General features: G+C 42.7%; 2 protein-coding genes across 6 annotated transcripts in view; both read left to right on the top strand.

The window, feature by feature from the left end:
* The window catches only part of srgap3 (SLIT-ROBO Rho GTPase activating protein 3), an 88,720-nt gene extending 58,062 nt beyond the window's left edge, over positions 1-30,658 (top strand). The window contains exons 5-23 of one of the 3 annotated variants that reach the window (XM_070549241.1): positions 4,404-4,589; positions 6,274-6,402; positions 11,560-11,781; positions 11,883-11,984; positions 13,761-13,958; positions 14,071-14,155; positions 18,108-18,135; positions 21,302-21,410; positions 21,959-22,019; positions 22,467-22,544; positions 22,628-22,762; positions 23,065-23,170; positions 25,948-26,175; positions 26,260-26,333; positions 28,955-29,135; positions 29,220-29,369; positions 29,445-29,760; positions 29,923-30,374; positions 30,525-30,658. In XM_070549241.1, the coding sequence (XP_070405342.1) occupies positions 4,404-4,589; positions 6,274-6,402; positions 11,560-11,781; positions 11,883-11,984; positions 13,761-13,958; positions 14,071-14,155; positions 18,108-18,135; positions 21,302-21,410; positions 21,959-22,019; positions 22,467-22,544; positions 22,628-22,762; positions 23,065-23,170; positions 25,948-26,175; positions 26,260-26,333; positions 28,955-29,135; positions 29,220-29,369; positions 29,445-29,760; positions 29,923-30,372 (2,838 nt within the window). In that variant the 3' untranslated portion in view covers positions 30,373-30,374; positions 30,525-30,658. Of the gene's footprint in view, positions 1-4,403; positions 4,590-6,273; positions 6,403-11,559; positions 11,782-11,882; positions 11,985-13,760; positions 13,959-14,070; positions 14,156-18,107; positions 18,136-21,301; positions 21,411-21,733; positions 21,765-21,958; positions 22,020-22,466; positions 22,545-22,627; positions 22,763-23,064; positions 23,171-25,947; positions 26,176-26,259; positions 26,334-28,954; positions 29,136-29,219; positions 29,370-29,444; positions 29,761-29,922 lie in introns of all 3 variants that reach the window. The other 2 variants (XM_015959825.3, XM_070549242.1) reach the window with 2 other exon arrangements.
* Positions 30,659-55,524: 24,866 nt separating this feature from the next.
* rad18 (RAD18 E3 ubiquitin protein ligase) lies at positions 55,525-110,342 on the top strand. 3 transcript variants are annotated; one of them, XM_015959823.3, is made up of 13 exons: positions 55,525-55,682; positions 56,513-56,591; positions 61,438-61,499; positions 61,803-61,873; positions 69,293-69,705; positions 72,306-72,405; positions 73,488-73,681; positions 78,603-78,673; positions 78,814-78,874; positions 84,885-85,016; positions 85,787-85,880; positions 90,294-90,338; positions 98,111-98,315. In XM_015959823.3, the coding sequence occupies exons 1-13, from the start codon at positions 55,632-55,634 to the stop codon at positions 98,208-98,210; spliced, it is 1,473 nt and encodes a 490-aa protein (XP_015815309.1). In that variant the 5' UTR covers positions 55,525-55,631; the 3' UTR covers positions 98,211-98,315. The 3 variants fall into 3 exon arrangements, with proteins under 3 accessions (XP_015815309.1, XP_070405344.1, XP_015815310.1); XM_070549243.1 differs by lacking the exons at positions 90,294-90,338; positions 98,111-98,315 and adding an exon at positions 110,229-110,342; XM_015959824.3 differs by lacking the exon at positions 90,294-90,338 and having other exon boundaries at positions 98,111-98,316.
* The last annotated feature ends 33,837 nt before the right edge of the window (positions 110,343-144,179 follow it).

Raw genomic sequence — 144,179 nt, forward strand, 5'->3', positions numbered from 1 at the left:
GTGTGTGTGTTTGTGTGTGTGTGTGTGTGTGTGCGTGCGTGTGTGTGTGTGTGGGTATGTATATATGTGTGTGTGTAAATGAACATGTGTGTGGGTATACATGTTCTTATGTGGTTTTAGGTATTTTTATTTTCATTTATTGTGGTTGTTGTATGTTTTAGAGAGCGAACATCAACCGAAGACAAATTCCTTGTAAATGTAATTTTACTTGGCCAATAAATCTGAAATCTGAATCTGAATCTGGTCACACAGGACACGCCACGCTGCTGAGCGCCTCCTAGAAAGTCACGCGATAGTCACAACATCACGCGGGACATGAGAACAGGAAGCGAGAAGTGACTCTATTGTTTATACGTGATCAGACTTGCCGTCGTGTTTTGTGACTCTAATTCATTAACAGTGGGTAAGCACGCCATTGATTAAAATATTTTAAGATCAATAGTACTTTAAAGTAATCTAAATTGCGGTTGGGTTTGTGACGTGAAGCCAGCCACTATTAGAGACCGGCCTTTATTTAGCCCGCTGACAGCGAGACTGGCTAATGTAGGAGACCCGGCCGGTATTGGACTACGGGCCACTATTAGAGGATTTACGGTATCATGCTACCTGCCAATCAAATTTAATTACTCATAATTTCAAGCATTTAGTTATACCTAAACCGAAGAGTTACAAAAAATACCCCCCCCCCCACCCCCCACCCCCACCCCCCCCGAGTTATAACTGCAAACTAGATCTACTACAACTAAAATGGTTGTGAAGTTTGCATTATGGGAGTCAATGGTGACTTGCTCCTTTCTGGTGCCAACGCCTAGAGGATGAGGGGGAAACTGCAATGTTTGTCACTTCCTGGTTGTCTTCACATTTGGCCGAGGGAGTTTGCTGCTTTGTTCAAACTCGTGTTTGCACATTTGAAGCAGCATTTATATTAAACTCACGGTGTCCTCTAACGCTTCAGAGTCTCTGGGGCTCAGCAGCTCTGTAAACTCAGCTGAAGCTTATTTTCTTGCACATTACTTTCTCGCATTAGCTGCAAGGCCTGCCCTGCAGTCAGGAGGCTATGCAGAACTGAAGAAACACCAAGCCTGGTGTTTGTAGCTGTTATGTGATGTTTCACTCTGATAAAAACGACTTCTTTACTTAAGAACAGAGTTGGTAACAAATAAAGCTTCTTGTAGTTGCATCATTGGCAAATAAGCCCAGCAGAAAGCTGGAGGTTAGGAGATTACAGATGTGAGTGATCCAGCTGCTAATTTTGATGCACATCTTAGACATAGAAGGAACCCTGCTGTTCTACTAGTGTGCCAAATGAGCAGCACCTGTTGGACCACAGGAAACAAATAAAAGACTGTTTTTGTTTTCGTTAAACATCCTGAGGTGTTCATAGAAAATGACACACACACACACACACACACACACACACACACACACACACACACACACACACACACACACACACACACACACACACACACACACACACACACACACACACACACACACACACACACACACACACGCATGAGATGTTTACATACAGCTCACATCTGGATTTGCCTTTACGGGACTTAAAACGGGTGTCCATGAGGAGATGCTCTCGGAAGGCATCTGGGAAGATTCAAGACAGACTGAAGGTACTTGATGTCTAATGGAGCATTTTTATCTCTGTATTTCTAAGGAAGAGGGGCACGGCCTTGAGTGTCCAAGTAGAGATCAAAGAGACATAATAATTATGGAGAACATGGAGCTGAAAATGAGCCAGAGAGAAACTGGAGATGTGACAGCTGAGACTGAACCGTAAACATCCCTGGGCCCCTTAAATTCACGCGCTGTGGCATCTGTGTTTCTGGTGAACTGACACCTCAAAGCGGTCATCCAGGCAGCCATAAAAGGCTAAGATCCAACCAGACGTTGGAATGAGAAGTGATGTTTTTAATTGTTGGTCCCTCTTCATGAAGGGGATCGGGAGGACTCAGTCGCACCACTGCACTGGTCAAAGCTCGTTTATCTGACTTCTGGGGGGAAAAGTACTAATACTACAAGTTTTTCTTTTTCTCAGGGTTCAGTCTAAAACATATTAAAAACTCTTGTGTCTTAGTGTTTGTAAATCAGCTGTAATAGTCTGTTCTTTCAGATCTTTTGTGAAGGGATAGCAAGCTAGATGAAGACTTTAACCCCAACCTGAAAGGGAAAAAACAGGTGTATCATGTGTGTCAAAGACGTCGTATCCTGTCATGTCACTTTATCCAAACCATTGCAACATAATACATTAAAGACCACTAGTAGATATAACCAGAGAGCAAATGGATCACTCCTGAGTAAATGCTATAAAATAAAAGTGAGTCTTCATCAGTGACTGACACACATTAATGAAGTGAAACAACCAGTCTGGGGGTTTTGGAGCCAAAACTGAAAAAAATCGCCCTCTAGCTTTCTGCCGGTATCATATACAGCAGCCTAAGCAGAGAGGTCCAGACTTCCCTCTCCCCAGCCGCTTGGGCCGGCTCCTCTTGGGGAAAGCCAAAGCGTTCCCAGGCCAGCCGAAAGACATAGTCCCTCCAGCTTGTCCTGGTTCTTCCTTTAGGTCTCCTCCCAGTTGGACGTGCTCAGGAAAGCTCACCAGGGAGACGTTTAGGAGGCATCTTAATCAGATCCACCTCAACTGTCTCCTCTCGATGTGGAGGAGCAGCGGGTCTACTCTGAACCCCTCCTGGATTACCGAGCTTCCCACCCTATCTCTAACGGAGAGAGCAGCCACCCTGTGGAGAAAACTCATTTCAGTCGCTTGTATCCCTGATCTCATTCTTTCAGTCACTACCCAAAGCTTGTGACCATCAGTGAGGGTAGGAACGTAGATCGACCGGTAAATCTCTTCACCACGACAGACCGGTACAACGCCCGCATCACTGCAGACGCAACACCAATCCACCTGTCAATCTCACGCTCCAGCTTTCCCTCACTCGTGAACAAGACCCTGAGATACTTAAACTCCTCCACAGGAGCAGGACCTCATCCCTGACCCGGAGAAGGCGCTCCCTTTTCCGACTCAAGACCATGGTCTCAGTGGCATTGTATCCTATCATAATTAACTGAACAATAACGATGCTGGTGGATATTTAATCAACAACTAAGCAAGAACACAAAGATGCATCTGCTGTAAACAATTCACCGTAGCCACAATTGCAGTAATGTTTTTCTACATATGGTAAATGGTCTTTGTTTGATATGTAGCGCTTTCTAGGGTCCTACAACCCCCCCAAGGTACTGTACAACACAGTCATCTATCGAAGCACACGCACGCGCAAACACACACACACACACACACACACACACACACACACACACACACGCACACTCACACACACAGTCACACTCTGGCGGTGATAAACCACAATGTAGCCACAGCTACCCTGGGGCTTACCGACATAGGTGAGGCTGCTGAACACTGACAGAATAGGTTTTTAAAGAGCAAGTCACCCCCAAATAAACATTTTTTTTGCTGATAAACTAAATAAACGAGTGTCTAATCGTGCTGCAGACACGTGTAGTCAATAATTTGGCACTTCAGTGCATCTTAGTTAAATTTAAATATTCTGCCTAAAACTGGCAGTGTTGTGCCGTTGTCAGGTAAAAACTCTGCACTGTATTTGAATTTAAATCTGCCACCGCTATTGGCTAAGAGGTATGCGATGATGTAAACTGGTACATTATGATGTCACAATGTTGTTGTGAGCCTGTGTGTGTGTATTTGTTAGCGGCTCCGCCCTCTCGGTCTGCCAGGCAACAGCATTTGTTGCATTTTTCAAACATGAAGTGGGAGTGGAGTTAGACTCTGGTAGGGGGTGACTTGCTCTTTAAGTCTCAAAGAGTCTCAAAAATCATATTATTAAATGAAATGTAAATTTGCCCCCCTCCCCCCCATATGAGCTGCTGAGCCATATTGAGCCCCAACAAGATGTCCTATTCTATATTCAGTCTAAAGAGCAGTTTTAAATAGCGGAAACAGTTGTTCTAGGACCCCTTTTTGGATTAGCTTTCATAGAAAAACCTACATTTGTTGATCTTTCTCACATGGTATCCTACTGTACTCTTCCACACCGCATTACAATCAAGACGAGATCATGTATGATTTCATTTTATTTTGGATACAACTCTTTCAGAGCTTATTGGCAACACCAGTTTTATCTGGTTTTAGGATGTGATTCAGATTTTCGTCTAACCAGAACAGGTCTGATTTTTATGCTCGTTGTCTTTGGGGGATAGCATCCCTTCATTTTCTGCTGATAATCATCATTTGCTTTAACCTGTCACTTGTCGTGTGATTACATAAACATGGTGCGTTCCAAATGTGATCACTTATACACGTGGGATTTTACGTTAAACACCAAATGTGTCTCTTCTCCCAGGTGATGAAAACATACCACATGTATCACACTGAGAGCATCAGTGCAGAGAGCAAGCTGAAAGATGCTGAGAAGCAGGAGGAGAAGCAGTTCAGCAAGTCCGGAGATCTCAACGTCAACCTGCTCCGCCACGAAGACCGCCAACCACGGCGCAGCTCTGTCCGAAAAATAGAGAAGATGAAAGAGAAGGTACGAATGCTTAAGACAACAAGAGTGGGGTTTGGGTACCCCAAATCCTTCACCGTCGGCTCAGCTGGGCTCAGAGGAAGCTTTGATGAGCTTCTCGGCAAGGCTAAGTGTTGATGAGGTATGGGTTCATTTGGAAAGGATGGGAAGGGGGAGTCATTCTCTACTTCAGACGCTACCACGCATCATTTTCTGAGCTTACTTCAGAATTTCTTCATGCAGATGAAGAAACCCCCTTTTTATCTCATTGGTGCAGTAAATCAAAAGACTAGTTTCCTTCGTGTTTTGGATGCTAACTTCGCCTGCATCAGTAGCTGCATACTATTTATAACAACGTAGTGATGAATATTTGTCTTTCCTGCTGCTGTTTCTGAACTCTTGTCTCATCACTCCGCCTGGAAGGAATGTGAATGAATAGGAAGGACAATCAGTCACACACTTCTCCATCCTTCTTTTGTGTTATTGCTTTATGAAACCAGAAATGGACACTCCACCTTTAAGGAAGTACAGCAATCATGAACGGGTGCCTCTAGGTTTTCCAGAGTTGTTCCTGGAGTGATTGAGGATATTTTTGTAAAAGCACTAAATGAAATCTCTTTGAACACCACTGATTATATCTGCTTTTATTTAACAGTAGTGACTTATCAGGGCCACTCAGGTGTTTTCGGTTTGTAACTATTTTAGATTGTTGGGGGGAAACAAAGAGGTTCGTTGATCCAACTTAAATAAATGGCTTCAAGTATTTGTATTGCGTAAATTTATTATGTGTGTTGAAACAAATTTTACAGCTGAATCAAATAACTTGGATACATTTATTTCAAAACCTTGTTACCAATTAAAGACAGTTGTTGAAATTTGGATGAACTATTATTTCTTTCAGTTTAGGAAAGCTCTATGGTGCACATGAACACAATCTGAGTAAATCTGAGAAGGTATTTACAGGTCGGGTGTGACCCCAGGTGGAAGGTCATAGGTCATAGGTTATTTACACGTGTAAATGTGGGTATTGTAGGTTTTCTCCAGTGCTGGTTAATTTTGGGGTTGTTCCTTTTTATCCTAAAATAACAACTTTAATCTCAATATTTCAACAATTTTTCTGGAAATGTTATTTTGACATGTTTTATTTTATTCTGGGGAAAAAAACCATTTTCTTGACATTTCAGCGTTATTCCTGATGTTGGACTTTCATCACTTTCCTCCTGATGTTCTTTTGCATGTCGACTTTTTTCTTGATATCTTAATTTTTTCTCAATGTTTAGACTATATTCTTGGCTGTACAATTATCGTTTACTCCAAATACTATTTTGACCAATTTTCTTGAATATTTTGTCTTTTAGTAAGTTTAGACTTTTATATTTAAACTAGAAAACTAACTTTTTGTCTTCTCTGACCCTAATAAGTTACAAGTGTAGTCAGGCTTAACGTAGTAAATAATATTCTTTTATTCCTAATGTTTAAAGTCAAATAAGACTAATATTCAGCTGTCTGCAGCTTTGAATAAGAATGTTCCCAAACATCACCCTTGAAGTCCATCATGTATAAAGTGTTTTGTGCTGATGAGGAGGATTATTAACTGTATGTTTTTATTTATCCATCATGATTCAGACTCTGCAGCGACGAGCACAGGTGGAAACTCCCTTGGATGTTTTTCTCCTTCATCTGCTCTGTCTCTTCTCTCCTCCCTCAGAGACAAGCCAAGTATTCAGAGAATAAGCTGAAATGCACAAAAGCCCGAAATGATTATCTTCTGAACCTGGCAGCAACCAACGCGGTGGTGGCAAAGTATTACATCCATGATGTCTCTGATATGATAGACGTAAGTATGCGTGAGGAACATGTGTTTGTTTGTGTCTCAGCTGGGACCGCCGGTGTTGATTTAACTCTGCAGCTCCATCACTTTCCTCACCATCTGCTCTGGTTCCCTCGCAGCCAGCTCCCGGTTGGTTTTTCAGCTGCTCGGTCGCTCTCGGTAGAAGCAGTTAGCACCATTTCATTAGCTGCATAACAGAACCTCATTACTGTTGACAAGAACGTGTGTTACAGCTCCCTACTTCATCAAAGAGAAGCAGTTGTTAGGGATGATTTCATCAGCATTACACATTTTCTCAGCTGACCTCCCCATTTATTTGTGTTTGTTTATCTGGTTTTTAAAAATTTCTCTGCAAACATACGTTTCTTTTAGCTGTAGTAAAGCCAAAATAATCACCTGATACATCAACATCAGGACTCCTCAGATTTAAAATAAAGGAAAACTGTTTCTCTTTATCCACAACACTGTCGACCAACATGCTTCTCACACAGATAAAAACATACCGACATAATTAAAAACGGTAAAAAAACATGGACAATATATTAAAACATACAAAAACATTGTAAAAGAAATAAAACACAACACTGCTTAAAGACGGAAGTGGATAAGAATAATCAGTCCGTGTTAAAAGCCCGTGAATAATAGTGAGTCTTGAGGAGCGACTTAAAAACGACCAGAGAAGATGCCTGTCTAATATTGCCTGGAAGCTGGCTCCAAAGCCCAGGCGCGGCAGCGGAATAGGACCTATCTCCTCTCAGCTTCAGCCTTGTTCTTGGAACCACCAACTGCTGCTGGTCAGCCGACCTCAACCGGCGAGTCGGCTCATATGACACAAGCATGTCCGCTAGATAGGAAGGTGCTAGTACATTCAACGAGTTGTACGCCAACATCAGTATTTTAAAACGAACTCTTAAAGCAACTAGGGATGGGTACCTTTGACATTTGAATCGATTCGGTACTAATTCCCGGTACCTAGGAATCGATACCGGTTCTTAACAGTACCAATTTTAAATACTTTTGAGTGTTTAATATTTTTAATTCTCTTTTATAATTAAATATATATTTTTCTCAATTTATAACCATATTTGATAAATATCACGATAAATAACATTCAACTGTTTGTATTTTAACATCGTCCTTGCAGTTTTATAAGCTGATAATTAAACTGAAGCAAACATCTTTACTGTGAACTAAATTTACTGTGTATCTTCATTCCTTTTGCCGTCTTTTTTCATTTGATTTTTCCTACTGGGAAGTTAGAATTTCCGAGGAGAAAGCGAACACACCATTAGCTGATAACAATGGTGGCAATGGAAGCTAATTGATCAAGATAACGTTATCTTAAACAGTTTATTTAACTGCTGGAGCAGATTAAAACCATGATGCCTCACACTTAAATCGTTGTCGCTGGTTTCATCTTCACCCAATCACCCGTCGCATTTAGTAAAGTGAAGCCAAACTTTAGAGCGTGTTCGTGTTCTTCTAGTCTGAAATTCGGAGTTCCGAGGAGAAAGCGAACACACCATTAGCAAAATGGAAGCTAACATATCAAGCTAACGTTATCTTAAACATTTTATTTACCTACCGGAGCAGATTAAGATGAGGATGTCTCACTTAGATCGTTGTCGCTGGTTTCATCATCACCCAGTTACCCATCACATTTAGTGAAGTGGACCCAAGCGTTAGCCTGTGTTCTTTCTACCATGCTGCTCTGTTTACAACACGCTCGCAGCGACCGATGACATAACGCTCTTGCGCATGCACAGCTGTCTAGGCAAGTTCTCGTTATAATGGACGGGTACCGAAACGAGGCACCGTTTCAAATGACGTGAATCAGTGCTCAGTCGGTACTATGGAATTCGGTCGGTACCTTAAAAAGTACCGAATTCGGTACCATCGCTAAAAGCAACTGGAATCCAGTGCAGAGTAACCAACACCAGGGTGGCATGCTCATGCTGTTAGCAAATGAGCCACAGCATTTTGGACTATCTAAAGTCTATTGAGGCAGCCCTGACTCACCCAGACATAAAAACTATTACAGTAGTCAAGCCTTGAGGTGATGAATGCATGAATGAGTCTTTCCAGATCACATCTCACCAAAACCGACTTGACTCGGGCCAGCTTCCTTAGTTGGAAGAAGCAGGGCTTCACCCCACAGTTGATCTGTTTATCAAACTTCAGCTCCTCGTCAACCTAACACCAGGTCAGTGATGACCTTCATAGGAACGGGTGCAACAGGTCCAAAGGAGAAGGGGAGATGGTTGATAATAGAAAGAAGACTTGACAAACTAAAGAGTTCCACCTCAGGATTTTTCCTGTTTTTCACACACACGCAGAGCGTCTGGTTCACAGACTGGGGCTTTGCTTAATTTAGCATTTTAATAAAAAATATTCAATAAGTTACTGGAACTTCCCTCCGCAGTTGTAATGAAATGTAAGCCCAAAAGTGGGCTGCTTGGTGGTGCAGTTGTTAGCACTGTTGCCTTGCAGCAAGAAGGTTGTAGGTTCAAAACCTGGCTGCGGTCTTTCTGCATGGAGTTGCATGTTCTCCCCATGCATGCGTGGGTTTCCTCAGGGTACTCCGGTTTTCCCCACAGATCACAACATGCCCTGTAGGTTAACAGTTGTACGTTGGTTTGCATAAAAGCATCTGCCAAATAAATAAACATACATTTAAATAATATTTTTTCCAGTGTATTTTCTCTCAGGTTCCACTTTAGACACACACAAAAAAAAATCCCCTTTCAATCTTTTTTCTTCCGTTTTTGCTGAAATAATCATTTTTATTCATGTTTTTCCCATAGCCTAAGTGTGCTCTGTTTCACACCTCTGCAAAATAAAATAGATGAAGAATTTGTGACTGGAATAATATTTTTGATTTAATATTTGTTTTTAAGCTGTAAAGCGCTGCATCTTTGATGCATTTATTTTTGGTAATTTATGAAAAAAAAAACATACCTAGACACGATTTTAATGACATTTTAATAATCTTGCAAACACGAGTCGTGACTAAACATATCGGAGGGTGAAGATGTCCGGTGGACCCTCAGAAAACCTTCTCTTTGCAGAGCAGCTCTTGCATATCTGGAATCACTTAATGATCCAAGTCATCCCAAATCCTTCTGTGGTGCAGGAAATGAATCCTTGCTGTTCTGTCAGCCACATAGAGGAGTCAGAGGTTCTCCTAAAAGTTTAAATATGAATGAATTTGCATATTAGTGTGAAGAAATCAAAATAAGAGACTCCAGCAGCGTTACTAAAACTCTTCTGCTCCTCCGGTGCTGCTAGATGTGTTCCTGCTCTGTTTATGTGTCTGAAAGCATTGAACTGACTCACCTCAGACCTGGTTCTGCTGATCTGAGTTTGACTGAGCGGTGCAACGAGGCTTGTGCACTAAGAGCCGACTTCCTGAGTTAAAGAGTTTTAAAGAGCGTTTATTTAGTGATTTACGGAGCTGTCAGCTGCCCCCAGCTCCCTCTAAACCTCCTCAGTGCTGCCCTCCGCCTAATTAGCTTACTTCATGCAGTGCTGTGTGATAAGGCTCTGTAATTACCTCTCCTGCTGTACTCTGCCAAATCCTGTAATTTTATGAACTCTGCCTCATATTTTTAATGTGAAGAACATAATCAGGTATTTAGTCAATTAAAAGGGCCTAAAGATGCTCAAAGGGTTCTTGAAGACTTAAAACAAACCCTCTAAATGACCTATACTAACTTTTTTATTATTCCTTGTTGAATTGATTCTAATTTTTCTAATTGAAAAATCAATTAAAGACTCTGAAGCTGCAGCAGTTTTATCCTCCCATCATGAAGTGTACGATAAAGGAAACATTGACTGGTTTGACTGGTAATTAGCAGATCCAGCACAGAAAAATTCCCCCGGTCTGTGAACGCACCACGGTGAATCAGGCTCTAAACACTGGGATGCTGTTTCAGGAAGTTGTTCCTGTTTTTTTTATCTGTTTTTTTTTATCTATACCTGATGCACTTTTATGTTTTGAATTGTTTTCTGGTACAAACCCATCTAATCCATGGTTGTTTGAATTTTATTTTCCCAGACCATGCAACCTGAAAGTGTAACAAGTTAGTATTTATTTTTTAAATAAAAATGTAAAATTTGAAAGGTGTGGAGCACTGAAAAAACATTTTTAATTCATATTTCTGATTATAACTGAGTTTTTCTTGTAGGCTGAACTTGAAAACAGTCTCCTACACCTATAGACGGTGAAACTTAGAAAGGCCTGACAGAGCTACGTCAAGCAGCCACCCGTACTTGCTCACGTAGGCTGTTGTTGGTTTTGCATCCATTATCAACAGAAAACGTTTCGGCTAGCAGAAGCTAAACATTAGCATTAGCTTAGCATTAGCCACCACAAAGCAGAAATCCTTCAGGCTTGTGATATTTGTGGAGATTAAACATCAACGTTGCAAAGCAAATGGAGTCAATGGTAGAGTTGTGTTGTTGTTATCCATTCAGAATCGAGATGTCCAAATATCAGGAAATAAGACACCAAATCCCGTCGTGTTAAGCTCTCCTCTGATGTAGCACACTTGTCTGTGCTGATGCAGGCGTTTCTAGGCTATTTTTTGCCCTGAGTACGGCTTGCAAGGCATTCATTCCTACCAGAGACCACTGCAAATGTACTGATTAAACAAGTTTTCCATACCTTTAGATAATTAGAAACAGGGATGTGTATTGTTGAAATTCTGGCGATACGATACATATCACGTTACAGGGGAGACGATACGATATATCACGATATATTGCAATACATCCAGTCAGACGTTACAAGCTTTTTTTTTTTTTTTACTGAATTTATTGTAAGAATGCTCAATGAACAGTCCAAACTGATATGTAACATGTTTAACATGAGGTATCTGACCCATGATGGAGGGATTTACATTTCAATGGTGGAAACAAAACCCGTTGCACACTGCTGCCAACTAGCGGGTGGCAATTGAATTGCACAAAACGAAAAGAAAACACGTTTTTTTGAACATCGATATAATATTGCTGGAAAAAATATCACTATATATTGCCATATCGATATTTTCTTACATCCCTAATTGGAAATAAAAAAAAAAGGTTTGCTGCTATCAACCAGTGGATTCATAAAAGCTGTAAATCAGAAGGTGAAACACACGTATCTGCTCTTCTCCAAAGTGCTGTGACCTGGGCTACCACGCCAGCTTGGCTCGCACCTTCAGGACCTACTTATCTGCAGAGTACAACCTGGAGACGTCACGCCACGAGGGCCTGGATATCATTGAGAATGCAGTGGACAACCTGGACTCGCGCAGTGACAAGCACAAGATCATGGATATGCATAACCAGGTGTTCTGTCCTCCGATGCGCTTTGAGTACCTGCCGCACATGGGGGATGAGGTTAGGCCTGCTGGAAAGTCACCTCTTTTTCTTACTGTTGAAGGCATAAAATAAAGCAGCTGTGTCTGTCGTTTGTTTGTTTTGCTCTCTTTCCTCCTCAGGTTTGCCAGGTCAGCGCCCAGCAGCCGGTCCAGACTGAGCTCCTGATGCGCTACCACCAGCTCCAGTCTCGATTAGCTACACTGAAGATTGAGAATGAGGAGGTTAGAGGTTATGATTTGTGTCTTTCTCCCCAATTAAAGTAAAGAATAATCTGCTATGTTCCCCAGAGCCATCACATTATCAAGGGGTAAAAGTAGGACTACATCACCATCTGCTCTCACTCCAATTACTTTCCAGCCTCCATTAGTCTGCAGGAGAATAAAGCGCTGAAGACTCTTGTTCTGTTTAATATGTGAGAAAGTTGTTATGAATAAGAGAGACAGAGATGAGGAGGTAGAGGCTCCGTCTCCTCCTCGCCTCAGGAGGAGCAGCCTTGCTATTTCTGGGAATGACTTTTATTAATCAGAATTATACACAGTTTGTCTTTGCAAGCCTTTTGTTGTTCTGTCAGCTGCAGAACTGCAGACTGCTCTCATCCATTGTCCAAAGTTAAAGAGCAAATTGCAGGTAATTTATTTTTAATTTCAAATAAAATGCTATCCAAAATATTTGAAATGCTTATGGTGGGTATTTTGTTTTACAATACATAACGGTCCCTTATTTTAAGTAAAAAGTGGCTTTTTTGAGCAAAGCGTCTAAAAATGCTTTATTTATTTAATTATTTATTTATTTTAACCTCTGACGCAGCGAGGGGAGTTATAAGCTAGTCCTGCCTGAAGCTCAGTGTGGCCAGTAGGTGGTTTTTGGGTAGAGAGGTCGTGTTAACGAGTACAATGTGCGAGTTCACTAGTTTTGGATTATTCTAATTTTTCTATAAAATGATAAACTGTTGTTTACGGAGGCTGTACAAACTCCAGCGGGTCCGGACATCGAGTCCACATTTCCAATAAGAGAATGAACGGCACCATCTTCCCATCCTGGTGCGTTTTGGCCAGCTGAAAACACGTCGTTTCTGGTGCGCCGGAGGATTACAATCCCAGTGATGTGATGGGAGTTCAACACGCCTCCCATCCTCCAGAGCCCCGTTATGGAGTTTTGATTAATACCTGTGGGCTCCTATAGCCCAGATCAGTGTCGGAGCCAGGTCAGGGAGGTCCGCGCTGAGCTCCAGGAGCTTTTAACAATCCCTAGCGGGCCGGGGAAGCTGGTTTCTGGGTCGGACCCAGGTCCGAACCACCTGCCCTCAATAGGATGACAGGCGTCTCTCCCTCTCTCTAAGGCGCTAAGCTACGCTACGTGAATGCATGTTAACGAGTATGAAACAGCTGACAAATGCTCATTATAGTTTATTATTGTCAAGAATCAATATGACCAATACTATTTTCTAATTGTCTGGCGCATGACAGTAATCTGTACAATATTGTGATGTCAGCACACAAGTTTGAGCTAGCTAGCTAGCTAGCATCGTTCCCTCACCGAGACACCTGCTCGCTGCACTGAACCTCCTGACTCTGCAGCTTAATCTCTCTCCGTTGTCTCTCTGGCTTGTCTCTGCTCTCTGGCACGTGCAGCAGGCTCATAACTGTATGGTTGTGATCCGCCATAATTATAAACATTTAAAGTTTCCTCTGTGTCAGAGCCGCCATTCGAATCCATATTTTTCTCTGTATCAAGCTAACAGGACTGCCGCCTGTCTGTTTGGCAGATAAAAAAAAAACGTTTTTCTCACAAAGATGATTCCTAAAGCCTATATGTGTACATTTTTATTTAGAATGACTTCCTGTTATGTTTCTCTAAACATTTGTTCAAAGGAGGCTCTAACCTGCAATTTGCTCTTTAAGGTTGTTTTGAGAAAAGGTAAATCCAGCCTCTATTAGTGTCAGCAGTTTCTCTGAGTCTAGAGGAAACGCAGATCAGGACCATTTGTCTCCATCCAGGTGAGGAAGACCCTGGATGCCACCATGCAAACCTTGCAGGATATGCTGACTGTGGAGGACTTCGATGTGTCGGACGCCTTTCAGCACAGCCGCTCCACCGAGTCCATCAAGTCCGTGGCCTCAGAGTCGTACATGAGCAAGCTCAATGTCGCCAAGAGGAGGGCGAACCAGCAGGAGACGGAAACCTTCTACTTCTCTGTGAGTTTGTGTCCGTCAGTCCAGCTGTTCAGATCTACTCTCACCTTTGTAGTCTCAAATGCTTTTATTCTAACTTTATGCTCGCCCATCCCTGGTTTTTCTCTCCTTGTAGAAATTCAAAGAGTATCTGAATGGGAGTAACCTCATCATAAAACTCCAGGCGAAGCATGACCTGCTGAAGCAGACGCTGGGAGAAGGTACAGAGTTTTATTTTAGCTACGGGGTATTTACAAGGGTTAGCTTGTTGTCCTGTAATAACAAGATCCACTACATCTTAATTCTTTAAAACCACTTTTGTTTAGTGTTTAGTGTAGCCTAGCATTCCCTGATGGACTCACATTTTAGAACCAATATCGTTTGATGCTGAGAGATGATGGATTTGTAGCCATTTGGTGAAAGCTTACTAAAACCTCTCAACTTCATCCAGTATTTCAAACCTGCTAGTGCTGGAAGAACGTGTGAAACTGTAGCTCTGTTTGTAAAACTGACCTAGTTGTAGGTATTTTTTAGGCTTTCTTGGGGCAGCTAATGTCAGTGGCCATCTTGAATGTAGTTGACAGTAAGTCAGTGTCCAAACTCAGAGCTGCTTCCCTCAGAGAACCCATTTTAAGGTTAATAATGTCGGACCAAAGCCACAAGCCTGTCCAAATTCAAATGATACTCTTAATGTGCCCTCGTTTTCGCAGAATTTCAAGGACAGTTTTGGAGTATCATCACTGGCAAGGGTTATCCCAGTATATGGTGGTGGGCTGAATGTGTTTTTGTCAGAATCGCAGACAAAGCGTGGGAGAATTAGTTTTAAATGCTAGTATATTTAACCCATTTGTGCCCAAATTTTTTTCATAGTCGTAATGCATATCATTTTATCAGTTAAGTCCCTCTGAATCATGTTATATAATTTTTTTTTCAATTATATACTGTTTTTGGGAAGAAAATGGCATATTTATGACTGGCAACTATTGTTGCCAGTGGTCACACAGCTTGTCAGTAGGTGAAATGTCACCTAATAATAGGAATAGAGAAGTAATAATAATATCGTTATAACCAGGGCCGACCCTGGGGCATTATTTTCACTGGGCAACCCCCCCCCCCCCCCCCCCCACACACACACACCCCTGTAACCTCACCCATGCATCTCACAAACAGGACTGCTCTGTTATTTTGGCGCACCTCACTGCAGCAATACCTCCCCCAATGGCTGTTCAAGGCCCAGCCCTGGTCATAACAAAGTAATAGCCTAACAGTATTGTCATAAAAATAAGAAAGGACTCAGGTTCCCCTGTATGAAATTCAAATAGTCTCCTACACCTATCTCCTGCATTAGCTTCTGGTAGAAAATAGATGGTAAAACTCTAGGATGTGAAAGGTCTGACAGATCTATGTCAAATGGTCGCTTGGACTCACCCATACTGGCTCGCAACGGGGAAGGTTGTTGTTGGTTTAGAGTAGGGCAGCACTTCATTTTGATGGTTAGCAAACACCTGAGTTAGCTTTGTTCTGCTCTTTTTGCTGATTCTGCTTTTCTCGGGATCCACTGATCGCCTTTTCTTCTTCATTTTATTTTTCCCTTTCCTCACATCTTTTGCTTTTCTCATTTTTACAATTTTTTTATTTCTTTGTTTTTGATCATTTTTGTTCCTGAGTTAAGTTTTTATTTATCGCCAGTAATATCGTCATCGCAGTATTAATCACCGTTATCGAACATCGCAGCTTTTTCCATTATCGTGCAGCCCTAGTTTAGAGTCTAAAATCAGCAGTGTCCGCTAGCAGAAGCTAGCCGTTAGCATTAACAACTCAACCACACAGCAGGAGCTCCTTCAGGCTTGTGTTATTTCTGGAGATTAAACATCCGTGTCGCAGAGCAAATATCAGGAAATAAGTCTCAAAATCCTCCCGTGTCAAGCTCTCCTCTGATGTAGCAGATTTGTCCGTGCTGTTGCAGGTGTTTCTGGGCCTTTTTAGCCCCGAGTACAGCTTGCAAGGCATTCATTCCTACCAGAGACCACTGCAAATGTATTGATAAAATGAGTTTCCCACACCTTTAATATCTGCTTTAATTTCTGGTGGTTAAAAAAAACAAACAGCCTAAGGTGGTTGTGTTGCTAGCCTTTGTTCATTAGCAGATTTTTTTAGATGAGAAAAATGCTCATATGGCAGGTCCTGTGTTCCTTTTGTTTAGCAGCACCATGGTTGCTAGGCAACATAACCTATGCTGAGATAAGGGCGGGACTAAATATGAAGGCTAGACCATCCTGATTCACGGCCACTCACGTTTTGGTCTTTGTGGTGAGGAAGGTGACCTAGTAGGACGGGGTGCTGTCCTTGAACCTGGACACACCCTAAAGATTATAGATGAAGTTAGATTCAATTCGGTCCAGTGGTTCGTGAATTATTTTACTATATGCCCATCCTGTCATGGTTTAGCAGGAACAATAAAATCTGAAGTCTACAAAGAGATGGGACCATTTTCAAGACACAAGGGAAACATGAAATATCCCTTTTCATTTTCTTGTGTTTGTGTGCACTGGCTCATATATTATCTGGTTAGTGTCTTTATGGGAGGGTATCCTTGGCTCTCTCTATTCCCCTGGGTGTTTCCTTGTCACCTCAGCCATGATGAACAGTTTATTCTCAATCAATCATCTTGACCAAGCCAGGGCTCATTTCTGCAGCTGCTCCAGTGTCAGAGGTTCACGTCCTCGTACGAGCCAGCTGAGGCTTTCAACCCGTCACCTTCCAGTCCCAGAATTAATTCATGTCTTAATTGTTTATTTTATTCTCAAGACTTGTTACCAAGACGAGAAACAATCATGTTGCAAACACTGGCACTGCAATGTGGTCAAGCGTCCGCAACGGAGCGTGGCACACGGTGCCTCCAGGTACCACGCGTGTTTAATTATTCAGATGATCAATCACGGTTGAGTCGTGCTCATTAGCTCGCCGCCTCGCGCTCAGGTCTAGCGTGTTTGTGTGTGTGCGTGGGCGGCGTGACGCAGAGACGAGATGAGGGCCACATGGCGTTTACGTCTCACTGAGCAATTTTAATAAACACAGAACATCAGAGCATGACATCAGAAAAGATGGTGCACAGATTTTTGCCTATTTGATGCAGATGATATTTTTATATTTACAGAAAGAGTGTTTAGAGAAATTAGAAGAAATTCATGAGTGGCTTTTATTCCATGTGCTTGAACATGACTATTATTTAGAGGTAGGTCAAATCAAGTTGAATGATGTATGGGAAAACACATTGTTTTTCCTTCACTTGAACGCATCAGAGGCATGGTCTCACCTGCTAGCATGATGTGTGGGGAAATAGGTTTGCAGTCACCCGTTTTCCTTGATGCAATAAAAATAATGAGGGGTTCTCTGTTGGCCCTCTCCCCAAGCAGTCAGTCCTTTAAGGAGACTTCTTCTTAAAGCTGTGCCCTGACCAGGACCAGGATGTTTAATTCTAGAATATCTTCCCTTTTTATAAAAACTGGTCAAACTTCAGAGTCTACGTGTATTGTTTTTATCCTTGATTATTTATGCTGTTTTTATGTATCTTACCTGATTCTCGTGCTTTCATTGTGTTTTGTTGATTTGTTCAAGCATTTGGCTCTTTTATGTACAGCACTTTGGTTAGCTGCCATGCTATTTTGAAATGGTGCTTTATAAATAAATTGGTATGGTATGGTATATGTAATACGTGCATGTGTGGGAGAGCCTCAACAAAAGGCTCAGTGAAGCAGCACTGACATTGTTCGCTGTCACATCTGATGGCCCCCTCCCTCTCCCAACCACACAGTGCAGCTGCCACCCCCCTGTTTCTTTGCCCTGAGAGGAGGTCTGGGACCCTTCAGGGGACCTCTGTGTCCCCTGAGGCCCAACGACTACTCGGTGGTTTTGTCAGACGAACGGCGTTAGCACAGCTCTATTCATGTCTCCCTCAGCAGTGATGTTGTCCATCAGGAAGTCCTTTAATGAGACAGAACAGCAACCACAGTCTGCATAATGTGTGCTATAAAGACACAAGAATATAACAGGCCCTGTGTGTGTGTGTGTGTGTGTGTGTGTGTGTGTGTGTGTGTGTGTGTGTGTGTGTGTGTGTGTGTGTGTGTGTGTGTGTGTGTGTGTGTGTGTGTGTGTTGTGTTTCTTTTCCTCAGGGGAGAGAGCTGAATGTGGAACAACAAGGTAAGATGCTGTTTGAGAAGTGAACAGTTTCTAATCCCTGCTTTAGTGCCACAAACATCTGTTTATTCCACTTGTCTCCAGTGTTTAGACCCAAAAGATCTACTAAAAAGCTAAATGAAGAACATGAGCTAGAAGTTATTTCTTGTACCCCTAAGAAGCCACTGCATCTTTTTGTTTTACTCTTATATCAGGTAAAGAAGGCTAGTGGCTAACGTTGAGCTAATGTTACGCTAACAATGCTAACGGTGAGTTAGAGAAAAAGTCTGTCCTAAAAATATATCAAGCTACTTTTTTCCAATTTCTAACAACTCCATATTAAAGTGAAATATATGTCTCCACTTATCTTCTGACTGTGTGTGACTCGTCTCTGCTTATCATCTAGAATATTCTGGCGCAGAGCAGTGTTGCCAACTGTTTTTGACTGAAAGTAGCTGAAGTTCCCCCCAAAAGTCACTAGATGTCGCCAAATGATGCCACGTGCTAATTTGCATACGACGCAATGACGTCATCTGGTTTGCGTGATGACGTCACCGGTCTTGTAGCGTAAATCAAATAAAACCCACGTGATTTAAAAAAATATATTTAATTTGTTTTTTAATATTTTATTAAAATAAAAACCCCATAGAGCTTCGGGAGTTGATGTCACTTCTCCCGGCATGCAACAGTTCAAATCGAAACGGCGCCATATTGGCAGGCAGAAGCCCGCAGCTGGACTATTTGTTATTGTCAGAAAACTCAATCAGACAGGAAATATGGTAGATTCCTGTTGTGCCCCAGGATGCAGAACAGACACGGACGACATAAGGAATGAGCCATCTACAGGATTCCCCAAGATCCAGAGCGCCGCAAACGTTGGATCATTGTAATAAAACGCGCTAGTGACCGGGCTAAAATGAAGCTGTGGGATCCCGAGAGTAAAGGTTTTCGCTTATACAGCGACCGCTTCATATCAGGTACTTAAACCAACGTTTCCTCAACTGTGTATGGTATTTATTTTAACTGCTTTTATTACAATTCTTAGTGGGCTTCCTAAACTTATTTTGGCGTGGCTTTTTCTGTCTTATTACTCATAGCAACAAGTAAACATCACGTAAAACGTTGCCTCGTGAGTTCTGCGTGCTGCCGTTTACATGTTTGATGATCACAGCAATTAACCGGCTAAGCCGTGTTTAATTTTTAAGCAATGGTTGATCAATTGTCAGATCACACATAAAAAGCACTTTGGATTGCTATTATCTGTCTCACCGAGACAGATCTCAGACAGATCCTGAGACGCTCCTGCCTGACATATTTATTTTATTCACGGGAAAAAAAATCAAACTAGTGATTTCTCTTGGCGTTCAGTTTATACATTCAAACAGCACAGCACTCTATTTAAACTACTTGCGTGTAAATCTGTTATTTGTCCATACATTCATCCATTTTCATCCGCGTATCCGGAGTCGGGTTACGGGGGCAGTAGCGTCGAGAGGCCCAGACTTCCCTCTCCCCAGCCGCCTGAGCCAGCTCCTCCGGGTAAATCCCAAGGGGTTCCCCGGCCATGTCCGGTGTAGTCCGCTCCGACAGCTTCTGGTGTTTTAAAAAGTATCCCAGGGGCACGGTAAGGGTCGGAGATGTTTAGTCTATTTAATTTCTGACTATATAAAACGATTTCTTCGGTTTTAAAGTGTGAAGTAAACTCCGACGAAGTAAAATCCAAGCTGATCCCGTTCATGTTCATGGTTAAGATCCGTGTTTGTTTAGCTTCTTTTACCTGCCAATATGGCGTCTACTAACTGAGAGTCATGTGGGGTCCGGAGCTCTATAGAATACAAAACAGCAGCCTTTAAAACATCAAGGAAAGATGGCACAAAAAAATGGAAGGAATATATTTGTATTTTGTCTGAAGAGAATGGAACTCTTAAAAACAAAAATATTAAATTGATAGGAATGTATGTATGATTGAATTAAAATTAATTTTCTCTTGTAGTTTTCAAGTGCCTTGATGTACTCTTCTGTTGTGATTCAGTGCTATATATTGACCTAAAAGATTATATATATATATATATATAGTTTTTATTTGGTTTTGTTGTTTTTAGTACTTTTGTGTAAAAAGAAGCAGGTCGTATTTAGTATTCAGAAACGTTACATGCAAACTGCCAATGACTTACAGTACTATTCTGTTTTTTATATAAGTTTTAAATGTGCTACGTTATTGAACTTATCATCGAGTTCCAATGTTCCTTGAATGCACCATAAGTGGTGTGAGAAGCCATGTGTGAGTGCGACGCTGGTGCCAGCCGAGCTCAGCTGCCGAAATGCGGCAGGATGGCGGAAGGAGCGGTCGCCCTTTATGTAGCTCCGGTGGCTATCTCAAATAACGGACTTGTGAAAACCCACAAAAGGTTTGATTGGCCAACGAGGGTAGCGTGATCATGCTGCAAGCACATGCGCAGATCATTTTTTTTCTGATCCTCTTGAAGGAAGGACGGTCCTGTTGCTTCAGATGCATCGCTAATCTGCAGGTGAAGTCTGCCACAAAGTTGTAGTCAAAGTAGCTGAGGGGATCAGAAATGTCGCCAGATTTGTCGCTAGGCGCTTTTTTGAAAAAAGTCGTTAAGGGGGCCTGAAAAGTCGTTATAAATGGTGACAAAGTCGCTAAGTTGGCAACACTGGCAGAGCCGTAGCTGGCAACAATTACTCAGGGGACTCGTTTGTTTTGATACGTGAACTGCAGTACCCAAATTTGAACGCAGGGTGTCATTTTTACTTCCCGCATCTTTAATTTAAAACGTTCTTAGTGGCTGAGGCAACACCTATTTTCTAAACCTGCAGTACATTTTTCATTGCGAGTTTCTATTGCTGTTTTCTGCAGACGTTAGCAGCAAAGCTAGCGAACTGTAGCACTTCCAGTCAGTATGTTTTCCCCAGAGAATCTGTTAATTGTAAAAAAAGCAACATATGTGGAAGGAGTTATAAAGTGACATTTGCAAAATCAGCTTATTTATTCTTTTTATTAGATTTAGACAAATGATTAGCTCGTTAAGTTAGTCAAAAGATCTGACTCGTCTTTAAGACGTGTTGGTCCTGACCCATCAGGACTTTTTTTTTTACTGTCTTTCTGTTTTCCGTTTCATTTACATTCGGTTGACAGATTTTGGCATTTTTGTTCCTCTTGTCCCATCAGTGCCAGGCCCCCCACCCTCCCCCCCAAACCACAGAAAATGAAGAAGCCTAGGCCATGCTCCATGTTTAACCATAAGCTGTTTAACGGCGACATGGAGACCTTCATCCAGGTAGTGGCGGTGGCTGACTGAACTCCAGGGAGGACCTCCTCTTCCTCACTTTAATCTTCTGCTCCTCCCCTCGAGATCCTGACACTTATTGCTTCAATAACTCTGCTGATGACACCCAGTCTGGGAGCTTTTTAATCCCCTGGAATGTTTTCTCATCTTTGCTCTCCTAACTCCAGTCGCTGTGAGGATGACTGAGGCAGGAGGAGACAGCAGCTGTCCCTGATCCTTCCTCTCATCAGCACCCTGTCCTCTAACCAGTGGTTTGTCATTTGAGCCCCGTTCTAACTCTGTGCTTCTCTGTGCTTTACTGCTTTCTGTCCCAGAGGAAGAAGGAACGCCCGCACTCGTATCCAGGTATCACTGCTGCTAGTGCATGCTTGCGCCACTAACATTTCACTAATAACCTGTCCCACTGCTGTGCTGCACTTTATCCATCTCCACCACCTAAAAAGTTTTGAGTTGTCTTGTAATAGCATCAAACATTACTAGGCATAGCGTTGCATTCGTTTGAGCTAATTTTCATGTGTTTTCATGCGATTTTCATTCAGGATTCAGGTCAACCGATTCCTCTTGTTGTTGAAAGCTGCATCAGATACATCAACCTGTATGGTGAGTCCCACATGGAGCTGTTTTCTTTGACACAAGGTGAATCTGTGAAGTGAAGTTTAAGCAACAAGCTGTGGGTACAGAGACCTTCTCCTTCTCTTGTGTCTATCGCTGATCTGACCCCCCCCAACCACATCTCTCCAGTTCCTCCCCGTCTACCTTCTCATCTGTCCTCGGCTTTCAGCCTGCAGGCCTTTTGCCCTGGATCTGGAGCTAATGAAGCTACAGAAAACTGATTAGATCCCTCTAACTGGAACCATATGCTGCGGGCCCGCTGTGAGGCCCTCTCCTGGAAAAAAAAAACACAACGCATCTCTCTTTATGACCAGATTACATTTCCTGCCCTCTGTTATATGTTTCCAATCGTCTCATGAAGCTGGTAATGTGGTTTTGGAGACAGCTGCAGCTCATGTGGCTCCGAATCTAAAATCTGGTTTGAATTTCTCGCAGGGCTGCAACAACAGGGAATATTCCGGGTTCCAGGATCACAGGTGGAGGTCAACGATATCAAAAACTCGTTTGAGAGAGGCGAGTCCTTCCAGTACACTTAGCATAACACTTCCACTAAAGATCTAGCTTTTTTTATGCTCGTCTGTATTCTCCCTAAGTAGGTGAAGATCCATTGATCGACGACCAGAATGAGCAGGATATTAACTCAGTAGCAGGAGTGCTGAAGCTGTACTTCAGAGGACTGGAAAACCCGCTTTTCCCAAAGGAGCGTTTCCTGGACTTCATCGCTACCATCAGTGAGTAAAACAAACAAAAACACTCAAAAGGCTAGTGAGTGGACTAGACAGGGAGAAGGGGAATAAAACTCACCTCAGACCTTTTGTAGAAACTCAGCTGTACTGAGAACAGAAAGGTCGTGCAGTGCAGCATGTGGAAGTAATCTAGACAGCCGAGTTTGGGTCTGATGTCTATCAGAGAGGCCTCATCGTTCCTCTCTCTGCATCGATGTGTCTCCTGCTAAAAAAAAAAAGAAGAAGTCTGAATGTTTACAATCATTTTCTGTGATGCTGCCTGTTGTCATCTTAAATCTGTGCTTCAGAGCTGGAATCAGGAGCTGAGAGAGCTCATCACATCCAGCAGATCGTCGTGACCCTTCCTCGGACCGTCATCATCGTCATGAGATACCTTTTTGCTTTTCTCAACCAGTGAGTTACAACTAACGTCTTCAGAGGAAATCACACCTGTATGCAAACAGAGCAGACATGCAGGGTTGTGAAGTTACTTCCGACCCTCTGCAGCAGCTGCCTGTCCTCTCATGCTAGATCGCATTAGCCTTCTTCCTCGGTTGGCCTGCAGAACAAAGATGTCGCCTTTGCATTCATCTGCATTGGGGCCGTGGTGCTTCCCCTGTTACGCGCCTCGTTAATAACGTTCAAAGATTTGTTATGATTTCCTCCTGCAGCGCTGAAAGATTTCGTTACAGAACCTTTGGATTGTGGCGCACGCTCCATATGTTTTAGTTTCCTTAGCTGAAAAGAGGGAATTAATTGGACTGTGGAGCTTTTTTTTTTTTTTTTTGCAAGATGCATCTGGCAATGTGCAATCCAGAGTAGACTGTTAAATGTGGAAAGCTACATCAGGGTTGCAGATATATCCAGTGTTGGGAACGTTACTTTAAAAAAGTAATTAGTTATAGTTACTGATTACTTTGTCAAAAAAGTAACTCAGTTACTAACTGAGTTACAAGATCATAAAAGTAACTAATTACCAACAAAAGTAACTACTTAGTTACTTTTTCATTAAAGCATGCAAGAATTACTACAATAGTAAAATATAAATGAGTAATGACTGAACATAATAAAATGTATGTCCAAATGTTTTATATAAACCTGAATAATTAAAACAAATAGGCACTTAACAGGAGGAACTAATAGGAACATTACACTAATCTAGACTATTAAGAGGTCACTGTGTGATATTTAACAAAAACCCAATCAGCTCAAATTTAAAATTGCAAATAGAAACACCTGTAAAGGTTCCCGAGCCTTTAAATGGTCTCTCAGTCTAGTTAAATTACAGAAATAAATGTAATTTTGCACAGCATTCTAATTTTTACAGCTTCACATAATTGTGTGTTTTTAGTAGCATTTCTGTTGCTACTAATCTAGTATCGGTTAAATAAATAAATAAATATCCTTTAAAATGACACTAGAAGAGGCACAAGCCTAGGACTTAAATGTACTAACATGGGTCAGACCCAACCACAGAAGAGCTGAAGCTGGGTGGTGAACACACACAGGTAGTTCTAATAACACCTGAGCTCCATGACGTCTGAGACAGATACATCAGTGTTACAGCGGGACTAAAGACATGATCAGAAACAGGTTACAGCTGGATGATCTAGGAAGGTGGAAGATCAGGACGTCTGAGCGGTGAACAGGTGAGCGGACCTTCGGGACGTCCCGCTGTCACGCTAAGGGCACGGCTGCAGACCCGCAGATTCGCTGCTGCAGCAACAAATCTGCGGGTCTGCAGCCGTAGACTATTCATCACGTCTTCCTCGTTCTTCACGGGCCATGATGCTCTTAAACATCTGCCTCTTTAGCTCCTGATCAGCTGATGATGACAGCTTCAACACACCGCACTGCTTAACGCACGCATTTCCTTACCAGTAACAGGAACAACGTTTTGATAAAAGAAGCGGGTAATTAATTAGTTTGCTTGTTACAGAAAGACATATTTTTTATTAACGCGGTTATTTTAAACGGAGTTATTACCGTTGTGTCTACAGAATGCAGTGACTGAGACCGTGAGGGTCTTTGCCCACCCGGCCAATCATCATCGTGTTTGTAAGTGTGTTACCGACACCTCTCTCTCCCCGGCTGCAGCTGAAGTGTGGCGGTCGGAAAGCCTCACACTGTTGCTCAACGTTCGACAAGCACATAGTAACGCACAGCGTTCCGTCCCCAGTAACGGTAACGGCGTTGCAACGGCGGGAAAAGTAATTAATTAGATTATTCCGTTACCTATAAAAGAACGCCGTTAGAAACGCCGTTATACTTAAACGGCGTTACTCCCAACACTGGATATATCCAACATTCTTGATTTTCCTTATTTCGGCCCAGTTCTTCACATGCGTCACTTTACTGATCTAATAAATAAATAAAATGCTCATTAAATGCATAAATCAGGAGTTGTTGGATAAAAAAATAAACAAAGGACTGGCGCTTGCTGCAACAGTTCAGCTCTGTTAAAGGTTTAGTGGAAAGGTGGAGAGTTGACATCTCACCTGCTGTAGATCGCTCTTTGAATGACCTCAGTTTGGAGAAAGAGAATGAAGTTCTGACTGGATTGACAAGCTAAAGGCTAGTTTGAATCTCAAATAGTAGTTTGTGCAAACGCTACTCTAAACCAGCAGTCCGCCCACACGCATCACTCTGTACGTAGAGCACCATGTGACTGGGGCACCAACCAGTCCAGCTTAAAAAAAGACTTCCATGAGACCCCACCACACACACACACACACACACACACACACACACACACACACACACACACACACTCTCGAACACTGGCTATCTCTAAGCGGAGCGAACCCCGCCCCCCAAGGCCATCAACAAGACGCGTGTACGACACATCCTCTTGGGCGACAAAGCCCTTGTATCCGGTTTGGTGGGTTAGTGGGCGGAGCATCTGCCTCTCACTGTTTTGCCAGGTCCTGACCCTGGTTTGGTTCCATGTCAAGGAGCGGCTCTTCCAGCGCAACCTCCTAGCGGCGGACCTGCTCTAAACCACTTTTATAAGATGATCTAAAATAGCATCAGACTAGCTGTTAGCTCATCCATCTGCTCTAATATATGCTTTACTTCTCCAAACTGAGGACATTCAACAAAACAACAAACAAAATAATTGTTACTAACTATTCTTCAGCTCTGGTCTGAGTTTCGGGATGTGTCCCCTAAAGCTTGTCCTGTCCTCCCAGTCTGTCCCAGTACAGCGACGAGAACATGATGGACCCGTACAACCTGGCTATCTGCTTCGGTCCGACTCTGATGCCCATCCCGGATGGACAGGATCCCGTGGTGTGTCAGGCCCACGTTAACGAAGTCATCAAGACTATCATCGTCCACCACGAAGTCATTTTCCCAAACCAGCGTGAGCTGGACGGACCCGTGTACGAGAAGTGCATGGCTGGTGGGGAGGAGTACTGGTGAGTCTCGCTGTAATAGAACTTCCTCAGCTAATTATTAAAGTCGTTAGTGATGAATGTGAGTGTTTTCATTTGCTGCATTAGTGACAGCCCCCACAGTGAACCAGGAACCATCGATGAAGCTGATAATGGAACAGAGCCACACACCAGTGACGAAGGTTGGTACCCGTGTGTGTGTGTGTGTGTGTGTGTGTGTGTGTGTGTGTGTGTGTGTGTGTGTGTGTGCGTGTGCCCCCTCCACCTCTATAGATGAGTCTTGTTGCTTCTCTTGGGGTTTTCGTATCTTTTAAACATTTGATCTTAGTTGTCCAACAGTCCTGAAGACGTACGCGGTTGTTTTACGAGACTCGGTGGTTTTTGGAGCAGACCGACCCTTTTAGCTCTCTTCTCGGTTGAGAAGCCAAGCTGGAGCTGCAGCAGGTTCTGATGTTAGAGGCTGAAAGCAACTTGAGTAAACAGTGCTGGCTTGCAGCACGGCCTCTTTGATCCGTGTTTCTGTGTGTGCATGAGTGCCCCCCCCCCCCCTCGCTCTTTGTTCAGTGTTAGTCAGCGATTCTCCTGGGACTTTCTCCTTTGTATTGTTTCCCCCGCCGTCCTCAGAGCGTTGAATTCCTAACTGGGCCAGGCACAAAAAGCCCAAAACGCTGTTCCTACACAGAGCCCCATCTCCTGTGCTGTCGATGAAAGGGACCTGTGTGAACCTATCTTTAAATCCCATCTTTGTGAGCTGGCGTTGCCGCTAACAAGTGCTGACGCCATTTATTTTTCCCTCTCTTGGAACAGAGAACAAAAGCTTCCAGCCTGGTGTAACTCGAAGGCCTTGCTTCAGAAAGTCTTTTAGAAATCACAGGCTCCGGTGTTGCTGTCGGCGCGCTCTGGCTCCGCTTCATTTCTCCTGAAAGAGAAACAGGTTCATGGTAATTGGGAAGTCGTCCTCCTGCTGTCATAATTGGAGCCTTTTTTGTTTGATTTGAACAGAATTAAAAGCACATTTGAAGAAATGCTGCATTAAAACGCTCCCGCTTTAACACCCGACTCTGGTGGATTTTGAATCAGAGTTTTCTCATTAGGCAGAGAACAGTCCTATTAATTCAGACTGCCTCCTACTGGACGGCTGGAAGAACTACAGGATCATAGAAAGGATCATAGGTTTGTAATATTTCAATGAAACATCACTTTATAATGAGGGGTTTGTTTTGACATTTTCTTATCCAACTGAAAAATCATCCATGGTTGGAGTTGAAACATTACTCAGATTTATGTTTTATATTTTAGAATCTTTCTAAAAAAGCAGACTAGAGACTTAAGAGGCCCATGTGATGGGCTTGTGAGCTCTCTTTTACCCCATCATGGAAAATCCACTCTTTGGAGCTTATTACTATGTGATATTGTTGTTTCCCCGTGAAACAAACAAACAAACAAACAAACAAACAAACCCTTTTTGGATGCAATTACCTGTTTCAATTGTAAAGTTTGAGTTTTACTTTGAAAATCCTCTAAAGCCTTAATGGAAACTCCTCCTTGGGCCTTGCTCCTGTCCTGGAAGCTAGTCTCTGGTCTAAAATCTGTCACCCCTGGCCAGCACAGGATATGTGGCGTAAGAGACTAGTGGTTAGAGTGCCCAGACACATGCCCTAACCACTGGACCACCATAACCAATACAGCAATCCACTCGCCAAAGATGCTGTTGTGGCACATCTTGTCAGAGCCGGCGTGGGCGGAGTTTCACTGAAACCAAGCGTTTTATTTGCAGGTATAAATTGAGGCTGATGAAAATAACTCGTATTTAAGATAAATGACATCTCAGTAGTGCCATCAGTAATATTTGATCATCTCCTGTGCCCACCGTTGCTCTGAAAGGTCTAAAACAACATGATATGGAACCTTTGAATGTGTATTTTTTATTTTTGCAGAACTAAAAGAGGTCTTCTTCCCTGAGAAGGACTTTTTTTATTGAACCCTTCTTGCACCATGATGCTGCAGCACAAACCGCATAATCCTCAAGCTGCTTTCGGTGTTTTAACCCTCTGGAGGCCGGCGTTGCAGATTCGCAACGTTAAAACCTGCCTGCCTGGTTACTCCACACACGTATCCATGAGCATTTTTAACTCCGAAGTACCCCTGAAGGACTTAGTTGTTCGTCCTTTTATCAAAACTTATTTAGAGCCTGAGAGGGTTAAAACCTGCAACCAGTTCAGGATTATTTGCGCTTCAAGCCCGCGCGCCCCCGTTAATACAGGAGTGTTTGTTTAGTTGAATGTTTGGGTTTTTGCTCTCTTCTTTCGGTTTTAGATGACTTATTCACCCATTGTGGTTGCAGTGATGAACTGTGCTCTTCACTGTTTGTGTTTTATTCCAGTTCCATTTGACTCCATCTTTTCTCTTGTGTAAAGAAATTGTTTCATCTGTTGCATATTCATCATTACTTCCTATAAATAAATCTCACCATTAATAGCATTTTCCCTCTAGAATCTTACATTTCTAAATCTTGTAGCTGTTATTTATTTTTCCAGGTAATCTCTGAGGTTTTACTGCTTAGCCTCTCAGTCTCAGTCTTATTACGCAACCTTTTACTAAAATGCCTCCAATTTTGAATTGATGGTAATTATTTACATTTCATCCCGTATTAAACACCCAAGAACTTTTTTTGTATTATTTCACCTCAGTTGTTTTTTCTACAGCATGTAAATATGATTGCTCGTGGTTTTAGACACTAAATTAACTAATTATAAAAGGTAGTCCTGTTTAAATGTTTTTTCTTCTTGTCTGTGTTTTCCAGAGATCGAGCAGATCGAAGCCATCGCTAAGTTTGACTACGTGGGACGCAGTCCCCGAGAGCTGTCCTTTAAGAAGGGAGCCTCTCTGCTCCTGTACCACCGAGCATCTGAGGACTGGTGGGAGGGACGCCACAACGGCGTGGATGGACTCATCCCGCATCAGTATATCGTCGTACAAGACCTGTACGTAACCCCTCACGCTGTAACAAATACGTCCTCTGCTTTTGACTTGAGGGATTTTGTTTGTGTTTATCTCCGCTCCGTCAGGGACGACGCCTTCTCAGATAACCTGAGTCAGAAAGCAGACAGCGAAGCCAGCAGTGGGCCGCTGCTGGAAGAAAAGGGGTCGTCCAAGAACGACATCCCATCTCCAAGCGACCAGTCACTGGATCCTACCTTTGGAGGAGTCGTGGGGAGGTGAACGGAGCTAAAAACAAACACGTCTCACATTTTAAAAGGAGGAGTTCTCCTCATGGGTTTGTTCCTCTGTAGGGTGCGGTTACAGTCGGATGGAGCTGCGATCCCGCGCCATCGGAGCGGGACGGAGACCCAGAGTCCAACCAGAGGAACTGACACACCTCCGAGGGCGGCAGCTTGTCCCAGTAGTCCTCACAAAATGTCCATCAGCAAGACTCACATGGAGAGCCCAGAGAAAAGGCGGCTTGGTACTTTTGGAAGTGCGGGCAGCATCAACTACCCCGACAGGAAGGTGTACCCTGAGGGACACCCACTGAGACCTGTAACAGGGGCCACACGCCACAGCAGCCTGGGGGACCACAAAACGCTGGAGACGGAGGCGTTAGCTGAGGTCAGACCTCATGGCCCGTGTCTTCATGAGGGAGACAAACTAGAATGATAATTTAGTGAATAGTTTCATTTTGTTTTGGTGCTTCAGTGAACATGCGTTGTTTTAGTCCTCCTGAACATCTCTCTGCCGTGAGCTGACCGAGTTTCTGCTTCATCTCTGCAGGACATAGAGAAAACCATGACGACGGCGCTCCATGAACTGCGTGAGCTGGAACGACAGAATGCGGTCAAACAGGCTCCTGATGTGGTTCTGGACACGCTGGAGCCCATGAAGAACCCCGTCAGCTCAGAGCCCGGCGGTCTGCTTAACACCATCATGATGATCCGTGACCCGGACGCCGCCATGCGCCGCAGCAGCAGCTCCACCTCAGAGATGATGACCACCTTCAAGCCTGCTCTCTCTGCCCGGCTGGTCGGGGCCCAGCTCCGCCCTCCGTCCATGAGACCGACGCGGCCGTCTCCGACGCCGCACCGCTCCAGCAGCTCCAGCTCCTCGGGCGTTGGCAGCCCCGCCGTTACCCCCACCGAGAAGATGTTCCCTAGCAACAGCCCCGCCTCAGGCTCCAACATGAACCTTTCTGGTGACGGCGAGGACAAGTCTGTTAGCATGTAGCGGTGAGGAGGCTTTCAGAGTGAAAGGAGAGCTGACATCCATGGTAACAGCTATGTTGCCATGGCGACAGAGCAGCAGAGGAAGCTGTAGCAATGTCGCACGTACAGCTCAGCTCTCTTTGACTTAACCCTAAATGTCTACTTGTCTTTCAGTTACACGTCAGCGTGAACAGACGTCTGTGGCCCTGAAGCAATACTTGTGTAAAAGTCGGTCCGGCTGACATGTTGACTGGACTGATGCAGGCATCCAGGCTAAAATACTAACTCTGAGAGGGCGCAGGACTCGTTTCTGTAAATACAAACGTACTTCATGTCACCACGCTTTCTTTTTAAAAAGAACTTAAAACATTGGACGTTCAGCAAAGAAACAACCAGGTGACTCTTGCTTCTGCATGCAGGGTTTGGGGGAAAAAGGGAAATGAAAAGAGTTGCATCACCTAAAGGGTATATGGCATAAGGCTTGAGCCAGTACAATAATAGTAGGTTTAAACCTCATGATGGCACCATCACAATGATATTTCAGCCATTTTAAAGTGTTCTATTGTATAAAAAAAACACCCCTTATTACATACAGCAGCAGACATGTGCAGCATGGTAGCCTTCCAGGACCGGAGTTGGTAACCCCTGCTCTAGATGCTCTTGCTGCTACATTTAGTGGATGAGGATGACTATAATATTTTTACACAACATGGTCCATGCAAAACTGGCAATGGTGTAAAGGTTATTTTGATAATAGTGGACTTCTATGTTGAGGATGGAGTCGGTTTAAGACGGCATTAACACACCGTGGTCCTGTGTGCACCTAGTCTGGCAAGCCAGACTACATAAATGTATTATTTAGTCTGGCAACGCTCCATTGACGGCTCTCGGTTGTGGGGCGGGTTCTACCGTTGTCTTTCAAATGATCTCTGCATGCTACTGGACAATGAATGTGACATTCTCACCACAACAGCCATCAGTAAATGAGACGGTCCACAGTTGAAGAAGGAGAAAACACATCATTTAAAAAAAAAAAAAAAAAAAAAAGCACTTAAATACATCTATCTGCTCCTGATTCTAATGATGCCCAAGCTCTAATAGTCCAAAACTGATGTAAAAGCTGTTTCAAACGAGCTGTCGCCATCTTGTTTCACTCTGTTGCATCATCCCACCCACCAGGCATATAGAGTGCCCTGATTGGCCCACAAAGCGGATAAAGCTCTGTGATTTGTTCACTAAGCAGATAGAGCACTATGATTGGCCCACCATTATGGACCAATCACAGCTCTTTATGTGTTTGAAACCCCTCTAGAGAGCTGTGATTGGCCAGCCAGAATCCTGTTGGGGCTGCAGAGGTTCCAGTGGAGCGTTCCTAGACCAAACTTTGCGAAGCAAGAATTTGGTCTAGTTCACTAGGCAAGTGTGCACCCGCGCTAGGATGTAAATTCTATTTCTCCAAACAGAGGCCGTTCAGGAAGCTATCTAGAATTAATAAGAGTGTATTGATACTTTTTATACAGATAAGTGACTGGAAAAAAATCCCTTTAAAGTTCCACATTTCCAAATATTCGATAAACTTGTTATCCTGCTGAGCTAGATCTTACAACTGGCACGTGTGTTTCCTTTTTTCAGTGGATGAAGCATCTTGGCATGAAGAGGACTGCTAATCAGTGTCACATTAATACAAAACGAACCGTCCTCCACCGTCGTGCATGGATGGACAGCGAGCAAACACAACTCGCCCATGTTTCTGTCTTTTTTCTCCCTTGTGCTGTAAATAAAAGGCGGGAGGCTAAAGCACCACCTAACATAGGAATCCTGTTGGAAAGGTGTACATAATGCAGAGATAGTCATTTGTAAGTGTTAATTGTGTACAGGTAAATAAAAAAGAAGGGGTGTAGAGCTCATAAACCAACTTTTTTTTATGATTTACAGTAAATACAAACATTTTTTGATTGTAAAATACATTGAAAGTCATTTTGTGTGTACCATTAGGGAAATAGCACTGTGGAACAAAGACTGAATAAATGTTGTTTTTACTGATGAAATCCAGCTTTGACGGCTTTCTCGGTTGTTTCATGTAAAATCTGATTTGAGTGATTTTTATTATTTCAGAAGCAATAGCGTCCGGTTCTCTCCTGACCTAGCTTGAGGAATGTGGGAGCTTAACTTTGACTGTTACACTTTTTACACGCCTCCTCCTGTCTTTGTGTCCACCGTAGCGTTTGGCAGGTTTAAGTCCAGTTCTGAGCTGAAAATGTCAGACGCAGTTGGTGAGTCTCAGCCATGCAGGACATGCTTCTGATCGAAGGACAACCAGATGTTTGTGCAATTCATCTGAGCTCAACGCTTTTTTTTTCAGTTGTCTGGTTTTCAGTTCCATATTTAAAATACAAAAGGGTCCAGTTGTCAGTTTTGGTGCCTTGGCTTGTTGAAAAAAAAAACCTGTTCAGTTAAATTTTGACTGGAAACTTTATTTTATTTTATTTTATTTTTAAGGTATTTGACCTAAACCATAACAGTGTGACTAGAAATGAGAACAAGCTGCTTAATTTGAGGGAGAAAGTTGGTTCAGATCATTTTAAAACTTATGTTGTAGAAACGTCTTAGAACAACCTCAGGTTGAGGATACAGAGATTGGTTCTGATTGGACTGAGGAACCCACTGCTAGTCAGAGTTGGGCCACAATCAAGGTGGATTTGTGCTGCCTTATGTGACAGTGTGAGCGTCCTGTCACCGTATCCTGATTGATCATGCGCCCTGGCTACCCGGCCACGGGGATGTCCCTTTGGCTGACTGGTTAGCGCGCGACTCTCACCCGGGAGTCTGGGGATCGAATCCCACCCAGGCCCTCGTTTCTCCACCTTGCCACACTCAAATCAACACTTACATCACAGTGATTCACATTAAAACTCTTTTATGGTGCTAATTTTACATTTCATGGTTTTTTTCTATAGCGTTCTATGGCCATCAGTTGCAGGTTTGGTAGATCTTGCTGCCTGTGGCCGTTTTGGTCAGAATAACCATGACAGATAAAATGTTCTGCAACATAAAGGTTTATAGAACGGTTCCCATGAGCAGACATGACACTTTTATGTTTAGAGTTGTGCCAAGATGATAGCAACAATTCACTCTGTTGATTCATCTGAAGTAATTATCCCATTTGGTCATTAACCAGACTGAATCCTGATACAGACATGCTGCAAACGGAGTCTCGTGCTGTCCTATTCGCTTGTTTTGGATGCAAGTATCAGCTTGAGCAGACGAGGAGAACTTCAAAAGCCAAAATAAAAGAAAAACAACACAGCATTTAAAGCGTTCTCGCACCCTCTGCTGGTTCCTGCTGGCGTGAGCTCCTTTTAATGAGTCAGCCGTTGTTGAGCTTTGATGGGCATTACGAGGTCGGTCTGCAGCTGTGATCAGGATCAAGATGCCTAAATCGATCCTTATTGCTCTTTTTGTCTCTCAGCCATTACTTCCAAAAGCACATGATTATATGAGGTAAAATATTCCTATTTAAGTAGATTTTTTATTTATACACTTGTGTAAGTGAGACATAACATTTGAGTGCCTTTTGTGCACAACGGTCTTCTTATGTAGGAACTTTGCTTGTTTTTGTAATTATTTTTACTGTAATATGTTGCTGTTATTTGTCATGTTTATCATGAACTGTTGCCTTTTTGTGTCCGTGCATTCGTCAAACATAACATTTTCCTCTCATGCCTGATAAAAGAATCACGTGAATCCTGTGGAACCTGCTGTACACACCAATGACCAGTGAAGTTTACTGGAATCATCTCAGAATATTGCTGTCTGTGGTTTTGTTTTGGTTTGTTTATTTTCTCTGTGATCTGCTCGTGCTGTGGTTGAGCCTTTAGCGACTGTCGTTTCAAAGAGAAGTTGTGATGTTGTCGGCAGCCGCTGGACTGATTCAGGCTTCTGTCCAGTATTAAAGGGGGCGCTCTCATTTTTCTTCCATGTGTGGTGTGATGTACATGTGATCAAATAAAATTGAAGAAAATCAAGAACATGAGAGTTGAGGAGCGGCGTGAGGTCACGCCAGGGGAGCGGGGGGGTTTCTGTCACGCTGTTTTACCTTGTAACTGTTGGTCTGGTGAAGCTGTTTGTTGATGAGTTGGGTGGGTGAAACATGTGATGTAACGTTCTTCATCTCACTGACTGGATGTGGAGAACTCCTGCGTTTAAAATAAACCATCATGCTCTGTGATCCTGCCTCTGACTGAAGTGTCTGATTTTTTATCTTTGAGTTTGAAGCAACACTTAATACGTTTCCCGCTTCTCCGTTTTACTGGTTGTAAGTGGAATCACAACCCTGACACAGCTGCTGTAGCTAGCGCTAACCACAGACCGAGACGCCCCGTAGACTGGTGCTGCCTATTGAAGCAGCCATAGTGGCCGGCTGCCATCTTAGATGAGTCTCCATTGGCCCCAGTGCATTTATTTGTACTGAAGAAAGCACTTAACCAAATAAAAAACACATTTTATCAAGCTTTTTCACAAAATCAGACACATGGCATGATAATTGAAATATAAATATAATTAAACAAAATATAAAATGCCATCAGGTAGGCTGGAAAAGTCACTAGTAATCCCTCATGATCTGCTTTCAATAGTACGCCGGCCTGTTGTAACCGTAGGCTGCAAAAAACGGGCATAGTTACTTTGCTTTGACTTTGGACAGAGAGGAGACCCATTCCAGCATGGCGGCAACGCTGTTATGCTCTCCAACGCCCAACGGGGTGTCCGTATTCATGCCTATGGCGCTAACATGAGCCAGCTGATACTAAATAAGTCACGAAGGAAAAAGACCCACGCTGTTGGACAAAAATATTACGAGCCCAGTAGCAACAAAGCCAGGTCAGCATCAGCCCGTGATTCTCAGGGCTGCCAATTCTCACGCATTGAGCGTGAGCCACACCTCCAATATCTCACTCTGATTTTAGCAACCCCCCACCCCGTTCTGATGGTCACTGAACAGGTTGAAACGGTCTGCGCATCAACCCACCTCCCGGCTGTCAGGCATTTAATTGTTCAAAGTTGACAGCCCTGGATTCTGTATCCTCCTTCAGCTCCCTCAGTGTAGGTCGACCCAATGTTCACCCCAGTTGTAGCTCTGTCTTTGGTCTTCAAAGACATTACTCTCTTACTTTTGTTTCCAGGCTCTGTGATTTTAGTAGACAGTTTGAACTGAAAAAGTTAACTACTAGCCTTTATATTAGCTACCAGCACAATAAACAGCTGTTGCAGAGCAGTAAGAGACCTCCCACTAGTGTTCCTACTCCAAACCACTAAACTATTTAGTGTAGTTTGTGGTCTGCAGAGGGCAGCAGAGTGCTGTCCAATGAGAGGTTACTCAAGGTTTTGCCTCAAGAATCACTGAAACCAGCTTGAAAGCAAGTGTTAAAACTCTTAAGTGCTGCCTTAACAAACAATCTGAGATGAAGCACAGCATCAAAACTAAAAGCTGATCACAGAACTTTGGGAAAATTTGTAGACAGTGAACCGCAACTGGCGGCCCACGGGCCACATCTGGCTTGCCAGACCTTTCCGCCCGGCCCCCCAACCTCTTGAGCCATAACACCTCCCAATTGGAAGACTTTGAAATGTAGCAGCAAAATTTAGCTTATTATTATTATTATTATTATTATTATTATTATATTTAATTCAAGTTAGCATGGTGATGTCTAAACCAAATGACAATAAAGACAGAGGACTTGTCACAACGCTCGGGCGACTAGGAGTTAAGCTGTAGCGTGTGTGACTTCCCAGATGCAAAAGAGCGAGCGCTGGGGTTGAGCCGGCACGAGATTTAATCTAGGAATGCCCGAGCGCTGACCGAAGTAAAACGGAAGCGCGGAGCTATTCCGAAAGTAGTCAAGGGCACTTACTGGCTGAAGAGAGTTCATTTGAAGAACTTGTAGGTTGGTAAATCTGATCATGGGTTCGAAGAAACGATGTCTGAGTGACTTGAGATGGAAGGCGACTTCCGTGTATAGCCGCGGTTGGCGACGTAGGTATGGAACGATGGGAATCCTGGCGAGGGGCTGCTGGGAAGATTGGTCCTAGGTGGAAGCTGGTTGGCTGGAGACTCTGACCGGACTACATTTATTATTTCATTAGAAATGCTGAACCTCCAGTTTGCCACAACTGATTCTATAAATCCTTCCTGGATTATAAATCTCTGTAATGCTTCTTCTAAGCATACATGATCAAATTAAGATGATAATAAATGATGAAAGCTCTGGTGATTATTGAATGAATGCATATCACCTGCTGTCTCTAACGCCAGAGATTTAAATTAAACTTTTTTCCTATATTAAAGTTCTTCTGGTCTAACTTTTGGAGAGTTTCATTAAAGTCCACCCAGTGGTTGATGAAATATTTTGTCACCTTTTGCCTTCAGGCGACGAGTGATAATAAAACCTTCAAATAACGTCCATATTTATTCATGAAGCTTCTCTACAGCTACTAGTGAACACCTGCTGCAGCTACAAAAACTACTAGTGCCGAATATCACATTACTTTCCTTTCTTGGTGCTTTTGGTGTGTTCTGTAGGTACATAAAAATGTTTTATTATTTTAGTTAGATAACATTTCTCTGTTCTATCCATTTAGCATCATTTTTCATGCAGCTTTAGGCTTAGATCATGTTAATAAATCTTATTGCTTTCTAAATATAGGCTTTATTTTTTCAACCCATTAAAAAATAGAAAGTTGTGATATTTTTTAACTGAGATGTTTATTGACCCTTTTAACAAAATCCACAAATTGTTTTTTGCTAAATCATGTCATTTATGAGATCTTTTTTGTATTGCATTTGGTGGTGGGTGTCTGACAACTTTTTGTTAACATTAATGTTCATTCTATACAAAAAAACTGTTCATAACATTTTAAAACATGTTTTTTCAAATTTGTTTTCACATAACACGTTTTACAGCCTTTGCATTTCACATTGTGTTTGGCAGAAAAACAGTTTCTTGTTCAAGCAAAGATGCATCTTACACTTCCCACAGTAGACATGTGAAAAATGATTGCCCAACAGTGCTTGCATCTCTGTCAGGTTTCCCATATAGGAAAATGGTCAATGCCATCCTTTTTCACATCAGGAGCTACATTGCAGTGTGGCCTTTTACGGGCGGTGTAGGAGTCGCCAAGACCAATGAGCAGGAAACCTGACGCCAACACCACGAATATCCACACATCTTCAGAGTCCTCCACAGACAGCTGGTCTGTCACGGAGGGGCATCCGGGAGCCCCTTCTCCCGTTCTCATCGTTGAAAAAATGTTATCAACCGCGTTGAGTGACCAACTGACGAGATCCATTTTAGTGAATTTCAGTTTCCAGTTTCCAGAAAAAATGCAGAAGCAGCCGTGCACCCAGCACACACAGACAGACAAAGGGCCTTGAGGATAAGATATGGAGGAGAGGAGGAAAAAAGCGTCTGCACCCTCCAAGAGCCGGCAGAAGAATTTCAGTGATTGATTAGATTCATTGAGTCATCAAAATAATGTGTAATTGTATTTTAGTAAGTATTATGTAGATAAAATTAGAAAAATGTCAATTCAGGGAAAAAGCATATTTTATACCTGCAGTATCAAATTTGATACACACATTTTAACACCATTTATTTGTAATATAAAGAATGGGTTAATTAACTAAAGTGCACTTTTTCAAGACATAAAACACTTATTTAAAAAACTTAGAAGTCTGATGTTCTTACCGGAACTTCTCAAAACTTAGCAATGATCATCCCGAAAACGGCAAATAGATCATTTACTGGGAGCAGCCATGTTGGAAATGACCAAAACTAGACTTTAGCTGCCTGTAAAGGCAAATTAACCCACCACAGGGCAGGATGCATGCATCAGATTATATACAACAGCTTTTTAAGGAAAGTGTTAATCATGTTGATGAGATAGAGGTCTCAGAATCTCATGTAACAAATATGACACAAATGTGTTAAAAATACCAGAACAAAGAGCAGATGAATGGCACTACATCCAGGGTTTTAATAAAGGATTTACATCAAACTGGACTTGTTGTCTCTGAAGGTTTGTTAGCAGAAATGTTTAAAAAAAAAAGAACATCAACCTGATTTCTGTCGTTGGCTGGACTCTGTAGTTCATCCAGTGGCCACATGATGGAGAAACTGCAGCAGAAACATCAGCCTGACATTTTGGATGTGATCCATCCTTCTATAAATGATCTCTTAGGGATTAGCAACAACCAAGGTGCTGATGACTATGTGAGCTTTGCAGCAGAGTTTGCATAGATTAGATGATTAAATCTCCTTTTAAAATTGGGTTTCTAGCCTGTTGGAAAAGAGAATGTTCCAGTAGCGGTTCACACCAACAAAACTCAATCTGTTCCACCTGAGAAAGCACCGTTCACCAAAAACATGTAGGACAAACAACCGTTTCCCATCAGCCTGGAAGGTGTTTCAGGAACACCGTACACGTTCAAAACCGTGTGGATGTTAACTCATTTAGTGTTTAAAACAAGAGGTCGTTTTAAGAACAACCAGTGAATTTAAACAACCAAAACAAAATATTTCTGCTGAAACTGGACATAAAGGAATAACAAAAATAAAGGATTGAAATAAAGATAAACCATCCAGCTTATCATGAATTATGTAGGTTAGCTGGATAAGGAAGCAGATTCACTACAAACAAGCAAATCGACCTGCAACAGTTTGGTTCCCATCCTGATGACGAGTTCCTCATCAAACACAGACGCAGCTGATTTGAAAATAAGTCACACAAGTCCTCCCTGATGGCCCAATTTGGATTATATTCCATCATAATTAATGCTCAAATCAATCTAAGTGCTCTTTCAGAGAGTCACACTGGAACATGATGATGATGGCTTCCTGTTTGAGCTTTCAGCAGCTGTTTCTTAATCAAAATAACAGATGATGAACCGCTTTCACTTTTCTGTTAAAATCCCTGTTAAGAGCCAGTGATAAGTTTTTTATGCATTATCATTTCTGTCATTTATACTTAATGTTCTGCTGCAAACTTACCTAAAAATGTTCAGGAAGTTACATTTTCCCATCATTTGATTTGATAAAATATGGTTTTGTTGCATCATTTGTTTACCTGCAGCAGCTTAAAGACAACGAAGGTCAGGATCTACAAGGGGGCTGCAGCTTCAGGCACACCATCTCAGCTGCTTCTGCCTGTGTGATTTTTGGTGAGGCCTTTTGGAGACTGATTTTAATAAAGATATTCTAAAACTCCCAAAAACTGTTCCGCCTCCGTTTGATGTTGCAGACCCACGAGTCGGGTCGTAACACACAGGATAACAGCCAGTGGGATCGCATCAGAGAATTTCAGGTGTTTACCACACACACACACACACCCATTTTTTTTTGTGTGTGTCCTGTCTGGCTGTGAAGCAAACAGAAATAATGTCTGAATGCTGGTGACAAGCCTTACGTATTTACTCTCAGGTGGAGCATCAAAGCGTCTGCTTTTAATGTCACGCCTGATACTTAAAACTTTATTGTTATTGTTTTTGAATGCTTTGTAATTCCGACCAGACACGGAGACAGAGGTGAAAGAGAAAGGAAGAGGCAAAAGGTGTGTGTGCGTGTGTGGGAGGAGGAGGGGGGGGGGGGGGGGGGGTTCCACAAAAAGAAACAATAATGAACAAGAGTCTGCTTCTAGACCTGCAGAAAGAGAGAAGAAAAAAAAGGGACACAACAACACAACAAGATCAAGCTTTCACTGCGTCAACTTGATGAAAAAATATATAATCAACATTGTTTAATTGAACAACCACACGATAATAAATCACAGTGCATTAAGTGCCCACCATAGTCTTAAGACATTTGTTGAACGTGCCCAAGTCTATACTTTTGAGAGCACCATGTGAGCACATGTGTGTGTACACGCGCTTGTTTATGTAAGGTTTCTCTATGGGAGCATCCAATAGAGAGTGTGAGGGGCCACAGATCTGCCCCCCGAAGATGTGCAGGAGACGGAGGGAGCTCCAAGTCCAGAGATCCAGGAGCTGCCCCAAAGCACGGGAACCCCAGGGAGCCTGCGACCAGAAAAGCCCCCGCCCCCCTCGAGAGGCGCAAAGGATCGCCCCGGGGGGCCACAACCAGCAGACGGCAGAGTCCCGGGAGATATCGGTGGCAAGCCCACAGGCCCGCCCGCAGCCTCCCACCCCTTAGCCGGCCGAGCCCGGGACCAAGGGGCGACCACCCCCGCCGGGGACCCAGCAGAGTCCAGGGACCCAGACCCCACCAGGCCGCCACCGGGATTGGTAAGGCAGATGCCAAAAATCTTAAACCCCCTGACCCGGGAGCCACGACCCAGGCAGACCAAGGCACCACACTCCACACTAGGTGTGGCGGGGTGAGGGGAGATGTAGATCTATATCATCAAAAGAAGTCCCAGGAGAAGGGAGGAGTCAAAGTCCCCACCTGACATATACAGTCATACACAGACACAGTCACACACTCCCTCCCTCATGCTCACGCATACACATACAACCCAAGACTTACAAAAATGAACGCCGGACACCCACTCATGCTCCCCATACACACCCTATTCACTCTGGTCCCGGTACTGCTGCACATGGGGTACAACCATTACCGGTTCCCAGAGTTCGACCCTTTCTGCTGGGGTGCTGATGAGCAGGCTCCCCCGCCCAACGCCGAGCACAGCAACCCACCACCCCAGACCCCAACCGGACGGCCGGATCTCCCTCCTAGCCTCCAGCCCCAGGAAGCCAAGCGACACATACGTCTTCTATAACTCGAGCAGCCTCAGGACTTGTTTCCTAGATCATAAATGGAAATGAAGTCAATCAATAGACTTACGGTAGAAGAAGGCAGAGCCCGTATATTCTGTGACATTTCCAGCAGAGCTTTCTTCTCTCAAGTGCAGGAGGGCATCAGGGTAGTGCACATGCAGCATGCATACTAAATCAAGCCTTGAAGACACACAGCCACGGATAAGTGTCGTTGCTTTGGTTTATGCAGAATGTATAAATGTGTAAAAACAGATAATACACACTATCATGCAAGAACAGTTCTACAGTTCAGATTATTAGAATATCAATCATTTTATTTATAAAGCACCTTCCCACCACCAGCCAAGGAGGCCAAGGATGCTGCATAAAAGCAGATAAGAACACAAAATGCACATAAACATTATAATAACAAAGATGTAAACTATAAACACAACAAACTAAAAGAGATAAAACACCAATTTAGAGAAACTTCAGTCTGGCTTCAAAAGTCTGGACAGACGAGGTCTGCTTAATCTCTGGTGGGAGATCATTCCAAAGCTAAAGAATAAACCCTGCAGACACACACACACACACACACACACACACACACACACACGGATGAACATTTACAACAGATTCACCTTTGAAGTCAACCCGATTCAAGATGGCTGCACCAGGTAACGATCACTGCTGTATTCCATAGATACTGAGTTATAACTTGGTGTGATATTCACCAGATAAGATGTTTTTTTTTATATATATTTGGCTTAACAGAAACATTTAAATCTATTTATTTGAATGCTTTTTACATTTCACTTATTTATTCTATTTTAACTCCACATGCTGACAGGTATCTGGGCTCCTCAGACTCACGCAGATGAAAAGCTCTAGTCCCACACATCTTCCCTTTTACCTACTAAACTTCTCAGCACCATACCAGCCAAATACACAAAGCAAACTGACCCTGTGATAACATTCAGTTGGTTAGAATTACTATCATTTCAAAATCAAATTGACTGATATGCAACTTCACTAAAACACCACATATGATAAAGCCCATAAACAGCCAAATAAAAATCTGAAACAAACATGGATAAGCAATAAAATCCAAACTCATAAACAGGAAATGCCAGAAAGATTTGCACCATCTTAAGCTGATGTGAAAGCCTGGGGCACTTTTGTTGCCACCTGACACAGAGGCACATTTCCTAGAAGAAAAAAAAAACAACACAGAATGGAACTAAAACATTTTTGACTGGGTTATGAGCAGTTAAACAATAATCTGCCTGGAGCATCTTTAAGGCAGGAGCTATAGGGCCAACGTTTCATATCTCTGGCTTCATCTGGTTCTCGTAATTCTCCTCTGCTGCAGCAGCGTTGTTAAGATGCCAGACAGGTCTGGCCTCGTGCACCAGGCAACACTCAATGCTGAGGGTCTCATAGATGTAGATGTAGACACACACGTGGAGAATAGAGAACAAAGATGAGACCCTTCAGTGATACCTCGTCAAGTGAGCAGTGGTTTCAGACTGAAGCTTGACGAGCTGGCTGAAGGGTTACCTTCACATGCAGCTAGTTTACATCAACAACATGCTTAGTATTATTCTGCCTGCGTTACGCTGGACTTCAGGTCATATGGGAAAAATCAATAGCAAAGCTGCAGCTGATCCATTGGTGTGTTTGCTGGGCCTCCCTGTCCAGCAGCAGCGTGTTTAAATAAAAAAGGTAGAGAAAGAAAATCTCTCTAAAGAACAGCTCTGCATTATAACCATGAGCCACTTAACATGAAACAAAATCATGAACATTAAACCTGTGTTTGAGTGTCCTAAATGTGTTTCTCATGATGCTTGTTTAAATCTGCATTTGAAATGTTATTTGCAACACTAGATTGTAGAAAATGCTCCCACTTCAAGCTGCTATCTGGAGTTTTCCCCTTTCAGGAATTATGTTTTTTTTCTCAGGGATCCATAAAAGTGAATATCTTATCATACTGAGATAAAATTTAGGGAATACACCTTTTGTTCCTCGCCAAGTCCGCTTCATTCAATATAAACTGAGCACTAACCAATAGTGTTAGGCTACTGCTTGCACGCAGACGTCAATCACTGAGCATGCTCAAGCGTTTAAGGACATACCTTGGCTGTTGCAGAGTTGCAACCTTTCCTGAGCAAGTAAGTCTTTACAATTTAAATATATGAATACACGTGATATATGAATGACGTGAGCATAATAATTGTAAAGCAATGTGTTTTAGCTCTGTTTTGTCTGCTAGAGTAGTGCGTTCATGAACGAGAGGGGTAGTTTTCAGTCGTAAATACGGAAATGAAACAACGTCTTGGTGTGATACGCTTGTCAGCCACTAGATGGTGCCATCAGATTAAAGGAATTATCCGGACAGCAACTTTAAAGATAACCCCTTTAGTACAGCCTTTCCTTTAAAAGGACCATTTTCCAGGTCATGGGTCTATCAAAGCAAAACTTCACAAGTTTCACAATTCCCCCCTACTGGTTGAAAGCAGAATTACGCCTGTCGTAAACAACCTGCTGTTGCTAGCACCAACAAAGAACCAGCCAACTATTACTAAAATAAACCATGAACTATAAAGATCCACACTGTTGGACAAAAAATACACTCGTAAGTTCAGTAGCAACAAAGCCAGGTCACCATCAGTCAATGATTTTGTATCGGTCAGGGTTTGGGGAGTGCGTCCAACCCAAGACATGCAGAATTACAACCAGAACACCGAATGATGGAAAAATAATACACATTTATTGAAAAGGGGGAACTGAAGGCACACTGGGAAGTCCAGTGGGATTGGGAACGGGAGTGCAGCATCTGGAGAGGGGAGAGCAAACACAGGTGAGTCCTGGGAGGTAAGTCTTAACTAGGAAGGTGCAGAGAAAAGACTTACTGGGAAATGAGGGGGCGCAGTGGAGTGAGGGGGAGGTTGAGAGCCGGGGTATATCCAAGTGTGTGTGTGTGTGTGTGTGTGTGTGTGTGTGGGGGGGGGGGGGGTCCAGGAGAGGGAGCGTGAGGTGAGCAGGAGAGCGGGTTGGTCTTTCACATATTTATCCATGGTTTTTCTCCACAATATTGCGACACCCGCAGGTATCAGAGCCGTGAGCTATAAAAAACATTCTGGATTCAAGGAAAATAGCCTAATGGGTTTAATCTGTAACGTGATTTCAGTAAACTGGAAACCAGGTGGAGTCCCGCAGGCATCAGTGCATCCTGTCATCTCGCCAACATGAGCATCAACTTGTGCTTGGCTGAGTCTCCCAGGATTAAACACTCCTGTCGCTTAAAGTCACCAGAATGCATCTGGACAGCTCTGAGAAGAGGGAACAGCGTTTGGTACAACTACAACTCAAACCACCAGATGAAAATAGGTCGATAATTCACCCACATCTGCATAACTTCCACGTGTGAGATGTTTTCATGATATTGCACACGTGTTGTGGTGATTAAATCCTAAACTCAGGATTTTTGTCATTTTGCTGACAGGTTTAAATGAAAGTGTGGCGTGTCGAGGACAAAGTGCTTCAACAGAGCTTCATGGGTGATTTCTTCATCTGAAGGAGATCTGTACGAGCACAGAAGTGTGGCTGATCTCGACCTTTCTGGTTTTATTGACATCTGAAACCTTTGGGTTTTCTTTCACTCTAAGCAGCATGACAGCGATCACGTTGAAGAAAATGCGAAGTGAGGAGAAAGGAATAGTTTTGCTTTGGATAAAGGTTAAAGAAAAGCTTGTAAAATATGATGCCAGTTATGAGCGATGAGTGAAAACCTGATGTGTCTAGAGCATGACATATACATATATGGACAATGGGTTTCCATAGACTCCAATAACACATTTTTGAAGAGAAATGGGAGGTGGCCACCACCGCCATTTTGACCGTGTCACAGGTTCCGTCAAGCCCAGACAATTCCACAAAAGGGAAGAGAGGTGGAGCTGAGGGTGGGGCTGTAAGGCTGGGATCAACTGACGACACCCGGCCGAACTAGCTACAAGCTAACCTGAAGCTAACCCAAAGCTAACGCGGAGGTGGGAGCTAAGCTAACGGAGGTAGCAACCTAGCTACAACTGGAGTTAACTGTGCACAACACCAGAGCTTCTGAGTCAGAGATACGCCGGGCTGACCGCTGGGTAAAACCGGGTGGAACACAGAGGTCTCCCGAGAGCTCCACAAGCCGGCAGCCGCACAGCAGACAAGCGCCGTGGCGATCTGAGATGCGCAGAGCTGCCACTGGGAAGAACCGGGTGGAAAGGTTTCCATCCCAGAGCTCCACAAGCCGGCAGCCCGCGCAGCAGATAGAAGCCGCGATCAGACAGAGATGCGCCGAGCTGCAGGGAGGGGAGAACCGGGTGGAAAACATTGGTCTCCCGAGAGCTCCACAAGCCGATAGTCGGAACCCAGCTCCACCAACATGTTATATTTCAACCCAAGTGGAGACTCCTTGGATGCTCTATTAGTGCAATTAATGCCACAGCAAGTCATTTTGTCCAACAATTGCACAAATAATATCCAAAAGGAATACACAAACGGCACAACTAATGGTCTAAGTTGAGAGACTGAAAATGACGGAACAGTTTCCAAGCCAGACCGAGGCTCTACTGAGGCCTTTCCACGGAGCTAGCTCTGTGGTCACATGGGTCGGATGCTCATTAATTATACAGAATTTTAGGCTTTTAATTAGGGGTGCAACGGTACAGGTAGCCCACGGTACGGTCCGTACCTCGGTACTTAGGCCACGGTCCACGGGACGGTTCGGTACATGTTTGTGCAGAAGGAGACAGCGTTTATTCCAAAACATGCATTTTATTTTTCTTCAGAGCGAAAACAGAATGTCACAATTGTAAGAACATCAGTATATGAAATAAGTTAACATTCTCTATATTGAACACTAATACCCTGTTTCAATTATCACTTGTATGCAATACAAAATGTATAAAAAAAATTACAAAATGTAAACAAAGACACTTGAAAATATTCTAATGGTTCCCATCCATGATACATGATACATGAGGTAAGCAATGCAAAAGTAAAAGTGCATTTTGCGTTTTAACAAACAGGAGTTAGCTTGTGCTGTAACATCACAGTATGGAATAAATGAACCAAGTGCTTGGTTGGCTGTGGTGGTGTGGTGAAAAAAGGTGACAACTTTCCTCACTTTCCCAAGGAGGCGGGACACACCGTTGATTGACACAACCCTCTTCGCAGCGAGATTCACAGTATGAGCAAAACAACTAATCTGGGGTCCCAGCTCAACAGTTTCATTAACTGCATTAACAATGTTTGGAGCATTATCTGTGGCGACGGGTATAGTTTTGTTTGGCCGCTCCAGCTTCCACTCGGTGACTGCATTTTTTAACTCTTCTGCTAAATGCGCACTTGTGTGGCTTTCATAGAGGGGGCGAGTCTGCAGCACGGCGCTTTTCATCTCCCAGTCCAGCATGTAGTGAGCCGTCACAGTCATGTAGCTCTGCGTTGCCTGAGAAGTCCAACTATCAGTTGTCAGTGCGAGGCTTTCTGCCTTAGCCAAATCACTCTCGATGGCGTTGCGCGTTTTGTCGTAAAGACCAGGGATGACGACCTGACTAAAATGTGTGCGACTGGGCACAGAATAACGTCGGTCGAGCGTCTTCAATAAATGTTGAAAACCAAATTTAAAGATTTAAAAGAGCCTGGTGCCTCTTCAAACTCTTTCCTTTCAACTCCACTGCAGCTCGCCATTTCCTCGTGTCTCTTCGTTCTCAGCCAGCCGCTTACTGTAGTAAGAGTTTGTGAGTGAGGACGCGGATGCACAACGGTGATTGGACATTAACTTGGGGGTGGGCCTTTCATCTACCTGGACCGGCAAACACGCATGGTGCCAAGCATGAAATAAAAGAGCAGCGCAAAATCAATGGGAGTACCGAAGTCCCGCGGGACAGGAGGGCGGATTGTCCCATGCAGGGCGTACCGAACGGTCCGGTATTTTACCGCATACCGTTGCATCCCTACTTTTAATACACTTAAACAGAAGAGTGAGAAAAAAACTGACCCACTCAGAGTTGTCATGGGTGTAAACTAGATCATTTAAACCAAAAACATGTTTTGGTACCAGGCTGTAAACATGTTTATTTCTGCTGTGAAATTGGTATTTTTAACATGGGAGTCAATGAGCATTTGCTCGCTTCTGACACCAGCCCCCAGCGGATGACAACTCTCTTCAGCCTTCAGAGAGTACAGACGCTGTTTTCTCAGCTCCCTTATCGGCTTCCCCAAGGCTCTTGTCCTGTCTGCCTACAGAGCACTTCTCTGCATTTCTCCTGAAACCACTACTTTTTTTTTGGAAATATGGACTTAATTAACTGGTCATTCAACGCGAATGACAAAATTTTTTCTACGATGAGAACGGAGAAGGGGGCTCCTACCTGTCCCGAGGGGACATTCGCATCGGGATATGCACTCGATTCTTGGGAGGTCTGGCGAATCGCGTGCCTCTCTCAGCTGTCCATCGAGGACGTGGAAGATTTGTGGATATTCGGCCTGGTGATCACTGGATTTCTTCTGATTGGAGTGGGAGGATATCTGGTTTTCTGGAAATTTGGGAAGACGGGAGCGATTGGAGTGCGACCCGTACCCACGGAATGTGCCGCTCGGGCGGTGACCTCACAGACTGGGACGTTACTCGAGGTGAACCGTAAGCTGGACAATGTCCTTGCGGCGTTGCCTGTGTTAGTGCGCAAGATGGATTTGATCTCGGAGAGGGTCGCCGGACGATGCGGGGATGTGGAATGTAAAATTGGCTTCACTGGTGGACATGAATGACCACTTAGAGACTCCAAGGCGGAGAGGAAGATTATCTCTGCCTGCCCTAAACAAAGTCATGTTTATCCTTATCTGACGCCATAGCAGCCTCTCAAGGCTGCCTCAACACACCCCCACAAAAGGAGGAATGCCGACAGATGCTGTGTCCCGACCTTCACCCTCTTCCTTCAGGCTGACATGTCTGCAGGAACTTCAATGTGCTCTCTGTTCCTTATCTCTCCCTCCCACCTGTTGGTCTGCAGCTGGTCGATGCACCGCAGTGGCAGCTCCCATTGGAGGCTTCAGGATCCCGCCCAACCCCGCCTCCCCATCGGACTCTGATGTTTGTATCTGTGCTGTCTGTGCTTCCACGTGAATGGAGTTTTTTTTTGTATAATAGAATTACTCCCCACTGGGGCTAACTCTGCTATGCCTTTTTTTTTACCTACCCCCACTTATCCTCATGTAACACCCTTTTCATCTTTCTATTAAGGTAGCGTGACTGATGTTGCGAATGACCGCAGTCACCAATTCTTGTTATGTGTCTTACCCACGTATGTCTGATCTTTGAATTGTGTGTGCTGAAACTGAATTTCATTTCTCTGTATGTCCTGCACATGTGGTAGAAGATGACAATAAATGACTTTGACTTTGACTTTGACTTTTGATGAGGGTGGAAATGCAATTTTTGGTACTTCCGGGTTTGCTTAAATTTTTGACCCGCATTGTGGGGGCCTGGTCTAGAGGCTAAACAACTGTTCTGTGCTGCTGAAAACCATTTATCACTGCTTCTGTGTTGTGGGAAAATCCGTATCAATACTTCTAAAGGAGAGGATGTCTCAGTTTTTATGTTTATTGGTTCATTTCAAGCATTTCCTTTTTCTCAGAATCAGAAGGGTTTTATGGCCATAGGAGCAAGAAATCACAACATTAGGACGCTGATGGTGGCGTCACTTCCTACTCCGTTTATCTGAAGTGACGCCACCATCAGTGTCAGCTCTGAGGAGGTTTACAGCCGCGAACGAAACTGTCAGCAGCAAGGTAAAAAAGAAACCTTTTCTGTGTTTTAAAAAAGAAACAACGATGCAGTTAGAAAAGCAACACAGTAAGAACATACCAACGATTGGGACACTGCTTTGGTAATTGGTGCAAAAATAAAATAAAATGAGAGAAATGATGAGCAGAAATTAGAAAAAAGAAATAAGCACAATAAAATAATAACAACATAGGTAGGCAATAATCAGAGAAACGGCTAATATATAAAAGTCAGTGTAGGTACTGGTCAGGTGCAAACACAACACTAGGGTCATGTGACTGGAACAAAGCAACTGGAGTGGGCAGTTTTAGGATTGTTGTTCATAAGTCCAACTGCCGAAGGGAAGAAACTCATTGTGGTGAGAAGTTCTTGTCCGAATGGACCTGAGCCTCCCGCCAGATGGGAGCAAGTTGAGGAGACTGTGTCCAGGGTGAGACGGGTCAGCTATGATCCAACCTGCATGTCTCCATGTCCTGGAGGTGCAGGACCTTCTCAGCAGAGCGTACTACACGCTGCAGCCTCTTCCTGTCCCTGATGGTGGCTCCAGCATACCACACAGTGATTGAAGGCGTGAGGATGGACTCGAGGTGTAGAAGTGCCTTGTCGGCTGTGTCAGCAAATTTCATTTCTTCAGCTTGCTTCAGGAAGTTCGTCGTCTGCTGGGCCTTTTCTATGTAACGGTGGGCTCTCTTTTAATATGAATCCTGAAACTCCAACACGTTCTGTAATCAGGAATCCTAACTGGACCTTGGACTCCTCCCAAATGGACTTTAACTGCCAGTCAGAACAATAATTTTCTTTGAAAGGTCTCTTAGTTATTTTAATGTCTTTTAATCACTTATTTAAGTCGTGACCGTCAATATTTAATCTATATTAATGCAGTTTTTATTTATTACTACTGCCAAATTAAAATATGTATTCACACCTTTCCACTTAGTGTGACTTTGCTTTTATACAAACCAGAGATTTGAGTATTAAAATACTACAATCAAAACAAGCTGGTTTTAGCTGTCATTAAAAAAGTTACCTAAAATCACCCTTGTGAATACAGAATAAAATACAGAATGAAACATCTGAGTCTGGAGAGCTACTGAGCCCAGACGCCGAGTATAACTGTGAAGGGCCTCATTAGAGAGACATGATCAGTGCTGCTGCTCGCAGTAATGACTCAGCTACAACTTGTCAGCAAGCACTTGAACTGCGTCAGCTCCTTTTTCGATGGGTCTAATTGGTGAAGTCAGTTAACCGATTCCGTGGCTTCACTGTCAGAGTCACACATTCTTCAAATCACTTTGTACTCGCAGAGAAGTTAAACTTAAAAATGGTTTTCCTGTATTTGTCTGTTGAAAGTGAAGTTACTATGTGGGACTTTGACCAATCTGTTGTGAATTCTTCTAATGCATCTATTATGAGCACTTACCTTCTCAGCCTGGTGGTATGAGTGTCCGCCCTGAGACTGAGAGATCAGACCCAATTCTCCCCTGCTTGACACTCAGCGTTAAGTGGTCGGATTGGGGAGTTAAAGAGCAAGTCACCCCCAAATAAACTTTTTTTTGCTGATAAACTAAATAAACGAGTGTCTAATCGTGCTGCAGACACGTGTCGTCAATAGTTTGGCACTTCAGTGCATCTTAGTTAAAATTTAAATATTCTGCCTAAAACTGGCAGTGTTGTGCCGTTGTCAGGTAAAAACTCTGCACTGTATTTTAATTTAAATCTGCCACCGCTATTGGCTAAGAAGTATGCTATGATGTAAACTGGTACATTATGATGTCACAATGCTGTCGTGAGCCTGAGTGTGTGTGTATTTGTTAGCGGCTCCGCCCCCTCGGTCTGCCAGGCAACAGCATTTGTTGCATTTTTCAAACATGAAGTGGGAGTGGAGTTAGACTCTGGTAGGGGTTGACTTGCTCTTTAAACAACAAACTAGTTCCTGAGCGCAGCCACTGCTGCAGCTCACCGCTCCCCACGTGAGAGGGTCAAATCTCACCAGTGTGTGATGATGACTAATGGGACTTTATTGTAAGTAAACATCACAATCCTCTGTTTTGATACTTGCTAGATTTCAGCTGAAAGGACAGATTTTCCTAATCCATTCCCAGATCTCATTCCTGGACCCTGTTCAAATTAGTCACAGGCCCAATCCCACTACTCGCACCTCCACACTCGCGCCCTTCAATTGTGCGTTCCCGTCCAGGGCTGTGAGTGTGAAGGGTGTCCCGATCCTCAAGTGTAAAAATTGATCCCGCCCCTTTTTGATGCAGACTTGGGCCAAGGGTATTACCCACAATCCATTGCTGCGGGAGAATTTTGAAAGGAAGGCGAAGCAATGGCTCAAGTGCCTTTTCTGAAAATATGTATGTTTAACTGAAAGAAGTTCATTTTAGGATGGTTAACAATATTTATTCATGCTCTGGATGTTTTAGACCATGGTACTCCGGCCCGCGGGGCCCTTCTCTGTGGCCCCTGATCCACCCCCGCCCCACCCCGGCTCTCACTTTTGCACCAGCGGGCTACAAACGGTGCTAGTGTGTATGCGTCCACGTGAGGCACCTTTTTTCACATTTTATTGCGATCTCACACTTCCGGTCACTACACACACGTCTCTAGGATGGAAGTGGAGCACATATTGACTGAACTGTTCTTCTCCAGTACAGTCCAGTCAATGTCATCTGTTTTCTACCCAAACTCATGAACAACTTTGGACAACAGCTCGCTCCCAACTTGACGTCAGCAGTTCACTCTTTTAGATTGTGCGCCCTGGCCTCAGACTTAGAGATGTAACTACTCATCCTGGGTACCTGCTGAAGGTCCCCACTCCATTGAGCCAACAGGACCCCATCATTTGGAAAAAGGCAGAAAGGAAAAGCAAAGCCAACTGAAGTGGAAACTCTCCATTCCCCCTCTGCACGGCACATTCTGTCATTAAAGGTCATGAAGAGAATGGGTGAGAAAGGTTAGCAGAGTTCAGCACCCACCAGAGTGAATCTAACTGGAAACCAGTTCAAACCAAGCTTCTAATCAAGTTAAGGATGGAATGGCTCATATGGGATTGGTACTTCACACTAGAGACTGACCGACGTTAGATTTTCTATTGCTGACACTGATGCCAATATGCAGAGGTCATGGTCAGCCAATGGGCAATGTCTAGACCTTTTCCACCTTACTGGGATTCTGAAATGTTACTGACGGTTGTGGATGCACAACACATCTGATCCTGAGTCAGATTTAGAACTCTGATTTTCTGTTCAATAAAAAAAATGTAACTAGGCAATAATGTAAGCAGATGTATTTCAAAAACATAAATATGTATTTCTTGGCTGGCCTGGGAATGCCTTTGGATTCTCCCGGAGGAGCTGGCCCAAGTGGCTGGGAAGAGGGAGCCTCATGCTGCTGGCCCCTTGACCTGACCCTGGATGAGTGGAGTAATATGAATGGATGTATAAATGCGCCGATCCATTTATCCATTTTCTGCCGCTTATCCAGGGTCGGGTCATAGGGGCAGCAGCCTAAGCAGGGAGGCCCAGACTTTCCTATCCCCAACCACTTTAGCCAGCTCCTCCGGGAGATCCAAAGGCGTTCCCTGGCCAGCCGTGAGACAGTCTCTCCAGCATGTCCTGGGTCTTTCTTTAGATCTTCTCCCAGTTGGATGCGCCCAGAAAACCTCACCAAAGAGGCGTCCAAGAGGCACCCAAACTAGATGCCTGAGCCACCTCAACTGGCTCCTCTCGATGCGGAGGAGCAGCGGGTCTACTCCAAGCCCCTCCCGAATGACCGAGCTTCCCGCCTTATCTCTAAGGCAGACCCCAGCCACCCTGCGGGGGAAAAAATGCCTGTTTGTATCTGCGATCTCGTTCTTTCGGTCACTACCCAAAGCTTGTGACCATGAAGGTAGGAAGGTAGATCGACTAGTAAATCAAGAGCTTTGCCTTCCAGCTCAGCTCTCTCTTCACTAGGACAGACCGGTACAACGCCCGCATCACTGCAGACGCAGCACCAATCTGTCTGCCCATCTTTCCCTCACTCGTGAACAAGACCCTAAGGCACTTAAACTCCTCCACTGTGCGCAGGACCTCATCCCAGTGTGTACATTTAAATAAAATTCTGTGGCAGCACTGGGTTGCCAGCAGATTTGCCTGACTTCAAATCTGCTCTACTAAAGAGGAATGTTGGCTGATGATGCTGATGCGTAAAAAAAAAAAAGTCAGCCGATAAAATGGCCGACCAATGTATTGGCCTATCCCTACTCCATTCGCCTGGAGCATTTCCCAGCAGAACTTCATCAGGGACATGGTTATAGGTCTGTTCCATATTTATTAAACACATGCAGATTGGTATCATCAGAAATCATTACGTGAATAAAGAGCTGTTCCAGCATTCCGTCCAGAACCAGATGTCTTTCTAAATCCTGTGAAAGATGCAAAACATTTTCCAGTTCAAGGACAAGATTGATTAGCTGGTGGCTGTCTGTCAGTAGAAGATATGAGAACTTGAAACAACTACAACAGGCGTGCAAAGGTTGAATGATGGGATTGAATGGCCAGCTTGAAAGTTGTTTTTATTCATTTTAAGTCATCAAGGACCAGCGGTCTTCTTATCAGTTCAAAAAAGGGATTCAAGATGGCTTCATGATGTTCTTTAAACTGTAACGTTATGAAGTTATGATTTTCAGCTCCTAAACGCTGCCCCTGTACACATTTACGCCCGTGTAGAAAACGCCAAGGTCGTCTGATCCTCAGACTGTTTACATTCCAGAAGAAGGAAGAAGAACGCTTTTACTTAATCAAAGTACTTTATTTGTGATTAAAAATTAAGCAAAACATATGTTGATCAATGATAATCAAGTGAATGATCTGTGAAATAAAGATGTCATGATTTATGTGTTTAATGAGTAAACAGGACGACATGCACAGACAGACTGACACTCATCCCCATGGCAACGCATGACACATTGCTCCAACCAATCAGAGCCTTCGGCTGCCGCAAGAGAATCTGGCTTGTTGACTTAAAGTGTCCAATCCGCTTTACTAAAACTTATCAACAATTCAGAGATATAAAACAAGGCAACGCCATTTTAAGCTCAGTTCCATTTTGACTTCAGTTCTATTCACCGTCATCCCAAAGAGAAGCACAGCCTGGCCAGATGTGTTTTCTTCTTTAAACTAAGAACTGTGAAGTTGGAGATTTTCGTCGTTTAACAACCAGACGACATCCTTTCAAAATAAGAGCACCTGCTGACGCTGCCGATTGTTACCTGGGTCGACCCTTCAGACGGGCTTTGAAACGCTGTGACCGCGGTTTCAACCAGCTCCAGCGCACATCCGAGGTCTTCAGACCTGGCATTTCCTGATCTACCTGGGAGGCCCCCACTGGGTACGTACACGGCAAAATAGCAGCTCATGTCATCACTTTATAAGCCTCGTGATATCTAGTCATAACAATCAAAGACTACCAGATTCAATGACGTCAGCCTAAGGAGTCTGAACCAACCACACACACGCACACACACACATTGAACATCACATTCATTTCCAAACAACACAGAGTTAGTCCTGATAGATTGTAGAATTTATAATAAAATTCTTAAACGATCCCAACTCTCTCTTTTCTTGTCTCAAGGTCAATACAGAGTGTTAAATGAACTCCCTGATGATAAAAACAACCTATTCTTCTGATTATAAAAACTAGATCTACTTACAGTATATTAAAATACAACTCTAGATCGTTACATCACTCTATTTCACTACAAAACTGAGCCAGTTGTTCTAGAATACACATTTTCTCTATTCACTGGTTTTCTGGTGGAACATAGAAATTCTTTCTTACCCTGCAACAAAACAAGTGTATTTAACTTTTTCTATTTGTCAGCCTATTATTAGAGTTGTACATTTTGCAAGAAACATTTATGCATCTTATTAAGGGGGAAACCTCCACATTTACTATGAAATATAGCATGCACGCCAGAGCTCACAACAATAAAACATTAAGAATATGTAGGGTTTTAACTGAAATTGCAATAATGAAAACATTTATTAAAAGAAAGACAACTTAATTGGGAATCTGATACACTATTAAAGAAAGTACTGTGAGGCAAACGTTAAAATAACTACAATAACAAAGACTTAGCCTATATTGTGACACGTCAAAGAAACTTTAGAACAGAATTCAATCAATAATCTAATTATTTTTAAATTATTTTACTCAAACCTTATATTCATGTCAGAATTGATGTGATCAATCGAAACACTGAAATATCAGCACTAAAAAACAGCTTTTTCTTTTGAAAATAACAGTTTCCACAAACTTCATTTGGTTTTGTGATGCATTACATGTACCTCAGAAATAAGATAATCCAAATTTATGTCCTTAGTTTCTGCTTTTCTTTCATCTATGCTGAAAATTCTGATTTCCCCAATAGAGAAACAAAAAGTAAAAAGAAGTGAGTGACAAACGAATTAGAAAAGACATATTTCATGGTTTCTAGTCCTAAATTCTGACTAAAATTGTGGGCAGTGTTCCGTAAGTCGTCCCAGCTCCGCGACTAGCAGTAAACGTCTCGGCGCGTCGGCGGAAGTTGTTAATTGACGTCAGTTTGCGGTTTGCATCCTTTCGAGCGGGATACTGACCCCTGAATCTGTGAGATAAACAACTTTGTTATACATCAGAAACGTGTCTCGCAGACATGGCCCATCAGACCGCAGAGGATTTCCCGCCTAGCTTAGCATGTCTGAAAGTAAGTAATCACTGTTTTATCGTAAAAACATTCGGGTTTTGTTTACATTCCCACGTAGCTCCGAAGCTAAGGGTTGCGCAACAGCCGGTGGCAACAGCTAATGTTTCAACTAGCACCCGCGCGAAACACGCCAAAAGTTGTAAATTTAAAGGTACTTATGTAGAAATTAATTTAGGTATTTGTGCTGTAACTGTCTGGCCTTATTTGTGTATTTATATTACGTTACCTAATGGCAACTAACTCGGCTGTGGTTTAGCAAACTCATAACTAGCGATGCTCTAACATAATTTAGTGGTTAGAAAAATTTATTACAGGTTTCTGCTTGTTGTGCTCTTTGTTTGTGAAGGGCTTTTATCTACAGTAACACATCACTACTAAATTGGTGACTGGTTTAACATTTGAGATTGTGAAAACGTTCCAATCGTTACATTTTATTGCGTCAATTTTATCTATAAAGCAGAATAATTGAGAAACGAATGTTACTTTATGAATAAAATACAAAACTCATGTACTTTTTGGTTCATCAAAAATAATTACCTGCTACTGGATGCATTAGTCAAATGATCTTTTATATCAGCACTTACAGATTTCTACAAAGAATAACCAAAACAATGCTTATCAAAAACAACATTCTGACTTTATATGGTGAGCTAGAAATTTAGCACGTGAAATCACTGCCACCAGCTGAGCATTTGCTGCCGTTTACACGAGCTTTGACACATTTTATGGTCAGATTCTCAAACACATTCCTCATTAGTACTTGTGGTAGACGAGACCAGACACTGTTGTGCTGCAGAATGTCTTGACACTTTTTCTTTTTTCATCCACAGAGCATTGATACTTTGCTTCGGTGTCCCATTTGCTTCGACTTCCTCAACATTACAATGATGACTAAGTGCTCACACAATTGTAAGTATCAAGCTGAGACGTTTTTAGAATAAATACACGCTCATTAGAGATCTGGGAAAGCGGTGTCATCGTGTGTGAAATAAAGACCTCAGAGTGGCTGTTAGTCACGCAAAATAGAGTAAAATCTTTAAGAAAACTGCTGGAATTCTCTTTAAAAGCACAATGAAAGGCTCCGTCCAACTGTGTGTTTAAGTTTGTAGGCAGGTGGGCAACAAAGAAACACATTCTAACAGCTGCTGTAAGAAGCTGTTATGGAATTAGTGAAAGTTTAATTTATTCCATCTTTCAGGTCTTTTTAAATATTTCAATATAGAAATTGTATCTATTTAATTGTTGTATTATGAAATGCTTTATCTAATTTATTTATTCTTGTCATTTTTATCATTTTTTCGTATAGTTTCATAACAGCTGCTGTACTCCTCAAACCAATTTCTAGAGAAGTTGTTGTGGGTTTGCTGAAAGCGTCCCTCAATGTTTAAATCTGAACCCTTCAGTCTCTTTTAGTATAGCTCCAATGGGAGAAGATGCTCTTCATCAAAAGTCCACTTGCTATTGCCTCTGAGAGCCACCTTCTGTTTCCTCCAGAAGATACCAATCTTTGAAACGTTATTTTAGGACATAAATCTTGGTTCTCCTGCACAAACTCGTCTGTTAATTGTTTTCCCCGTCGAGGACAAAGTGGGCAATAAGTTTAAGAGGAAAGCTTTCTCTTGTTTCTGTAAGAGATTCACGTCACTTTGGTGTGTCAGGAAATCTGACTGCTCTTAACAGGTAATATAAAACCACGTGCTTATTTACCAAACATGCTTTTCCCTGCAATATTCATCAATGATACACGGGATGTTTTAACAAAACCTTAATGGATCCTAAATTAAGAAGTTTTTTTATATCGCACTTGTCCCTAAGTGTTCCTCAGACAAAAACAAGCATACAATGATCAACATAATTACAGTAACACATGATATAAAACAGCAGTACAATAAACTATCAGTTATTAGTAAAAGTGGTAGGAGACTAGTGGAGGGGATGGGTTATGAAAAAGACAGCCAAAATAAAAGCTATGGGGACTGAGGATGAGTTGTAAACAGTTTAGGGAGGGTGTAGGTGGCCAGAGGGGACAAAACCGAAATAGTAATAGCTGTTGTGCGGGTGCATGCGTGCACTGTGTGCAGCCCCACGTCTGAGTCTATGTAGGGGAAACACTGCCACCCACTCCAATTAGCAGAAATGTGGTAACCATAAATACAAATATCCATACGTCTTCTGCATTCTCCATATAAAACAATAAAAGACACTTAATATTCCACTCCTACCAGGAACCCAAAATGTGTGCAACCATGTGCGTTTCGTCTGGGCATGTGGGCGCTCCCTTCTCTATTGTGAATGTTGGGAAAAAATTGTATGAATTGCATTCAAAGGCCAGCTTACCAATTCCATGGTTTTAAAATGTAAAAATTTCCAGAAAGAATCCAAACAATTGCTCCGAGACAAAGCCTTGGGATGATAAAGGACGAGAGAGAAAAGAAAAGCTCCTTCTCATTCTGAGTGCAGGAAGATAAAAGATCTTTATCAGAATAAAATAAGTTTGTATTGTCAGAATATTTATATCACAGGAGCTTCAAGACCTAGTTCATTGTGAAACAGATATATATATACAGGTGTGCACATAAGTGGTCCGCAGGTGTGCATGCGCTGTCAAAATAAACAACGTGCACCTGAAAAAAGCTGCAGCACACATTTGCACACCTAAGATTTTGTGGAGGAAGAAAGAAGAAAGACATTTCTGGAGCATTTTAAAGATGTCCAAGAAGCAAGCTCCATTAAGTAATTATTTTGGTGTTCCTCCGCCTCCAAAAAACGCCAGACTGAGTCGGAAACGCAAAAGAAAAGAGTATTCACGGAGAAGTGGCTGCAGGAGGTCGGCTGGCTTCAAACAAACGATGAACGCACAGAGATGTGATGCAGATTATGCCGTGAAAATCCCACCCTGGCAGACGAAAACAGCGCCTTTTACATAGGCACTAAAAACTTCAGTCATCCAGCGTTTGATAAACATTCTAACAGCAGAGAACATCAGAAAGTTGTCCTCTGCTGTGTGTGAACTGGAGGAAGCCAGTCAGGATTGTGAGGAGGATGATGATGAGAGTCTGTAGAAATAAAAACGACATTTATGCCATTTTAAAAACTTCAGTGCTCAGAAATAGTAATTTTGTTAAGGGCTTTAAAATTCAATAGATTTTTGTTATCACAAAAGCAGCTGTTTACACATTGTGTTTTACATTCAGACAATTCAGTCATGTTGTCTGAAAATTAGAAGGTTTAAGTTAAGCTGGCAATATGTACTTGTGCTTATTGTTTTCAGTCAAACTAAAAATGTGTTGCACTGTCAGCGCGTTACTCTGTTTTGTTCCTATTGTGAGTTGGGTTAAGAATTAAGTGCATTAAAAATGTGAGGACCAAGCAACAACCATAGGTTCTCCCCTGAGTACCTACCCATAAATATTATGTGCACCCCTGTATATATGGTTTTTAATACGGTCGCTCTGAGTTAGGCCGTCTCCTGCATTAGCTCCCGATAGAAACTAGACAGAGAAACCCTTGGATTAGAAAAGCAAGTCAGAACTATGTCACACTGTCACTTAACATTCATGGACTCGCCCATCTTGACTCATGACAGAGAAGGCTGTTGTTAGTTCAGGAAACAGCCGAGAACGTCTCTGCAAGTAGAAGCTAACCATTAGCAACTCCACTTCACGGCAGAACTCCTTCAGGCTTGAGTTATTTGAGGAGATTAAACAAAGCAAACACAGTCGGTAGGGATGGGTACCTTTGACATTTGAATCGATCCGGTACTAATTCCCGGTACCTACGAGTCGATACCGGTACTTAACGGTACCAATTTTCGATACTTTTGAGTGTTTATTATTTTAATTCTCTTTTATAATTAAATATATATTTTTCTCAATATATAACCATATTTGATAAATATCACGATAAATAACATACAAGTTTGTATTTTAACATCGTCCTTGTAGTTTTATAAGCTGATAGTTAAACTGAAGCAAACATCTTTACTGTGAACTAAATTTACTGTGTATCTTCATTCCTTTTGCCGTCCTTTTTCATTTGATTTTTCCTACTGGGAAGTTAGAATTTCCGAGGAGAAAGCGAACGCACCATTAGCTGATAACAATGGTGGCAATGGAAGCTAACATATCAAGCTAACGTTATCTTTAACAGTTTATTTAGCTGCTGGAGCAGATTAAAACGATGATGCCTCAAACTTAGATCGTTGTCACTGGTTTTACCTTCACCCAATCACCCGTCGCATTTAGTAAAGTAAAGCCAAACTTTAGAGCGCGTTCATGTTCTTCTAGTCGGAAATTCGGAGTTCCGAGGAGAAAGCGAACGCACCATTAGCGAAACGGAAGCTAACAAATCAAGGTAACGTTATCTTAAACATTTTATTTACCTACTGGAGCAGATTAAGAGGAGGATGTCTCACTTAGATCGTTGTCTGTCGCTAGTTTCATCACCCAGTTACCCATCACATTTAGTGAAGTGGACCCAAGCTTTAGCGTGCGTTCTTTCTACCATGCTTGCTGTTTACAACGGGCTCACAGGGACCGGCGACATAACGCTCTTGCGCATGCGCAACTGTCTTGGCAGTACCGAAACGAGGCACCGTTTGAAATGACGTGAATCGGTGTTCGGTCGGTTCTATGGAATTCGGTCGGTACCTTAAAAAGTACCGAATTCGGTACTCATCCCTAACAGTCGGTGGTAGAGTGTCCTAAATAAAACCCCCAAATCTGCTCACCTCTGCTGTGGCTCACTTCTAGTTCCTGGAACAGGAGCGCCAGAGCTTTTTTTCCCACAGAAATTGACCCACAAGGCATTCATAAAAATAAAAAAAAAAACAAGTGAATTTGGTGTTTAAAAAAATTTTACATATGGAAATGTCACCTCATGTCTGAAAGTCAGCTTTAAAGCACCTAACATCCACTTTAACCCAAATAATGTTTGATGTTTCTGTTTTACAAATAAATCCTCCAGATTTTAAATCACTTTATTCCAACTGAGATGATGACATTTTGTTCTTTTCATCCAAAATAAAACATCTGCTGAATACCGTAATTTCCGGACTATAGAGCGCACCTCAATATAAGCCGCACCGGGCTAAAAGCCGCAGATATCTACTGAATTGAAAACGTGGTTTAACTGAACGTAACTGATCAGTATCAAACAAAACAGAAAAGTTATTGATTGGTTTATTCATTGTCCTGCGCACTGAAACCACTGAAGTCCTCTTCTTCAGTGTCGGAGTTGAACAGCCTCAGAAGAGCTTCGTCACATACCTTTTCTGTGGCGATGTCAGTGTCGCTCTTCGTGTTGCTGTCATCATCCCCGGGTGAAGCTGGGAAAACAAGCAGAGCCGTTTTACTGTGAAAAAAATCCTCCTGGCCGCTTTCCGTAGCGCTCCTTTAACCATTCCTTCATTAGACTTTCCTGCATCCATCCTTTCTGGTTGACTAAAGCCGCACCTCGTTAAAAGCCGCATGGTTCAAAGCGTGGGAAAAAAGTAGCAGCTTATAGTCCGGAAAACACGGTAAATTCTCTTACCGGTGAGTCATATGTAAAAAATGAGTGATAAAATGTGTTTGTAAGAGTTATCCCACCTCTGCATAAAGCCCACCATGCATCGGTACTGCGTCGGTACTCACAAACTCAGCAGCAAAACAAAAAAAGGAATGTATTTAAACGATCTTAAAGTAACTTGCAGATAAATGTGAACTTTTTGCTTTGAGATGAAATACAAACCCGAGTTCTGTTCCTTTTATTCCAGTTTGTTCTCTGTGCATCAGGAAATTTCTCTCCTACAAGCTGCTGTGTCCCCTTTGTAATACAGTAAGTGTGAGCATGGTTTTAATGTTTGTTATTCGAACAGTGACAATACATTCAGGATATTAATCAACTGTTCTTATCATCTGCTAATTAGGCAAATTTTCCTAATGTAGTCATGTTCCTGCTTCATTGATGAGTGGGTTTTCTGATCTTTTCCTCTTTATTATCCTTGTACAAAACAAAGAGTGTTGGGAAAACAATGCATCAGACATTTTGTTGAACACTCAAATAAATCTGGAGTGATGTAGATGGTGAAATGTGTCCTAATTGATACATTTTCATACATCTATTTTTGTTTTCTTGCAGCCATTGACAGAACAAGACCTAAGAAACAACCGCTTATTGGACGACTTGGTTCTAAACTTTCAAACTGCAAGGTAACACACCCTGGACAGATGATGTTAAAAGGGGGATTTCAAGTTATATTTTCTTATGTTATTAATAGGGATGTAAGAAAATATCAATGCAGCAATATATCATGATTTTTTTTCCTGCAATTTTATATTGATATTCAAAAGCCATGTATTGAATCTTTTGAAGAATTTTCATGCAAATATTTGTGTATTTTCTGTTCTTTTGGTGCAATTCAAACGTCGACCGCTAGTTGGCAACCGTGTGCAAAGGGTTTGTTTCCACCATTGAAATGTAAATCTCTCCATTATGGTTCAGATACCTCATGTTAAACATGTTAAGTATCGGTTTGTGCTGTTTATTGAATTTTCCTATAATTAATTGAGTCTAAAAATACTGCTTATATCGTCTGGCTGAATATATCGCGATACATTGTATCGTCTCCCCTGTATTGTGATACGTATCGTATCACCAGAATTTCACCAATATATGTAATGAAATATTGCCGTTGGCACTACTGTGATTTATCTAAAATACGAGTTATTTTTGTCAGCCTAAATTAATACCAGGAAACTAAATGCTTTGTTTCAGGGGTGTCAAACTCATTTTAGCTCAGGGGCCACATTGAGGGAAATCTAGTCCCATGTGGGCCGGACCGGTAAATTAAAAAAATATGTCAGATTGTTTTCTTTGTTTTAATACAATCAATATAAAACAAGGCTGGAGCCTGAGGACAGTGTAGTACAAGTACAACACCTGAAGTGTACTTGAAAATTTGAAAAAAAAAAAAAAAAAAATCAACAAATAAAAAAAACATTCCTTAGTGATTCAAAGAACTTACAGATCACATGGCTAGATCAGTTTCATGCAGCACTTAAAGTATATTTGACTCATTTTACTTTACATCTTTTAGCTTTCACCAACACATCAACATCAGAAGTCACACCCCGAGTGGCGGCCAACTTCAGGATGTGATTCAAGTTCTTGTGTGAGCCTTGAGCGCAGCTTTGTTTTATTTATACTCATTACAGAGAAAACTTGCCCACAAAGATAAGTTTATTTTCACTCTACATTGTAAAGTAGGAAAATAAAGTTTACACAACCATCTCGCGGGCCGCATGTTTGACACCCCTGCTTTGTTTCAATGAAGCTCCACCCACGTCCACTCCGACAAAATGCACCTACAGCAGCGTCTTAGGCTAGCCTGCTGTTGTATTGGTAGCTAAGGTTAAACTTTCACTTTGTTTTGCCATGTTCTGATGTCTGTTCGACTTCCATTGGTGTCGGCGGTAATTTGTTTAGCCAGGTAAAGTGTTTATATTTGGATTTTATTGATTATTTTCTGCAAAATATTTAGTCTCTAAATATCTTTGAATTTGGTCATTTCCAATCAGCATTTTAGTTGTTTTACTCCTCTCACCTCACATGGACTCGCACTGGCTACTTAAACAAAGAAAGTAAAAAAAAAAAAAAAAAGGTTGTTTCTTACTTTTTAAACAGTTTACCAATAACTGGTCGAAAACATAATAGTGGCAAGTGTAGCTAAAAAAAGAAGAAAAATAGTTGCTGCACAACCAGGAGATGGACCTATGCCGACACTTTAAAGGTTGACTATGGAGCACAGATAATCTGGTGAACTCTGGTGTTAAGAGGTGGTATTGCAACAGCAGGACTAACTTTCCAGCCGTTGGGACGTTGGTTCACTGCTGACACGTTCCAGCACCATGTTCAGAGACAAATCGTACAGGACAAGGACTAATTTCTACTTATACGTTTATTTTCCACCACTGTTTACCGTTAGAACATCTTCTGGGCTCAGAATCAGCTGCTTGACTTGTCATGTCTGCCATTTTACACTGTGCCCTCTAGTGGCTGGCAGATCATAATCACAGTGTTGTGCCCGACAGAATAACATTTTTTAAATATAGCCTTTATAGGAGAAACTGTACACCCATTCTGCACACCTCTGAGTGCCCCGCTGAGGTATTATCTTTTTTTTAAATATAGCTTTTTATTAAAATGTTCCATATTCAAACTTTAACCACTAGACTACCAAGTCTGTTACAGGATATCAGTCGCCTAAGCTACATATCCTGAGCTGGCCAGGGAGGCAGGTTTCACACCAGACTAGCTTCCGGGAGAGGAGCAGGGCCTGATGATGAGATTGGTTTCCATTGAGGCTTTACAGGATTTTCAAAGTAAAAGTCAAAATTTGTAGCAGAAACAGGAAAATGCATGAATGCAGCCAAAAACATGTGGTTATTTTATTTGGATGAGGAAATAACAATATCACACGGTAAAAAGCTCCAAAAAGTGGATTTTCCATAATCCGGCCCCTAATGGGATCTTTACTGAAACACGTTGTAAGATGTATGAGTGTGTTCATTAAACTTATAGGAAGAAATAATAAGAAACAATCAGGAAGCAAGGCCAACTCCACAATAAACACAGCTCTGTTACCTCAATACCTTCTCCTTTTCTAGTTTCATCCTCCTAAGACCTGAGAAGAAAACTGATTACTGTGGTGATTTCATGGACTCCCTCTGTTATTGACGGGATAACTCCGTCTGACCACAAGGCAGCGTGTCAGCAGGGTTTCAGGAACCATAATTGACTTACAGTAATCTCACCGGTGATTAACAGATTTTCTCTAAATCAAATGTGGATTTAGTTTTCATCAGATGAGGTCATTTATTGAGTTTTTACTTGTGCACATACTTGTGTGTTCTGTAGCTTCAGGGATATGTTTTTATAACAATGCTCCCGTGGGCAGTGGCGTCCAGAGCTGGGCTGGAGGATTATGGGAAGGGCTTTGAGTTTTTGAGTTTGTCCTCATGTGAGATGTGACTCAGTGTAGAGAAATACACACATCCAGACAGATGAAACTGTCATGGTAACATTAAACACGTGGGCAGAGCTTTCAGTCACCAGATGCTAAATGATCTTACACACAAAATAAATACACTAGATTTTAGGGCTGCACAATATATCGAAAAATTATCGTCATCGGGATAACAGGACGAACTAGAGGAAAAACTAGAGGAAAAACAGGCAGATTCCTCCTCCATTTACAAACTCCTGGGGATGCAACAAGTGGGCGTGGTGCCTCGACTACCAGATCTGACGTCGACGAATTTTTAGAATCGAGCCGTCGACGTCATCGATGCGTCGCCACAGCTCTAATGCACACACACGCGCACAGGCACGCACACACAGGCAAAAACATTAAGGTTTGCTTTTGTCATTGCAAATATTGTGCCTCTTGCAGATTACACAGATTTGAAACAAATGAGTTTTCTTAATGGCTGAAGCAACTTCAACCTATTACCATAATAGTTTCTTTAATATTCTCTTTGATGTTTGAGGTAAAATGCATCAGTTAAATACTGTCATCAGCCAATAGACTGTTGTGTTTGTCTCCTCCATCAATCACCGCACTCTCCAACCCTCTGATTGTCATCACTGTTATGAATAAGTGAATTACGCTGCTGTTCAGCCCTCTGCTGTTTAATTTCCTGTTGTCTCACATTGAGCACATGATGGCAGAGCTTCCCTGGGTGGAACCCCGCCAGGCAGCATTGTTTAAGTCCAGAAGAACAAACAACACATTTCATCTGCGTCTTTTATTGTTTCTATTTCTCTATGAGAACCAGCACTCTGCACATCAGCTGTTGAGAGGATGTCTCACACACACACACACACACACACACACACACACACACACACACACACACACACACACACACACACACACACACACACACACACACACACACACACACACACACACACACACACACACACACACACACACGCACACCCCTCTGCTGGTTGGTGTTTCTTCAGCCTCGGTACCTGTGTGGGATCACTTCTGCCGGCCTGTGGGCCTCTCAGCATGAAAACACTGCATTAGGTGGAAGATGGCTCCATAATTTACTGCCGTTAAAATGGAGGCCTATTTTCAGGACCAAACCATTAGCCGTTATCAGAGGGCTTCGTTTTATATCGCTACTGTTGGCCAGTGTGTAGTTTCTGCTCTCAGAAACTGAGCTGCACTCAGGCATACCATGTGTGCATGCATTACTGTAAAATAAATGCTACTGCTAATGCTGCAGTTTCAGTTTGCTGTCCTAAACATCTCTTCTTTACTTTGTGTGTTCTTGTTTCCCGCTGTGCATTCACTCTAAAAACTACAAAACAGTTTTTGGTTTTCAGTTCAAAATTTTCCACAAGTAATTATTTACTAATGCATGCATAACGTCTCTGCTGTAGAGCTGTGATGAAAACATTTGTTGCGTCCGCATCTTCTCAAACACTCATCGTTTCTTCTCAGCGACTCAGTATGGACTGCACTCAGAACTTCCTGTTAGAGGTCCTAATTCTAATATTAGGTGGACTCTTCTCTTTATAATGAGACTAAAATTGGTATACTTGATTTGGCTCCATCAGTTTCCATCCAAACTCATGAAAATTTAAAAGAGCTAAAGTGCTGAGCAGAGGAAGAGAGTCAGATCTAACCGGCAAAAAGAAAAGTGCAAGAAGCTTCTAGATCGACACAAAGTTACTAGAAGATCTTCTGATTCACACACTTGTAGATGGTCTAAATCACAGAAACCACCGATTATAAATAAACATTTACATGATTTTAAGTCATGTGAGAGTAAATACGTTTTCTGTACTAGAATCAACAACGACCAACATAAAAATGTCCATCAGGCAGAATTAGAAGGATTAAGGAAACGTATTTAAAAGATGCATGAATTAGTTTAAAACCATTTTAGAGTCCAACCAATTAAACTCAGTCCAGTATAGGGATGGGTACCTTTGACATTTGAATCGATCCGGTACTAATTCCCGGTACCTACGAGTCGATACCGGTACTTAACGGTACCAATTTTCGATACTTTTGAGTGTTTATTATTTTAATTCTCTTTTATAATTAAATATATATTTTTCTCAATATATAACCATATTTGATAAATATCACGATAAATAACATACAAGTTTGTATTTTAACATCGTCCTTGTAGTTTTATAAGCTGATAGTTAAACTGAAGCAAACATCTTTACTGTGAACTAAATTTACTGTGTATCTTCATTCCTTTTGCCGTCCTTTTTCATTTGATTTTTCCTACTGGGAAGTTAGAATTTCCGAGGAGAAAGTGAACGCACCATTAGCTGATAACAATGGTGGCAATGGAAGCTAACATATCAAGCTAACGTTATCTTTAACAGTTTATTTAGCTGCTGGAGCAGATTAAAACGATGATGCCTCAAACGTAGATCGTTGTCACTGGTTTTACCTTCACCCAATCACCCGTCGCATTTAGTAAAGTAAAGCCAAACTTTAGAGCGCGTTCATGTTCTTCTAGTCGGAAATTGGGAGTTCCGAGGAGAAAGCGAACGCACCATTAGCGAAACGGAAGCTAACAAATCAAGGTAACGTTATCTTAAACATTTTATTTACCTACTGGAGCAGATTAAGATGAGGATGTCTCACTTAGATCGTTGTCTGTCGCTAGTTTCATCACCCAGTTACCCATCACATTTAGTGAAGTGGACCCAAGCTTTAGCGTGCGTTCTTTCTACCATGCTGCTCTGTTTACAACGGGCTCGCAGGGACCGGCGACATAACGCTCTTGCGCATGCGCAACTGTCTTGGCAGTACCGAAACGAGGCACCGTTTGAAATGACGTGAATCGGTGTTCGGTCGGTTCTATGGAATTCGGTCGGTACCTTAAAAAGTACCGAATTCGGTACTCATCCCTAGTCCAGTATTTAAAAACAAAAAGAGAAGCTTTAATCTTTGATGGTGGCGGACGCCATTCAGAAGGGATGACACAATAAAAGAAGACTGGACACCAAGCAAATCATGAAAAGTACCGTATTGACCCAAATATAGGACGACCCTGATTACAAGACGATCTTCCTTTCCAAGACTAATCTTCAGGAAAATATAAAAAAATAAAATCACTTTTTAAGTAAACCATTTTTATTGAAAATTTGAGAACAAATACTGAGCAAAAATACTATTTTAATGCAAACTATCAGAACTTTGCTGACACGTGAAATCAAAAGTCACATGAGGCTTTTATTCCGACACCCGCTGCCTCGCTGTAAGCTACTTTCTCTCATTCTCACTCATGCTGCTGCGGTCCCGGTGTACCATCAGATCGCTACACCTGCCGACTCCTCCCAGAACGTCATCCTCACTGCCATCTAAGGCATCCATGCATGCAATGCTTGAGGCCTCTGCTGATTTGACCACCGTCTTCTTAAAATTCGCATAACTCTGCCTTATAGGGTGCTACCTAGTCCCACTTTCGATCCACTCTGCTCCGGACCTCTCGTTTCCATTTTTTCTTTTGTTGAGAACACACAGCCTGGCGCCCTCTTCTGTTACGGGTGTGTAATGACCCCAGACAAAAATCATGCATGTGTAAATGCTTAGACCCCGCATTATGAAATTATTTTCAATGAAAACAACCTGGTCTTATATTCGGGTAATTGGTAATTATGGTGGTAATTGTTTTATTAGCTTTGTGATAGTTTGAAGCCAAGTCAACGCTGATAAAACAGAATAATGGTTTTTGGTAACATAACGCCTACATTTATTCGATTATCTGTAAGATCAAATGGGGTTTTGCCATTTTTGTGTCCACTAAGCTTCATTAGCTTCAGGGGCCATCTTGAATCTAATTGACTCCAAAAAATAATCAGCTGTAGGCAGATATCCACTGAAGGCTGTCTGGGAGTTTTATTCAAACCCGTCCTGTTTTTTAGTCATTTTCCCAACAACACAACAGCACAAACACTACTGCTCACCTTTTGATTACGGATGAAAAGTTAATGGGTTCCAAATTGCTGCAGGGGCATAAGACCAGCAACTCATCACTCATTATGATTTTGGTATTTCATTCTTTTTTAATGGTGTTGCTTAGTCTAAATGTTGGAGTTGGTGCAGGTGTCACAGATGGATGCTACCAGGAGGTCTTTGTAATTAGACGAGCGGCGTCCACAACACATTTACGTCTGAGTGTGTGCGCGCATCTCTGGGCACACGCGTTCATGGGCATGGACCCAGTCTAATGGGAACAGTAAGCACAAATAAGTTTTAAATATGGAAAGCAGAACATCACACACCTCATTGATTCCCTTTTATTGCCAAGCAATGTCCCAGCTGCAGTTTGTTTGCTTTCTACTTTTCCAAGACTGCAGCCAGAGCGCCTCCTCAGTAGAAAAGCAACTAGAAAGCTAAGCAGATGGAGTTTTCCTCCAAAGACCTATACTGTCACAAACTGTTGCTGGTGCATTTGGTCTTTGTGTTTTTAATGGTCCCCATCTGCCTTTTAATGGAATTTCTACTCCGTTGCACAAACTGTGAACAGTTTAAATTGTGTGCTAAACTTTTTCTCTCACTTAGTTTGCTTTTGTTCTCTTTCCAGGCAGGAGTTGTCAAAAGCAAACTTTGAGTCTCCTCCAATATATCCCAAGACCCCAGCTTCAGTTGCCAAATGTAAAACTCCCAGAGAGAAGGGCCAAAGCCCCAGCAACTCCATTTTAACCAACTTTTTCCAGAAGAAGCCACAAACTCCTTCCAGGAAAGAATCTGAAGAACAAAATGTCCAGCGGGGGAAAAGGCAGGGAGCACAAACCCTGCGCACCAATGAGACTGACCTACATTTGAGAAGCTCTCAGAGTCGTGTGGTGGTGAAGAAAGAGCTGATGGATGAGGACAAGTCGGCCAAATGTGTGACGCCAGTAAAACAAGAAGAAGTGGCTTCACATAGTCAAAGTCTCAGACCTGAGACGGCTCATTCCTCGATGCAAACTCAGGATGTGAAGCCCATAATCAAAGGTGAAGCCATTTCAGCTGTTTGGAGCGATGCAGCATTCCAGGTTTAGCTGCTTTTGACACATTCAGATGGCTTTTATATGTGTAAAGCCACTAAGCCCAACTGGAAATGAAAGTGATGTGATGGCAGCTGCTGCTGTGGGAGCTGCTAATGTTTTTAGACCAGGAAAAAGTTCCTGAAGTTGTAGGTTTTAACATCACTCACCTTTCGAAAATCACTTTTAACACCAGGAACTTAACGATGCTCCGAGAATCGATTTAAAATCGGTGCAAACTAGTTTAAATATCCATAGTTGTTGAAAAAAGGAAAATCGGTTAACAACGGCCACAAATATGACATAATATGGCATGGTTGCTTGTGCCAGACATTAGCCAAAGTGCTGCGAATCAGAACAGAGGCAAGTAGGGATGCAACGGATCATCATTATTATTACTTTTATTATTAATGATCTGTGATCCGAACGAATCGATTTGGCACGCACGCGGTACGCAGATCGGTCGCCACAGTCATTTTAAACGGAAGCCATTATAGTTATTGAGAGAAGCTACACGGGGAGCGCCGCTCCAAGGCGCTGAAGATGGGTGCCAGTTCTATCTCAAGCGGTGCCGCAACTGTTTACAACATTGTGGAGTACTTTACAGCAGACATTACGATGCAGAACGGCTTTACGGCACAAACCCAGCCACAGTTTCGATAACTTTAAAGTACTATTGTTCTTATAATCTTCTAATAAATTACGGGCTTACCCATTTTTAATGGATTACAGTCTCCCAAAACACGACGGCAAGTATGAACAATACAGTCACTTCCCACTTCCTGTTCTTAAGTCCTGCGTGATGTTGTGACTGTCGCGCGACTTTCCAAGAAGCGCTTAGCGGGGCGGCGTGTCCTGTGTGACCACTTGACTTCTCAAAACTGCGAGTGCGACATGGCACGTCTGCCTGCCTCTGGTGTGCCCCAGGCTTAAGTGGCGGTGTGTAGTTTGCTGGTGCTAGGGGGCAGTACACATACATTTCAGGGTAGTTTTATACCCCATCACCGTGACTGTCAGTAGTTTAATAAAACCCTACGTGAAATGTTGTTACCTGTGGTGCAGAAAGCATGTGACCTCGGCGCAACTCCTCAGACTTTGATGGTCCTTTAGTTAATTCCTAGCCTGGCAAGCCAGACTACATAAATGTATTATTTAGTCTGGCAGCGCTCCATTGACGGCTCTCGGTTGTGGGGCGGGTTCTACCGTTGTCTTTCAAATGATCTCTGCATCCTACTGGACAATGAATGTGACATTCTCACCGCAACAGCTATCAATAAATGAGGTGGTCCGCAGTTGAAGAAGGAGAAAATACATAATTTTTTCTAAAAAAAAAAGCACCTAAATACATCTATCTGCTCCTGATTTTAATGAAGCCCCAGCTCTAATAGTCCAAAACTGATGTAAAAGCCGTTTCAAACGAGCTGTCGCCATCTTGTTTCGCTCTGTTGCATCATCCCACCCACCAGGCATATAGAGTGCCCTGATTGGCCCACAAAGCGGATAAAGCTCTGTGATTTGTTCACTTAGCAGATAGAGCACTATGATTGGCCCACCATTATGGACCAATCACAGCTCTTTATGTGTTTGAAACCCCTCTAGAGAGCTGTGATTGGCCAGCCAGAATGCTGTTAGAGGCTGCAGAGGTTCCAGTGGAGCGTTCCTACACCAAACTTTGCAAAGCAAGAATTTGGTCTAGTTCACTAGGTTAGTTAATTCCATCAAGAGAATGGAATGCCAATTGTAGTTTTCTGGAACTGTAGTGTCCGGATGTGCTCAGGGTTAGGGTAATTAACACCAAGTATGTTGCATCTCTTCAGTTCTGTTCTTTCACATATGTTTTGGAAAGAATTTAGCAGTTTTGTTATTAAGTTTGTGTTTCTTACTGCCTAAATGTTTTTGAACGTGGTAACGTAACTTCGTAAGTCGTACGTCCAGCCAGTCATCTAGTGTGACGTCATCAGCAGGCGCAGGACCCCGATCAGGCCAGAAGGAAACATGGTGTCTAATATGGCGTCCCCCGAAGATGCTAGTCCTGCGCACAATTTACTTTAGACCTGATTTTTATGGTTATATGTCACAAAACTGCCAATATTTTTCAAACCTGGACATCATTTTATTGATTTTCAACAACCTTTTGCTGATTATTTCTAGAGATTAACGGTAAAAGTACACATTGTCTCTGTTCAGGTAGCATTATTTTACCAAAACAAGCCTCTGATGTCTGGTCATGACTTTAGGTTCCTATCAGTTGTATGCGGTTATTGTAGTTAATAAACATTATGTTCTTTAATGAAAGGACAGATTTATTGATGGCTGTTGGTCAGAAGGTATTTCCAGATTTAGATGAGTGTTTTTATGCTGTTCTAGGATCAGCTAATCATTTCCTGTGAATGGTAAATCAGGATCCTGTGGTGGATATGATTTGTGTGTTAACTGGATCTGATTGAGTACACTCTGACACCCTAATGAGTCTTGACTCCTGGAACTAAAAGTGGATGATTAGCATGGGGTGCAGATTAATATGCTAATGACTTCATGTTCATCCTTTTTTTTGTTGTTGTTTTCCAGTTGAGTGCCCTGTTTGTTCTGTAAGCGTGGCACAGCATTTCATCAACAAACATCTGGACATCTGTCTCAGCAGTGAGGGGAAGAAGGACAGCCTGAGGAGGTAAAACATACACTTAAGCAACCAAATGAATTAAGTGAACCTAGAACTTTGATGAGATATAACATTAATGTTTATTTATTCAACTTGTCTGTGGAGTTTGGGTTAAAGTGACTGCGTGTATTTTCCCTCGTGATTGGGGGCAGTACACACCTAGATCATTGTGAGTAAGCATTATTTTTGTGTTTGAGGAAGACCTTACCAACAGATGGCCATTAGGGTCAAAAATCCCTGGGGGCGCAACCTCCAGCAAAATAACAAGCACATCAGATTCCCTTTCATCACTGACAACGAGTGAAGAGGTAAATGTGTAAAAAACGTTTATGAATGGCAAAAGTTTAGTAACCACTTGTTACAAATCAGTAAATGCATTTTTGTCCTCACAGGCTCCTGTAGAAGTAAAGTTTGAGTCTGATATGATGTCGCCCACAGACTTAGACCCGCTCTCATGTATTTTAGACCCCATTTATATGAATATGTTATGAAGCCGCCAATAGTTTTCAACAACTGGGAATCATTGAAATCATTTTCAACAACATTTCGATGGATATTTCCAGAGATTAGTGGTAAAAACTACACATCGACTCTTTAAAGCTGTGATTAAGCACAAGATATCGCTAAAGGCGCAAAGTTTTCTGATAACGAGTCAGTTTTGATTTAGAAACCGTTGTAACTTGGAACCATTTCAAAAGTTGGTACTCATTCTAAACATGTATTGATGAGTTTTAACAAGCATGTTTCTTTCCTCATTAATGGCTTTAAAGGTTAGAATCATGGTCCATGTGAAAATGGTGACATTTTCCCTTCAGTGTTTAGTGTTGCTGTGGTGTTTAGAGACGCTGATCTGAAACCTTCCACTGATGAACGTCGTCTGTCTGGTTTTAGCAGCAAACATGTGAACATTTGAATTTGTGTGCTTGATGCATGCTGCAGTGAATTTCTGTCTCTTTAGCCAAACATGGAAAGCACTTAATCTGAGCGTGTTTTAATAATCTGATGTGGAGCGGGGAATGCGATTGACATCATTCATTATCCTTTGTTTATGGTGTTTGTTTGCATTAAGTAAAACAAAGCTCTGATCTCAGTTTCAGCTCTCGTATCAAAACCAGGCGTCCGATGGCGAAGCTGGTGTACAATCTTCTGTCCATTCAGGAACTGAAGAGGCGGTTGAAGGAGAACCATCTGTCCGTGCAGGGGTCTCGGGACCAGCTGATCAAAAGACACCGGGACTTTGTCCTCTTGTACAACTCACAGTGTGACTCTCTCAACCCTAAATCTGGTAAAATAATCTGTTCGTAACTTTAAATACAAGCAAGCAAGGACTCCTTGTATAGATGTGGTCCATATGATGTAAAAGTCTAGTGTTTGGCTTCTTCGCCCAAATGACACCAATTAGAGCCGCTAGCCCTCATCAGCGTGGTTCAGAGACGGCCTTAACTGCACATTAAATAGACATTTGTGGCGCTGCTCTGTAAATGGCTGTAAGAAATCTGAGATTAAAAGCAGAATGTTTTCTAAACTCTCCCGGTCAGCTGATCTAAGTGTCAGACATTTATGGATATGGAGCGATTTTTGTTTATATCCTTTTAAGAATCACTTTGTTCACATGTGATCAAACATAAAAAGGAAATTTCTTCTGAAACTGAAACAAAAAGTAGCCCAAACAAAAGCTGTAAAAGGCTTTTAAAAAGTCTGGAAAATAATTGATCCAGGCTGGTTTCAACTATTTCAGAGCACTACAGATTATTGAAAGTAGAATAAAAATGTCAAGGGTGGCCCAGCTCTCCTTTACATACCTTTAGACATCAAAAATACACATTATTAAAAATAAACAAGCAGACATGTAACCATTAGAGCTGGAAACCTCAGCATACCTCACGATATAATAACATAACAATTTTGCTATAGATGATATATTGCACAATTTAGCCTTGTGTGTGTGTGTGTGTGTGTGTGTGTGTGTGTGTGTGTGTGTGTGTGTGTATGAGTGTATATATATACATATATATGTATATATATGTGTGTATTAGAGGTGCTGAAAAAAATCGATTCAAGTCTGAATCAGGATTCTTATTAATAAAGATTCAGAATCGATTCACAAAGGTTCAGAATCGATCCCAAGAACTCAAATGTTTGGCATGTTACAGGTTTGAGATGCCTTTTAGTCTGTTTTTTTATCTTTGTTAGGAAAGTTGGTACTCCGTTTACTTTTGCGGCCCCATAAATTGAGATGATTTTTTTTTAATCTTCTGATAAGAGGGCACATGAATGTAATTTTTTCCATACTCATTAATTTGAGATACTCTCATATTTATTTTCTAAGTTGATAAGTGAGGGCTCAGGATTACTCATGTATTTATTTTAAGTTATTGATAAATGAGGGAACACATTTTCCTTTGTAAGAAATCGGAGGCACTTTTTTTTAAACAGGTTGAGGACTCAAATGTTAAACTTGTTTCCACACATACTTGAAAAGTATTTGACCGTATTACTTTCAAAGCTACTGTTAGGTAACTAAAGATTTGTTGTATTTTACGAGGTAAGCAACAATAAATGTTGCCTTTTAGTCAAAAGATTGTTTCTGTTTACAGTTTTAGAATCACTTTAGTTTACCTTGTTCATTTGCATTTTTTTGAGCATGACCAGTTTAAAGTTAAATAAAAATGTCCCATTACTTTAACTAACTTGTACATCCTAGAACTGACACTCTTTGTTAACATTGATTGTGAGTTGATTTAAATCGAGAATCGATTCTGAATCGAATCGACACCCAGTGAATCGGAATTGAATCAAATCGTGAGTTGCTCTGAGATTCACATCCCTAATGTGTGTGTGTGTGTATATATATATATATATATATATATATATATATATATATATATATATGTGTGTGCATATTTATATATATATATCTATGTATATACATATACATCCCTTTTCTTCCGCTTATCCGCAGTCGGGTCACAGGAGCAGCAGCCTAAAGCCTGGTTTATACTTCTCCGTGATCTCCGCAATGGAGAGACGCACACTGACTGTCAGAAAGGTTTTCACATTAGAACTTCAGTTCAGGCAGCAGAGTGTTGCAAAGCAATTCCCCGCCAGGACAACAGAGGTCGTAGCGCTGTTCTGTGGTATCCTGCCACCATAACACTCATGTATCATGCCCCTGATTGCATATTTACCTGGTATTTACTAATGTGTTTATATGTTTCAGAGACTTTGTTACACGGACAATTCATTCTCCTCCACCTCTTCATGCGGTCGCCACCTTCAAACCCACATTTCCCGTTGTTTCCGTCCACGTTGGCTCCGTATTTTGTACTCGTTCATTCACGGGTGAATAAATGTTATTATTTTTGGACTTTTTCTGTGATGCGTTCATCAATCTGTTCTGGGTCTGCAGCTAAATATCTGTTTACTTTTTAACGGAGCTACAGTGGTGGTGGTGACGAATATACAGGAAACGGCATCCTGAGCAATCACAAGCTTGCGTTCTCTGTCACTTTCTACGGATGTTTAAAATTATGGGCATGTCTCCGTCACCCTCTGTGAGCATGTCGGAGAGCCCTTGCTCCGACACATAATGGCATTGCGTGTCTCCGCATCGACGCAGAGAAGTATAAATCAGGCTTAAGTCGAGAGGCCCAGACTTCCCTCTCCCCAGCCACTTGGGCCAGCTCATCCTGGGGAATCCCAAGGCATTCCCTGGCAACACACACTTCGGATTTTAAGACAGTTAACAATCAGCTGCATTTAAACAGCTAACTCTGCTAAATCAATGTAAGACCAAGTTTAAGTGCCTTAAAGTTACACTCTTATAACACGGCCCATGTGTACAAAAGTAAATGCCTTACAGGGACACAATTGTAACGTCATGAATGGCCTGATTTTGTGATCCCACAGGTCAAATGCACAGCCAGGTGAACTTACCCTGGCTATGACACTTCCTACAATCTTTCCCCTAACAGGAGACTCGAAGTCTGCATGCAGTCCCTTTAATCAGAGCCTACTTCCTCACACTAGCTGGACTGCAGAGATAATAAATGATAAACAATAAACATTTTCTCCTCCAAGGTCCCTCACAGAGAAATAAACTCCTTTATTCCCAGATGGAAGAAGAAAAGAAGATTTTATCATTAAAAATAATCATTGAATGAACTTTTGTTATTGCTAATTATAAATAATGAAATGTTTTATCGATTTGTGTTTAATGACATATGACTAGTATGTTTACTTGATGAGGGCATAACATTTGCACTCACAAGTAAAGTTAAGTTAATGCATGACACATAAGTAACCTTTTACCTAGATTCACAACCTCTGTATCGAAGAGGGTGTGTTCTGAGATGCTTGGTAACATCCTCAACGTGCCAACTTCTGGTTGGCTATTCAAGATAACATCAATCCGTTAAAACTAGTTTTACTCTGGTTTTTCCCCGAGTTCAACTTCAGACAAAACTGTTCGAACAGCTCAACTGTTCGAGAGTTCGAGAGCAAGCTTTAGACCGGCCATCTTTAGCAGACTTCTTTAACCAAGGATTTTGACACGTTGTCAAAACCTTAAACCTTTTTCGCACCTGCGAAGCTGAGAACAACAAGATAGTTTTCCTGCAGAACAAAGCTGACTCAAAACTCCTTCAGAGTTATTTTTAAGACGCTTGGTTTCATTCATCTATCGTTGTGACCCGGAGAGACATCTGAGGACTGATTTGGTCGCATCGAGGTTTCTCTACGAACCAGGTGCAGTTGGGCCGTTGGCTCCTGGAGATTTTAGATCCAAACGGGGTCTCCAAACAGGTGAGGTAGAGCACAGCGAGATAGCGTCTGCATGTGGTTTTGATAATAACTTATAGCTTAACGCAAACCAAATTCTTTTATATCTAGAACTCAGCTCTGAGAGCGGAGATGCTGAATACATTATATTCACACATAGGTTCCAGACTATCCATTAGTTTGCATCCACTCACAGTAAATAGTAGTTTAAACAATTTGTCAAGTCTTAAGTGTTTGTAAATAAATTCTTACTTTGTTTATAAACCTGACTGTTTCTTGAATCAAAGCGAAGTGTGTACAATCCCTTAATGAATTAAAGAATCTTAGAATCTTCTGACTAAAACAGTAAGACCAAGCAGGTGATATTCTAGTTAAATAGAGTATCACAGCTATTGGTCGCAAGTAGTGGTAATAATATAAATATCTTTTCAAGCAATTTACTTAACCCAGTTTACCCTCTATTATCATTACACAATTTTAGTGAAACGAAAAGAAAATAATATTACTTTCAGTGAAAAGAATGTTGTGGTTAAGTGTGTAAAAATAATACGTTGCGGGCAGATGATTCAGCAGTAAAGAAACCCAACAATGTTGATCTGTTTTTACATAAAAACCAAATGCGTCTTTGCACAGACAGCGATGAGTTCTCTCCTTTAGTCCTGGTCTCTTCATACATGGCAGCAATTGTCATGTCAGTGTAATGTCCGTGGCTCGGGGCTCTGGGTTCAGGGATGTGCATCACAAAGCAAAATCTTAACAGTGCTGTACAAGCAAAGGGTCTTACAGATGTACACAGAGATGGCATGAGTCATCAACATAGCATCAATAGAAATAAAAAGGAACTTTGCCTGGAAAAAAACAGTGCCGGGGGCGCGTGCGAGCTAACAGAAAACCACCTTTTCTGTTAGCTCCAGACGGTGGTGAAGGAGGCGGCTGCGCGTGTTGTGAGGCAGTTCTTGTCTTCATCTAGCTTTGTTCCACCTACACTACTAACTTTTGACTTGAAGCTTGCTGGTGCTTCTTTTAATTATTGTCTTTCCCCGCTTCTCAACTCCTCCATCTTGTGCCTTGTGTTCTTCTTTGCCTAATGTTTTCAGCTAGATTTACTGTCGTCATGAGGGGCGCCTCTGCTGGACTTCTCTGGTAGTGGTTAAAAAAAAATCAGTGCAGGGGAAGAGCGTACTGAGACTCGTTCATGAGTTGAAATGTCGGGTCGGTATTTTGTCCCACCCTTAGTAACCACGTGTCTTCACACCGCTTAACACGTTTATGCATCCTCATAAACATCTGAGTGTATTAACCCAAAGGAACATCCAGTCACTGCTTATGTTTGTTTAGTTCTTCAGTTTCTGCACATCTGTCGTGAATTCAAACCTTTCAACAATTCATTTACAAAGTGAACAACGTAAACGTTTTGTTTTTAACAGCTGAAGAGATCGCTAAAGAGGTGGAGGCCAGTGAGAAGAAGATAAATCGGCTGCACGGGAAAACAAAACCTGTATGTGCTGATTTGTCAGTGAATTATAACGTTTAAATGCAAAGTCAAAAGAAACGGTGAATTTATGAGTTTTGTTTGTTCTTTATTTTCTTCTTTCCAACCTTTTTGTGACAAGATGTGTTTAATGTATTCTCCTGCAGGTCTTGGTTTTCTCAAAGAACCAGTCAGAGGAGGAGATTGATGAGATGAATTCAAATTATAGTAAGTGTTTTGTTTTCCTCCTTTTTAGATGCTTGAGTGTGTTGATCACCGTTTATAGCCCCAGATAGGGTGTTTGAACAAGAGTTCACCTGTAAAGCTGTTAAATCCTTTCCATTACCAGCTGTCGAGCGTTCAACCCTCACCTTTCTGGGGCCTGCAGTCACAGAACCAAAAGAACCACTGTTTGCACCCAGCAGCCTGTGAGCTACAACATGTGGAGGGTATTACACCAAACCCTTCAGCCTGTGGCGAATCGCTGTTTCTAATAAGCACGGCCTTCTGAAATGATTAGATTTGTTTATTATTTAGAATAACCAAAGATGTTGGCGCTGAAGAGCCCCACTCAGCGTGAGCTGCCACCTGCCTCTCAGGCACAGAAAGCCTGTCAAGCTAATCTATGTTTTCATAAGTTGTTGCTTTTGTGTCTTCGTGACACACTCTGATGTATAAATGTGTCAGTGTTACAAAGACAAAGAGCTTGGGTAGTAAATCAGCTTAGCCCCGTTTGTTAAAGGGACTTCACGGAGTTTTGAATTTTTATGCTCGCGATTGCCCCCTCAGGCCAAAAGCTCGTGCACGAGGCGCGCATGCTGTACGTGCACACTCCTTAACGAAAATAACAGTGAGACAGTCCCTTGTGTGTGTGTGTGTGTGTGTGTGTGTGTGTGTGTGTGTGTGTGGCCCGGAGGACAGGAGAACGCGCAGCTAATTAATTAAATAATTTGGTTCTGTACCTTTCTCTTCAGCACAGCCGACAAAAGTTTATGATGGGTCAGTCCTCCTGCATGCTCAGATCATTCCCTTCCTTTGCTTGAAAAATTGTTCCAAAATGAAAGTTGAACCCACATCTTTTTTATCTGTGAATTCAGTGCCGTTCGGTGAGTCGCAAATAAAAATTTGGGCATTTACTGTAAAAAAACATATGCCATTAATGTAAAAAAGAAACTCTAAATGAACTATGTTCACATCCAGAATCGAACCCAGGTTTTTCTGTGATTTTACAGAAAAACGGGCAATCACAGTAAAAATGACAGGGCTCATTCTACAGGACCAGGGCATTGCAGGAGAATGTATGAAGAAGACATTTATTATTTCTATACATGTTTTGGCTGTCAAACTTCCATAAGGCGAGAGTTTTTGTGTCGGATCGATGCATATATGTTTTCTTCCTGCAGGCAGCTTGTTCAGCCAGAGAACCTGACAGAAATGATGGGAAGTACTCGTTTGAATGTGTGCTACTGTTGCTTTTCAAAAGCTGTTTTCACAATTTCACAGTACTACAACCTACCGTCTTAGTTTTTCCCTTTCCTTTTCTCCACAAAACCACAACTTTAGTTTACTGCCTAAACATTCGTCCGTCGCTCAGAAAATCTGGGACTTGTTTCCCTACCTTTCTGACATTGCTCGTGAGGATCGAAGGACACAATTGAAGTCATTGTTGGACTAGAAAAAGCTTGATGGAAGTCACTAGGAGGAGGAAACTCTATAAGTGTTTGAGAAATGGATGTGACTCACTGGAGGTGGGTTCTATAAATAGCTGCTCCGCTGTGATGATAACCTCCTGATTTGTCAGAGGAGGATGTGGATGACTCACTCTGCCAGCATAGGGAGTGGTGACTGAACACATGGGAATGCCACATGCAAACACCGAGTCCACCAGGTTGCAGTAACCTCGTCTTACTGGGACCTGGTCTTTTATTGAGAGAGCAGCTACATGCACGCTGGACGACTGGATGACTAAATGAATGCTCCTTTTAAACCTTGAATGTTTTGACTCAGCTCTGTGGAGGTCCAGGTTTTCTTTACCTGCATCACCAAAGCCTCAGTGCTGTTGATGTTTTATGCTAATGTTGTCTTACGATTAGTGGCGGATTTAGCAATTTGGGGGCCCAAGGCGAACACAGACATGGGGCCCCTTACACTAAATTTTCGACAATCTTACCTTTAACTGGATTTGCGAAACTCTACCCTCTTCTGACATGAGTTATTTCCCCTTTTTATTAGTCCTCCTCTTTTTTCCTGTCTTTCTCTCCCTTTGAGTGCCTTCAGTATTTGCTCTGCTTTCTTCTTCCTGTCAGTGCTCCTGTGCTTTTTGCCTTTCTGTTATTTTTCTTCTATTTTCCATTTTGGTCTATGTTTTCCTCCCTTTAAACATCTTCTATTGTCTTTCCTTTCTGCTTTCTTTTGATGTTTGCATTAAAAGACGACATCACTTTTGAGAAGTGAAGATAAAATCTTTTTTAAAGCAAGCTGCTTCTTTCTCTAATTGGAGCCACTAGGAGAACTCCATTTCATGCTTAATGCTTTGACTACTGCTTCGGGTTTGTTACGAACGCTCCCGCCTCTCTTCTTCTTCTTATTTGTGGTCTTATGGCACTTGGCAAACAACAATTTGGTGCATTACTGCCACCATCTGGATTGAAGTGGAATGACTACCAATCACTTCCTGTTTGTTCATCTGCGTCTTTAAGGAATAGTCCATTGTGAGATTAATTCCTATTTACAAGACAGGAGATGAGCATCAATTTACAAATTATAGACCTGTGTCAATACTATCGCAATTTTCCAAAATATTAGAAAAGCTGTTTGTTAAAAGATTCGATAATTTCGTTGATCAATATGAGTTGCTGACGGAATGCCAGTATGGCTTCAGGAAAAATAGGTCAACAGTCCAGGCACTGATTGATCTTAATGAGGAAATAACAGAATGCATTGACAAAAAGAAGCATGCAATAGGGTTGTTTTTAGATCTGAATAAAGCTTTCGATACAGTAAACCATGACGTATTGATGAGAAAAATGGAAAAATATGGTTTCAGGGGTATAGTTTTAGACTGGATAAAAAGTTATTTATCAAATAGACAACAATATGTGCAAATAAATCAACATAAATCAGGACTAAGAGAGATACAATGTGGGGTACCTCAAGGATCAGTCTTAGGACCTAAACTATTCATAATGTACATAAATGACATTTGTAGGGTTTCACAAGTATTGAAGTTTGTATTGTTTGCAGATGACACAAATGTGTTTTGCTCGGGTGTGGAATTGCAACAGGTCCTGGATGTGGTCACACAGGAAATAAATAAATAAAAAAGTGGTTTGATGTAAATAAACTGTCACTAAATTTAGAGAAAACAAAATTTATGTTGTTTGGTGATGAAAGAAGATACAATGAATTAGATATAGCAATTAATCATGTCAAAATTGAGAGAGTATATGAAATAAAATTTCTTCGGGTGGTCATAGACAGCAGGATCTGTTGGAAGCCACACATCAAATATGTTAGGGGGAAGCTTGCACGGGGCATTGCTATATTGGGGAAAGCTAAGTATATTTTTAATCAGAAAGCACTCTATATGTTATACAATATGATGCTACTGCCATATTTGAGCTATTGTGTAGAGGTCTGGGGAAACACGTACAAAAGTAATTTACAAACAATAACGACAATGCAGAAAAGGGCTATCAGGTTAATAACAAATGCACGATATTTGGATCACACAAATGAACTTTTTATTAAAACACGGACAATGAAGTTCCAGGACTTGGTTAAATACAAAACAGCACAAATAATGTATAAAGTAAGAAATAAATTAATGCCTGATAAAATACAGAAACTGTTCACAGAGAGAGAAGGACCTGAGAGGGACACTAAACTTAAAGATCCATAAGTTTAGAACAACATTAAAACAGATGTGTATCACAATAATAGGGGTTAAATTATGGAACAATTTAGAAGAAGAAATCAAAGTAAGTACAAATATAAATGTGTTTAAAATGAATTATAAAAAACATATTCTGAACAAGTATATAGTAGAAAATAGATGATTTATGTGGGTGTCCTTTATTCCAAGGAAAAGTAAATTGTATCAATTGTAAAAAGATGTTTTTTTTTTCTTTTTTCGTTTTTTCCATATAATTTGGTGGTTTTTTTTGGTGACTTGTACCATTTTGTTTGTTTTAATATAGGTTTTGTGTTAGATTTAGTAAACAAGTAAAAATTACTTGTATAAAGGGGTAGGGACATATAAGTTTCCACTTCAGCCTACTCCTTTTCAAACACAGAAGGGATGATATGTATTTTTTTCTGTTTGTGGTACTTTTTAAAAAATTATGTATGTTTTCTTAGTTTGAAATAAACTAAACTAATTAAAAAAATGTTTGCATTAAAAGACGACATCACTTTTGAGAAGTGAAGATAAAATCTTTTTTAAAGCAAGCTGCTTCTTTCTCTTATTGGAGCCACTAGGAGAACTCCATTTCATGCTTAATGCTTTGACTACTGCTTCGGGTTTGTTACGAACGCTCCCGCCTCTCTTCTTCTTCTTCTTATTTGTGGTCTTATGGCACTTGGCAAACAACAATTTGGTGCATTACTGCCACCATCTGGATTGAAGTGGAATGACTACCATTCACTTCCTGTTTGTTCATCTGCGTCTTTAAGGAATAGTCCATTGTGAGATTAACAGAGCGGTGCCAGTGGTCAGGGCGAGGGTGCCCCCTTATGTTGGGGGCACCAGGCTGCCGCCGACCTATGCCTAATGGTAGAACCGCCACTGTTTACGATGTACGGCTACAGAGTCACACAATTCCTGATCGAACTGTAATTTTCCATGTAATTCTACTTTTTCCAAATCTGGAAAACCTGCAAATGTGTGACAGAAACAGTTAAATTATATTAAGGATGCTCCGGTGCTTGTGTGTTTGTGCATCTCGTTCATTTTTCCTGTCACTTAGTTTCATTTCCACTGAAATGCTTTTTTTAGTCTGAGACAAAAAGCATCTCTGATGAAGTCAGTATTTCTTGATAATGATGTTTAGTAGCCGGTCAGAGCCAACGGTCACCACTTGATCATCCCTGCTAAGCTAACTCCTAATGGAGTCGGGACCTAGTCAAGGTCACTCAGCAGTTGTCCTTCAGACGTCCGCCTCATCACATCAGGAGTGGTCGTGTTGATGGAAGCTCTAAAGAGACACAGCGGACGATCGGAGAGAGAGAAAGATACCGCTCATGCATGACGATACGATTCCACTCATAAGTAGTTCAGACAGCTGAACCTCTCTTTTTTAATGTAGCTGCCACGCAGTCTGACATGAAAGAGAAAGCTTGTTGTGTGCAAAGCTGGTGAACCTCTAAACCTCAGCTAGAGAAGTGAACGTTTTATGTGAACTACAGCAGCTCAAAGAGGGACCCAAATAAAGAATAAACGCAGGCTTTGGTGAAGATTCGGGATGTTATCCTAACTAAAATAAAGTAAAAGTGGTTTCACTCATGAGGACAGCTGCTCGGCATCCTCAGCCTCCATCACATGCTCCAGGGTGGTGGGGGCTCTGAATGTCCAAGTCAGTGAGACAGAACCTCTCCTGTGTGTCACAGGAATGCCCCAGGATCTCTTCCAGCAAACAGCATGACCTAAATAATTCACCTGGAAAGTGTTGTGGAGGCATCCATGACAGATGCCTGGGCTGCAGCAGCAACGGGCTCTGTGTGATGCACAGGTGCAGTCCAGGAGAAATACAGGATTTATTCTTATTTTCTACCAAAACAGACCAGTGCTCTTTTTTTTAACCTGTCACCCACTAGCGGTGATAGTGTGATTGCACTAATGCTAGTAGTCAGGTTTTCGATAATTTCTTTTTTCTTTTTCTGGACAAACTTTGGAGCTGTCTATAATGCTAAATATAGTTTTCCATTTCATCTTACTGAAATGGAAAACTAAGATTTTCCTTCGTTTTAACCTTTTGAAGGTTGAAATGCAGAGAAATCAATAGTAATCTTATTCAGTAGTTGAAGCTGTCTGACATATGAGCCCTCATTCAGAACTCTCCATTTGTACAGGTTTATAAAAACCTCTGATGTTTTTAATTGTGCTTTTGTTTGTTCTTCAAATGATTTGAGATTGTCAATAATGCCCCATTTGAGTGAGTCAACAAGAACTTTTTATAACATTAAGATTAAATAAGTAGTTTAAATCTCAAACATGTTCTGCGATGCTTTCTGTCCACAGGGAAGCAGCACAGCAGCGACTTCTCTCGGCTAATTGCACAGGTCAGAGGTCGCCTAGGAAACCCCAGACAGCCTCGTGCTAAACAGGAAGTTGTGGTGAAGAAAGAGGACGTTCAAGAATCAAACTCTTCAGGTAAACTGATCTAAACGTCGTTGATAAATGATAAATAAATCAATGATAAATGACCCGCATAGCACCTCTCAGAGTAAGGACTCCAAAGTGCTTTACACTACAGTGTATCATTCATCCATTCACACACTGATGGTGATGAGCTACGATGTAGCCACAGCTGCCCTGGGGCACACTGCCACAGGCGAGGCTGCCGAGCACAGGCGCCACCGGTCCCTCTAACCACCACCAGCAGGCAAGGTGGGTTAAGTGTCTTGCCCAAGGACACAACAGCAGAATTCTCTGTCCGTAGCCGGGATCGAACCTGCAACCTTCCGATTACTGGACAAACCCGCTCAACCTGTTGAGCTACTGCTGCCCCAGGACCAAACGTTACGTGGCTTATTCTTATTTCTTTTGTAGATCAACAAGTCTGTTGGACAAGTTCAGCAACATGCAGATTAAAGCTCTTAGTGCAGCTGAACAAAGGGCCACACATTTCTAACAGGTTGCAAAGTTAAAAAAAATAAAAGAAGTGAATCTGGCCAAGACATGATCACTCCTCAAACGATCATAAAGTCGTAGTTTTAAAACTTTGGCATGAAAGGCATCTGATCTGGGCTTCTCTGCACCTTTACTCCATTAAACTGTACAAAGTCCGGTGTTTTTGTCTTGTGGCGTCGTATTGTTGTCATTATTCTGTAATGAGCTTTTTGTTTTAGCCCATAACCTTTGAAAAGCTGCCCTCTTCGGCCCAGAACGTGTCTGCTCATTTGTTTTTTCTTCTGCTCTAGTTGCAGAAACAAAGAGCTCCCCAGGTGGAGATCAGTCTCCAAGGAGTGTCGATTTGTCATCCAGCCCTGCATTAAGCGACGTGTCCATCAGCAGGTAAGATCAAACCTGTTTAGAGCCCTACTGATTAACAACTGGCTGCATGCTAATGTGAAGTCACACAGTTATTTCTTTAATTATAGGCGGGAGTGCAATTACTGATGGTTTAGTTTCCTTCCAATCACCAATCACGCTCATTTTCTTTTCTGTCTTGTTGAATCAAAGCAGTCTGGTGTTCTGACCCCTGTTTTTATATTAACACAAGTAAAACCACCAGTGTTGATCTTTGGAGGTTGTCGTCGAGATTAAAGTTCAATAAATTCTGGAAAAGGAGGAGCGTGATAGCCACATACACTGGTGCACCGTCCCGGACATAAAAGCTGCCCGAATCACAGCTGAGCTTCAGGCGGCAGATTTTGGAGGCTTATTACCTGATATTTGAACATCTCGCCCCGGATTGGATAACCGCAACAAGACTCTACCACTGACTTGCAACGTTGATGTTTTATCTCCACAAGCCTGGAGGAGCTTCTGCCATGTGGTGGAGAGGCTAATGCTAATGTTAGCTTAAACTAGCCAAGACGTCCGCTGCTAATTTCCAGACGCCAAACCAATAACAGCCTTCCCCGTTGTGAGTCAGGATGGGTGAGTGCATGAACGTTAAGTGACAGCGTGACGAAGATCTGTCAGGATTGTCTAATCCTAGAGTTTCATCGTCTATTTTCTATCAGAAGCTAATGCAGCAGATTATAGTCAGAAATAATCATTCAAAAAGTGTGTTTTCAGTGGTCCAACCATTTAAAAAATATTCTGGTTAAGGGCCAAAAACAACCTATTGAACTAACTAGCAGCTAGGGCTGCAACAAACGATTATTTGGATAATCGATGAATCGGATGGGGTCTCGACACGATTAATCGATTAATCGGATTACATGGGGAAATTTTTAGAAACTGCTAGGGAAACGTTATTTTTCTCCTTCCTTCACTTTATTTAACGCAACATTATTAGAAAACAGTTCAATAGCAGAAAAACAACATGCCATCACCTAAATTGTCTTATAAGGTGTATAGACAGAGACCCTAAGCTACATCTATCTGTGACCTAAAATGCTTGGTCCAATTGAACAGCTTAAGGGCAATTCTCATCAGTTTTGTTTGATCTCATCTGTAGACATTTATTATAACTGGGGATGTCAAACAACAAATTTTTAAATGTAATTAAACATAGGCTGTGAATTAATCAAAATTGATCACTATTTCCAAAAATGACTGAAAAAATAAGTTGTCACACACTCCATGGAAACTTTCAGAGAATCCACAAATGGTGGCTTTCAAATGGTTTTGTTACTTTTTGCAAGTTTAGAAAAGAAGCAGATGAGACAGCATGTCTGATAATTTAGTTTTTCATCTGATAATATTAGAACATGTCAGTAATGTCTGAGGGGCTTTTATAAACACTGTATAACTAACACTCCTGGAGAGGGTATGAATTACACAGAGGCTTCTGGGGAGCCCAGTTATTGGGGGGGGGGGGGGGGGGGGGGGGGGGGGGCATTTAGCCTTGGCCCCCAAAATGTCTTGAAACGGCCCTGGGTGTGTGACTGAGTTTTGAAGGTGACCTGAATAGTATCAAATTTATAAATATTACATGTGTGTAACTTATTGTTTTATACAGGTAAAAATGTGTAGTGGAGATAAATCTACCTCCATTTTACTTTTCAACACTTTGTTTTGTTTTCTTGTTTTTATTTAACTATTTTCCTGTCCTGTCTGTCTCTCATCTTCCTGCATCTCCTCTTAATTCTCCAGAAAAACTGCTGCCTGGATTCTTACTTTTTCACCTCATCAGTTACTTCTGAGTAGATCAAAGGGATCTCCTGACCGCAAAGCGCAGAGCGCGTTTTCGATGCTGCGTCAGTGAGGTGAAATCACCACAGCACAGGTGATGAGCTCCGCAGTAGCAGAGCGCTGCAGGCACAAATAAGACAGAAAATAGAGAACATGTGCAGACATGAACGATCGTGTGCTAATTATAGTTTTTTGGTTGCGCCACTTTGAGAATGGACCGTGCGCTGGAAGCAGCTGCCTGGATCGCTGCGCAACAACACGCTGTGCCGCTCTCTGCTCAAAAGAGTCCAAAAATGATATAATATAGAAAACTTTTTTCCGGTTCCCCTGGATGTGTAGGATATACAGCTCCCCCATAATTCGATCCCTGCTCCTGGATGAAAAGCCGGACATTTTCATCAATACAAGAACCCGCAGTCCGGACGCCCGGACAGAGAGTGAAAAGTGGACACGTCCGGGGAAAACGGAACGTACGGTCACCATAGTCCTCATAAAGCGGGAAATTATAGATACAGTATTTTGCTCGTGCCCTGGGCCCTTTAGAGTTCGTGGGCCCTGGGCAATTGCCCAGTTAATCCGGCCTTGGGCGGAACCGGTTCGCAGCAGCGCGAGTCCCCCGCTCATCTAATAAGCGTCGCGCTCACGACTTTAGACTCTTTTTTTACGAGTTTAGGGCATGTCTAGCCTGTGTAATAATCCGGGACTTGGATGAATCACTTTTGAAAAGTTTTTAATTTACCCGGACACAGAGTTCTCTCCTTCCTCGCTGATGATCCCGACATGCTTGCGTTTAAGACGCTGCATCATCCCGTGCCATGCTAAGTCTGACCTAAACGTTGCAGGTAACGCATGTCTTCGCCTGATTTAACTGAAAATGCTCCCAAACTTAAAAAGCTTTTACTTTTTTGACTCTCGCTGCTTCTGCCATGTTCCTCTTCCAAACAACTGCCGGCTCTCCCTCGCGCTGATCTGTCTGCGCGCAACGGCAGGCGGGAAGGGGGGGCGCTTTTGGAAGAGTTGTGCAACACAACGAATCGATGATGCAATTCGTTGCCAACGCTTTTAGTAATCGATTTTCATCGAATGTATCGATTCGTTGTTGCAGCCCTACTAGCAGCATTGGTGTCATTCATCTTGTATCAGAATCAACTTTATCGTCATCGCCCCAACGTCCTGAAGCACAGAAATGTGTCCCCGCAGCACAACCTGTCCACACACACAAGCACGTAGAACAAAAGCAGATACAGGCAGACCACGAGGGCGGCCATCAAGGCGCTCATATTGTATTTACAAGCTTCAGGTTAAGCATATAAATGATCCAATTAATGTTTTAAACAACCTCAATGTCTGAATAAAGATCACAAAAATAAACACTCAATGTTGATGCTGGACTATAAAGTGAGCTCTAAAGAAAGCCACACAAGTTCATGTCATTTATTTTCCCCCTCAAAGTTAATTCAGATTATCATTACCTCGCCTGCAGCAGAACCTCGTCAGATTTTCACTCTGGAACGTTCCACATTAAAGTCAAAGTGTGGTTTCTTTATCCATTCTTGTTCAGATATTTTTATGCATATTTAATTAAAGGTAAAAATAACAGTTTCAAATTGAAAAACTGGTCGTGTTGAAGAAGCCTGACAGCTTCTGAATTAAAATATTACATCATCTGTAATTATCATTATTTTTCCCATGCAGGCTCAGAGGGAAGCCATGTAATTATTCTGTCTTAGCTCGGTTTTGCCCCTGAGTATGATTGCAAAATTAAAGGTAAATTAAGCCTGAAATAAAAGATAAATAATCTTACTATTAAAGGTTATATTGATTTGCACTTGTCTGTGCTTTCAGCCAAGTGCTGCATCAGTCAGATCGGCCATTTAAACATTTCCTCTGATGTTCTGACTGCTCTGATCACACCTTTTAATTATCGTCTTACAAACACCGATTTAAAGCAACGGTACACAGAACCCCCTACAGGCTTCGTCTTCATCTCTCACCCTTTCATCTGGGGCATTACAGAAGAGTTTAGCAAATGAAGGGATGATCATTTGTTGCATTCTACCTTTTTTTCTCATTATTCTGGCTTTAAAAGGTAATTAGGAACCATTTTTCTATTATCACATCACAGGTTGTAGCAGCTGTGATCTTTGTCTCAGACAAACCAGACTTCTCTCTGCAGTTGGGTTGCAGCGATTGGAAGTGTTGGTACAGTTATAGTCTGAGAAAGAATCACCATTTTACCATTATCGCAGTTGTTTACCTGCATTGATTTCACATCTGTATTGACGTATATAAATCACACACACACACACACACACACACACACACACACACACACACACACACACACACACACACACACACACACACACACACACACACCTACTTGTATTTATATGCTTGTGTGGACTGCCATTGACTTTCATTCATATTAGTGACCCCACTATGCCTAATCCATACCCAATGGTAGTCCACGTAAGCATATAAAGACAAGTACACACACACACACTACTGTAACTTTAAACCTCATGAAGAAGACATGTTTCTGAAAGCTACAAAGCCCTCATTTGTGATAATAACCTGTAAATAAACTCTTATGCTCTATTTCTGTTTCCTCTCTTTCAGTTCTATTTCAGATATTTTTGGGCCAGAGTCTTCCATAAAAATTAAGTAAGCGATCTTTAAATTTTATTTAATATTTTAATGAGTAACCCTAAAGAGAATGTTTTTCTGTGTGTTCATAAAACCCTGACATACAAATCGTGATACTATGGGCTGTCGGTGTACTCGACTCCATGTATGAAGTTGGACAGATGTTCTTGGTCCCAGTCACGTTCTGGGACTTTTTTTCCTGGAGTGACATCTCAGGATCACTTGTTAGAAGCAGGTTTCCCCATGAATGCATGGGTGATATTCCTACAGCACCACCACCCACCCGCCCCAAGGTGACCCAGGCTTGTTGATCGAGTCCCGACTTTCAGTTAGAAACAATAAATCTACCCTCATTATCCAAACTAGGGTTGTCACGGTGTGAAAGTTTAACCTCACGGTTATTGTGACCAAAATTATCACGGTTTTCGGTATTATCGCGGTATTTTTTTTAAATGTGTTACATTTTCAGACAACTAAATAAACCCTGTATATCAGGAAAATATTGTCCTCAGTTTGTGTCTAAATTTTGTCTAAAATGTGTTATTTTGTAATTATGTTGTTTATTTGTTTACATTTTTCCCTTTAGTCTTTAAAATACCAATATTTGTCCATAGCTTCTTATTTTTTGTCTGTTTGATGTCATCATTTTAAACATATTAGATCAGATGATACTCAGTAATCAAGTAGCCTTCTAATCAGATACTTTTTTACCCTTACTTGAGTAATAAACCCTATATCAGGAGAATATCGTCCTCAGTTTGTGTCCTTCCAGTGAGCTTTGCAGATGTGGGAAAATGTCATCAGACAGTAATCATTGTTAAATTCATAATTATTCTCGGAGAGAGACCAACTCTTATCTGCCCCTGGGAGCCCCGTAATGCATAGCGTCATTTCAACATGGGGGTGTCCGCGACACGGTTTATATGCAGGTAGCGGCGCTGCGGCTGCTTTATATAGCGACTCGTTGCATTCTCCCTCAACCCAAATCCTCGGATCACGCATTTTAGCTAAAACGCTAACGTTAGCTTGCCTAGTGTTGACTGTAGAGTTGTGGGTGATGGTCACGCAGATGTGTCATGAGATTTGAAGCATTGCTGCCTTTCACAGACACTTTTTCTGCACGTGCTGCAAACAGGATAGCCGTCTTCTATCAACTGTCCCTCAGCATTCTTCAAATATCTAAAAAATGCCCGTACTTCCCACTTTGTCTTCTTTGAGGGATAATAAATGTCCTCCTGAGCGCTGCCGTCTCCTCCTTTGGCCATTATTTCAGCTTTAGCTTCAAGAAAGTTTTGGTTGTAAACAACAAAGCGTGCATGTGCCGCCGGCAACTTCAGCAGATGATACGGTGGCTGGTAAGGGTCACCGCGCCTACACCGCAGCCACGGTAATCCACCGAGATAATATAGTTTTTTAAAAACAAGACTGTTATTATTATTGTCAACATTTTTACCAGGGTTTACCGCTACACCAGTTACCGTGACAACCCTCATCCAAACCCACCTTGTTGTCTCCTGGGTAGCTTGAGTGATAGAAAGGATGCTCCTCACTGCCCTCGCTCATTTGTAGCCCAGTCAGAGCTTTCCAGAGATGTAGCGCAGCAAATCTCCAGGTGCTCACTTGAACTTATACCACAAATAGAGCTGTCCCGCCTCAACCCCTGCTCTGAAATGTGACAGCTAGCTCTTGTCAACAAAGCGTTGGAGAATCAGTGGACAGTTTGTGTCATGGTCTGCGCCTCCTTTGGTTTAGACAACATGCCATTTCTGGACATCTGACAGAGATCCCATTAAAACAGAAAAAGAGAGATTCAGTGGCGATGAATGTAAGGGTTCAAACTCTGGGAAAACTACAGTCGGAAATAATTAGCCGGATTATGACACGTGTGCTCCCTTTCACTCAGCTGTTTTGTCATTTATATTCCTACTAGAGCGTAGTCTTCTCAATCGAGTGACTTTGACAGAGCAATAACAGAGCAGCACATATCCTGTCACCCCCATAGGACACAAATAAATAACTGATCCGACTTGGAGCTCATTCACTTGCGAACCACGAACCTGGACACTGAATCATATCCCCGTTTCACCAAACCGTAGCATTGTCTTCCTTCAGGTTGGCTGCTAGTAGCAAAAAACTGGTATTTTTAGCGCTTTATAATCCAAACGTCTTTAATTTTGTGATCAAACCATATTCACTTTCACTTTTCTGTTAAATGAGGACATTATTGACTCTTTTTCCACTTTTTTAGTTCAAGACAACTTTATTAATTTGAGACAGCATTGTGAAGCAGCAGACACTAAAATTTCTAGGCGCTAAAACTCAATTTACATATTCACAAAACCCATAAAACCTCATACCTTTACATGTGAGTGATCAGCTATGAGTAAACCTTTATGCACACACACACACACACACACACACACACACACTCACACGTACGCACATACAAATACACATGCATACCTGTAACTACACACACACACACACACACACACACGCACACACACACACTCACACGTACGCACATACAAATACACATGCATACCTGTAACTACACACGCACACACACACACACACACACACACACACACACACGCACATACAAATACACATGCATACCTGTAGCCACACACACACACACACACACACACATACACACACACACACACACACACACACACACTCCCTCACACATACGCACATACAAATACACACACGCATACCTGTAGCCACACACACACACACACACACACACACTCCCTCACACATACGCACATACAAATACACATGCATACATGTAACTACATGCACGCACACATACAAATACACTCCCCATCTGTACTAAGAATAAAGAAGAGGCACAACTCTGGGAACAAAGGAACTTCTCTTCCTCCGTGTTTTGCAGCATGGGCATCGGAGTCGGCGTTTGGAGGGCAGCCACTCGAAAACAGTATGAAGAGGGTGTGAGGGGTCTTTAATGATTTTCTTTGCTAAACTTCCTGCTAAATATTCCGATGTTAAGTTCCTCAGTGGTAGTCCAATGATCCGAGAGCTCTGTAGACGGTTTCTATACTGCAGGCTGACAGAGTAAAACCAGCGGGGGGGATGTGATAACACTCTATGAAATAATAATAGAGGGTCAGTAAAATATCCCTCCTGACTCCAAATTAATTCAATTTCCTCAGGAGGTAGAGTCGTTAGTTTAAATCACCTTGTTCCTCTTCCACAAACCTAATCACTCATAAAGCATCAGAAGAATATGGCTCAGGATGCTCCTTTGGTGTAACAGGGTGATGTAGAGGGTGTCTTTGGCATGAAGGGGGTTTGATTAGATTCATCAGACACGGTTTTATCTCCGTCCTCTACCTTCAGCTTACCAGTGATCAACCCCGCTCAGATTCCTCTCCTTCCTTTTACTACCTGGACTTATCCTTCAAACCCAAATTCCGATTCAGGGTCTTTTTCCCTTTTCCATATGCTGGAGATGAACAGATGTAGATGTTGGGTGTTATTTCTGGCTGGAGGGTGATATATGCATCTATAGTGTGATCAGCTGAGTAGAATCCGTCGTGCGTAGCTGTAAGTGGATCCACGTGTGAGAGACGCCGCCTTTAGTTCATGAGTCTCGTTATCAACATGTCATTATGGAGAAGATCAGAGTGATTGTTGGTGGAAGTCAAAGGTGAGTCAGTAATCGAGCGATGAGCCGACTCTGAGGTGTGTGTGTGTGTGTGTGTGTGTGTGTGTGTGTGTGTGGGTGTGGGTGTGTGTGTGTGTGTGTGTGTGTGTGTGTGTGTGTGTGTGTGTGTGTGTGTGTGTGTGTGTGTGTGTGTGTGTGTGTGTTGACGTACTGAGCTCACCTGGGGTTTCGCGATAAAAAGACATATTGAAAGTAACGGGATAACAGGAAGAAAGTGGATATTTGCTGCATCTGAGTTTCTGTCTCGCCTGTTTTCTGAGAGCCGTTAGAGGACCGTCAGAGGGAGAATAAAAGTAGTCCGACATGGTATATAAATACGTGAAAGAGGTGAGAGGCTAATTAGTTTCTGACTTTTAGAACATCTCTAGCTGAGGGTTTGAAAACGACCTGATAGTTTTATTTCTCCTCCTGTTTTCATCTCCTGGGGACCTTTAGAAGCCGCTGCAGTAAATGATCTGCCTCCATCTCACCCTATTCCTTGCTTCCTCCACTGTCACTCCAACCGTCTGCTCGTCGTAGAGTCCTCTCTATGGCAGCTTCACACTCCACTTCCATTGTCCAACCAAACACCCTTCTGATAATCCAGTCTTTTTTCTCACTCCATAAATAAATCTGACCATCTTCAGCTCTAGTTCTAGCTCCTGCCTTTGTGTTCCGCTGCAGTCCACACATCTTATAAACCTTCCCTTTCATTTCCTCCTGTCTCAAACCATCCCCTCCACCTCTCCTGTACCTATGTGCTGCCCCTTGCTTTTGGATAATTGACTCCATGTGCTTCTACTTCTCCCATCCATACCGTTGTCTCCCCCGTCCTGTACCTCACTGGGCTCCCTTACTGCTTCCCTACTTTCACTTCATCATCTTCAAAGAAGACTCCTACATGACCTCATCTGTCTACATGGGTACAAAACTATCTTTCGTATTTTCAGCAGCACAATTTCCGGTCACCATCAAACATCATTCCACAGAATCCTTTTCTGCCTGCATGCTGCTGGATTGTTTGACCAAAGTAAAGAAGCTTTTAGTGCTAATGCTCCACATGATCTCCTGGTTGCTTGAAGACAGTTGCAGCCAAGTCCCTTTTCCAACTTGACCTGAATCATAACTAGGTTTGATTTAGAACGATTCCGATTCCTCGTTTCCATTCCGGTTCCTATCGGTTCCCGACTCCGAATCTTTCAAGACATGACATGTTTTACATGATCCAGCTAACCACAGGTCCTACTTGATGAAATAATCTTAACTCCAACATGAATTTTAATTCTATGAACAAACATCACCTTAATTTAGACAAAAACATGTTTTGAAGGAAAAAAGAAAAAGACTTGCAGCACAACCAGTGTGTTTGTTTCTGACCACAACCAAAGTCTGGAAGAAGCCTCTGGGATGAGAGGCTAAATGTCTCCCACATATCCAGAAGCGTCCAGCTGTTTTCAGCTGAAACTCTCAGGATGATCATGTCCAGGATGACTGAGAACTACACCTCCATGCTGCAGCAGCATTCAGTCAGAACAGGAAGTGAAACTTAAATGTAGCTGGCTGCGTCTGACTGTGACTGCTGACGCTCCGTGTGTGTTTTTATTTCTGCAGTGAGACAAACTCACCTCACACCGTCCAGAGTTTGTTCTTTAAAGCTTCTATTAAATCCACCGTGTTGACGTATTTAATAAGTTTCCTCTACGCTGCAGGAATTAAAGTTTACATTACGGAGTAAAAGTTTGGCAGACGTGTTTGTTTATATCTGGGTGGGGGAGGGGGGCTCGGTGCTGCACACAGACAGCTGGTGTGATCAGCTCTGAAAAGCGTTGATCACAATTTACAGATCACATTTATTTGTCACGGAGATCGGCCGCGGATTCCTCTTCCGGTCGGCATTCTAGGAATCGAACTAAAAAACTTTGAACGATTCCGGGAAAAACTAACAGTTGGAACCGATTTTAATGATGCTCCATGCCCAACCCTAATCATAACCACACCAGTGAGCTGGCTAGACCTGGTCTGTAGGCTTGGTAAAGTAATCATCACTGCAGATGCCTGATCAGAAAAAAACTTTTAGAGAAGTTCTGTTTGAAGTTCCTTGCTACCTCACAATTTAGCGTTTATAAAAAAGGTTTAAGAGAGCTGAGAGATCATGGTTACTAGGCGGTTTATTGCCTGGAGCTTTTCGTGGTATTGATTGTGTTCAGAAACTGGTGTGCAGTAAATGTGGGCGATCAGTAAACACCTGTGTGGGGAGAAAAGGAAGGATGTGTCACCATAAAGAAAAGGTCAGATTGCACGTGATCCGGGTGATTTAGTGCTGTAAAAGTAAGCACTGCACCTCTGCTTTCATAAGAACATCATCAACAAGTCCAGGAGAAGAACATGTACAAACGCAACTAACAGACTTGGTTAGTGAGAGCTGCAAGTCAGGTTTTAGGACATGAAATCTGTTAAACATTCAAATTTTATTAGCAAAAATCTTAGAAACCGGTGTGATTTGGTGAATTTATTTTAAGAAATGCAGCATCAAGTTGCTCAACGTTCTAACAGCGTGTGTGAGTAATCTACTTGTAATCCCATAAGTAACTTTAGCTGTGTCAGTCAGTCAGAGGGCAGATGTATGAGTGGCTTTAACTCCGCTTTGTTGGAGGATCTGAGTGTCTGCCTTCTCAGGTCGGTGGTCCAAGATTTACATCTGGGACCTCAGTTTAACACAGCTGTGGAGCGCACAACGATTTTCACAAGCTTGTGGCGCTCCTACTAGGGTTGTCACGGTATGAAAATTTAACCTCACGGTTATTGTGACCAAAATTATCACGGTTTTCGGTATTATCGCGGTATTTTTTAAACGGTGTTGCATATGTTCAGAAAGCATTGATAGTCCTGTTCTACACAAACTGAAATAGTTTAGAAAAGGTTTAACAGTGTTTATTAAACCTAAAATAACACGAAGCCTTAGCAAAAGTGCAACTTTTCACAAGTAAAGAAACAAATAGCTTATTTTTCTGGAACTTGTTACAGTAGTCAGTGCAGGTTTAAATTATACAAATCCAAACATTCAAAACATAAACAATATGTAAACAAATCAAAGAAACACCACTTGTTTTCTCATATACTTGTTTTCTTCATTATCAAAATGAAAATCTAAAACTCCAGTCCACACTTGACTTGAGCACTGTACAAGTCAACCTTAAAAAAATATGTATTTAAAATAAATATCCACTTTAAACAAATTACTAAAATAACTACTACACTATGTAATCAAATCCAAATGTCCAAGTATAAATGGCACTGAATAAGTAAACAAATCAATGACAAGGAACTAATTGTATATTTCTCTTCATCATCAACAAATAAGATGCTTCATCCAGCAACAGGGTGTCCGTGACACGGTTTAAATGCTGGCAGAGGACGCTGCGGCTGCAGTATATAGTGACTCGTTGCATTCTCCCTCAACCAAAAGTCCGCACGTCATGCATTTAAGCTAAAATTCTAATGTTATCTTACCTTGCACTGGCTGTAGAGACGTGGGTGATGGTCACGCAGATGTGCCATTAGATTCGAAGTGTTGCTGCCGTTTGCAGACACTTGTTTCCTGCACGTTCTGCAAACGGGATAGCCGTCTTCTATTAACTGTCCCTCAGCATTTTTCAGAAATCCAAAATATGCCCATACTTCCGATTTAGTCTTCTTTGAGGGCTGATGGATGTCCTGGGCGCTGCCGTCTCCTCCTTCGGCCATTATTTCAGCTTCAAAGTTTTGGTTGCAAACTAAAAAGTGCGTGTTCGCGGGAACTTCAGCAGAAGCGACGGTGGCTGGTAAGGGTCACCGCGCCTAAACCGCGGCCACGGTAAACCCACCGAGATAATTTAATTTTTTTAAAACTGGACGGTTATTTTTATTGTCAACTTTTTTTACCGGGATTTACCGCTATACCGGTTACCGTGACAACCCTAGCTCCTACACATTTATTTCCAAGGATGATGAAGCCCAGTTTAGGTTCCAACAACTCAACTCTGGCGTTGGCTCAAACTACGGTTTACTTTTGTATTTAGAAAGTGCCGTCTTTGTTGTATAAATAACGGGTGATTTTTGAAAATGTCTACAGAGCTCCAGAAACGTCCTCGGCCCAAAAGCGACCGCCCAGCACCAGAGGAAGCGATGCAGTCTCGTCGCCTGTTGTGGGGAAACGTCGACGTAAAACGTGAAGAGAAAGACTGACGCATCGTCCTTCATGTTAAATGTTCTTCCTGTTCAAGTAACACGTTCTCACACCCTAAGCGTCGAAAAATGACGCGTGTGACCAAGCGTCAAAATATGACGATCAGGGTGCCCCAGCGCGTCGGGAGAGGACGCGCTGTGCCAGAGCGTCGGCATCCGACGCCCGCGGTGTGACGGACATTTGACCGATTTGTGACCTATTTAACCTTCCCCTCACCCCCATTCTAACCTTAACCAGCTTGCGCAAGCAAAGCTTTGTTTCTCGTTCCGTTGTTCCTCTCAAACACGCTTAATTGAAAATTGACGCAGACATACTGGGTTAAGGTTAGGATGGGGTTGAGGGGAAGGTTAAATCGCTTGAAATCGCTAGAGGTTCGAGGTGAAATGTCGGTTAAATGTCCGTCTCACCATACGGATGCTGTGGCACAGCGCGTGTCCCTGCGCGTCCTCTCTCGACGCGCTGGGACACTGTCATATTTTGACGCTTGGTCATGCGCGTCATTTTTTGACGCTTAGGGTGTGAGAACGTGTTGGTTCAAGCTAGCTCTAATGTCTGACCCGTCTGTCGGGTGTTTCAGAAGTTCAAATGTTTTACTACAAAGACATTTTGTAGTGTTTTACAGCATTTTATTGTTTGTGATGAATAAGAGCTGATCTCAGTATTACATCAGGTTAGGAGGACTGAAATGTGACCTCAGCCATGTCCAGGTTGTGTTAGAAATGGTGTTTAAAGTTGGTTCAGATGAGTTTGAAGAATAAACATTTACATTTGTTTTTACCCATGTCCAGTCTCCTCTGGGTTATTGAAGCCTAAACCAGTCCTGAGTTCTCCTGTCGGTCTGTAATGAACTCAGCCTTTTAAGACTTGTGCTGCACGTAGCTCTGATGTCAATCACTAACTGAAAGTTTGCAACAAATCTTTTAGAAACGCTTGTTTTCACTGAAAGCGAGGGTAGTGGGGTCAGTTTTGAATTGAATAGTCTGAATGCTTGTGGAAACCCTGCGTCACGGCGAAGAGCATGAACGGTTTAGAAGACGAGGTGATGTTGACGTGTGCAGGAGAGTCGACTGGAACCCTCAGGAGCCGTCTGACTGAAAACAGCTCACCTGCAGCCTGGCGCGGCTGCCTCTTTCAGATAAAGCTCACAGAAGTCACTGGACTCCTAATGCGAACGGTGAATGAGTAACAGACCTCGCAGTCCAGAAACAAAGGGATTGTTTGCTAGAAGAATGCTTCATTTAGCTGCAGTGCAACTCTTCAATAAAGCAGCCAGACAGCTTAAAAGGGTTTAGCTCTTATTCTGAAAGCGTGTGCTAATCAGGCATCTTGTTTGGGTTTCAGTCTGACACAAATCTCAACGGGGCAGCGGAGGCTCAGGGGTTAGGAGTTTGCACTGGAACCGGTGGGTTGCTGGTTCAACTCCAGGATCCATCCGTGTCATTCTGTCCTTGAGCAAGACACTTCACCCTTCTGGCCCACTGATGGTGGTTGGCGTGACCAGCGGCAGCCACGCCTGTGTTGGTGTGGCCCAGGGCAGCTGTGGATGATTGTAAAGCACTTTGAATTCCTGACTTTAAAACGCCCGTTTCTGTTTTTGTGACTAAGTGATCGAGTACCTAATAAAGTAAATATGCATTACATACCTTCTGAAACAGAGATTACCCTAATGTTAAATTGTCTCTGCCCCTAAAAACACTTTAAATGAAGATTTTAATTACTTGTGTTAGTGTCTTTCTATAAGTCATCACATTAGTGTTTACTCACTTTTGATGTTTTCCCAAACGTCGTCGGAACGAGCTCAAGCAGACCTGATGTAGTTTACAGTTTTCCTCAAACTACCGTAATTTCCGGACTATAGAGCGCACCTCAATATCAGCCGCACCAACAAAAAAAGGTTTTCTACACACAACACGCCGCACTCAAGCCGCGGCGCAGCAGCCACATGCAGGTCTCCGGCGCACAGCGCATGTACAGCCATAGCATAAGATAATTAGACAGAAAGACGCTACACGGAGGTTTTTCGTTGTTTTAATTCAACAAAACGAATTTTAAACACGGGTGAACGTGCCTGCAAGCTTAGAAAAGAAAACAGCACTGATAGCATTCATATTTCTGGATGGTTATAAGATAAAAACAGAACTGACACGTTATTACCGGTAATTTGCATGTTTAGAAGGAAAGAACAGCGATGACACAGCATTAACAAGCCCTGGATGATTAGAAAATAATAACTGCACACAAAACATGCCTGTTAGTAAATAAAACACACTTGCCTACCAGAAAAAGTCATTCGCTCTCATCTTCCTCTTGCGCACTAAACAGTCCTCTTCTTCAGTGTCGGAGTTGAACAGCCTCAGAAGAGCTTCGTCACAGACCTTTTCTGTGGCGATGTCAGTGTCGCTGTCCGTGTCGCTGTCATCATCCCTGGGTGAAGCTGGCTTGAATGAGTTCTTCCCGCTGCCGTCTCCTGCGCCGAACCATGGATTCATTCATGCCAAGCTTACGTGCGGCAGCGCTGTTTCCCTCCTTTACTGCCAGATCGATGGCCTTCAACTTAAATGCGGCATCATATGAACTCATACGTGTAGTTACCATGATGAGGGGGATGGATTTGAAACAAATTCTTTGTTGTGCCGGCTGCTTGCATGTGCTAAATTAAAATGAGCACTTCCTTCGATTTCCGCTTTTGACTTCCACCTGTTTCACTTTCTGCTAAAGCGCCCCCTAGTGGCAGGTGAAGGAAAATCTTCAGTAAATCCACACCTCATTATAAGCCGCATGGTTCAAAGCGTGGGAAAAAAGTTGATTGATTGATTGATTGTGACTTAATCTGAAACCTCAAATTAAAACATGTTTATCTGGAAACCAAAGGCTTGGTTTGGTCTGAAACTCGCATGAGTTAACCATCAGCTAGACTTATACGGGTCAAACCGGAAAAATCAATATGGTGCAAAAGTCCATTTATACCAGTAATCCATCTTAGACTGAGAGACCATCTAAAGGCTCAGGAACCCTCTGCAGGTGTTCTGGATTCATCTTCTACAATCTGCTCTTTAACTGTATTATTTCCTGCAATTTCAGCTATTAACTTTATTTTTTCTCTAAGTGTTTTCTCCCCAGAAGAAGCTACAATGATGTTCTGCTGAGCTGTGGTGGCCTCATGGAGGGGGCCATCGACTAGCACACTGCTGCTAACCACTTAAACATTCTCCCTCTCCTGATAATAACTTTTTGTTTTCCTTGACGTTGGATGTGCTACTGCTAGTTTACCCGTTTAATTATAGATTCACTAGGATAAATACAATAAAGTTTATCTCTCGCCAAATAGAATATTTACTAAGACATCACAATATAACCATAGACACATTACTTTGTGTGTGTGTGTGTGCGTGTGTGTGTGTGTGTGTGTGTGTGTGTGTCTGCTCTGTCTTCTCGATCCCCAGTGAGTCGTGGAGGATGGCTGCTTATACTGAGCCAGGATCCTCTGGAGGTTTCTTCCTCTTAAAAGGGAGTTTTCCTCTCCACTGTCGCTTCATGCTTGCTTAGTATGAGGATTGCTGTAAAGTCACTAACTTGTGTCAGTGACTTGATGCAATTTGCTGGGTTCCTTATATAGGAAACATTTTTTCTGATTGGCTTAATGAACTGACCTGAATTGGAATGTTTATTATGTGAAGTGCCTTGAGACGACTCTTGTCGTGATTTGGCGCTATATAAATAAACTTGAATTGAATTAGCTGATCAGAGTGTGACACTTAGAGTTGAGAATATTGAATCTTTTCACAATAATCTAAGCTGCAAGCCATAATATCACAATTATTTTGTTAAATTTATTTCTGTCTACAACAGTAATTTTTTTTGGGGGGGGGGCACTTGGCTTCAGCCTATTTCTACTTCAGTTGTTGTTAAGAGTATTTTCATGTAAAATGATCATTTGTTGTTGACAAAAATAAATAAATGTATTATTATTAGAATTATAAACACCTGGATTTGCATGGAATGAGTCTTTCTCACATGTTAGTTTAAACTTTTAAGTAGAATTACTGACAAAAATGAATTTCTGCTCCATATTCTCTTTTTTCCCCCCTTTCACCTGTTTATGTTAAATGTCCTTATAGTGGTTCTTAAATGATGAATGACCTGCACCTGTATAGTGCCTCTCAGAGTAAGGACTCCAAGACGCTTTACACTACAGTGTATCATTCATAAATAAAGGTGAAGTTGCAGAACTCATCTTCCAGAAGTAAGCATAATTGCTTTCTCAAAGTCCATGTCACCTGCTGGATCAGGTCCTCCTGCCTTAGAGGACCTGATCCTGTTTTTGCATGTTTTCTTCCTTATTAAATGCGTGAACGGCCATGTTGCAAGTGAAGCTGTCAGGTTGGTTTTCTTTGATAAATCAAAAACGTTAAACTTTAAATATGACGATTTTCAGATAGAATTCAAAACGTGTTCTTCCCGTGATCAGTGAGCATAAAATCACTTTAAGAGTGTCAGAGAAATGTAAAATAATAAATGTAGCTTGCAATGGTTGTGAAAGCAAATAGGAGGGGTCAAGATCTTTAAAAAAAAAATCACAAATAGATGCTCATTAAAAAATAGAAAATAACCAGTCAGCTCTTCTTGTCCTCGGGCGCCTTAGAAATAAATGAACTACACAGTTGCACTTTTCATGATTATGTTTTGCAGCCTTATGCTGCACACAGCTAGAAATCCCAATGTTCGTTTAAGACTGGGAGAGACGCCTGCAGGCCTAGTTCATAATCCAAATTTAGCTTCCATAACTTATCTACATCACCATAAAATACTTTTACATGTTTGCCTTGTAGCAGGTTTGGGATATCCGAAACCAAAGGGAACACCTGTTATCCAGCCAATCAGAGCAGACCAGTAGGTTAGACACCCACTCATTTAGCAAATTAGGGTGAAATGCCATTTAAACTTTGTATTATTGTTTCAACGCCGCTGTCTTTCATCTTCGTTAGTGATTTATACTGCTGCATCAAGCAATCTCACAACACTAAATGCTTTCTTTTCTTGAATTCCAGCTATTTTAATGAGCAGGTTTTCTTCTCCGTCTGATTGTTTTGTTCTTCTTGTAGCTTCATTGGTGAGTGATCAGTGCACCATTTTATTCTGCATCTTATGGATGTTGTTGAGGTGATGATCCTAGGTAAAGTAGAAAAATCATTTTAGAACCAGAACCAAAGGCGTTTCGTTGATGTTAGTCAACTTTATTCTAATAATAATGATTCAGAGTAAATTACAGTTAAGCCAAGACAAAAAACATACATGTCATGTTTATGTTGAACATTAATCAAAAGTAAAACAATTAACCACCTATTTTGTGTAACTTGGATTTTGTAAATTAATATTTTACTTTTAATTTCATGTCTTTTGAAAGAATGCAGTCGGGCAAAAAAGTATTTGGCAGCCATTGTTTGTCCCTCTTAAAAAGATGAGAGGTCAGCAGAGGTGTGGAGTCGAGTCACATGACTTGGACTCGAGTCATTATTTTAATGACTTCTGACTTGAGTTGATAAAATCTATAAAGACTTATGACTTGACTTGAACTTGAACGCCAATGACTTTCGATTTGAATCGACTTGCATCTGTTGACTTGATGATGACTTGAGCATATTTGATATTGTAGCACAAAAGTGGCGCGGCATGGACAAAAATCTGGGTTTGATCTTGTTCTGCGAAATGCTGCAGCACTTTGTTTAGAATCAGTTTCAGTTCCTGCTTATTTTAGCAAATAAATGAAGCTTTAATTCTGGAATTTATTATCATCGTCATTAAATAGAAGTTGGGCAGATGACTTGATTTTGACTTGAAAATTCAAAGTTAAGGACTGGGACTTGACGTGGACTTCCGCATCACTGACTTTGGACTTGACTTAGAGTTGGTAGTCTTTGACTTGGAATTGACTCGAGACTTGACTGGAAAGACTTGTGACTTGGTCACACCTCTGGAGGTCAGTAATCTTCATCACAGGTAGGCTACACTCAGTCTAGTGAACTAAACCAAATTCTGGCTTTGCAATAAGAAATAAATGGAGTCTGGCTTGCCAGGCTAAGGTACACTTATACTCTGAGACAGAATGCTAAACAACTCCAGGAAATCACATTTTAGGATTTTTAAATAATTGATTTGTATATTGGTGCAGAAAATAAGTATTTAGCTCCAACAAACAAGCAGAAATGGGCGTAGGGCTCAGACATTCCTCTAAAACTGTATCCACAACCACTGGGAACACAACATTTATTTACCAACGATAACGCTTGATAAAACATTGTCGAATGATGCATGTGGAACACAGATTTTTGCTGATTAGAGAGCTTTTCGTTTTATGATGAACAATGAAAAGAATAGCTGAACATTAAAAACTGAAATCAGTTTTGTCTTTAGATGGTAACGTGTAGCTACAGTGAACTTCTATGGTTTTGATGCAGATCCTGACCTGGCGCCTCGTTTATCAAGCTTGCTTACGCACAAAATGGGGTCGGAAAACTGCGTAAGCAACTTTCCACGCAAACTTTGGGATTTATGAAAGAAAACTTTGCGGAGAATGTGCACAACTTTAAGTTGACTAAGGACCTGGCTTACGCACATGTTGGACAGGGAGAGCACCTGCAGTGCTGCTGCTGAGAAGGATAAAATTATGAAATCCTGCAGCATTATCACTTGTACTGCTTCGTTTTCACACAGAACAAGACCCCCACATGCACACACACGTGCGCGCGCACACACACACACACATGCGCGCACACTCACACACACAGCCTGAAGCGCAGGATACAGAATGCAGAATATCAGCAGGGGGACAGATTGAGACAGAATGTCATGCGTCTGTGACAGTGTGTGTCCTGTCACTGTGACCCGATTCATCATGCGCCCTGGCTACTTGTACAGGGGAGATCTCTGTTTGGGTGACTGGTTAGCGTGCGTGACTTTCACCCGGGAGTCTGGGGATTGAATCCTGATTGGACCATTTTTTTTATATCCGCCACAGATCTCTCTGAAGAACACAACATTGACGGCTTCAGCAACGCTGTGCCACTCTGTGGATTTTCTCTTATTTGTTTTGCAAAAGCACTTCCTTTCATTTCTCCACCTCACCCACAGGCACCTCAATTTCTGCTTCTGTAAAATTGCGCTTCCTTGATCTGCCTTGATCTACGGTCGCCATGCCATTGGCAGAGCGCTGCAACAGCCAGCTTATGTATATGCATGAGATCCACAAGGCACTTTGCATCGACCATTTATGGCAGTAAGTGGGCGTGGTGAGGGCGGGATGTGACTAAAATGCAGCTGAGAAACATTCTCGTTAGTCTCCGATTTATGAAGTGGAGATTGCGTGCAGCTGTGTGTACTCCATGTTTGATAGATCACAAACCTGCTTGGCTTAAGTACATTTATTTTGCTGAGCTTAAGTAGGGTTTTAGTAAGGATTCTACACAGTGTTTGATAAATGAGACCCCAGTACCTTTAGAGCCATTTGCTACTTTTTCATAATTTTAAATCATGTTCTTGAGCCAGTATGTGCTAAAATGACCCTTTACAGCACATATGTCAGAGTCAAGGCCCGCGGGCCAGATGCGGCCCGCGGAGCATTTTTATGTGGCCCGCGAGATAAATATCAAAAATATATTAAAACTGGCCCGCTGGCCGATTTTACCGCAAAGACTACAACTCCCATGATGCTTTGCGGCGTTAGTGCGGAGCCGAAGCACCCCCTCCTTTGTGTTTTTTTCCAGGGTCTTCTGCCGGGTCTCTGCAGCTCCTCTGTCTTGGACAAACTACACTCCTCTCACTCAGCGCCGAGTTTACTCAGCTATTTTCTGACGTTGAAGCCCAGAAACTGAGATTTTAACCACTCAGTAACGTGTTCACGACTGAAAGAGAAAGTTTTCAAACTAACTTCCGGACAGAGCTGATATAACTCCAGCGAGCAGCGACACGCTCAAACCAGCATGACTCTGTGGTTGCTGTGGTTGTGTTTCCTCCCTGACACACAACAACGTGGTCAAGCTGCTCAGACATGTTCAGCAGCACAAACCTATGTGAGCACCTGTTGTCATCTAATGTTGTCATTATTATGATGGCGATGAACAAAACAACAGGAGTCTCCTCCTCAGCTCAGATCAACCCCATGATGCAGGTATCTGGCTGGAACAGGTGAGCATCACAGTAAACCAGTGGAGCAAACTGAGCTTTAAATATTTAGGTTTTATGCTCTTTTTCTGCTCCAAAACATGAAAGTTAACAGGTGAGATGTTGCATTTTCATTTAAGATGAAATAATATTTTTATTTTGTTGTTGGCCGTGAGAAAAGATTTAACCTACAGTAAACAGGAAGTGGAAAGGCTGCAGATAGAGGAATAGAATAGAAAATCCTTTATTGTTCCTCAGTGGGGAAAGCTAGATGTCACAGCAGTGATGGCACTTATTACAGGAGAAATAAAGGAGAATAAAAAATAAGAAAAATGAATAAACAAGAAAACATAAATCCTGAATAGATTTTAAAAATGCTGATTATACCACAAGTAATGAATACCACTGATGCCTTTTATTTAAAACTGACTTGCTCGTGTGTAATTTGGTTATTCCACATTCAGTGTTAATGCAGAAATATGTTTGTTTCCAAATTTAAAGGTTCAAAATTGCATATATGTTGATAAAGAAAATGTGCAAATTTACCGTCACTTTTTCAAAAAATATTAAGTTTGGCCCTCGACTCCGTCCCAGAGTTTCATTTCGGCCCCTTGTGAGTTTGAGTTTGACACCCCTGGTTTACAGGGTTGATGAAACCACTCACCGCCCCCTGTGGCCAGAATACTGCACTTGCAACTTCAGACTGGCGGGCTGCCACCTGTTGGGACTTAGATATAAATGAGCTGACATATCTGGCGCTGCAGTCTGCTTCCAGCGTGCTTTAGACTGTCAGGGACTTGCACAAACCAGCCAGAGAAGCACTGCTGATGAGTCTGAAAACTCCATTTTATTTTGGAGAAGCTTCAAAATTAACATGAACTTAACCTAATCAATGTAAATTAGTCAGAATGACACCAGCACAAGACACACTCACCTTCCAGACACACCAGGTTCAACTTAAATAGTGGCTGATCAGACCACTCTACAAACAAGAGGGGAACACTTAACACACACATCCTCACACACACAAGCTAACCAGTCTAATCAATTCAGGTAACTCAAATAACTAAATCATAATTACAAACTCCCTATCCATAACAGAAAATATCTACATTAAATTAAACACAAGCATAAACATGAATCTCCCCTCCCTTGGGAGTAGGTAGATCCCAGGAGTGCTGATTTGGCTTCCTGAGGAGATGAGCTGCAGGTGTGAGACTCCATGGGCAACTCAAGGTAACTCAAACAAAAGTACAAAATGAACGCATGCATTCATAAGCAGAAGACTGATTGTGTGCACACATCAACTAGTCATCCTGGACAGAACACAGAAAACAAACATTACCAGAAGACCATGTCCCTGAGGTGACATACACTGCTGTCACATAGACCATGAACACAGCTGATTGTTTGATCTACAAGAATTCTGTGTAAATAATCATTAAAGGTAAACTTTACGGCTGTGCAGTGGCGCAGTGGTTAGAGCTGTTGCCTTGTAGCGAGAAGGTCCTGGGTTCGCTTCCCGGCCTGGGATCTTTCTGCATGGAGTTTGCATGTTCTCCCTGTGCATGCGTGGGTTCTCTCCGGGTACTCCGGCTTCCTCCCACAGTCCAAAAACATGACTGGTAGGTTGATTGGTCTGTCTAAATTGTCCTTAGGTGTGAGTGTGTGTGTGCATGGTTGTTTGTCCTGTGTGTCTCTGTGTTGCCCTGCGATGGCCTGGCTCTCTGTCCAGGGTGTACCCCGCCTGATTGCCCGTTGACCGCTGGGGATAGGCACCAGATAGGATGGATGATCAACTTTACAGCGGAATAACAGTTTTCGCACTTGGATATCGTTAAAGATTTTTCAGACTAAGGCAGCCTCGTCTGTGACTAGCTTTAGTTTATCAGTCTGGTCAGAACTAATCTGAGCTTCTTTGTTTCTCTGAGCTTCACTGAACTTTAGTGACTTAATGATCCTTTTGCTTCGGGAGGAAGTCTCATTGACTTGGGTGAGGTGGAGCAGTGGTTTCCATTGATGCAGCTGGGGTTGTTTTCATCCTGACTGTCAAACAGGAAGTGATTAAAGCCTCTGCCAAGTGAAAATGATTAGATAGTTGGGTGAAACTCAATCAACAATAACAACGTTGTGCTGCAGAGGCAAAGAAGAGATGTGGGAAAATGGAGGAGGTTGGCTGAAACGAGCCAAACTGTCTGTAAGAACAACAGCCTGTCATTCTGAGTAAAGAAAGTTAGCTTACATTCTCATATTTTAGTGTTCATTCTTATTTTTCTTTTCTTTTAGAGGCATTGACAGGTTTTACTGCTCTGTCTGGTTTGATCTGATATCCTCCAGTCTCCTCCGGCTGCTCTCAGATCAGATGAACAGTAAAATACATTAGAAGCTTTTCTTTGCTATCTTAAAAAGTGTCTGCTTGGTCCTTATAATTATCTGGGAAGACAGGCTAGATTGAATTCAGCAATCACCACCAAACATTTTGAATTAGACTGACAGGATGAGTTGAACCCATTTAGAAGATGATTAAGCTTCTCTGCGGCTCAAACGACAAAAATCCAGATGTTCCTAAAGGTGTACAGATTTAGCAACTGAAGCCATCGTATAAAACAAAATATGCTAAATGTCAAACGTTCATTTTATGGCTAATAACGAGTTATAAAATCAGTTATGATGCACAACTTTTGATTAACTGACACACATTGCTTTATCTTGTGTCATGAATACATCATTAATGCTCATTTAAATCACACATTAAAAGGATATTTCGGTCATTTCTGAGGTCTGATTCTGTCTGAAAATGACACACAGCAGCTATTTGTCATGAAAGCTTCCTGAACAGCCTCTGTTTAAAGAAAAGGAGTTCACCCAGCAGGAATAAGCTTGTACTCCAGAACTAACAGTGCCGAGGTTAATAGATAATGTTTAACTGCAGTGGGATTAATAAGACTGGAGCTGCTTTAGCACAGAGGAGTTGAAACATTTTTCTAGAACAATTTAATTTGATGTTTATTCTGATGAAGTTTGGTCCACGTAGCCGGTGTCGGTGCAGGATCTGCTCGGGGTCCTTCGACTGCCGATGACGTCAAAGTAGTTGATTGGCTGAACATGAAGCTTATGGAAGTGACGTTTCACGTTATGATTTTGATTGGTCAGAATAAATTTGCGGTCGTAGTCTTTGCGGTTGTAGTCCTGTAGTCCAAAAATCAACACTTTTTGGAGAAAATATGTTTGAATTTCTAAAGGAAATGTAAAATATAAGCAAATGATAAACGGTGACCCTCAAAAGCTCTTGATGTTGATGAAATGGGGCAAAATAAAATAAAATATAAGAACTTTACTGAAAGACACCAAGCAATATTTAGAGTCAAAGAATGTATTTAGATAACAACTAAGGAAATATACAGACGAACTCCACATTAATACAAACAGATGTGGCTTCACATTTAAGAACTGTTCTATTGTTTGTCCGATGTTGGTTTTATGCAGTTTCACATTCTTTACAAAACAAAGATAATATGGTGTTTTATTAACAAATTACAACTATAAAGAAAACATTTCGGTGTTAACAAACAAGAATTTATTAACTAAACTGCTGATGTCTTTCCAAAACGTAGCCGAGTAGAGTTGCAGTCATGTGACGCCATCGGCAGTCGAAGGACCCCGAGCCGATCCTGCACCGACATCGGCAGTGAGTCGGACCTGTTGCCAGGGAGGGTTGGACTTCGCCAGGGCTGCCCTTTGTCACCGGTCCTGTTCATAATGTTTATGGACAGGATTTCTAGGCGCAGCCGTGGTGTTGAGGGTGTGGAGTTTGGTGGCAGGAGAATCTCATCTCTGCCTATTGCAGGTGATGTGGTCCTCCTAGCTTCATCAGGCTCTGATCTACAGCTCTTGCTGGGTAGGTTCGCAGCTGAGTGTGAGGCGGCTGGGATGAGGATCAGCACTGACATCGCCACAGAAAAGGTATGTGACGAAATCCATACCCCCTCATCATGGTAACTACACGTATGAGTTCATATGATGCCGCATTTAAGTTGAAGGCCATCGATCTGGCAGTAAAGGAGGGAAACAGTGCTGCCGCACGTAAGCTTGGCGTGAATGAATCCATGGTTCGGCGCTGGAGACGGCAGCGGGAAGAACTCATTCAAGCAGCTTCACCCGGGGATGATGACAGCAACACGGACAGCGACACTGACATCGGCACAGAAAAGGTACGTGACGAAGCTCTTCTGAGGCTGTTCAACTCCGACACTGAAGAAGAGGACTTTAATGGCTTTAGTGCGCAAGAGGAAGATGAGAGCGAATGACTTTTTCTGGTAGGCGAGTGTGTTTTATTTACTAACCAGGCATGTTTTGTGTGCAGTTATTATTTTCTAATCATCCAGGGCTTATTAATGCTGTGTCAGCGCTGTTCTTTCCTTCTAAACATGCAAATTACCGGTAATAACGTGTCAGTTCTGTTTTTATCTTATAACCATCCAGAAATATGAATGCTATCAGTGCTGTTTTCTTTTCTAAGCTTGCAGGCACGTTCACCCGTGTTTAAAATTCGTTTTGTTGAATTAAAACAACGAAAAACCTCCGTGTGGCGTCTTTCTGTCTAATTATCTTATGTTATGGCCGTACATGCGCTGTGCACCGAGACCTGCATGTGGCTGCTGCGCCGCGGCTTGTATTTGAGTGCAGCGTGTGTGTGTAGAAAACCTTTTTTGTTGTTGGTGCGGCTGATATTGAGGTGCGCTCTATAGTCCGGAAATTACGGTAGTTTGAGGAAAACTGTAAACTACATCAGGTCTGCTTGAGCTCGTTCCAACGGCGTTTGGGAAAACATCAAAAGTGAGTAAACACTAACCCCGGCTTTCCACAGGAGCCGTCAGCAGCACGTTACTGCAGCAGCACGTCATAGCTGCTGATAGGAACCGCTGTGGTCAACAGAACCTTTTCCACCGGAGCCGTCGGCAGCCGTCAGCAGCGCGAGTCGGCCGCGTCTCAGGAGCAGCATGTCACGGCCTTTACGCGCCGGTTCTATTTTCTACGCGCGACGCCTCTGAAACGGGTCAAGTTCGACATTTTTGGGGAAGGAAAGACAGGAAATCGGACGCGGAAATGGAGAGAAGCTACAGAGATTTTCAGAATAAAGAACGTACTGCCTTCCGGTTGCTTTACTTTTAAAAAATGTTACTAACTGTGCGGCCCCGTGAGAAGTTATCACCTAGCTAGCGGTCTCCTTTGTTTTTCAGGTCCGTATTGGCGATTATAAAACGGACAGAACATAAAACACAAACCATGTTGTAGTTTTCTCCTGCTTGTTGTTGTGTTTACTGACGAAGTCACTCGTGTGACTTTGTGCTCGGTCGGTGACAGCTGCTCCCCTGCTGCTTCGCGTCTCGTGAGAAGGGCCAAGCAGCAGCTTACGCAAGCAAGACGTGCTGCTGCAGTAACGTGCTGCTGACGGCTCCCGTGGAAACCCGGGGTAACCCCGGCTTTCCACAGGAGCCGTCAGCAGCACGTTACTGCAGCAGCACGTCATAGCTGCTGATAGGAACGGCTGTGGTCAACAGAACCTTTTCCACTGGAGCCGTCGGCAGCCGTCAGCAGCGCGAGTCGGCCGCGTCTCAGGAGCAGCATGTCGCGGCCTTTACGCGCCGGATCTATTTTCTACGCGCGACGCCTCTGAAACGGGTCAAGTTCGACATTTTTGGGGAAGGAAAGACAGGAAATCAAACGCGGAAATGGAGAGAAGCTCCCGAGATTTTCAGAATAAAGAACGTACTGCGTTCCGGTTGCTTTACTTTTAAAAACACTTACTAACTGTGCGGCCCCGTGAGAAGTTATCACCTAGCTAGCGGTCTCCTTTGTTTTTCAGGTCCGTATTGGCGATTATAAAACGGACAGAAGAACATAAAACACAAACCATGTTGTAGTTTTCTCCTGCTTGTTGTTGTGTTTACTGACGAAGTCACTCGTGTACTTCGTGCTCGGTCGGTGACAGCTGCTCCCCTGCTGCTTCGCGTCTCGTGGGAAGGGCCGAGCAGCAGCTTACGCGAGCAAGACGTGCTGCTGCAGTAACGTGCTGCTGACGGCTCCCGTGGAAAGCCGGGGTTATAGAAAGAACCTTTGGAACCTTTTTTTTGTTGGTGCGGCTTATATTGAGGTGCGCTCTATAGTCCGGAAATTATGGTAAATACTGTGATTTAAAGGAAAAGGTCATAATCACTTTTTTCCTTTGAATCTCATGAGAAGAGACTGAAAGCTGCTCTCTCCTCCAACAACACGTCTGCTAACGAGGCTGAGAGGCTAATTAGAGGTGAAAGTCATTCTCGTCCTGGCGTCTGTTTTAATGTGAAACACTTTAAAACTTATAATTATGATTTTTTCTTTTAAAGAGACAATCCTCTTGAGCTTTTTAATCTGTTTCATTTAACATGAAGGCCTGTCTGCTTTTAACCACTCGGCACAAAATTAGTGCTGATTTGGTTAAAGCTTTGCTGCACAAAAAAATGTAATTTTTGTAATTTAGCATTTGATTATGTGGGTTTGTCAGTCTTTCAGGGAACTAAAATGAATAAAAATGTTTTATGGAATACAGAATTGGTTCTGTTGCTGCAAAGAAAACAATCTAAAAGGAAGTTTACGGCAGTGGCTCCCAGAGTTTCTAATTTTGTGACCCTCAAAATGCAAAAAAGTCTTTACAAATATAACAACATTATTATTGTTGTTGTTGTCGTTGTTGTTATACCATGTTGCAGCACATTGTCTTTCATCCATTGCTGTTTTTATATTTGTACACAAATGTATCCGTCTGTAATCCGAAGGATCGTTCCTGAGCACGGTGCCGTGACTGTTTGTAAAAATATTATCGGCTATAATGATTTAAACATCATCCTGGTTGTGTGCTTGTGGGGAAGAAATAACAAAAAATAAACAGGACAAACTGGAATTAGCAATGGAAATGAAATGAGACGGACAAAGCGTGTTCCCTCTCGTCTGCGACGCCTGCAGCAGAACAAGACAAACCGTGATTTGTCCCACTGCTAGTGCTCTTCACCTCCTCATAATTTCATTCTGTCTTCATTACTGCAGTTTCCCTGGATCCCTTTTAGTTTTAATTTGAGCTTTTACTCAGATAAATCTACCCGTGCACGATGACTTTGCACGACTCCAGAACCAAAAACGAAAAATCAACACCTCCTTCTTTGAGCTTTCTGGAACCTTTCATGCAAAACCTTTTTACAAAGCATGTAATAATATATAAAACCCCTGAACTTAATCAGGTTCAACTCATTGTATGAACTGCTTCTTGCAGACCCTCCTTTTCTTCTGGTGTTTCATATATTACTGCCATTGTCTGTCAGTCATCACCCTTTTAAGAGTTATTTCGTTTTCATATTTAGGGAGAGATTTATGGTACATTTCTTTACAGCCTGAGGCCAGTGGTCATATTTTAGCCAGTTATTGGAGTCGGTGCAGAGATAACCTTAGAAGGCAGTGAAGCAGCAGCAATGCTGCATCTCTTGTGTTAAATTCCTGTGGTCTTATCTCACCAGGAGGGGAGATAAGACCACATAAAGGAGGTTAACAGGAGGAAGAGCTTGGTCTGCAGAACACGGCAACATTGTGGGTTTGTTATTAGTGAAATGGGGATTTATAAACAACACACGTGTTAAAAAGGATTCAATTCAGTTTTCTTTATGAATTTAAGTCATGGATGGTTTTAGTAGAGGATGATGAGCCACTGATATCTGATGCATTTGTGTGGAAACGTTTATGTAATCAGGTCAATAAAGTGCCGTCATGTAGAAAACAGCAATAGAGAATATAATTAGAAACTCCTGGTTAAATACACACAGTTGCTAACACTGTAAATGACTCACCAACATATACCGTATAATAACTCGAACTTTGGACATAACCCTAAAGCTGGGCATACACTGAGTGACTTTTTCAGTCGTCGCATTCAACTCCATCTAAAACGGTATGACCTCCTGGCAGGTTAAAGCTCGGATACGGCCTGACTGCTAACACTGTACGTGTTGGACCAAATAAAATGATAAAACTAGTAGTTTTTATTGCAACACACCTGATCTTCCAGTCCCAAAACCTGGAAGACCTGAGGTGTTCCTCAATGCTGAGGAACCTTGCTTTGATGTCTTGGTCCCGCCCCGGTTGCCTAGCAGATACATCATCAGGAACCTCCAAGTCGTGCTCCAATGTTCACGTTCTACCGAGGCTTCTGTTCTCCGTTTGTTAGCCGTTTAGCTAGCTGAGCAAGGATACACTGGTGGTGTCTTGTAGCCTAGCCTTGGTCCAAAATTTCCTAGAATTCAGCGCAGTATTTTCAAAAGGATGGCGAATCAGGAGCCGGCAGCTACTTCAGGGAAAATTTTCAAGTTTAAATGTAAATCAACTAATTGTAGCTATAAGCAATATTTTTCAACAACTGGGCATCATTTCATTTATTTCTAACAACATTTTGATGGATAGTTCCATAAATTAAGGGTAAAACCTACACATCATCTCTTTAAAGAAGATGGACAGTTGAATGGCATAAAGATGGTAGTAGATTCCTTTAAAAGAGCTCAGGATGTGCTGAAGATGAAGCAGTTAGAGAAGAAAGAGCAGAGGCCCCAGCACAGAACCTTGTGGGACACCATGGATAAAAGAGGTGGTGGACTATCTAAACTTGGAGATGGCTACAGAGAAGGAACGCTCAGACAGATAAGAGGAGAACCACTCCAGAGCAGATCCTGATAGGCCTACCCAGTCTCTCAGCCTCTCCAGTAGCAGGTGATGGTCAGCAGTGCCAAAGGCTGCAGTCAGGTCCAGCAGGACCAGAACAGAACCGTCCCCTGCATCACTGTGAGTCAGAAGGTCATTAGAGACCCTAAGAAGAGCTGTTTCAGTAGAATGAGCTCTACGAAAACCTGACTGGAAGCTATCATAGATGTTATGTTCATCAAGACCAGCTGTGAGTTGTTTAGCCACAACCTTTTCCAAGATCTTGGAGATGAACGGAAGTTTAGAGATGGGTCTGAAGCTGCTATGGAGAGAGGGGTCGAGACTCGTTTTTTTAAGAAGCGGGTGGATTACAGCGTTCTTAAAGTAAGCAGGGACCTGACCAGAGACCAGAGAAGCATTAATTATAGAGAGCACGCTGGGACCGATGGACAGAAAAGCACTTTTAAACAAAGATGAGGGTAAGATGTCGAGGGGGCATGCAGAGGTCTTCATAGAGTTAACTAGTTTGGTTAACTCAGGCAAAGAAACAGGAGCAAAGCTATCTAGGATGATGGGCCTGGTTGGAGTCAGGAGAGGCAGCGATAAGGCTGAAGGAGAGATGCTAGATCTAACCTTATTGACTTTGTCCACAAAGAAAGACAGAAAGTTCTCACAGTCTGTAACAGAGTGGATGGAGGCTGTAGGAGAGGCAGGAGAGACGATGCTGCTGATGGTCTTAAACAGCACCTTGGGGTTCCTTTTGCTCTGGGACACCAAGTTAGAGAAATAGGAAACCCTAGCGTCTCTGACTGCAGAGTTAAAGGATGTCAGAAGATCCTTTAGGTGCAGCAGATGGACGTGGAGATGGGTTTTCTTCCACAAACGCTCAATTTTTCTGCATTGGCACTTTAGGCTGCGAATGCTGTCATTAAACCAGGGAGTAGGGTTCACTGCAGGAACTGATCTGGTTCTGACAGGACAGATGTTGTCCAGAATGGAGAGGCAGTGCTCGTTAAACTGAGAAGTTAAGGAATCTGGGTCATCATCAGAAGAACAGGGTGGATCCATTAGCTAGTTGTGCTCTCATTAAGAAAACGAGAACTAACCAGACGGCGAGCTCCGGGGACGCAGAAACTGACAAGTTACAGAAAACACAATGGTGAGAGAAACACCGCTGGGAGGGTTCGGGTCGGATTCAGCTCTTGGATACTGTACATGAGTTATAGAGCCATCAGGGTAAACTGACCAATCAGTGCACAGCTCATTTAATAGTCATGTCCTGGCCGAGTAATATCTCCGGTAGTGGAGAAAGTAGGACAATCCAGAATTTTCTTTCCCTTGGTGCAGCCACTAGTCCTGCAGCAGTTTTGATAACATTCTGCATGGCTCTGGTCATCGGTTCCAGCTAACTGCGTGGTACCTCTGTAGCTCACACATCTCCAGAAAGCCTGCGATCCACCTCCATGTTTTTCAGAAGGAATGGTGAACATTGTTGCCTGACTCCTCCTACAGACACAATCTTTGTTGTGACCATAAAATTCAATTTTGTCTCATCACACCCAATGACTTCGCTCCCAAAGTTTTCAGGGTTGTCTCAGTGCTGGTTGGCATATTTTCAGGACAGTAATGGCTTTTTTTTAGCAACTACGAAGCCCATTTTTGTTCAAGTGCCTTCCTACCGTGGCTCTTGAAACAGCCACAGCACTTTCTGGCAGAGAAGCCCGCATTCAGTTGAAGTAGTTTGAGAGGTTTTTCTTTCCATCCAGACCAATTTTTCTGCCAGTGAAAGCTGAGACCTTTGATGGTCCACCTGATTGGGGCTTAATACCACGAGAGCCACTAAATCCCTCCTCCTCATCAGACTTTGAACACTGCTCACTGGCATTTTCACACAGTTTTTATACATATATTTTATTCTCCCTTTTCCTTTCAACACGATCCTGCCACTTCTTCTCACAGAACTTTTAAATTCGCTCCTGCTTTGCCGTGAATCTATGAAATTCTCTAAAACTTTGGTTCAAATGAGCAAATCTCTTCAGAGGAGCATCTGCCTGAAAGGTTTTTTTTTCCTCTCTGTTTCCAAAGGCTGGAACACATTTAGTAGGAGAAACTGTGAAAATAGACCATTTATTTTCCATTATTTCTTATATTTTCTGGTCTCTGACTGCACATAACTGTTCACTTTTAGCATTGTTGAGTATCTTTGTTTGTCTTTTGCTCCTTTTTCTCTTCTGCCAGTGACCCAGACCGTTTTTGCTCTTCTTTCCTGACTGCCGGGTCCTGTTCAAAACGTTTTGTCTCTTATTATGCAAAGGTTGTGCAGAAATAGAGGTTAGATAAAAGTAAATATTGAAGAGCCTGGCAGGAAATTGAAAACCACAAGAAACCAACCATGTGTGCTCTCTGGAGCTAAAGCCCCCTTTGCCAAAAGTAATGGGATTATTTAGCATTTCCTCATAATGACAGCTATGAAAAATACTCAAATACACGTGGATGAAGGATAAAAAGATGGTATTTTCTGATTTTGTGCTGCAAATTCAACCGAACATCAGGAAAATGTGTTTTTTATTTTAAAACATAAACAAGATATCTACTAATACCTTATGTAATTGAGTTTTAAAGGTTGTTTCCAGTATGGCTGTTATGCAGGCACATCAAAAACATAAAAGAAGACATTTTCCAGGAAGTGCTTTAGGCAACATGGTTGTAAAATAGTGCACACCAGTAGAATTGGCACAAGATGATCCAACTGTGGACTTTGTCAGAATGTTACTCGTCACTGCTGTAACATTTTTTGTGGTGTCAAGCAATAAAGCAGTATTTGTCACCAACATTAAATAACACATCAGTTATTGCTTTTAGTTCTGTAGCAAAGGCTCGTGGTAGTTCCTACTAGCACGTAATAAACCTTTGACAGAAAAATGGAGCTGAAGCTGAAAGAAGCCAGACTGTCCCTTTGTGGCTGGCTGTAGAATATGTTACCCGTCAGTGTAGGCAGAAACAACATCACCCTTACAAACAAATGCATTCTTATACACTACACCTCTTCTGTTTTAGAGACTAGTTTATACATTTCTACTAGCGTCAGTATGGCAACACCTAACGCCATCATGTCCACACAAGGGCTCTGAGGCAGGTCTGCAGAGGGTGGCCGAGATATCCCAAACTTTTAACGGTCTGTGTGCAAGCCTGTGATTGGTCAGAATGACACATCCTTAACATTTATCAACAGCACCACCATTAAAAAGAAAAATTAAAAAACACGAGCGTTGAAGTTATCTAGAGGCAGACATGGGGCAGATGGCAGAAGTCTGATGATATGAACGTTTATGCAATAAAAGGCTATTGCAGCGACGCAGTTACATGTAGATTACGTCAAAACATGTGACTCATAACTGCTTATTTCCTGAAGTATTTTGTGATCTTGCAAGTCAACAAGGAGCACAGCGAGGAAGTCGTTCCGCAGCCAAGACACTCCCGGTGTAATGGACCACATTGAAGCTCGCGATATAATATCACAGCTTATTGGTCTTAAGTAACGGTAATATATTAAGCTTAAAAGCAACAATATTCACCCCCTACAGGGGTGATTCACACAACTCGCAACATGGACATTTTCAGGCGCGTCCCAGAAGCGGCAAACCGCCTTAAATCAGGCTTAACTCTAGTACTCAACGAGTGAGAGGCCAGGGACACTCTGGACAGGTCTCCAGTCCATCACAGGGACACCCAGAGACAAACAACCACTCACTCACTGACTAACACCTAGGGAAGTCTAATCAGCCTAACATGTGTAACGTGAGGAAATATGGGTTTTCTGTGCCAAAGGTTTCATTTGACTCGGCTGGGTCAAAGCTGGGTCGCTGAGAACTTTCACCCACAGATTAAGACCTGAACGCCAGCGAGTCTGGGAGAAACCATAACATCTGAACACCTGCAGTGCCAGAAGATTTGTTCTCATGGAAAAGCTAGTCATAACATAACAAAGTCTTAAACTTCCTTTTCTTTATTTTAAATAATCATTTGATCACTTTGCTCATTATAAATGTGTTTTAATCAAATGAATGATTATTATGCTTTGGGTAATCATAATAACTAATGAATCAATGCTTAAGTAAATAATGTTTGAAGATGTTTGGTAACGACCTTCACACACTCAAACACTCACACACACACACACTCTCTCACAGTAAACTCCAAAACACATTTGCTCTGACGCACAAGTTTTGCTTTGAGAAGAGAAAGGCTTTTGGTAAGTTTTCAGTTGATGATTCAGTTCGAGTTTGTCAACGAGAGAGTTCGGACGTGTTGAACACGCACCCGGGGAAGGGAGCCTGCGGCTCCTGTCCAACCCCCCCGTGCCCCCCCCCCCCCCCCCCCACGCTGTTCCTGCCAAGCCAGACAGGACAGCTGAGTTACAACCGCTAACGCAGACTCGTCCCGAGTCTTTTGATTTCTGAGTAATTAAACTTAAGAAAGCGCATCTGCAAACGCTTTATCATCAACGTGTACCAGGGGGCATCTCTGGACCGGATCGTCGGACACCTTCGTCTTCTCTGCCAGCCAAGGTGCCCTGGATGAAACATCATCCGTTGACGTTCCGGATCTGAACGAGGGTCCTCGTACGGTGAGGCAGAACACGACAGATAGCGTTTGATGCATCTTTTCCAACAAAACCTAAGTTTATTCAAACCATCACTTTTCACTCAGACACCTGTTTCTTCCTGAAGCAAAATCAGATGCACACACGCATTCATCTCACCTTATTCTCAATTATCATACATTCAACACAAGGTCTATTTGAGCAAGTTTACAATATCAACTGTTAAAGATTGTTCAACAAAGTTGCCAATGTTGATTATTGTTTCCTATGCTTGTCATTTCAAAATCATTAGTTTAATTTGAAGAATTAAATCTTTTAACTTTCAAACTTGTCTCTTCATTGAACTGAAACACAGACCCACGGATATTATCGACAGTTTATCGATGAAAACAACCTTTGAATCTTCTTAAAACTATAAAATTTGGTTATTAATTTATTAGAATTAATATTCCGAATTAATATGTAGAATGGTTCCTCTTTCATAAAAGAGCATAAACCATTACTCTACATAATTGGCAGAGCCTACCCAGGTTCACTACACATGCTAACTCCACTCAGTAAGACTGCTACTAGGATTTGAACCTGCAACGGTGCTACCAGCTGCACCAAAACCTGCTTAAATTCTACTTTTGGGTGAAAATGTTTTTGCATTTGTTTCACAGCTGAACAGGATAAAAAGCCTTAATGGGTATTATGCAAACAGCATGAAAAGCAGAGAAATCATTTAAAACACTGTTACAGTAGAAGACTGGCACAGGCAGTTAACATAAAATCCTATTACACCTCAGACGGTGTGGGTGAACCCCGAGGGGACAAAGACAGACTGGAAGAGAAGCCAGAGTCCTCCTTCACAGAGATGCAGTCGGTGTGTCATGTCTTTGTTGTTTAATGGCTTTCTCCAAGTGCCAGCTCCTACATTTTTCATCACCGCAGGTACTGTGGCTTGCAGTAATTTATTCCCGTTTATTGCTGCAGTCATATTTGCCATCTGTGATTTTCCACTGTAAATAAAACATTTCTGAACCACTGAAAATGAGTGGGAATGAATTTCTCAGTGAGATGTAAGGATCAGGATGCTCCACTCCAGTGAATCATGGCTGCGAGGAATGATGTTTGTTTTAGTTAAGTCTATTTCACATTGAGTTTGAGGCTCTGCAGTTGCAGCTCTCTGTTGTTTACTCGTGAAGTTATGTGAGTATTAACAGTGGTGATGTGTCGGTCGCGAACGAACCGGCTCTAAGAGCCGACTCTTTGAAGTGAACGACGGGAGCCGGCTCATCATTGGGAGCTGTCCCCTCCCCTCTTGCTTTGGTGAAAGCTACAGGCGATTGGTCAACATGTGTAACTGTGTGTCCAGACTGTCCACACACAGAGCAGTAGGGGGCGGGGAAGACTCAGACACACAGCAGAGCACATGCGGGTGGAGGGAGACGAGAGGGAATGAGGAGGAGGAAAAAGGCGAGCGAGCGAGAGAGTGCGATGAAGACGGTGAGAAAATGAGCGCCAGCAGTCGGAAAGTGGAGATTTCTTAAAGTGTTCAGTTATTAAATCCATAGAAATGATAAACATTTGATATATTGCATTTTTTACATTAGTAAATCATTTTACATATGGTTTTGCATTATTTTGGTTATAAATGTGCTCCACGCAACAGAAAATCTGAGGAGCCACTTGGGAGCCGAAAGAGCCGGCTCTTTTTGGTGAGCTGAGCCAAAAGAACCGGCTCTCTAAAAAGAGCCGGAATTCCCATCACTAATTAACAGTGAACACGGTTTGCATTTGTCAGACTGCCGTGTTCCACTACCAGAAATCCTTCTTTTAGAGTCCGTTGTGCCCTCAGCTCCTCTAATTGTTTCTCCTGAAGACCTCCGCAGCGTAATCCCTGTTTAAGGCATTCGTTTGCGGGGATAAAAACCCAAGGAGAGGCACGTTATGCCTTGTGATTGTGTTTCTTCATTCCCAGCACCAAACAAATCCGCTCTGCTTTGGCAAGACACACAGCTGTCCTTCCAGAGGGCTGAATTTCATTTGCTTTCCTCACAGCTGGCAGCATGCCACAAACAAGGCCATTTTGTTATTGGTCCCAGCCATTTGATGCTCAGTAGGGTGCAACAGAGATCCATGGAGACCATGCTGACAGATTTATGACCCAATAAAAACTTCTGACAGCTTCAGAATCTGCTTGTCTGAGGAGGCGTTTGATAGCAATACACTTTATTTGAAGAACAGGGAAAAGGGGCAGGGCTTATTAGAGATGTTCTGGTGCCCAGCCAGATGGGGCCAGAGACAATTTTGAAGAACAAACTTTTTCGGACAAAAGACTTTTCAAACTGGAGTGTTATTTAAATGTATTAAAACACTTTAATTACTGTCTTCACAAAACTGTAGAAACATAAACACTTTTATTAATCTGAGTATTAATTTACTCTTCAATTATATATTTTTATGTCTGATTAAATAATGTGTTTTAAAGTGTGTGTGAGCATTAATATGATTCATTAAAGAATATCGGTCTCTGCTGTGGCCAGTGGGATGGTCAGCAATTTTCTAGGGCCACCTCTTGGGGGCGCCACTGGTTCTAACAGGTGGGAAAGATGTAACCCAATCTCTGCGTCTTTCTGACATTTTGACTTTTCGAGTTAATTAAATCTGCCATTTACATAAATATTTGCCTGCAGTGTGCCTCTGAGTGATCTGTTTCAGAGCGTGAAATGGTTTTAATAGCTCCAAGATCACATCACAATGTTGTCAAGAGGGACATGAATAACGAAACACAATCAGAGAAAAGAACACAGCCTTTCTGCACGGATACATCAGAACATTGTGTGTTTAATTATTTCCGCTGCTTGTAAATGAACTGCTTCCTTGGAGACCACAGTGTTTGTGTTGTCGATTTTATGAAGCCAGATAATCCTTTGTGTTGTGTTTTTACAGCTGTCTACAGGTACAGTGACTTTGATCTGCTCATCTTCATCATAAACTAAAAGATTTCTCTCCTTGCACCAACAGCTGCTTCACACTGACCAATGCCATTTATGAACTTCCTAATATTGGCTGCTGCTTTAACCTGGCTGCAGCATTTTTTATATGAATCTGCGTGCATTTTTCTATCACTGTGATTACTCGTGTAACTTTGTTTTCCCCAGTTTTAGATGTATAACTGATCAAACGAATGCGGTGTGTTCATAATGCATGTCATCCAGACTGGATCCTGCTGCTGCTCATCCTTCAGTCTTTTTGTAAAGCATCATGATTAATCCAAAGCCTCTACATTAAAGTATGCATAAAGAGAAGTCTGAGTGTAAATAGCTATTCTCGTGTGTTTCTATTACAGTTAGGGCTTGTATTTGCAAGCGCAGCAGGAATAAACTGATCATCAGGCAGAAAGCTGTTCCTTGTTTTGCTGTTGTTATCTCTGCTGAGTGCAGTTTGCTGGTGTGGTGACCACATAGCTGCATCACAGCAGGACGGTTCTGAGTTCCTACCCGCTGCCCAGCTGGGGCTTTTCTGTGAAAATCTGCTCTGTCTGAGTCAGCTGGTGATGGACTGGCAGTAGATGTCAACTGGAGTTGGCTCCAGAGGTCTTATGGTCTTTCTGCAAAAAAAAGAAGATTAACTGATGTAGTAAAGGAAAGGGCTAATGTTCCTAGTAGGAATGAACGTTCCATATAAGAACGTTCTTACTGAATATCGGAAATGTCCGTTCTAGGTAGTAAGAATCATTCAGTTACAAATCTTTGACATTATAGTTATTATGGAATGTAACTGCGTTATCGTGAGCTAAATGTTGTTTGTATATGTAACTCTAGACCTCCCAGAGTTAACGAGCAGAAAAATGCTGCACTAAGTATCTTTGGTGCATTCTTGCTGTGTTGAAATTCTAATTCCATCTTTCAGTTCTTTTTAAAACACAGAAAGGTTTTATTTACCTGCAACGTTTCGTCTGCGGCTGCAGACTTCCTCAGGCTGACGCTGATGTGGCGTCACTTCCTACTCCGTTTGTCCGCGGGCAGCAGAGGATGTTGTCGCCCTCTGCTGCCCGCTCTCCCCTCTTCGATGATGCAGTCCCATGTGCGATCCAACGAGTAAACTCCATCGTCCCAGTTCATGGTCCCACATCCACGTCTCCTCATCTCGATAGCTTATTTTATCCATCTTTTGTATTTCTGTTGTTCAGTGTTTATGATCCTTGTGTTGTCCCAGTCCATTAAGTGGTTTTCTCTTATGCAGTGATCTGTTATGGCTGACTTCTTTATTGTCCTTTCTGCTTCTTCTTTTGCTGCTCTTGTGTGTTTTTGACTTGTTTCTTTCTTGCACTCCTTTCTATGTTCTATTGTTCGTGTGTTGAGTTGGCGTCCGGTTTCTCCTATGTGTGTTTTATTGCAGAGTTTGCATGGGATTTAGTAAACGACTCCACATTTAAGTACAGCTGATATTTTGTCTTTTGGGTGTACTAGTCTGTTTCTAACTGTTGTGTATGGTTTTCTTGGTGTGTTTATGTTGTGTTTTTACATTGTTGCTCTTACGTTTTCTGTTATGCCTTTGAAACAAAAAACAACCAAAGCAAAGAACCAGCAATGCAGAAAGACAAGAACCACAACCAGTGATAACCCTACCATACATCAAAGGCATAACAGAAAGAAGCTATCGAGATGAGGAGACATGGATGTGGGACCATGAACAGGGACGATGGAGTTTACTCGTTGGATCGCACATGGGACTGCATCATCGAAGAGGGGAGAGCGGGCAGCAGAGGGCGACAACGTCCTCTGCTGCCCGCGGATAAACGAAGGAAGTGACGCCGAAAAATGATCTGATCCATGACTCAAAACCACGATACGATGCGAACCGTGACATTTTTGATTCGTTGCACCACTGTTTTTAAACATAGTATTTAGAATACAGTTACTTTCATAATACCATTGGAATACTTGTGTGTTTCCACTTTCCACCCCAACAAATACTAAATACAATTTAGGCAGTGTGTGTCTCTGCGTTGTGTAAAAATATAGTCTGGCTACGGTTCTCGATCCACGGTTGTTCCACTTCCTTCTGAGAGCTGATCACAGGTCAGAGGCTCTGGTCTGAGGAAACTCCTGGGAAAAGCGTCTGGGAAGATAAAAACAAGAGATTAGAAGATAATCCTTTTAATTAATGGGCTAATTAAATAAATAACTGTTAATAAGTGTGATCATTTGGACACTTTAGTTGGACCTGTTTGGCCTCCCTGAGACAGGCCAGATGATTACTGACTAACAAAGTCTCACATTAACGTTTAAAATCATTAAATAAACCAGGGTGTTTCTCAATCAGTGCCTTGGTAGGCCCGGCGCCTTGCTTACGATAACACTGTGTCCTTCCTTGGTCAAAGAAAACGGTTAAACGAAACAGACCTACCGTGGTCATGTCACATGACTCGAGGTCAAGTTATATTTTATACGTATAAGTTTAAAATAGATGTTTAACAAGCCTTTTACTTTTGTGCACCGAAGCCGCAACTACTAAGAAACAAACCATCTGTAGCTAACTGCTTTGGGTCTATAAAACATTTTAGATATCAGCTGATAGCTATGAGTTGACTTACATGTACCTGGAAATGTGCCCCAGAAGTAGCTGCCGGCTCCTGATCCACCATCCCTTGGAAAATACTGCGCTGGATTCTGGGAATTTTTTGCCCAAGAGAATACAACAGGTCACCTCCCATGTATCTTTGGCCAGTTAGCTAAACAGCTAGCAGATGCCTCCGCAGCACATGAACACTGGAACACGCCTTGGCGGTTCCTGATGGCGTATTTCCTAGGCAACAGGGGTGGGACCGAGGCTTCTAGGGCAGGTTCCTTGGCATTGATAAACACCCACAATCTCTGCAATCTTAATCTGAAGATATCCCACGTCTGTTCCTGCACCATGATGCATGCTCCTCCTAGCAGGAATTTCACCGAAATACTGGAAGAAAATATTCCAGCTTCACATAACTGTAAATGTAGCACATATTGATGTTGTTTAAGAGAAAGTATCTCACGCAGGCCTGTGCTTGTCTTTGATGCAGGGTGATTAACACATTTTTTATGATAAACTTGCATTTATGCTCCTTTTGATTATATGCAAACCTACAGACATCTGGACTGAGGCACAACTAAAATCATGCTTTAACTTCTTTTCCAGACTCTAAATCAGGTTCTTAAGGAATCCTGGTTCATGCATTAACATTCAGCTGGGTTTTGCTGTCATGATTTCACATTACTGAGTGTTGTCGCAGCAACGACTTGTGCGTTGACATTATCTGGTCTCATTTGATTAAGGACTGTTGACTGTGTTTCCTCTTAAGTGTGATAAGAAAAGAACCACTGGAGGACTGGTTCTTCTGGGTCACTTCACGTACAACAAAATGTATCTAGAAAAAGACAGGAGGATTCATAGGACTCCCATTTGGGTCCACGTCTGTTTCGACAGGCTCTGGAATGATCGACATGGGGAATGCCATCTGCTCTGTAACGCTTTGTGCTCAGAGGAGTTTCTGAGTTTAAGTCTTTAAAAAAATCAAGAATAGCAAGCAGCTCCCTGCTCTTAGCTAGTTTAGGAGAGAGGCTTCTTGGCTCTCAGGTTGTATAAATCAGAGATCCACCAACCGGTTCAATAGTTTTCATTCATAATTGTCATAATTCATTTCACCCAGTGTGTTTAAAGTTTACCCTGAAAGCAAAGCTGAATCCTGCGGCACTGTGTTTAAAGTGAAATTGTATTAAGCAGACCTACAACTGGATGAATAATGCAGAGAAGGAAAACACCAGCTGGTGTTCACCCATTCAGACTCATTACTTTAAAACAACAAAACCTCTAAATTCAAGCCATAAAAACCCTTTGAAGGTTCCACTGCAACATCCCCAGCAGCTAAACCTGCTCTTTTTTATTCTCTGAGAGTGCATAACCCTGTAGTTTTTCTGTTTTTACCATCTGGGATCTTACAGTGGAGCAATTAAAAACCTTCCAACATTTTAACACTTTTTATAAATACAAATGAGGGTTGAGTCAGGGAGTGTGTTATTGAAGTGTCTCGTTTCCATCCAGAGCCAGGCCTACTTAGAAAATAATGTCAGGGAACATCATCGACTCTCCGCAGCCTCAGTGGAACTAATTAGGACATAAACATTACACTTCCTGGAAACTTCTCATTCCCAGGTGTGAACTAACTCCATCTAAAGTCCGACAGACAAATATGCAAACCGTCATGACCCTTAATAAATCTGGTGCTCACACACAGAAGCTGCTGTGAGGAAGATGATGCAAAGTTTGGATGCCTCTGATGTGACCACGAGTTTACTTTCACACTGTGTCCTTGTTCCGGTGGACTGAGAGGGCACAATGGATTTGTGTCCGTGTGCAGGGACATGCTGCCGGTGAGCTCACTTTGCATGGATGACACCAACCCTCCGCCTCATAGCTTCACAGACCCAGCACTTCAGAGACTCAGTGATTGCTTAGAAATTACCTTTCTTCTTCCATCTTAGCACACTCAAGTGGAATGCCTTGACCTCCGCGTCCTCGACAAAATGAATGACCGAGCTGTGGCTTACAGGTTCTTGTTGCACGCAAGACAAAGTAATATATCTGCAAACTGCAGGAGGTCAATGGTCCTGGTGGTAGGACTTCACCCTTTATGGTACAGGTTGAGTCAAATAGAACCGATCTGATTCAGATTTAATGTCAAAGTTCATAAAGGCACAAATTTTCAACTCTAAATAGCTTGAATAAATTCAGTACATGATCTTATACCATCTACTGGTGGTTTATGGCCTGGATGTGGTTCATAGACTCACACTGTTCAATCAGCAAAATATCGAATCATTAACAAATTCAACCTGATCAAACATGGTGGTCAGTCCACTTGTTTAAAGTGGCAATGTGTAGTTTTCTGCTGCTAGGGGGCAGGACATGTGTTTTAGGGCAGTTTTATACCATATCACCGTGACTGTCGCTAGTTTACAAATGCATTACGGTAAATGTCGTCACCTGTGGAGCAGAAAGCATGCAACCTTGGGGTGACTCTGTTCTTTCACATAGGTTTGGAAAGAGTTTAGCTGTTTTGTTATTAAATTTGTGCTTCTTACTGCCTAAATGTCTTTGAACGTGGTAACGAAACTTCCGTAAGTCGTACATCCAGACATTCATCTAGTGTGATGTCATTGACAGGCACAGAGCTAGCGAGCTAGCCGGAAGAAAACATGGCATCTAATATAGCGCCCCTCAAAGATGTAGACCTGCGCCCTGTGTATTTTAGACCCAATTTTATGGTTATATGATACAAAGCTGCCAATATTTTTCAACAACTGGGCAACATTTTATTCATTTTCAACAATGTTTTGATGGATATTTCTGGAAATTACCAATAAAAACTATACATTGCCTCTTTAAAGGTCTCATTCACTCAATTCGTTCAATACATTTGCTGTGGTCTCTATAGAATGAGGGATTGCCTTGGAAGTTCTTCTCTGTAGAGAAAAGTAACTCTGGGGTTAGTTTTTCTGGATGTAGGAGTTTGTAGGAACATTGTGTCAGCAGAAAATTATTTTATTTAACTTAGAAAAATATGATGGCCATGGAGAAAGATTTCCAGACAGTTTTGAGCAGATTCTGGTCCACCTTCCTTTGTCTCAGATGGGGAAGGCAGTGCACTACCAACACTTCAAGGTGAGGACAGTGTGCTGCTGACCTCAACTTGGGATGTCATGGATCGGTGGGAAGTGTCCTTCAAAGTTGTCTTCCAGAGAGGAAGTGGAGTCTGGGGTCATTGGGCCTGTCTCTCCAATGTCTGGTGCTGAGGTCACTGAGGTGAGATTTGCCCAGATTTTGTGGGGTTGTGTTGTTTGACACGGCTCTGCAATATTGTGTGAAAAATTAGGGGTCGTTCCACTGACAGACCAAGGTTGTGGTCCCCCTATTTCAAAAGGGGGACTTCAGCTTGCGTTCCAAAAACAGGGAATCACATTCCTGAGCCTCCCTGGTAAGGTCTATTTAGGTGTTCTGGGGATAGTTGCATCTCAGATCAGTTTCATACTGGCCGTGGAACACTGGACTCTCCGCACTTAATAGGGTCATGGAGAGTGTGTGGGAGTTCACCCAAACAGATAACATGTTTGATCTTGGCCTTCAGGGAGTCTCGTGGGGCATATTCCAAGATTATGGGGTACCAGGCCCCTTGATGGGCTCTTGGGTATCTGTATGATTGCCAACTGTCCTGTTTTAGCCAGGACACCATGTATTTTTATCTAAATCGGATTGTCCTGTATGGCACCTCTCTTTGTTTTGTATATTGACAGCTGCGATGTGTTTGTGTACCCGATGGCCTGATCTCCCGCTGCCCGTTAATGCATACATGTAGTAATCACATCATCAGACTGTCCTCGGTCAATCGATTTATGTGACACACTTGTCAAATCTGCCTCAGCCTCTTCTGCTTGGATGTGCGGGGCAGAAGCTGGATGGCAGAGATGCTGCAGGTGTTTAGCTTCAAGGTTGTTTTAACATTAGTTTGTTAACTTCTAACACCATTTATATCGGAGGCGCCAGTCACCATGTTGCTGCTAACTATTGTCTACTACCTAGTACCACACATTATGTTGTGCCTTGTGTGCTTTTTGGAAGAGCTGTTTTATTTGTCTATTGTGTACACTGAAACATAAGTTATTATTAATGCTAACTGAAATAGGTTAGCATGGTTGCTAAGTGAAGTAAAACGTATTTATGTAGCACCTTTCCCAGGCAAAAACCAAAAAGTGCTTCACAACAAAATGACAAACAAAAAATAACAGAAACGGGTAAAACTAAAAGAAAATGTAGCTCAAACTAACAGTCAAAGAAAACAAAAAACTAGTTTTTTTTTAAAGAGAAATTTAAAAGCCATGTCTCTGAAAACTTCCTAAACATGAAGATTCCTAACAACACAGAGAGAATCAAGTGTTAGCCTTTATTGGCCATGCTTGTTAAACACAGGCCATGTGGGCCTTGACCAGACGGTGAGCTAGTGACTACTGGGAGTGGGTGGCTGCTGCTCCTCTTCCCCACCAATCTTCAGCCACTGTTCATCTTCATCAAGTAGCCTACTCTGATGTGTACACATGCTTAGCAACATGCTGTCACTTATAAAATAAAAAACTATGTTGAAATAATAATTCAAGAAGCAGTTTGAAACATTTTTCTGAAAAGTTTGTGTTCCTCAAATTTGATGTGAATGTGTTGGATGCATATTGTTATGAAAAACAATGAAGGAGCGATGCGGTGAACAACCACAGGCTGAACTCCCCCTGGGTTACCATCAGGACCAGTTTAGTGAGCCACCCCGAAATATTCTCTGGCCCCCAGGAATATTTTCTTGGAGCACCACTGGCTCGTGTTGCTCCTAAATGACTTGGGTTTTTAATGATCTGTTCTGATTGGTTAAGTAATGCATGTCTGATGCAGATTGACTTTAAGCAGCAGAGTTTAGGATTACACAAAGCCTGGATCAGGCATAAAACTGTTCTCTCGGTAAAGATTCAGTCAGCAACGTCACCGACGGAGTCACAAATGTAATTTGACATTAAAGAATGTGTCGCTTTTATTTTATTCTAAACTGATGTCAGATGAAAAGTTCAGTTTGAAGCTGGTTCTGTCCAGTGTGACACCACCTTAAAGACCCTGGATTTGACTAACCAGAGAGCCGAAGGGCCCGTCTCAGCCCAAAAGGATTTAGACTTTCAACATATTTACTTCAGACTACATCCATTAATAACATTTTGGTTTCCATTCATATATTTGATGTTGTTTTCTTTGAACATCACTGAGAACCAGGTGGAAAAAGCCCAAAGGTCCCTTCTGGCCCCTCAGGCTGTGTTTTGCTCATGCACGCTTTGAGCAGCACACAGTGACAGTTTAGAATTACCAGTTAACCTAACTTACATGTTTTTGGTCAGTAGAAAGAAACCCAAGCATGCAATACAAACTCCAAGCAGAAAAGCAGTCAAAGTTGGACCCTGTTAATTAAACAACACTAAGAATCGTCTGAAAACACAGTGGAGCCTCATGAAGCAGCTAAATCTGGATGTTTTGTTTAAACATGTCTAATCCTTTAGATTAGATTAAACAAGCTGGTAAAGAATGAGTTTCTTGCATCGGGATGTGTAATTTACTGCTTTAGTGGAGCCTGCAGATTGCAGTATGTTTCATTTACTAGCTGACACCCTCCATTAGGTTACTTTAGTGTAGAGTTTATGTCAAGCACCTCTTCTCCTCAGAAAAACAACTGCTGCTTGCGCATCTGCTACTGCTCTCCTCTGCACACCTTGTCTAAAACTAGAGTCCCGTCAGACGGCATTAACACAGCAATGCGTTGGGGGTAGTTACAGTTTTTTTCGATTGCTAAAACGTTTCTTTCAAAACTGCACACACAAATTCCTAAACCGTGGCTTCCCTTTGCAACAAAACCCTGCCACCACATATCGTAACATGTTTCCAAAACGGAACACGTGTTTTCATTTGGTAAACACAGCCACATTTTCACATGACACACACACACCATTCATTGCTTAAACACAAGTAGCCTTTGGGTGAACACTACCAAGCATGGAAAGAACACTGAAGAGCAACACTGAATACACAATTCGAAAGGGAACACAATGAATTATAAACTGAATGTATGACAGTGCCCACTTTTCTCTGAGACAAACATTAGACATCACACAAATTTTGAGACAAAACATTTAAATTTTATTTTTACAGTTACCCCCCCACCCCCCAAATTTTGAGACAAAACATTTTATTTTTACGATCCCCCCCCCCAGCATAATCATGGGGCATCATGCCGCCGGTCTCTGTCTGGCCAGAGGGCCTCATCAACATCACAGGCGATGTCCTCCTGGTCCAAACAGCGCTGGAAGTACCGCCTCGAGTGCCTCATGAAGCCCTGACAGGCCTCAAAGGCCACATCTCTACAAGCCTCCTCCATGGCTTGAAGCAGTGGGACCTGGCTCTGTGGATTCCTTTCGTACACCTTCCACCTCCAGGCTGAGAAAAACTCCTCAGTGGGATTGAGGAAGGGGGAATAAGGTGGAAGGTATAAAATGGAAAACCGTGGGTGGTCCTGAAACCACTCATACACCTGGGTAGCCTTGTGGAAACTTACTTTTATGCTGCAGTCCCTGATTGCAAGTTGCTCGCCAGACCCGAAAGTTTAGAGATTTGAATATTTGTGTGTTGTTGATTGAAGCTTTGAGAATGTATGTGGAAAGTGTGTGTAAACCTGAAAATTGTGTGTTGTGTTTTGACAGCAAGGTAATGTGAAACTGACATCAGAGTGTAAAGGAGGAAAACCAGAGTTCTAATATGGTAAGGAAATCTTAAGTAGTGATAAATTGAGTCAAGCGATTGGGAATAGAAGTCGAGGTTGTGAAAATTGTGCCTCATTTTTGCTTTTTGAGTTTTAGCAATAGAAAAAAACTGTAATAGGAAAAGGTCACTTGCTGCAGAACTCAGACCGATCACACAAAACTGAACAACTCAAGAATTTCTATTCTGGAGGACAAAATGATGCAGAGCCTTGGACAGATGCACCGACTGGGGTTACTTAAGCAGACGTCTATTAATAAACAGACGCAGCATCAGCCTTGCTCTTTGGCTTCTGCAATCAATAGGAGTATTTAAAATCACTTCCCTACAGCACACAGCACAGAAGCGCAGCTTACAGGTCTCTGTCTTTATTTTGAAGACAAGTATGGTGCAGATTTATAAAACCAACAAGGAAAAAAGACCTTCAACCTTCATAAAATAATATTATCTAAACTATGAGCCTTTTTTTTTCTAATTGCAGGCCCAATGAGCCTCTGACTACTCAAACATGAGAGGAAGCACTAATGCAGAAATAACATAATCCACAGATATGTTCTTAATAGTGCACTAGAAGACTGACTAATAGGCTAATAAGTGGCTCTTAAGAGGATTATGTTTTGTTTGAACTAAATTGGATTATCAATCCCTGATTAGTGCACTCTTTCTTGTTCAGTCGGATCATGAGAGGAGGCTGATTTTTGGGATTGTTGCCTGCTGTCAAACAATAACTTCATTACACGCATGATCTTGCAGGCATGAAGCTGCAAAGTGAAACAGATGAAGTATTTGGAAAACAAATGTACTGTTTGTGAGTAATAATGGTACAAAGGTTAAATACGTAAGTGTCGTGTTGTACGCTAAAGCCGAAGTCAAGCAGATGTTTGAATACTGGGAAGGGAAATCCTCCATGTTTGTTTATTTACATAACTCAACAGCTATAAATCACAGAACATTCGAATTATAATACATACAAATGATTAAACTGTAGAAAGAAACATAAAGAATTAAAACAACTGCATCAGTTAAAAAGACATTAAGCAATAAGATTGAGATGTCAATAAAATCTAAAGGTATAATATGAAGGAGAAGTCAGTAAAAAGGCCTAAAAAATCCCTGTTGTAATCAATAACACTAGTTAGTAAAAACTTGAGTTAAAAATGTAGCTTTAAAAACTCCCACCAAGCATGTTTGTCTGACATCTGATTAAAAAGAAAAGCAAATGGGCGCTTAACCATTCTTCCTATTTACTTTCTGAATACATACCCAGTCAAAAAAGTTGCCACCAGAAAAAAAGTCACAAACTGATATTTCATCAGACGCCTTTAGCTTTGATTATGACACACATTCGCTGTGGCATTGTTTCTATAAGCTTTTGCAGATGTCACCAGGGGCGGATTTAGGACTGAAGAAGATCCGGGGCTTAACACACACACACGCACGCGCACACACACGTGACACGCACTAGTCAACATCATATACTGTATATTTGTCTTGTACCACATAATTTTTAATCTGAAGCTACATATTAAGCATTTTCAGGGCAGAGTATTGTTCCTGTTAGTGTTTAGTGTGAGATGATAGTAAACATGTCCTCCAACAGCTTTACCTGATAGTAAGCTAACTTTAGGCAAACCAGCAGCACAACAAATATTTTCAAATAAGACTCACAAACCTGAGTCAACACCAGTCTCATCAAAGCTGGGGTTCTGTTGCGGTACTTTTGGTCTAAAAAACGTCCTTATGTCCATCTTCACTCATACGTTTCAGGCAGAGACTGCAGAAGAAGCTGGCTGCTGAAGGGCTTCTTCTTCAGTGGTGGAGGCTCAGGCAGGCTGTATACAAACTACTGCCAGCTGCTCCCTCTCTGTTGGGCTTTGGTACTGCATGTTACTTCCACGATTTAGATCCGGGGCTTTTCATAAAACATCCGGGGCTTCAGCCCAAGTAGCCGGGCCTAACGCCGCCCCTGGATGTCACCAGATTTATTTCCATCTAGTGTTCAATTCAAATTTATTTATATAGCGCCTAATCACAAGAGTCACTTCCCATAGTAAACATTCCAATACAGTTCAGTTCATTAAGCCAATCAGTAAAAAATTCCTATGAAAGGAACCCAGCAAATTGCTATACAGCAATCCTCATACTAAGCAAGCATGCAGCGACAGTGGAGAGAAAAACTCCCTTTTAACAGGAAGAAACCTCCGATCCTGGCTCAGTTTAAGCAGCCATCTGCCACAACTCACTGGGGATGGAGAAGATAGAGCAGACACACACACACACACACATATGCACGCAGACACACACACACACACACATATGCACGCACGCACACACACACACACACACACACACACACACACACACACACACACACACAAAACATAGTGTTTCTATGGTTACATTGTGATTTCTTAGCAAATATTCTATTTGGTGAGAGATAAACTTTATTGTATTCATCCTAGTGAATCTATAATTAAACAGGTAAACTAGTAGTAGCACATTCAACGTCAAAGGACGTAAAAAGTTATTATCAGGAGAGGGAGAATGTTTAAGTGGTTAGCAACAGTGTTCAAGCTGATGGCCCCCTCCATGAGGGCGCCACAGTTTAGCAGAACATCATTGTAGCTTCTTCTGGGGAGAAAAACACTTAGAGAAAAAATAAAGTTAACAGCAGAATGTCACGAACTCCTCCAGCTGACTGCATTCCATTCATTCCTGCCACTAACGTGGCGACTGACGTCATCACGCCGGCACTACTTAAGGAAGTGCCGGCGTTTCATTCATTGCTCAGTCATCGTTTCTCACCAGACTTTGTATCGAGTCTCCAGGCTTACCAGCCCTCAAAACACTCAAACTACACCTACAGGAGATAACCACGCCGGCTATCTCCGTCTCTCCGCGTCTGGGCAACAGAACTCTCAGTCACGCTTCAGATCTGCCAACGAACCTGACAGGATGACTGAGCCCCAAGTTGACCCAGCGGAGTTCGCGCGTTTGCGTGCCGAAGTGGCTCAACAGCGCGCAATCTTGGATCAGCAGACGGCAGACATGAACCAGCTCCGTGCCATAGCTGATCGCCAAGCCACAAAGATTGAGTCACTCACCGAGCTAGTACTCCAGCTGACCACCGCTCTGCAACGTCAGACCGCAGCTGTTCCTGACAGGATGGAACCACGCCTCAGCCTTCCAGAGAAGTGGGACGGAACCAGGGGATCCCCGGAGGGCATGTTGGCGACCCTGGCCATGACTTTCGAGTGCCAGCCGGCACGCTACCCCACATCCTGCTCTCGTGTCGCTCTGCTGACCTCACTGCTGACAGGTCGAGCCGGTGAATGGGCGGCGGCTCTTTACAATCAAAAATCTCCTGCCTGCAATGACTATGAGACTTTTGTAAAGGAGATGAAAAAGACTTTTGTGCACCCCAGCAGCGAGGTCTCGGACGAGACGCGGCTGCTTCAGCTTCGCCAGGGCTCCCAGACGGCGGCTCAGTACACCTCTCGCTTCCGGACGACAGCAGCTCAGTTGAGGTGGGATGACGCTGCCCTAAAGGCCGTTTACCTGGAGGGACTGTCACCGAGAATCCGGGAGGGCATGATCGGGCACGAGGTCCCAACCTCCCTGGACCTGGCAGTGGATCTGGCTCTCCAACTGGACCGCTGCATCCTGAACCGGCCGAGCACCATGTCAGCCCCCGTACACACCAGGACGTCACCCCGCCGGCCGGCTCACCAACCGACGGAGGAGCCGATGCAGCTGGGACATCTTCCCCCTGAGGAACGGGCACGGCGCTACCAGGAGGGAAGATGCGCTTACTGTGGGGATTTGGGTCACCACCGTGGCACGTGCCCAAAACGACCGGGAAAAGGTCCCTCCGGGTCGGAGTAGGAGCTGTCCCGCCCGGAGTCTCCACTTTTCCGGCTCCACACCGAACCACTCTCCCGGTCTCCCTCCACCTGGACCAAGGCCCGACCAGACTGGAGGCACTTTTAGACACTGGGGCTGCGGAGTGTTTTATCGACCACGGACTGGTTACTCGGCTCAAGATACCCCTCACCGCCCTCGACCGACCCATTCCCGTGACCTCTGTGGACGGCCGGCCCATCATGCCGTACCCTCTCACCCACCGAACTCAGGGTCTCCACATGACTATTGACCAACACCGGGAGACCCTCCACTTCCTGGTCATCCAGGCTCCGGCTACGCCACTCATCCTAGGTCATTCCTGGTTCTTCCGCCATGAGCCTCACATCTCCTGGTCCACCAGTAAAGTCCTGGCCTGGGGCACGGGTTGCCATAACCACCGGGACTCCCCTGCACCTCGGGCAGCAGCAGCTCCTCCCAAAGACGTAGACCTGACGCTCGTCCCTCCTCAATACCACGACCTCGCTCAGGTCTTCGCTAAAGAACCCACTACCAGGTTACCTCCTCACCGACCCTACGACCTGGAGATCAGGCTCCAGCCCGGCACCACCCCCCCTCGGGGTCGCCTGTTCTCCCTCTCTCCGGCGGAAACCCGGGCTATGGACAATTACATAACTGATGCCCTGCAGAAGGGATTCATCCGTCCCTCAACATCCCCCGGGGCCGCGGGGTTTTTCTTTGTTAAAAAGAAGGAGGGGGATCTCCGGCCCTGCATAGACTATCGAGGGTTAAATAAAATAACGATCCGGGACCGCCACCCTCTCCCTCTCATGGGCACCGCTCTGGACGCCATCACACAAGCAGCAGTGTTTACTAAACTGGATCTGCGCAGCGCCTATAACCTCATCCGTATTAAGGAAGGTGAGGAGTGGAAGACCGCTTTTATCACGCCCACTGGCCACTATGAATATTTGGTGATGCCTTTTGGACTCTGCAACAGCCCCGCCGTCTTCCAGCGGTTCATTACAGATGTGCTGAGAGACATGTTGGGTCGCTGGGTCTTTGTGTATCTAGATGACATCCTCATCTACTCCCGCACGGCCGAAGAGCACATCCGTCATGTTCGAGCTGTTCTGTCCCGCCTCCTGGATCATGGACTGTACTGCAAACTGGAGAAGTGTGCATTTCACCAGGAGTCCACCTCCTTCCTGGGTTTTACCATCTCCTCCCAGGGCCTGAAGATGGACCCCCAGAAGGTTCAGGCCGTAGCTCAGTGGCCTCTACCCACGACCCTGAAGCAGCTGCAAAGCTTCCTGGGTTTCTCGAACTTTTACCGGAGGTTTATACGCAACTTCAGTTCCCTCGCAGCACCTCTGACCTCACTCACCAAAACCACCAATCAGCCTCGCCCTTTTCGCCTTACTCCAGAGGCTGTCAGTGCTTTCCATGAGCTGGTCGGACGTTTCACTAAGGAACCCATCCTCCTCCACCCGGACCAGACCCGGCCCTTCGTCGTGGAGGTGGACGCCTCGGATGTGGGAGCGGGGGCCGTTCTCTCGCAACGGGGTCCAGACTCTAAGCTCCACCCATGTGCCTACTTCTCCCGGAAGTTTTCCCCCACACAGCAGAACTACGGGGTCGGCGACAGAGAGCTGCTGGCAATAAAGTGGGCGCTGGAGGAATGGAGGCAGTGGCTCCTGGGGACCACCGATCCCTTTCTGATCTGGACCGACCACCAGAATCTCATTCATCTACAGACTGCCCGCCAGCTCAACCCTCGTCAGGCTCGGTGGGCCCTCTTTTTCGAGCCGTACCACTTCCATATCGCCTACCGGCCCGGCTCCAAGAACCTCAAGGCGGACGCTCTCTCTCGGCGTTTCGCACCAGATGCCGGCCCCCCGGAGCCTCGGACCATTCTACCGGCTCAACGCTTCCTGGCCTCCCTCCAATGGCCGTTGGAGCAGTCCATACAGGCGGCACTTCCTGGCGATCCAGCGCCGCCGGAGACCCCACCGAACCGCCTCTACGTTCCCGCCTCCTGCCGGCAAGAGGCGCTCACGTGGGGGCACTGTTCACGGCTCGCGGGACATCAAGGGCAAGCCCGTACCCTCCAGTTCCTCCGTCGGGCTCTCTGGTGGCCGTCCATGAGGAGGGACGTCCGCGAGTTCACAGCTGCATGTGATGTGTGTGCTCGATCCAAGTCCTCCAACCGACCCGGCGCTGGAGAGTTGCAGCCTCTCCCTGTGCCCAAGCGGCCGTGGTCACACATCGGGCTGGACTTTGTCACGGGACTGCCGGCGGTCGACCACCTGGACACTGTATTGACTATCACGGACCGTTTCTCCAAGGCCGTGCACTTAGTGGCCCTGGCCGGCCTCCCCACGGCCAAGAGGACGGCCGAACTGCTCCTGGAACAGGTGGTGCGGCTCCATGGTTTCCCTCAGGACGTGGTTTCCGACCGAGGACCCCAGTTCGTCTCACGCTTCTGGAAAGCGTTCTGTTGCCTGGTCGGTGCTTCCTCCAGTCTGTCCTCTGGATACCATCCGCAGACAAACGGTCAAACAGAGAGAGCTAACCAGCAGCTTGGACGCTACCTGCGCTGCTTCGCTTCGTCCCAGCCGACCACCTGGCCCCGCTTTCTCCTGTGGGCGGAGCTGTCACACAACCTCCAGACCTCCTCAGCCACGAGTCTGTCTCCCTTCGAGACCTGTTACGGTTATCAGCCACCTCTGTTTGATCATCAGGTGCCCGAGGTGGAGGTCCCTGCTGCCCAGACGCTGGTCCGCCGCTGTCGGCTCGCCTGGATCCGGGCCCGTGCGGCCATCACCCGGGCCAACACGGAGTATGCCCGTCATCATCGCCGCCGCCACCGGCCTGGCCCCGTCTTCCGGTCTGGCGACCAGGTGTGGCTCTCCTCCGCTAACCTGAGGATGCCGGCTGGCTCCCGGAAGCTCACTCCTCGCTTCCTGGGTCCGTTCCCCGTCCTTAAGGTCATCAATCCTGTCACCTGCCGTCTGCGCCTCCCGGCTACTCTCCGGATCCACCCGGTCTTTCACGTCTCCCAGCTTAAGCCGGTGATCTCCTCTCCTCTCCACCCTCCACCGGTCCGGGTGCCTCCGCCCCGCGGTGTTGAGGCGGATCGCACCTACACGGTCCGCAGGATTCTGGACGCTCGCCGCCGGGGACGAGGTTGGCAGTACCTCGTGGATTGGGAGGGGTACGGGCCTGAGGAACGCTCTTGGGAGCCCACGAGCTCGTTTGTCGACCCTACCCTGCTGACTGACTTCTGGGCCCGCCGTCCTGGGACTTCGGGAGCCGTCCCTCGAGGGGGGGGGGTCCTGTCACGAACTCCTCCAGCTGACTGCATTCCATTCATTCCTGCCACCAACGTGGCGACTGACGTCATCACGCCGGCACTACTTAAGGAAGTGCCGGCGTTTCATTCATTGCTCAGTCATCGTTTCTCACCAGACTTTGTATCGAGTCTCCAGGCTTACCAGCCCTCAAAACACTCAAACTACACCTACAGGAGATAACCACGCCGGCTATCTCCGTCTCTCCGCGTCTGGGCAACAGAACTCTCAGTCACGCTTCAGATCTGCCAACGAACCTGACACAGAAATTGCTGGAAATAAAACAGTTAAAGAGAAAATTGCAGAAGAAAGTAGTAGAGTGTGGAAAGTGGTCAGTATGTCCTCCAGCAGTCTAAGCCTATAGCAGCATAACTACAGAGATAACTCTGGATAACCTAGCCTTTTAGATGGAGGCATGTTGGAGGATAAATGTCTCACCAAGTTCTTGCATTGATGAGTCTGACCGCTGCACAAAGCCTACTCCAGCACATTCCAAAGATTCTCAGGGGGGTTAAGGTCTGGACTCTTGGAATATGGCCATGCCATCAGGTAAGATGGAATAACTTGGTCATTCAATATATTCATGTAGTCAGCTGACGTCATTCTTGGAGCACATCCTGTTGCTGAACCTAGACCTGATCAACTGCAGCAATCCCAGATCATAGCACTGCCCCCACAGGCTTGTATAGTGGGCACTAGGCATGATGGGTGCATCACTTCATCTGCCTCTCTTCTTACCCTGATGCACCATCACTCTGGAACTGGGTCCATCTGGACTCATCAGACCAGTTTTTAATGAAGCATTGCACAGTTCTTAACCCAGTTTTCAGGCTGCTCAGATGTTTTCTCTGCTTGATGCATGCCAGTGATCTGACCCTTCTCAAACAGACTAACATTTTTCCACAACCATCAGATATGTCTTTCCCCATGGTTGTTTAAGAAATGAGAAGCAAATCATTAAACCAGTTGGGGTTCAATAACTTGTTACCTTCAGATAGATAATCGCCAATGCAGTAATTATCCAATAGGAGGATCCTACATATTTGCTTAGCTAAATCCAGGTGGCCACTTTTGTTTTAGACAAGCAGTGTAGAAGCCCAGTGCCATGCAAACGTATTCTCTAGGTGGATCATTTGGTTCTAAGAGATCAGCAATTTAAGGTGGAGCTAGAATGTAAGTTAACAGCAGCACCTTAAAATCTGCAGGATCAAGACTTGGCAACCATGTGAAGAGATTTCAATACAGGTTCTTTCCAGCTAAGATACGTGCTGCTGAATTCTGAGGCAAACTCATTAGGGGCAGACCAGAGAGAAGGCCATTGCAGTTGTCAATTCTGGATGAAACTAAAACCTCCTGCATCATCATCCGACAGAATCGGAAATGAAAGAAAGCAGTTAAGACCGTCACTTCTAGGTGGAATTCACATGTCAGGGTTAAGTCAAACTACTCACCCAGGTTGTTGAGCCCGTCAAGGTTATTAATAGTGCGATCTTCTATTTGTACTGTCATGGCTTGTGATAGATGCAAAAGTGTTATACACCATCTCTGTCTCATCCATATTTAAAAGAATCAGAATCAGCTTTACTGTCAGTGCTCCAGCGTCCCAAAGCACAGAAGTCGGACTCCGCAGTACAGCCTGAGCAGGACATTATCCAACAACCAGCATCTTGGAGCCATACGGCAAGTTTGCAGGGGCCTCATTTATCAAGCTTGCTTACGCACAAAACGGGGTTGGAAAACTGCGTGAGCAACTTTCCACGCAAACTTTGGGATTTATGAAAGAAAACTTTGCGGAGAATGTGCACAACTTTAAGTTGACTAAGGACCTGGCTTACGCACATTGTGGACATGGAGAGCACCTGCAGTGCTGCTGCTGAGAAGGATACAATTATGAAATCCTGCAGCATTGTCACTTGTACCGCTTCGTTTTCACACAGAACAAGACCCCCCACATGCACACACACGTGCGCGCACACACACATGCGAGCATACTCACACACGTGCACGCACACACACACACACAGCCTGAAGCGCAAATACGGAATGCAGAATATCAGCAGGGGGACAGATTGAGACAGAATGTCATGCATCTGTGACAGTGTGTGTCCTGTCACTGTGACCCTATTGATCATGTGCCCTGGCTACTTGGACAAGGGAGATCTCCGTTTGGCTGACTGGTTAGCATGCGCGACTTTCACCTGGGAGTGTGGGGATCGAATCCTGATCGGACCATTTTTTTATATCCGCCACAGATCTCTCTGAAGAATTTACAGCATTGACGGCTTCAGCAACTGTAGAGATTAACTACATACTAGAATCAACACTGTTGCTATTCAGCTGGAGATTCTGAGAATGACCAATCAGATTAACCTGTGAGGCTTAGATCGTGTATAAATATCCCAGATACTTATATAATCGATCTAAGTTCATACACTAACCTGTTTGGTCTAATTTTAATCCAAAGATTAATGTTTAATTGAAATAGTTACATTTTATAGCAAAAGTTTATTTTTGAATCAGAAGCTAGGAATCTTTGCTTCTCCTTAACCAGAAATATTACACCTTTTCTGTGTTTCATTTCAATAATAAGGCAAGTTTAAAATTGAAGAAATTTTATTACTAACAATTTTAAACTTAAAGATTTGAAACAACAATTATAAACGACAATTCATGGATGACAATTTAATGACAGCTTTTAACAGCTTTGATATTAAACTTGTTTTAAAAGGACAAACCTGTGGCTGGATGGAAGCTAAATTGGAAATACGAGTTTGGATGCGTGAATGGAATTATTAGAAGATTTCTTTCAGAGAGAGAGAAAGCGTTCTGGATGAAAATGATGTTTTGCAGCTAACTGAGTCTTTCACTTGGAGAAAACAGCATCAAACGCATTCCTGTGTTCTACCTCACCCAAACAGGAGACCCTCTTATGGATCCAGAGATCAGGAGGATGGTGTCCATCCAAGATGACACTCGGTCCGGCAGGGAATGTCCGATCCTCTGGTCCAGAGATGTCCCGGGTACACAGTGTCGAGCGTTTGGCTGGATGGAAGTTTCTCGTCTTAACTTAACTCAGAAATCAATAACTCTGTAAGGAGTTTTTTTTGTCAGCTGGTTACAGTTTCGTTTATTCTTAGCTATTCTTGTCAGCGTGACAGAACAGCAGGTGGAGGTTAGGGACGACCGTTCCCTGATCCTCTGTGATGGTGGTGGGTTCACGAACTGACTTGAAGCTGGTGATGGTTAGTTTACAAAGCTCTCAGGACAGTCCCACTCTCTCAGCAAGAAAGCTTGGTCATGCGTCAAAAACATGTGATGCAGTTATCGTTTATCTGGACTCTGTGTTAGATGGATAAGGTGAAACTGACCTTCTTTGCTGAACACATCTTTTACTGTCATCAACCATAATCATAATTAATCATTATTATACCCAAAGCATAATTATTCATTTCATGCAATTAAAATACATTTATATTGAACCAAGTGATAATTTATGATGATTAAAATAAGCAGTAATAAAATCAAAGAGTTTTATTAATATTATAATCTAATAATTATCATCGTGAACTTGAAGTGTCCTCCTCCTGGGACGGAACAGCAGCAGATTCTTCCAGACATCATGGCTCCTGGGTTAATCTGTGGATTTAAAAGTACTGCTTGACCCAGCTGGGTAAATGTGACCTTTGCCACAAATTAGAGGACCGTCCTTGATGCTTCAGCAACGCTGTGCCACTCTGTGGGTTTTCTCTTATTTGTTTTGCAAAAGCACTTCCTTTCATTTCTCCACCTCACCCACAAGAACCTGAATTTCTGTTTCTGTGAAATTGCGCTTCCTTGATCTGCCTTGATCTACGGTCGCCATGCCAATGGCGGAGCGCTGCAACAGCCGGCTAATGTATATGCATGAGATCCACAAGGCGCTTTGCATCGACCATTTATGGCAGTAAGTGGGCGTGGTGAGGGCGGGATGTGACTAAAATGCAGCTGAGAAACATTCTCGTTAGTCTCCGATTTATGAAGCGGAGATTGCGTGCAGCTGTGTGTACTCCATGTTTGATAGATCACAAACCTACTTGGCGTAAGTACTTATTTTTTTTGCTGAGCTTAAGTACGGTTTTAGTAAGGATTCTACACAATGTTTGATAAATGAGACCCTTGGACATGATATTTTAGTGTCTGGCACGTTTATTGATAGATAGATAGATAGATAGATAGATAGATAGACAGACAGACAGACAGACAGACAGACAGACAGACAGACAGACAGACAGACAGACAGACAGATAGATAGATAGATAGATAGATAGATAGATAGATAGATAGATAGATAGATAGATAGATAGATAGATAGATAGATAGATAGATAGATAAGATAGATAGATAGATAGATAGATAGATGATAGATAGATAGATAGATAGATAGATAGATAGATAGATAGATAGATAGATAGATAGATAGATAGATAGATAGATAGATAGATAGATAGATAGATAGATAGATGTGTGTTGTTCTTCAGACTGATGTGCTGTTCCTAACAGGGTGAGTGGGTGTATAGATTCATATTTAAGCTAAGGAGCTTGAACTTTAGCACTAACAAAGAAATTTCAACACTTAACTTAAAAGCTTTAGGATTCACTGGCAGCTAAATGGAGCTGCCTTCTGGGAAAAGCCACGTCAGACATTTCTCGTTAAGCGCTTTTAGAACGACTCTGACTCACAGCTGGTTGATAAGAGCCACAAATGAAACGGTGAACAGGTGTCGGGAGGTTATTTTTCAGGTGAATGTAATAGTCATCAGCTCAAAACTGTCCCACTTCACCGCCCGCACACACATACACACGCACACACACACACACACACACACGCACGTGCGCGCGCACACACACACACACACACACACAC

Source organism: Nothobranchius furzeri, chromosome 3, assembly GCF_043380555.1.
Source record: "Nothobranchius furzeri strain GRZ-AD chromosome 3, NfurGRZ-RIMD1, whole genome shotgun sequence".
Lineage (NCBI taxonomy): Eukaryota > Metazoa > Chordata > Actinopteri > Cyprinodontiformes > Nothobranchiidae > Nothobranchius > Nothobranchius furzeri.

Bases quoted from the DNA above. Each gene is read 5' to 3' on its own strand.
- rad18 (XM_015959823.3), top strand. From the start codon at position 55,632: ATGGCCCATCAGACCGCAGAGGATTTCCCGCCTAGCTTAGCATGTCTG. The intron at 61,874-69,292 runs GTAACACACCCT...TTCTCTTTCCAG, and splicing joins CTAAACTTTCAAACTGCAAG to GCAGGAGTTGTCAAAAGCAA. The intron at 69,706-72,305 runs GTGAAGCCATTT...GTTGTTTTCCAG, and splicing joins TGTGAAGCCCATAATCAAAG to TTGAGTGCCCTGTTTGTTCT.